At 35.9% G+C, this 143574-nt stretch overlaps 11 protein-coding genes, 2 long non-coding RNA genes, 1 other non-coding gene and 1 pseudogene across 15 annotated transcripts; 7 read left to right on the top strand and 8 right to left on the bottom strand.

The window, feature by feature from the left end:
• The first annotated feature begins 12 nt into the window (after positions 1 to 12).
• Positions 13 to 1911, top strand: LOC144566015 (L-type lectin-domain containing receptor kinase IX.1 pseudogene; annotated as a pseudogene).
• A 19051-nt stretch (positions 1912 to 20962) lies between these two features.
• LOC144566920 (uncharacterized) lies at positions 20963 to 21680 on the bottom strand. The gene is made up of 3 exons (XR_013515306.1): positions 21419 to 21680; positions 21030 to 21275; positions 20963 to 20999 (listed from the first exon to the last, which is right to left on the bottom strand). It is a non-coding gene; the product is annotated as an uncharacterized LOC144566920 (long non-coding RNA).
• Positions 21681 to 32350: 10670 nt separating this feature from the next.
• On the top strand, positions 32351 to 36774 carry LOC144566154 (cysteine proteinase 1-like). The gene is made up of 5 exons (XM_078316063.1): positions 32351 to 32899; positions 34202 to 34321; positions 35275 to 35521; positions 36258 to 36539; positions 36588 to 36774. The coding sequence occupies exons 1-4, from the start codon at positions 32408 to 32410 to the stop codon at positions 36530 to 36532; spliced, it is 1134 nt and encodes a 377-aa protein (XP_078172189.1). The 5' UTR covers positions 32351 to 32407; the 3' UTR covers positions 36533 to 36539; positions 36588 to 36774.
• Positions 36775 to 45707: 8933 nt separating this feature from the next.
• Positions 45708 to 46850, top strand: LOC144566666 (ethylene-responsive transcription factor ERF062-like). The gene has a single exon (XM_078316698.1). The coding sequence runs from the start codon at positions 45715 to 45717 to the stop codon at positions 46567 to 46569; it is 855 nt and encodes a 284-aa protein (XP_078172824.1). The 5' UTR covers positions 45708 to 45714; the 3' UTR covers positions 46570 to 46850.
• Positions 46851 to 48264: 1414 nt separating this feature from the next.
• On the bottom strand, positions 48265 to 51048 carry LOC144566762 (uncharacterized). Of its 2 annotated transcripts, none has more exons than XM_078316789.1 (3): positions 50544 to 51048; positions 49327 to 50288; positions 48265 to 48511 (listed from the first exon to the last, which is right to left on the bottom strand). In XM_078316789.1, the coding sequence occupies exons 1-3, from the start codon at positions 50977 to 50979 to the stop codon at positions 48494 to 48496; spliced, it is 1416 nt and encodes a 471-aa protein (XP_078172915.1). In that variant the 5' UTR covers positions 50980 to 51048; the 3' UTR covers positions 48265 to 48493. The 2 variants fall into 2 exon arrangements, with proteins under 2 accessions (XP_078172915.1, XP_078172916.1); XM_078316790.1 differs by having other exon boundaries at positions 50630 to 51042.
• Positions 51049 to 51889: 841 nt separating this feature from the next.
• Positions 51890 to 60292, top strand: LOC144566870 (double-strand break repair protein MRE11-like). Its single transcript, XM_078316906.1, has 22 exons — positions 51890 to 52028; positions 52164 to 52299; positions 52438 to 52595; positions 53021 to 53111; positions 53405 to 53524; positions 53602 to 53670; positions 54059 to 54150; positions 54600 to 54702; positions 54877 to 54984; positions 55435 to 55497; positions 55623 to 55694; positions 55983 to 56060; positions 56158 to 56220; positions 56311 to 56374; positions 56463 to 56545; positions 56929 to 57042; positions 57897 to 57974; positions 58100 to 58171; positions 58461 to 58723; positions 59406 to 59517; positions 59618 to 59827; positions 60012 to 60292. Coding segments are annotated over exons 1-22 (2187 nt in total). The 5' UTR covers positions 51890 to 52026; the 3' UTR covers positions 60048 to 60292.
• Positions 60293 to 63746: 3454 nt separating this feature from the next.
• LOC144566869 (Transmembrane amino acid transporter family protein) lies at positions 63747 to 66589 on the top strand. Its single transcript, XM_078316905.1, has 6 exons — positions 63747 to 64019; positions 64107 to 64261; positions 64376 to 64509; positions 64671 to 65098; positions 65450 to 65581; positions 66027 to 66589. The coding sequence occupies exons 1-6, from the start codon at positions 63753 to 63755 to the stop codon at positions 66510 to 66512; spliced, it is 1602 nt and encodes a 533-aa protein (XP_078173031.1). The 5' UTR covers positions 63747 to 63752; the 3' UTR covers positions 66513 to 66589.
• A 6104-nt stretch (positions 66590 to 72693) lies between these two features.
• On the bottom strand, positions 72694 to 79719 carry LOC144566868 (putative CoA ligase CCL6). The gene is made up of 19 exons (XM_078316904.1): positions 79456 to 79719; positions 78988 to 79051; positions 78780 to 78869; positions 78563 to 78619; positions 78302 to 78350; positions 77973 to 78049; positions 77809 to 77848; positions 77516 to 77610; positions 76983 to 77147; positions 76379 to 76489; positions 75996 to 76083; positions 75838 to 75904; positions 75247 to 75322; positions 75038 to 75155; positions 74536 to 74781; positions 74146 to 74285; positions 73717 to 73899; positions 73287 to 73406; positions 72694 to 72938 (listed from the first exon to the last, which is right to left on the bottom strand). Exons 1-19 carry the CDS (start codon positions 79599 to 79601, stop codon positions 72891 to 72893), a joined length of 1980 nt encoding a protein of 659 aa, XP_078173030.1. The 5' UTR covers positions 79602 to 79719; the 3' UTR covers positions 72694 to 72890.
• A 7765-nt stretch (positions 79720 to 87484) lies between these two features.
• Positions 87485 to 90041, top strand: LOC144566861 (zinc finger BED domain-containing protein RICESLEEPER 1-like). Its single transcript, XM_078316899.1, has one exon. It carries the CDS (start codon positions 87485 to 87487, stop codon positions 89867 to 89869), a length of 2385 nt encoding a protein of 794 aa, XP_078173025.1. The 3' UTR covers positions 89870 to 90041.
• Positions 90042 to 91406: 1365 nt separating this feature from the next.
• Positions 91407 to 93781, bottom strand: LOC144566817 (S-adenosyl-L-methionine-dependent methyltransferases superfamily protein). The gene is made up of 8 exons (XM_078316848.1): positions 93768 to 93781; positions 93667 to 93737; positions 93461 to 93563; positions 93237 to 93375; positions 92824 to 92906; positions 92473 to 92607; positions 92287 to 92391; positions 91407 to 91726 (listed from the first exon to the last, which is right to left on the bottom strand). Exons 2-8 carry the CDS (start codon positions 93714 to 93716, stop codon positions 91601 to 91603), a joined length of 741 nt encoding a protein of 246 aa, XP_078172974.1. The 5' UTR covers positions 93717 to 93737; positions 93768 to 93781; the 3' UTR covers positions 91407 to 91600.
• Positions 93782 to 95600: 1819 nt separating this feature from the next.
• TRNAE-UUC (transfer RNA glutamic acid (anticodon UUC)) lies at positions 95601 to 95674 on the bottom strand. Its single transcript has one exon. It is a non-coding gene; the product is annotated as a tRNA-Glu (tRNA).
• Positions 95675 to 95803: 129 nt separating this feature from the next.
• LOC144566867 (lysM domain receptor-like kinase 4) lies at positions 95804 to 98237 on the bottom strand. Its single transcript, XM_078316903.1, has 2 exons — positions 97813 to 98237; positions 95804 to 97495 (listed from the first exon to the last, which is right to left on the bottom strand). The coding sequence occupies exons 1-2, from the start codon at positions 98209 to 98211 to the stop codon at positions 96014 to 96016; spliced, it is 1881 nt and encodes a 626-aa protein (XP_078173029.1). The 5' UTR covers positions 98212 to 98237; the 3' UTR covers positions 95804 to 96013.
• Positions 98238 to 106580: 8343 nt separating this feature from the next.
• Positions 106581 to 110599, top strand: LOC144566334 (uncharacterized). The gene is made up of 4 exons (XM_078316346.1): positions 106581 to 106992; positions 107483 to 107734; positions 108847 to 109034; positions 109901 to 110599. Exons 1-4 carry the CDS (start codon positions 106701 to 106703, stop codon positions 110459 to 110461), a joined length of 1293 nt encoding a protein of 430 aa, XP_078172472.1. The 5' UTR covers positions 106581 to 106700; the 3' UTR covers positions 110462 to 110599.
• Positions 110600 to 123354: 12755 nt separating this feature from the next.
• Positions 123355 to 127195, bottom strand: LOC144566506 (protein root UVB sensitive 2, chloroplastic-like). Its single transcript, XM_078316540.1, has 10 exons — positions 127105 to 127195; positions 126884 to 126994; positions 126180 to 126268; positions 126008 to 126092; positions 125837 to 125896; positions 125657 to 125750; positions 125327 to 125424; positions 124864 to 125043; positions 124297 to 124419; positions 123355 to 123887 (listed from the first exon to the last, which is right to left on the bottom strand). Exons 1-10 carry the CDS (start codon positions 127117 to 127119, stop codon positions 123453 to 123455), a joined length of 1290 nt encoding a protein of 429 aa, XP_078172666.1. The 5' UTR covers positions 127120 to 127195; the 3' UTR covers positions 123355 to 123452.
• Positions 127196 to 129410: 2215 nt separating this feature from the next.
• Positions 129411 to 129787, bottom strand: LOC144565954 (uncharacterized). Its single transcript, XR_013515080.1, has 3 exons — positions 129725 to 129787; positions 129630 to 129694; positions 129411 to 129460 (listed from the first exon to the last, which is right to left on the bottom strand). It is a non-coding gene; the product is annotated as an uncharacterized LOC144565954 (long non-coding RNA).
• Between the last annotated feature and the right edge of the window lie 13787 nt (positions 129788 to 143574).

The following is a 143574-nucleotide window of genomic DNA, read 5'->3' as shown; positions in this document are numbered from 1 at the left end:
CACCTTGGCAAAATGGTGGTATCTGACTTGTGCTCAAGACCAATCCATCTCTTGTACTTATCTTCAATTTATTTACTTCTTATTGTACCTCATGGTGCTTCGATTTCTTTCAACTTCAATTTCTCAGACCCCAACACCAGTCTTGTGAATGAACATATCAACTTCCAAGGTGATGCATCCCACAATCAGCAAAAAGTTGACTTGACTAAGAACAAGGGGAACAGTGCAGGAAGAGCAACGTACAATCACTCGGTGCCCTTGTGGGATAAAGATACCGGAGAGGTAACCAGCTTTACAACCCAGTTCTCTTTTCTTATACAAGCTACTAATAATACAAAGATAATTGGTAATAATACAAAGATATTTGGGGATGGCTTTGCTTTCTTCCTATCTTCCTATCCATCTCAAATTCCTCCTGATAGTTATGGACGGAACCTTGGCCTTTTCAATAACGATACTTCCATGAATGAATCGGCTAATCAGGTAGTTGCAGTCGAGTTTGATACCTACCATAATTGGTTTGACCCAAATTCCGAAAATTCAACTGACTGCCACATTGGTATTGATGTAAACACTATTATCTCAACTTATTCCCATATCATTCCAAACGACCTTTTTGTTGGTACAAGGATGACCGCACATATTGAGTATAACAGTGGGCAAAAACTTTTGAGTCTTTCCCTTTGGCATGAAAATAACTCAACAATCCAATTCAACCTCAATGGAAGTGTTGATTTAAGCAAACAGCCAGCAAATGCATCTGTAGGCTTCTCAGCATCCACTGGAGCAGACATTGAAGCACATCAGATTTTCTGGTGGTCTTTTAACTCAACCATAAAAATGGTTACAAAAAATAAAAAGACGAGAAATAAGTCGGTCATAGTTGGAATAGCTGTGGGCACATTTATTATGTTTATTGTAGTAGGGATCTTCATATATCATCTCAGAAAAAGGAGTTCAATCATGAAAATCAGAGAAATTGAGGTGATTGGTGATGAATCAATTGATGAAGAATTTGAAAAGGGGAGAGGACCCAAGAGGTTCCCATACAGTGAACTGGTTGATGCAACAAATGGTTTTGGGGAGAACGAGAAACTTGGAGAAGGTGGGTTTGGATCAGTCTATAGAGGTATTTTAAAGGATGAAAACATTCAAGTTGCTGTTAAGAGGGTGTCAAAAGATTCAAAGCAAGGGAAGAAAGAGTATATATCGGAGGTCAAGATTATAAGCCAACTAAGGCACCGAAATCTTGTTCAACTAATTGGTTGGTGCCATGATCATGGAGAATTTTTGTTGGTTTATGAACAGATGCATAAGGGGAGCCTCGACAAACACCTGTACAGCAAAGAAACTCTTCTAACTTGGCCAATTAGACACAATATAGCATTAGGGCTAGGCTCTGCTCTTCTATACCTCCATGAGGAGTGGGAACAATGTGTTGTGCATAGAGATATTAAGCCAAGCAACATAATGTTAGATTCCTCATTCAATGCAAAGCTCGGTGATTTCGGCCTTGCTAGACTTATTGATCACAACCAAGAAGTAGAAACAGTTGCTGCTGGCACCAAGGGTTATATAGCACCAGAATGTGTCCTCGGCACAGGAAAGGCAAGCACCCATTCTGATGTTTTCAGTTTTGGAGTCGTCTTGTTGGAGATTGCATGTGGAAGGAGGCCCATAGTGCCTCAACAGGATGAAAAGAAGGTGATTTTAGTTGAATGGGTTTGGGATTTGTACGGGCAGAATGCACTTACGGAGGCCATCGATTCAAGTTTAAATGGTGATTTCATAAAAGAAGAAGTCGAGTATCTGATGATTGTTGGTTTATGGTGTGCACACCCAGAAAAATCCTCGCGTCCATCTATTAGGCAGGCTATGAATGTTTCGGAAAATTGGATCCAAGGGCTGTGAAGTGTATCTTTGTTGGGTACTCGGGTACTCAAAAGGGGTATGTATGCTGGAGCCCTGTGGAGAAGAGACTATTTGTGAGTATAGATGTTACATTCCGAGAGCTCGAACCATACTACTCCTCAGAGGACACATCACCCTTTGGAGACTCGCTCGATACAGGAGGTATGAGGCGAGAGGGGGAGAGTAGTAATGATGGTGAGAGAAGGATGGTGAGTGTAGGTGGTATTGGTTGCCCAATTATTGAGAATTCGGCTGTAATTGAGCCAGAAAAGGAGGATTCGGCTGTGGTCGAGCCGAGAATTGAGAGGAATGAGTCCGAAGGTGGCAGAACTCAGGCTCAGGGGGAGTCGAGATACCGTGAAGTGTATGTTAGGAGAAGAAAGCAGAATGAGGGAGCTGTGCCAAGTCCCTTGTCCCTACCTACTCCGACTCTTGAGACACTTTCACCATCCACCTCAGACCTAGAATACACAGGTGATATGATTCCTCTCTCTACTCCTCCCACTCCCTTACCGGTAAGGCGGACTGTTCGCGAGAATGCGGGCATTCCTCCTGACCGGTATGGTTTTCCACATGATATTGCCCAGTTTGTCTTTTACTCACACATATCACATGTACATGGAGCATTCATTGCATCATTAGACACTGTCTTTATCCCTAAGTTTTGGCAGGTTGCTAAAGAAGATTCAAAATGGAAAGCAGCCATGCTAGAAGAGCTCAGTGCCCTCCGCAAGAACAAAACCTGGGAACTTGTGTCACTACCACCAGGCAAGAAAACTGTTGGATGCAAGTGGGTTTTCACAGTAAAGCAGAATCCAGAGGGTCTGGTTGAGCGCTACAAGGCTCGGTTGGTAGCGAAGGGGTACAGTCAGACCTTTGCACCCGTGGCAAAGATGAGCACAGTGAGGACACTGGTCTCCATGGCAGTGAATGGTGGATGGCAGTTACACCAACTCGATGTGAAGAATGCATTTTGATCGGCGTAAAAGCGCAACGCAAGTTTCGGTACGCTTGGGAGCATACCTTTTAAACCGCGGTTACACCTTCCGATTAGGGTTGCAAGTGCACAACCCTATCGAGGAGTATAATCGGGTATCGATCCACAGGGACGGTTTCTTTATCTAGAATTTTACTTAGCTTAGCTAAAGACTAGAAGTGAGAAAAAGGGGTTTTGGTGTTTAATTTTCCTAAGGAATCAACTCAAGCAATCACACAATGATATAGAATAGTAAATGTGCAAGAAAAGGTATAAACTGTGTTTTGATTTGGGATAAAAGGTGTTTCAAGGGTTTCAGACTTCATCTCTGATTTGCCTCTAGTGGTACGGCCCTTACCAAGTTGGTACGGCCAGGCCGCACCAACCTGGTATGACCAAGCCGTATGGGGCTTGGTACGGGTAGGCCGCACCACTCTTGTAAGGGCCGTACTGGTTTACCAGAACAGAGCTTACAAGTTCGAGTTGATGCATTTCTTGCTGGTACCTTCGTATTAAACTCTTGATAAAGGTTCAATTGACCATACCTAAGGTTCCTAAACCTCAACTCTCGTTTGTTGGTTCAAGATCTAAGTTTTGGATTCAATTCTTCACCTTCTAGGGTTTCTAAACCTCAACTCTCGTGTTTTGGTCCAGATCCTCTAGTTGATTGATTGGAGATCTAAGGTAACCTCTAATCTGTCAATTAGAGGAGAATTCAACCTTTCGGCTTCAATTCGATCAAGTCTACCTAAAGGGATTGGTTTGGTTGAGAGAAGGCAATGGTCACATGACCTTGTTAGGGTTGATCTACCACTATAGGCACACCACATGCAATCACAGAAACACAAAGCAATCAAGAAAAGCAAATTCACAATCAATTCAATCACAAGAGTTCATACAAGATCCAAATCAAGAAAAGCAACACAAATCAAGAAAATCCATCTACAAACCCTAGAAACGAAAGTCTACTACTCACAAGTCATGGATCTGTCCAGATATACAAGAAAAGAGATAGAGAAAGTCATGAAAGAACTAGATTGAAGATCGGGAATGGAGAAGGTGTAGATCCGTCGATTCTCGCCTCTTCCTCTTCCTTGATCTTCTCTTCTTGCTCCTTTGCTCTCTTTCTCTCTTTCACTGAGCTCTCAATCTGGAAAATGAAGTGGAATCCTCGAAAATGGAGAGATCCCCCGCTATATATAGCCTCTGCCAAGATTTGAATTCTGTCAGGCGGCACCTATGTACGGCCCGTACCAATTTGGTACGGCCAGGCCGTACAAGGTGGGAAGAAGGCTGAAACGGCTAAGTTTGGTACAGGCCGTACCAAGTTTGGTAAGGGCCGTACCAAGGTGTCCAAAAACGCCGTTTCTTCGTGTATTTTGCTCCAATCCTGCAGAAAACAAACAAACTCTCAGCAGTACCAAATTCTAAGAATATATCAATGAAATGCACATGGTTTTGACAATTTGGAACATGGATTTGGTATGAAATCAAGTCAAATATAGGCTAAATATGCGAGGTATCAAATTCCCCCAAGCTAAACCTTTGCTTGCCCTCAAGCAAACAGATTCAAACTTGGGTTTGAGGCTAGACTACTAAACCTAAATGCTATTACAAATCTAATTGTAAAAACTTACGTGAATCTGCTATGGTTAAGAATTTCTAGAATCATTTCAGTTGTAACTTGGACATTTCTTTATAAACCTTAATTCACTCCACCAATTGGTCAATTGGACTTCATATTTTGAGATGCTTTTAATGATTGTAAAGACTACATAATTAGGTTTGATCGAAACAATTTTATTCTTTTACCGAGCCTATGCTTTTATTCATATTGATTTTCAACTTCCCCCAAGCTTGAAACAAACTCAGGCAAGAAAATTGCGAACGATGTGTGTTGGTATATGCAAAAAATTTTTTTTTTTTTTTTTTTTTTTTTTTTGTTAATTAAAAAAATTTTATTTTGGGAGACGAGCTCAAAGGCGCCCAATAGGACTTATTGCCAGTACTCTTATTTTCTCCATCTTTTTTTTTTTTTTTTTTTTTTTTTTTTTTTTTTTTTTTTTTAGACAAGCAAATACCATGAATACACACATCCATTGGTATTCATTCATACCAACGGATATTCCAAAATTTCTCAATTGAACATCTCAATTCCTAAAAACATATTTTCAGTTTATTCAAATAATTTTGCTCGATGCAATTCTAAATTTTTCATCTTTTTCAATCATTAAAAACATCTCAACGTAAGCAGTTCAATAACCAATCATGGGTTAGTTCCAATTCATTCAGGGCTATCCTAATTACAACCAGAAATGTTTCAAAGTTACTCTAAATTCTAACAGTTCACGCAAATTTTCACCTAATAATGCAAGAAAATACGAAAAAAATACAAGTAAAAATAACGATAAAGTAAACATGACCTACATGCAAATGTCTCCCCCCCAAGCTTGTCCTGAGCATTGTCCTCAATGCTTCAAGACATAAAGATAAAGAAAATGTAACAGCTCGGGTAAAGGAAAACGAACCTGAGAAGTCTAGGGTGGTGGTGGGTCAGGCCAGTGACCGTGGTCCATGAAGAAACGCCAGTCAGTCATCTGTCGCTCCATACGCTGAATACTCAGGGCCTGCTGAGCGACATCGGCCCGAATATCGAAAATAGCGTCCCCCTGAGCGGCCTGCATCTCCTGAATGGCGAGCTGAGACTCGAGCAAGCCGGACTGAGTCTCCTGGATGGCCCGCTGCGAGGCCTGAATAGAGATCTGGGTGGCCTGCATGGAGGAGATGAGGGCGTACATCTCGCGCATGGTAGGCTCATGAGAGGGACCAGCTGAGGAAATGGATGGGCCAGGCTGGAAAGTGGAAGGTCCAGCACCGAAGGTGGAAGGTCCAGCACCAAATGAGGAAAGGCCTGCAGCAGGAGAAGGGAAAGGTCCCTGCGGAGAGAAGAGAGGGACCTGACCAGGAGAGGGAGGCATCTGGAGTGGAGAGTGAGGAGTCATATGCTCATCCTGATCCTGAACGGGAATGTCGAGCATCTCCACATCGTCCGTGGGTGGTGGTGGTGGTGGTGGTGGTGGTGGAGGTGGTGCGGGGCCCTGCTGGATACGAGGGGGACGGGTGAACAGCCAGGTGCTCCGGTCGTCAAAGGAGAGAGTGACCGGGAAGGGCATGACATAGCTGGCCTGGTCGCCGAGGCGCCATGCCCAAACACCTCGTCCATCACGTGCTGCGGCTGGTTGGATGAACTTGTAATTGTGCAGGGCCGTCAGAGTGAAATGGCGGGGGCCCTTGCACTCCTCATCTCCGATGATCTGGACACCCAGTCGCTCAGCAATGAGCGTGACGTAGGCGGAGATAGAGACAATGCCACCAACCTTGGTGGCGCGCTGGAGACCGAGCCAGTGGTGGATCATCGCGAGCATCAGATCGGGCCGCTCGAGCGCGTCGTCAGGGCGCAGCATATGATCCAGCAACTGCAGATCCTCGACATTAGCACGGGTCATCGTCTCACCACGTGCAAAGAAGGTGCCGCCGAGGATCCGCAGTATACAGCGGAGGACGGGATGTGGGACATTCAGCTGCTTGAACTCCGGATTGAATGCAGAGCCCGCTTTCCTGCCAGAGATCAACTCCCAGAAGTGGTTGCGATCCAGATCGTCAGCGAATGAGAGGGAGTCCGTCGTCGGGTTTGGTGCAAAACCAAACCACTCGCGCAACTGGGAGAGCCAAACACGGTGAACCCCCTGACGAAGGCGGAACTTGATGTATGGAATATCCTTCTTGTTATATCGAAGCTCCAGAGAGGAGAGGAACTCAAGGGTGAGACCCGAGTATCCTCTCTGGGCGATGCTCCAGAAGGAAGAGGATATCCCAATCCGACCAGTGAGACGTAGGAACTCCTGGTCAAGTCCCAGAGTCTGGAGGGCCGAGAAGTCTACGATCCTCGTATTGGCGAACTTTCTCTGACGGAGGGTCTGGTGGAACTGCGCTGCGCGCTGGGTGGAGTCAGAGACACCCTCATCAGTGCCGTAGGAGTCGGAGGCGTGGTCACTGGAGGGTGTACCAGAAGGCTGGTAGGATGGGCTCTCGTGCCCACCTCCAGAACCGGCCTGAGAGGCACTCCTAGACGAGGACTCTCCTCCATCCCGAGACTGCGATGCGCTCCTGGAGCTACTCCGGCCGGAGAGACGAGATGACGTGGGGCCAGAAGCGGAGGGGACGGAGGACTCAGAATCAGACCCGGAAGGAGTGGGGGTGTGCGAGAGTTGCCGACGCATCTCGCGAAGACGCTCTTGACGTTCTTGTTGAGCATATTTGCGTTGACGTTCTGTGTACGGGTCGGACATGTGCGTCTCACACAAGACCTAAGCAGATGGAGGCCTGACTGGACTGGTACGGGTGGGGTGTACAAGTCTGGTACGGGTAGGCCGGACGTAATCAGGTACAGCCAGGCCGCACAAAGTGGTACGGGTAGGCCGTACAGAACTTGGTACAGGCCGTACCGGACTTTGGCACAGGCCGTACAAACAGGTACCAACACCAGATTGGTAAAGTTAGTGCTTATAATCCTCAAACCATGTACATAACACAGAAATTGGCCATTAAAATGGGATTGGTATGTACTGGTACAAGTGCTGGTACTGGTACGGGTCGTACAACCTGGTACGGGTAGGCCGTACCAGAGTTAGGGTTGGCAGAAAAAATGATAGAACCACAATGGAAAGGAAAAGGGAAGGGAAAAACGAAGAAGATGACAAAAATGGAAAAGAGAGAGAGAGGTAAAACGACTTACCCGAAGAGGAAGGGGTGCGGCCTATGCTGGTACGGGCTGTACCTGGTGCGGGGCCATACGGGAGAAACGGAGGCGGCAGGGAGAACAGAGAGAAGGCAGAGAGGAAGGGAGGATGGTGATGCGCGGCAGAAAGGAAGAAGAGAAATGGCTGAGGGAGAGAGATAAGGGAGAGAGTACGGCTGAGGGAGAGAGAGAAGGGAAGGGTGCGGGGGAGAGGTTTAAGAAGAGAGATGCAGCAGTTAATGCACCTCTGCGTCGCCTAGCCCTAGGTACGGCCTGGCCGCACCAATTTGGTACGGGCCGTACCGGCCTTTCTTGAGCCGTGCCAACCCTAGATACGGCCTGGTCGTACCAATCTAGTGCGGTCTAGCCGTACCAAGTCAGTACGGCCTAGCTGTATCAGGGAAGGTTGCTGTTCTCTTGGCCCGTGAAGACTTCTCAATCTCGCTCAGGATGCAGAAAAAGAAAACATGAATGCATGTCTAATTGTTCCTAAGATACACAAATAGGCTTGGGCTGCCTCCCAAGGAGCGCTTGTTTTAGGTCTTGAGCTCGACCATCTCTCTGTTATGCTTCAACTCGGGCGGGATCAGAGAGATCCAAGTTGACGCGCATTTCATGGGGATGATCAGCAATGTAGTGCTTGAGACGCTGACCATTGACTGTGAAAGTCTGCCCTTCCTTGCTCTCAAGTTCCACGGCGCCATACGGGAACACTGTTCTTACCCGAAATGGACCAGACCACCTGGACTTCAGCTTCCCTGGAAAGAGCCTCAGTCGAGAATTAAACAGAAGGACCAGATTTCCAGCACTGAATTCACGAGGTGTGATGCGCTTGTCATGAATCTGTTTGGTCCTTTCCTTGTAAATTCTCGCATTTTCATAAGAATTCAGGCGCATCTCTTCCAACTCATGCAAGTCAAGGATGCGTTTCTCTCCAGCTGGAAGTAAGTCCATCTTGATGGTCCGCGTGGCCCAGTATGCCTTGTGCTCGATTTCCACGGGCAAGTGGCAGGACTTTCCGTACACCAATTTGAAAGGGCTCATCCCAATTGGCGTTTTAAAGGCTGTACGGTAGGCCCACAGTGCGTCACTCAGCTTAAGCGACCAATCCTTCCTCGTTTTTGCAACTGTCTTTTCCAAGATAGACTTGATCTCCCTGTTGGAAATCTCAGCTTGACCGTTGGCTTGAGGATGGTAGGAAGTGGTCACCTTGTGAGTTACTCCGTGACGACTGAGAAGATTGTCGAACTGGCAGTTGATGAAGTGTTTGCCACCATCACTGATGACGGCTCTCGGGACTCCAAAGCGAGGGAAGATGATGTCAGTGAACAGTCTTTTCACTGCATTGGAGTCCGCATTCTTGCATGCCACTGCCTCCACCCACTTGGAGACGTAGTCAACTGCCACCAGGATGTATTCGTTCCCACAAGAGGGTGAAAACGGTCCCATGAAGTCAATGCCCCAGACATCGAAGATGTCTACCTCAAGAATAGAGTGGAGAGGCATCTCATTCCTCTTGGTGATGTTCCCGGTGCGTTGACATTTGTCACAAGCTGCAACGAAGGACCTAGCGTCTCTGAAAAGGGTAGGCCAGAAGAAGCCGGATTGTAGGACCTTTGAAGCAGTCTTGGAGAATGAAGCGTGTCCCCCGTATGATGAGGAATGGCAGTGCTCGAGAATGGAGCGCGTCTCGTCGTATGGCACACAACGTCTGTAGATGCCATCAATGCCAGTTTTGAATAGGAAGGGGTTATCCCAGAAGTAAAACTTGGCATCCGATCGAAGCTTCTTCTTCTGCTGGTAGGACATGGTAGGAGGGAGTACTCCTGAAGCTAGATGGTTCGCAATGTCCGCATACCAGGGCACAGATTTGGTGTTTACTTGGTCCGCGGCGTGGAATGTCCGATCTTGCACAGCATGGGTCGTGTGCATCGATGTACCGACCGAGTTTATCTCCTCCATGGCAGAGATCGAATGGAATTGATCATCAGGGAATGAGTCATTGATTGGCAGGTTAGCAGAGTCCTCATCTTTCCAGCGAAGCCGGGATAGATGGTCAGCCACAGTGTTGTCGACTCCCTTTTTGTCCCTGATTTCAATATCAAACTCTTGCAGGAGGAGGATCCACCTGATCAGGCGAGGTTTGGCATCCTGCTTGCTCACCAGATACCTGAGCGCGGCATGGTCTGTGTAGATCACTATCTTGGAACCAACCAAGTAGGATCTGAACTTGTCGAGAGCGAACACAACAGCCAGAAGTTCTTTCTCGGTCGTCGTGTAGTTCATCTGGGCAGGATCTAGCACCTTGCTAGCATAGTAGATAGCACATGGCTTGTTCTCCTTTCTCTGCCCGAGAACTGCTCCCACAGCATAATCGCTCGCGTCACACATCAGCTCGAATGGCAAGGACCAGTCTGGTGGCTGCAAGATGGGTGCTGAGACAAGGGCTCCTTTCAATCGATGAAACGAGTCGACACAATCCTCTGAGAAGACAAAATCAGAGTCCTTGATGAGCAAATTGGTCAACGGTTTTGCGATCTTTGAGAAGTCCTTGATGAATCGGCGGTAGAAGCCAGCGTGTCCCAGAAAGCTTCGGACTGCTTTGACATTTGTTGGGATCTCCAGCTTCTCGATCACCTCCACCTTGGCTTTATCAACCTCAATTCCTTTGGATGTCACCACATGTCCAAGGACAACTCCTTCTTGGACCATGAAGTGACATTTCTCCCAGTTTAGGATCAGGTTGACCTCTTCACACTTCTCCAGGATTTTGCAGAGGTTGGTTAGACATGAGTCAAAGCTGGCTCCATAGACAGAGAAGTCGTCCATGAAGACCTCAACCTCATTCTCGATGAAATCCGAGAAGATAGCCATCATGGCTCTCTGGAAGGTGGCAGGTGCATTGCACAGACCAAATGGCATCCTACGGTACGCGAACGTACCGTAGGGGCATGTGAAAGTGGTCTTGTCTTGGTCGTTCGGGTGAATGGGGATCTGGAAAAATCCTGAGTACCCGTCAAGATAGCAAAAATGAGAATGATTGGCCAGCCTCTCAAGAAGTTGGTCGACAAATGGCAGTGGGAAATGATCTTTGCGCGTGGCAGCATTGAGCTTCCTGTAGTCGATACACATGCGGTACCCAGATACCACACGAGTCTGGACCAGCTCGTTCTTCTCATTTCTCACCACTGTTGTGCCACCCTTCTTGGGCACCACATGGATGGGACTCACCCACTTGCTATCAGAGATGGGGTAGATGATGCCTGCATCTAGGAGCTTGAGGATCTCCTTTTTCACCACCTCCTTTAGATTGGGGTTGAGTCGCCGCTGGTGCTCCACAGACGGCTTGTGATCATCCTCGAGCAGGATCCGGTGTGAGCAGATTGCTGGGTTGATCCCTTTCAAGTCCTTGATTGAGTACCCGATGGCGCCCTTGTGAAGCTTCAGCTTCTCCAGAAGTCTGGCAGTTTGATCGGGGTTTAAACTCGCGTTGACAATCACAGGACAAGCTTTATCTGGGTCGAGGAACTCGTATCTGAGATTAGCTGGGAGAGGTTTGAGTTCGGGTGTTGGGCGCTTAGGCTGATCGTTGACACAAGCCGTGTCGGGGTGATCTGACTCGTGCAACGTCAAGACGTCAGCCTTGTCAAGCTCTGCTCCGCCACTCGTCTCAGGGTGTGTCGTACGGTCCTCGTGTGATCCATCCAACTTGCATCGGAGATCCTCCAGATCTTCAGGAATCACATCTGCTGCACAGATTGACTCGCTTGCTTCGCTTGGCAGCTGGGATAAGAATTCAGAGTGATGGCGCAGCGAGTTGTTGACTTGGTCAAGAAAGTAGTCCTCAGCTAGATCAGCTAAGAGCTCTTCTATCCCATCAATCCGGAAACATGTCTCAGATTGTGACGGATACTTCATGGCACGTTCAATTTGGAATTTCACCTTCTCCCCGCCAAAGTTCAGAGTCAGGGTTCCTTGTCTCACGTCGATTATCGCGCCAGCTATTCTTAGGAAAGGTCGTCCCAGAATGATGGGGACTTCCTTGTCTTCTTCCATCTCCATGACTACGAAATCGACGGGTACAAAATACTTCCCGACTTGGACTGGCAGATCCTCCACTATGCCAAGTGGGAGTCGCACTGAAGAGTCCGCCAATTGCAACGTCATCCTTGTGGGCTTGAGCTCCCCCACTCCAATGCGCTCATAGATGGTGCGTGGCATGAGACTCACGCTCGCTCCAAGATCACATAGAGCTTTCTTGATTTTGGCCTTCCCAATGGTGCATGGAATGGAGAACTTTCCAGGGTCGTCCAGTTTGGGGGGTAGCTCGCTCTTCAGAATTGCGCTGCACTGCTCTGTCAGCTTGACCGTCTCGTGCCCCTCTAAGCTTCGCTTGTTGGATAAAATGTCTTTCAAAAACTTGGCGTAGGTGGGCATTTGAGTCAGAGCGTCGGTGAAAGGAATGGTGATGTGCAGCTGCTTGATGACGTTTGCAAAGTTGGCGAATTGTTCGTTCAATCTGGTCTCGGCTAATCTCTGGGGGAAAGGAACGGGTGGCCGGTACGGGGGTGGTTTCTCGTTTCCTTTCTTCTTCTGACTTCCTGACGCTTCAGATGAAGGTTGTACAGGCTTCGCTAAGCTGGTACAATCCGTACTCGCTTGAGGTGGAATGGGATCAGTTCGTCTTGGATTTACCTCGCTTGCCGGAGTATGCACGGGGGTCAGGGTCGCGTCAGGTGCCGGATCAGCCGCGATGTCACTTGGCAGTGGTGGTTCATCGTAGTGGGTTCCACTTCTCAGAGTAATCGCCTTAGCCTCTCCTCTCGGGTTGGGTTCTGGTTGAGCTTGAAGCTTCCCAGGTTGAGGTTGGCTTGAGGTGACCATCTGGCTCAGCTGCTCCAACAACTTGCTTTGGGCAGCCATCTGAGTCGTCATGCTTTGCATCTGCTCCCACATCATTTGATTCATCTTGCCCTGCTCATGGGTGAAATCATTCACTCCGGTAGGCGCATGTGATTTTGGGGGATCAGATGGAGCTGCTCGGTTGCCTTGATTGGAAAAGGAAGCGTTCTGGTAGAAGTTCCTGTTGCCGTTGTTGTTGCTGTTGCTCGAAGATGGGTTGCCCCAGTTATTGTTGTTGGGAGGGGGGTTGCTCCAGTTGTTGTTCGCTCGATTGTTCCATGTGTTGTTGTTGAAGGATGGTCTCTGAAAGTTGTTGTTGTTGAAGGGCGGTCTGGAAGAAGAGTTGTTGAACGGTGCAGGGTTGTTCTGGTTCGACCTCCAATGCTGCTGCTCAACCGGATCTTTGGAATAAGACCGGCTGAAAGGAGGTCTCGGGAAGAAAGAAGGTTCGCTGTTGAGAGAGTTGACCTGCTCGCTTTCCTCGTCTTGTTGCGCCAGCGGGCATTGCTCGTAAGCGTGCCTCTCATCTCCGCACATGACGCAGGCTTGAGGTTGCTGTTCGACTGCCTTGACGCTGAGCTTGTCCATCGCTCTCTGCATGGCGTCCATCTTGGCGGTGAGAGCAGTGATGTGATCCACCTCGTACTTGCCACCTCCTTGGTTACCTCCTTGGCCTCCTCTTCGTCGTGAGTTTTCGCGGCCGGACCACTGCTGGTTCTGCGCCATGCTGTCTATCAAGTTCATAGCCTCTAAAGGCTCCCTTGACATCAGCGCGCCTCCCGCAACAGCGTCGACGTAAGCACGAGTGCTCTCGTTCAAGCCGTTGTAAAACGTTTGGATCAAGAGCCAGTCTGGTATACCGTGGTGTGGACAAGAGTATTGCAATTCTCTAAACCTTTCCCATGCCTCATTCAGGGGTTCATCAAAAATTTGGTTAAAGCTGGTCAGGTCATGTCTTACCTTGGCAGTTCGTTTATGAGGGAAAAATCTGGTCAAAAACAATTTGGACAGTTCCCTCCAAGTCAAAACCGAGTCCCTGGGTAAAGATCCCAACCATTTCTTTGCTTTGTCCCTAAGAGTGAAAGGAAATAGAGCAAGCTTGGTGTAATCAGAATTCTCACCGTTGGTCTTGATGGTCGTGATGCACTCGAGGAAAGTCTGGAGATGGGAGTGCGGGTCCTCGTGATCGAGTCCATGGAAGGTGTTCTGCTGCACCATGTTGACAACCCCTGGATTGAAGTTAGGTTGTTGTCCTGGAATGCGCGGCAGCCGGATTGCACCTCTCACATCTTCAGCCCTTGGCACATTGAACTCTCTCAAGGTTCGGGGCATGAAATCATCCATCTCGTGGTCAGACTGATCGGTCAGCTCTGCTTCTCTGTCTTTGTCCTCCTCTCGCTCACGCCTGTCCTCTCTGCTCGGATGTTCGGACATCTTTTCTTCAATGCGGGTCGCGTCTGATGTGACTCGAGTCGCGTCGAGAGAGGTCTGGGCAGGGACAGTGTCGTCTGGAGGAGTGTCGTCAAAGAGTGGCCCTCTGCTCCTCAGTTGGTATTTCAATCTGAACTTTCCTGCAGGAGGTTGTTCGAGAGCCAGTTTTTAGTAATAAGAAAGAGTAGCGTAAAGGAAAAGATACAAGTTAAAATCTAGATTAGCTAAGATAAGCAAAAATCCAGAGAATGATAGCCGTTCCCCGGCAACGGCGCCAAAAACTTGATCGGCGTAAAAGCGCAACGCAAGTTTCGGTACGCTTGGGAGCGTACCTTTTAAACCGCGGTTACACCTTCCGATTAGGGTTGCAAGTGCACAACCCTATCGAGGAGTATAATCGGGTATCGATCCACAGGGACGGTTTCTTTATCTAGAATTTTACTTAGCTTAGCTAAAGACTAGAAGTGAGAAAAAGGGGTTTTGGTGTTTAATTTTCCTAAGGAATCAACTCAAGCAATCACACAATGATATAGAATAGTAAATGTGCAAGAAAAGGTATAAACTGTGTTTTGATTTGGGATAAAAGGTGTTTCAAGGGTTTCAGACTTCATCTCTGATTTGCCTCTAGTGGTACGGCCCTTACCAAGTTGGTACGGCCAGGCCGCACCAACCTGGTATGACCAAGCCGTATGGGGCTTGGTACGGGTAGGCCGCACCACTCTTGTAAGGGCCGTACTGGTTTACCAGAACAGAGCTTACAAGTTCGAGTTGATGCATTTCTTGCTGGTACCTCGTATTAAACTCTTGATAAAGGTTCAATTGACCATACCTAAGGTTCCTAAACCTCAACTCTCGTTTGTTGGTTCAAGATCTAAGTTTTGGATTCAATTCTTCACCTTCTAGGGTTTCTAAACCTCAACTCTCGTGTTTTGGTCCAGATCCTCTAGTTGATTGATTGGAGATCTAAGGTAACCTCTAATCTGTCGATTAGAGGAGAATTCAACCTTTCGGCTTCAATTCGATCAAGTCTACCTAAAGGGATTGGTTTGGTTGAGAGAAGGCAATGGTCACATGACCTTGTTAGGGTTGATCTACCACTATAGGCACACCACATGCAATCACAGAAACACAAAGCAATCAAGAAAAGCAAATTCACAATCAATTCAATCACAAGAGTTCATACAAGATCCAAATCAAGAAAAGCAACACAAATCAAGAAAATCCATCTACAAACCCTAGAAACGAAAGTCTACTACTCACAAGTCATGGATCTGTCCAGATATACAAGAAAAGAGATAGAGAAAGTCATGAAAGAACTAGATTGAAGATCGGGAATGGAGAAGGTGTAGATCCGTCGATTCTCGCCTCTTCCTCTTCCTTGATCTTCTCTTCTTGCTCCTTTGCTCTCTTTCTCTCTTTCACTGAGCTCTCAATCTGGAAAATGAAGTGGAATCCTCGAAAATGGAGAGATCCCCCGCTATATATAGCCTCTGCCAAGATTTGAATTCTGTCAGGCGGCACCTATGTACGGCCCGTACCAATTTGGTACGGCCAGGCCGTACAAGGTGGGAAGAAGGCTGAAACGGCTAAGTTTGGTACAGGCCGTACCAAGTTTGGTAAGGGCCGTACCAAGTTTGGTAAGGGCCGTACCAAGGTGTCCAAAAACGCCGTTTCTTCGTGTATTTTGCTCCAATCCTGCAGAAAACAAACAAACTCTCAGCAGTACCAAATTCTAAGAATATATCAATGAAATGCACATGGTTTTGACAATTTGGAACATGGATTTGGTATGAAATCAAGTCAAATATAGGCTAAATATGCGAGGTATCACATTTCTTCATGGTGATTTGTTGGAGGAGGTGTACATGGAGGTTCCATCAGGGTTTGGCACAAACCAGACAGTAGGTAAGGTGTGTAGGCTCAAGAAGTCGCTCTATGGGTTGAAGCAATCCCCTCGGGCCTGGTTTGATAGGTTCAGGAAGGTTATGGTAGGTATGGGCTATCAGCAAATCAATGCTGACCACACGGTATTTTCTCGACAACATGGTGGTCACATTACCATGCTGGCTGTGTATGTCGATGATATGATCATTACCGGGGATGATGAGGGGGAGATTGCACAGTTGAAGGCAAGATTGGGGAAGGAGTTCGAGGTGAAGGATCTGGGACAGCTTAGGTACTTTCTTGGGATTGAGGTGGCTCGTGGAGCAGAGGGGATTGTTCTATCCCAAAGAAAGTATGTCCTAGACCTGCTCACAGAGACAGGCATGTTGGGGTGCAGGCCTGCAATTTCTCCAATTGATGTGAAGGCCAAGATAAGTGCAGAGGCAGGAGAACAGGTTGATCGTGAGAGGTACCAGAGACTAGTAGGCAGATTAATCTATTTGACACATACTCGTCCCGATATCTCATTTGCAGTGAGCGTGGTGAGCCGCTACATACATGACCCTAGGAGGGACCACATGGACGCAGTGTATCACATTCTGAGGTACCTGAAGAGTGCACCGGGGAAGGGCTTGATTTTCAGGCAGAATGGGCACATGAACATTGAGGGTTATTGTGACTCTGACTGGGCCAGTTGCCAAGATGACAGGAGGTCCACATCTGGCTACTGCATGTTCGTAGGGGGCAACTTGGTCTCTTGGAAGAGCAAGAAGCAGCCGGTTGTTTCGAGATCGACGGCAGAAGCTGAGTATAGGGCTATGGCATTGGGAGTTGCTGAGATGCTGTGGCTGAAGAGGTTATTGGAAGAGCTCAAGGTGAATCACGGAGCTAAAATGAAGTTGTGGTGCGATAGCAAGTCAGCGATCAGCATTGCCAACAATCCTGTGCAGCATGATAGAACCAAGCATGTGGAGATCGATAGGTTCTTCATAAAGGAAAAGCTGGAAAGCGGACTATTGGAGCTGAGTCATGTAGCTACTGGAGATCAAGTAGCTGACTGTCTCACCAAAGGACTTAGCTCAATGATTTTAGTTAGGTTATGTGACAAGATGGGTTTGATGGATATCTTTTGCCCATCTTGAGGGGGAGTGTTGAGATTTGTATGTTTATGCATTTATAGAAGTTATAGGGACCTTTTGGTAAGAAAAGAAATATAGAACATTGTAAGGACTTGAATGTAAGATTGGTGCATATATATGCCCAATGTGAACAATGAAGAAATACAATTTATTTTTACTCTGAAATTTCCACTAGATTCAACAAATTAAGATTCTAATGTTATAACTTAATAAATTCTTATGAACTAGCTAACTTAATTAGCAGCCCAGCCTTGTTTGAAATGTGTTGTGTGACTGGAAGGAACTAGCAGAAATTAATTAAGCTTCAGTTTTATCAGCAGTGACAACTAAAAGATGTATCTACTCATAGCAGTCTAAAAGGAATTCTTCTTCAGTGGATTATGTATCGTTTGATCATTTATCCAATGCCAGACATCATAAAGCATTTTCAAGCAATCATCTCCAAAAAAAGACAAACTATCCTGAATCAGATTCAGATTAGCAATTCCATTTCTCTTCAAAACCTCTGTTAGATGCGGAATATTTTTATCAGACTTGTCGCTTATTATATCAACTGACTTCAGATTTTTGCATTGGAAACACAAATCACTCGACATGTTAAATGGTTCCACTTCCACATCTTTCCAATTTCCAGAAACCTATATATAAAAAATAAAAACAATCATACATAGAACACCGATAGAGGAGTTGCTTTTCCAGATAATACTATCCAAAACTAAATTTCACAAATACTCAGAAAGTAGTTTGTCAAAGTTGATACTGTTGCGTAAGAATTGGAACTAGAAGAAAGAAATCATACCTCGTTGCAGATCAGAGTAAGCTTTTCAAGCATCGGTGAGTGCTGAAGAAAGAATGTGACAGCAGCAGGATTACAAGCAACCCAATATCCACCAAGTAGTAATCTCTTCAAATTTGGGACAATTAGCTTCAAACTTGGAAAATCTAGCTTAAAATGATGATAATACTAAAGACATATAGAAAGTTCTAGTTAGAACACTCACGAAAATGGATCTCCACATCATACCAGTAGAGCCCACCATACAATTACGTACCAATTGGGAACTACGTTCCAATTTCAATATCATCTTTTTTTGTGTGGTTAGTTGCAGGTTCTTACCCAAAAAAGTAATTATAACAATACGAAGAGTAGAATGAATAAAAAATCAGGCTGCCACCCCTTCCCCCTTCGAACCCACCCACTAGACAAAGTATCTCTCCTTTCTCACAGTTTCCGTAAGTTGAGAGAAACATAGAGAGGGAGAGAGAACATGTAGTTGGTATATCTTTTGAACATATTGGTTTGATGGTCAAGCATGGGATTTTCATAATAACTAAAAAGCTAAGACTATAGATAAACAAAACATACCTCATTGACCACGTCATAGGGCGATACTGCATATTGTTGATTAAAATGCAAATTTTCGAGGTTAGGTGTATAAATGTAGAAATTGTGCACCATCTGATTCTGTATTACACAATTTTCCACGACCAAATTTCTCAACATCATCGAAAAAATTCCGAAACAGCTTAACCAACAATAATGCAAATTCAAATTTTGAAGCCTCGGGCACCCATAAATTATCCTCACCATGAAAGCTGAATTGACAACCATCCGTTGTAGGGTCAAAATTTTGAGTTGGCTTAAACTTATAACCTTTGGTGTAATTATTCTGACATTAGGGAAACGAAATAGACCCAATTCCTCTAAAGACTGGCTAGTTAACATAGGTCTCGATAAAATCACATTTTTATCAGAATTTTTAAGGCGGATTATGATGTGAAGAACCCGAACATCGTTCTTTAATGCGTGATTGATCCATCTTGCGCTTGGTGCAAACTTGTGGGGAGAAGCACTGAACAAAATTTTTTTGAAAACTTGAAGATCTTGTTTTAAGCGGTAAGGCAGTGCGGCATTGACATAAGTGAATTCCATTTTATTATTTAATGGTAAATTTTATGAATTCCATTTTATTATTTACTGAGTTATTTATTAATACATTTTTACAGAATTGGTTGAGATTTACATACTTATGGATTAAGGAGCAGCTTGGAGGAGGAAAAGGTTTCAGGAGCCGATTTGTCGGGTTATGGTTCGTCCAAGGTGGTCGGGATCCAAGCGCCAGTTGAACTTGGTTCCCTTTGTGCTGCTGATGGGAAGCAGTAAAAATCCGTGCAATTCATCCTAATTTATTTGATTTGTGTTGAATTGAGCTTAATTCCATATTTGGAATAGAATGGAGGGATTACAGCTTAGTGTAATATTGCTTTTTTGTTTCATTAGTATTCATTAGTTGTTTTGTTAATTTAATTCTATATTTGTTTTATCTATTTTTTATGAAAAAAATACTTTAGTAAATTAGATTTTCTACTACATAATTTGCTCCCGTTGCTGTGCACGGACACGATTACTAGTAGATATACATAGAGTTAATAGAATTAAATTTGTACCTCACGAAGAGCCCCCTTTAGAGATTTCCCTTGTTCAAGTGTGATTGGTTGTGATAGCTCACCCTTGTGTTCAATCATTAGATCATACCTTGAAACAGCCAAAGCCTCAACTCCAGAAAAATAAAAATAATAGCTGCTTTGATGAAATTGTCTCAATTTTAGAAAGTGGAAGATCATACGTACCTTCTTTGCATTTTAGAAAGTGAAAGACAACAGAAACGTCCCTCATTTTCTCAATTATATAAAAATTCCATTCACAAGTACAAAGGTACGTACATAATCTACTCATATTTAATTAACAACAAAGACTTTAATCAAGTACAAGTTATGTTTTAGCAAAAATTTGATGAAAACGGTCAACTCAAGGAACAAGTTATTAATTAAATCTCTCTAGAATCTAAGAACATGATATATTTAAGACAACACGGAACTTGGCAAGAATTAAATCAAATTGAAAATCAACTCAAAAGGAAAAGGCAATCCATACCAAATAATCAAGCCTAACAATTATGTGTTGCTGCTGCTGTATTGTTACTCGATCCATACTCCATTCATATCAACAAACTCCTTGAAAATAATTGATAAAGATTACGAATCCATACCAACGTATACATCGTTGAGCGAGCTAGGGTTAGGACGCCTCTGAGTTGGGGTGACAGACGCGGAGACAAAAGGTATGAAAGTCACAGAGAACACAGGCCGTGGGGCCATCCCGCTTGCCTTGGGGATTGATAACCCTCGAAATCAAGTGGAAAAGGGATAAAAATGGTGACAAGGAAGAGGATAGTGGTTGAGATTGATTGAATATAAGGCTGGATTTTTTTCTGAGAAGATAGCCTCCTCCTCTCTCTCTAAAATTTAAGGTAATTTTATAGTACTGATATTGATGTTCTAAGTGCTATGCCTATACAAGGTAGTGTTTTGTTGATGTTAGCTTCTGGTTTGCTTTTCTTTTAGCATGTTTTGCTTGTAGGTTTTTATGTTCTGAGCAATTTTAACTCTGGTATCAAATCGACAGGGTAAAAGAGAGCTACTGGAAGGTACTGGAACTAGCAGAAATTAAGCTTCACTTTTTATCGACAGTGACAAACTGACAGCTGAGAATAGTGCAAGAAAAAAAGAACAAGTTGTTGTTTATATAATTAATGCGAAGAAAACAAAACCAAAACAGTGTATATCATTATATTATATGCATATAACATTCAATATACAAGTTGTATAAATCATATTAATTAAATATGATTTTAGAAATTTGTAAAGACTATATATAGAATAAAAACAATGATCTCAGCCATCTTCAAGCGCACAAATTAAATCATGTCTCTCTCGTACAGTTGAGTTTTCAAACTAAATTAAATTGTGCTATCATAAAATGAAAATTTTGAGTTTTCAAATTAAAGTTTAAATACTTGCAACCAACTTCATCTTTTCATAATGGAACTTGTACCCCCTCCCCAATCCACACACACACACAAAAAGATGTACTCATAGCAGTCTAAAAGGAATTCTTCTTCAGTGGATTGTGTATCCAATGCCAGACAGCTTGATCACTTATCCAATGCCAGACATCATAAAGCATTTTCAAGTAATCATCTCCAAAAAAAGACAAACTATCTGGAATCAGATTCAGATTAGCAATTCCATTTCTCTTCAAAACCTCTGTTAGATGCGGAATATTTTTATCAGACTTGTTGCCTATTATATCAACTGACTTCAGATTTTTGCATTCGAAACACACATCACTCGACATGTTAAATGGTTCCACATCTTTCCAACTTCCAAAAACCTATATATGAAAAATAAAAACAATCATACATAGAACACCGATGGAGGTACTATCCAAAACTAAATTTCACAAATACTCAGAAAGTAGTTTTTCAAAGTTGGTACTGCTGTGTAAGAATTGGAACTAGAAGAAAGAAATCATACCTCATTGCAGATCAGAGTAAGCTTTTCAAGCATCGGTGAGTGCTTAAGAAAAAATGTGACAGTAGCAGTATTACGGGCAACCCAATATCCACCAAGTACTAATCTCTTCAAATTTGGGACAAGTAGCTTCAAACTTTGAAAATCTGGCTCAAACTGGTGATAATACTAAAGACATAGAGAAAGTTCTAGTTAGAACACTCATGAAAATGGATCTCCACATCATACCAGTTGAGCCCACCATACAATTACATACCAATTGGAAACTAAGAGCATCTCCAATCCAGCAATTGAAATTAATTGTTAAATAACAATTATGAAAATTTTAGAAATTAAGCAATTCACTCCTACATTGGTACAATCAACCAAACAATTGATAATTAAACACTTGGCCAATAAGAATTAAACATTTGTCCAACTCATCTTTAGAAAAAGATTTCTTATTAAGCAATTTTTTTTCCAATAATTGCTAAATAAGCAATAGCCATACAACACAGCAATTACAAAAACAATTGACACATCAGCATAAGCAATCCATAAGCAATAACTGTTGGAGATGCTCTAAGTTCTAGTTTCAATATCATCTTTTTTTGTGTGGTTAGTTGCAGGTTCTTGCTCAAAAAAGAAGTTATAGTAATAACAATACAAAGAGTAGAATAAATAAAAAATCAGGCTGCCACCCCTTCCCACTCCGAACCCACCCACTAGACAAAGTATCTCTCCTTTCTCACAGTTTCCGTAACTTGAGAGAAATATAGAGAGCGAGAGAGAACATGTAGTTTGTATATCTTTTGAACATATTGGTTTGATGGTCAAGTATGAGATTTTCATAATAACTAAAAAGCTAAGACTATAGATAAACAAAACATACCACATTGACCACGTCATAGGGCGACCATACTGCATATTGTTGATTAAAATGCAAATTTTCGAGGTTAGGCGTATAAATGTAGAAATTGTGCACCCTCTGATTCTGTATTACACAATTTTCTACGACCAAATTTCTCAACATCATCGAAAAAATTCCGAAACAGCTTAACCAGCAATAATGCAAATTCAAATTTTGAAGCCTCGGGCACCCAGAAATTATCCTCACCATGAAATCTGAATTAACATCCATCCGTTGTAGTGTCAAAATTTTGAGTTGGCTTAAACTTATAACCTTTGGTGTAATTATTCTGACATTAGGGAAACGGAATAGACCCAATTCCTCTAAAGACTGGCTAGTTAACATAGGTCTCGATAAAATCACATTTTTATCAGAATTTTTAAGGCGGATTATGATGTGAAGAACCCGAACATCGTTCTTTAATGCGTGATTGATCCATCTTGCGCTTGGTGCAAACTTGTGGGGAGAAGCACTGAACAAAAATGTTTTGAAAACTTGAAGATCTTGTTTTAAGCGGTAAGGCAGTGCGGCATTGACATAAGTGATGAAGTTATGAGGGCCGTAGTTGGCAAATTCATCAATGTAAAATTTGAGGCCTTGCATTGAGGCCCATAGGTGTCTCCACCTATGCGAAAATATACTGGTACAACCTGCTTGTTTTGGTGGGAGAAAGGAAAGGATGTGGTGTAAGAGATGGTCTGGTAATCTACTTATCCTGTCTATGGTATTGGTGGCAGTAGGTTTTTTAATGGGTCTAGGTCGGGTCAATCTTTTATTTGTAGATTTGAGAGAATTTTTACGACTTGTCATGTTCAAAGTTCAATGGCTTGGCTGGCTTATGAAGAGAAGAGGAGAAGAAATGGAGCAATGTCTGTCTGTCTGTCTGTCTGTCAATTGAACAAGAATGAAAGAATGTTGAAATAAATTAGTTAAAAAGAAGTAAAGTACAGTAATAGTATAGTGTGACAATGGAGCAGCAGCTAGCTGAGCCTGAGCCTGAGCCTGAGCCTGAGCCTGAGCCTGAGCCAATTGATATTCAAAGTCAAAGACCCAATTGATAAGAGAGAGAAAGAGTATGTACAGTACAAACCTTGATACGGATAAAGGAGAGAACAAGCGAGATTCGGAATGGAGAGAGTCGGGAGGCGAGGCTGCGAGAGAGAACTGGAGGGAGATGAGAGAAAGGAAGGGGTGACAATGAAATAAATAAATAGTGGAGAGTCGGAGACGACAGACAAGAGGGTGAGACAACTGGAGAAGATACTTATCACTTAATTCTTATAAGATAAATCCAAGAAAAAAACAAAAGTAAAGACTATATTTTTAGAATGTACAAAAATACTTCTCTCTTTATTAATATACTTCTCATCTATATTCTATACAAATTTACAAAATCTCTATTTATACATTCAAAAATATAAATTATAAGCCATCTAATTTAATTCTATTATAAATATGAGAAAATAAAATATACTTTTTTTCTAAAAATAAGTTTTGAAATTATTAGTGAATAGCTGCAACATTAAAAGGTTGCAAATAAATATCCATAATTTAAACTATTTATAACAAATAATAATATTACTAGTATCGTGCCTGACATACAAAATAATATATTTTCATAAAAAAAACCTAATATTACTAGTATCTAAGTTTAGAAGTTTTCTAGTGAGTATATCGTAAGAATGTTTTAAATCAATGTTATGTTGATGGCCAGTATATAAAATAGATGACCATTTTATGATGATAAATTAAAATTTACATATCAAATTTGTAATATCAAAATAAATTTTAAGATGCTACTAATTTACTCTAATAAATTTAAAATTTAGACATAAAATTATAATGGTAAATAAAATAAATGATCATTATATATTGATTTTTATGCTAATAAATCAAAAGTGCAACAATACATAACTGTACTGATTTTTCCTAAATATATAACTTTGACTAATTTGGTCCTAAACAAATATCATGACCATTATATTTGTCAATGTACCTCAATTTATCTTAAATGTGATTACTTCACCATAAAAGTATTAGAGACTCGTATTGTAAATTCTATCTTAATCAAAATATTATAATCATTAAATTAGAAGAAACAAATGGCAAGAAAATTTGATACATTGTAATAAAATTATTGCATGCCACAAAATTGCACTCGTGCACCAAATTTGCAGATGTATGTTTGTACTTATCTTAGAAGATTGTGGTCTTACCACAGAAACAAGATCAAAAAAATAATTAGAAACATTAATAAGTGAAAATTTATGAGGATTTTAAGTCGTAAGTATGTCAGGAAAACAAAGATAACTTTTGCCTACTTGTTGAGTGACATGTACTACTCGTTTATACTGCTTTTTTTTTTTTAATTTTCATTGTTCTTATTATGCTTATTTATTAATTTAGTAGAATTGTGGTTAAAAGCTAGCTCAATCAATCTGTAGAGATTTTTTATTTTTTTTTAGAAACTGGCAAAAGCTGCCATTTGAATTTCATTAAACCAAATAAAGCACTGGTACAGAATGCCTCTCTTCTATTTAGATGTGCTTTGCAACTGCACATTGCACCCATCATATTTCACAAAGGAAAAAAAAAAAAAAGCACCTAACATCTGTGCTCTTATTTTAACAAAATTTTAACCACAAACTCATCTCATGTACACATTTATATGCCAGTGTCTTGGCATTCATCCGCTGATCTCTGAATATTATTGAATTTCTGTTTTTCCAGATATTCCATGTAGTACAAATGAACCTTGATGTCCATTCTCGCTTGTTCATGCCTCCTTTGTCCCTAACCATTACCCATTAGAAGTCCCATATTTTAGTTATTGTTGTATCAATCTTCATTTAAGGCCTTGCCAGTATACCAGCCACATGGTACCACACTGATATAGCAAAAGGGAAAAGATAAAGCAAGTGAAGAGTTGATTCAATCGGACACATGTTATAGCAAATAAATACATCCCATATTCAAATTGAGACCCGTACGTCTGAGAACCTCCTTTATCAGTAACTTGTCTTGAAGGGCAAAATAGGCAAACATTTTTACTGAAGGGAGGGATTTACTCCTCCAAACAAATTTGAAATGCCAACACATTCTCCCTCCTGTAATCAAACTTCTATAAACCGATTGTGATACCCTTTTCCAAATTATGATACCCTTTTCATCAGTAAAGCTGATATATATGTTCTATATGAGGGTCAATTGACAATTAATTGTAAGTCCCAAGCTTGTCTAAGTGACCCTTTTCATCTGCAGTAACTCTTGAGAAGTCTCTCCAGGGGTCTTGCCTATAGGAAATTGACCTTCCATCTCTCCTAAATCCTAATTGATGCTTTTATATCCAACAGTGTTTTGTCCCATAGCTTCACTGTCGCACTGCCACGCCTACTACAGTTAAGAGTGTGCCCTGGGAAGATGAAATGATGTATCTGAAAAGCATTTCTTCATCAAAGATTGGAAATAAAACATATAATTACTACTTTGAGCCTACTTGTAGTTTATTTGTAGATGAAAAGATCATTCCATTGTTTAGTGAGTCTGTAGATTTGAATGCACTGTTCAGTCCCCTTCCACTAATGTACTGGACCTATATGGTGCTATTAACCGAATTAACAACCCTTGATACTCAATTCAAGTAATTAATAATTCGATATGCAAATCACTTAATTTGACATTTGGAATATATATATCACATAATAAACATTTTTCCTTAATTACACCTTCAAGTTCAAATCCAATTAACCGCAATTTACATTAATAGCAGGAAACTTAATATTAGAACACATTGGTAGGGTGGAACATGACCTTGCAGCAGGGTCCAATGGTCCATACCCAACTGAGTGTTGGCGTTGCAATTAACTTTTTAATAGAGTTAATTAAAGGAATGGAAAGATACTAACCTTGACAAGTTCATATATGTAGTAACGTTTGACATTGTACCCAATACATTTCAAGCATCATCTCCAAAAGAAATCACCCACTGTCATATTCAGGTTAGCAGTTTCATTTTTCTCCATAACCTCTGTTAGATTCTGTATACTTTCATCAGACTTGCTGCATATTATATCAACTGACCTCAAATTTTTGCATTGGAAACACAAATCATGCGGCAGGTAAATTGGATTCATATCCATCCCAAATCCAGGATCCTATAAAAAAATTAAAACAATCATACATCTATGTTCTGCATTTGCAGGTATTACTATCATGCCTCTTCTGAGTTCTGATTGATGCAGGTACCAGTTGAGGCACAGCCCAAAACATTTATAATTACTCGATCAGCAAGTTATTGGTCAAAGCTGGTACTGTTGCATATGAATTTGGACTAGAACAAAGAAACGGTACGTACCTTCTTTGCAAGCATAGGTGAGTGACGAAGAAAGAATGGAACAGCACCAGGTTCACTGGCAACCCAATATCAACCAAGTATTAGGCTCTGTTCGGCCGCGTAACTGTTCACTATTTTTTTTTTCCACAGAAATAGTATTTTTCAGTTCAATTCCTGTGTCCATATCCATTCTCAATTAGAAGCCAAACAGAACCTTAAGCTCTTCAGATTTGGGATATCTAGGCTAGCTTCGGATTTAGAAAATCTTGCTTGAACAGGCGATGATACCAAGACACCAAAATGGATCTCCACATCACACTGGATCTTCGAAAATAAAAATATTTCTCAAAAATTTATGCATAGAAGAGCCTGTGGACGTCAATTCAATTTTTCAAAGATTTCTCAAATAAAAATAATCAGAAAAATAGACATTTCAAGAACACTTCAGAGAGATGATTGCTTTTAATTTTTTATGATTGTTTTTTCTTTCTTTGTTATCAATACTGTAACCAAGACCCGATTTTTTTATTTATATCTAAAAAAATAAATAAAATTATAAAAAATAACTAAATCTGTGTTGAATTTCGAAATTTACACAAATCGGAAAAAAAAATTCCGGTTTCTAATCAAGAAAACCAGAATAAATTTTTCCGATTTTCATTCCGGAAAAAAATTTCCGGTATTTTGATTAGAAATCGGAAAAAAAATTTCCGAACTCGCACTGATTTCGTTTATAAAACCCGCGAATCTCAGTGTTGCTTTCACTCAGTCTCACAAACAGTAAGTTTTATCATTTTATTTAATTTTAAATTATTTAAATTTGTAATTATTTATACGTTGTTATTTGTTAAATTGTAAATCAAAACTATAAATAGGTTAATTACATATTGTTTAGACTAAAAATAGTTTATAAATCTAGAATGATTTATAAATTTTCAAAATGGATCCAACTAATTTAGAAAAATTCAAAATGGTTTAGAATATTGTCTTATTAATTTTGAAAATTCAAAAATAGTTTAAAATAATTTAGAAAATGGTTTAGATATTGTCTGATTAATTTAGAAAATTCCAAAATAGTTTAGAATATTGTCCTATTAAAAAAATTCCAAAATGGTACAGAATAATTTAGAAATTTTCAAAATGGTCTAGAATAATTTAGAAAATTCTAAAATGATTTAGAATTGTTTTAGGAACCTCTTTCCTTTTCGGATCCCTTATGGAGCTCTGACTGTCTGATCGATCGGCTCTTCAATTCAGGTTTTTTTTATTTTTTTATTTTAATTTATAATATAATTAATTAGTTCATTTTAGTCCAAGTTTAGAATATTGTCCAAATAATTTAGAATTTTTTAGAACATTCCAAAATGATTTAGAATAATTTATAAAATTCCAAAATAGTTTAGAATATTGCCCTATTAATTTATAAAATTTCAAAATGGTGTAGAATAATTTAGGAATATCCAAAATGGTATAAAATAATTCAAAAAAATTCTAAAATGATATAGAATAATTTTCAGAAGTCCGGACAATTTTTAATTACTTATATGTTGTTATTTTTTAAATTGTCAGACCAATCAAAACTAAAAATGACAACTATTTGTGTGAAAATTTTTATTGGAGGAGAAATCCAATACAATGATGACGGGGTCTTTTACAGTACCCGAGCTAAATACTCATTACCGCTAACTATGAACCACAGCTTTGATTATCTTCGGAATGAGATTTATAAATTGGTTGGGTATAATGTTAGTCAAGCAAATCTGAAAATCCAAGTCAGGTTTAATATGTCTACCGATGGTCAACGTGACTATCAATTAGTACCGGTAATAAACAACCAATCGTTCGAAATGATTTTAGAAATTGTGTCGTCTTTTCCACAAAGGTTACTGGTTCTGGAGTTATATGTAGAATTGGAACCGAACTATACCGGTTTTAATTCCCAATTGAACTTGAATAGTCAGACACTTATGCCCAGTCAGATTCCTGAACCTCGATCCCAACCCAGTACCAGTCGGAACCCTTTAGATAAAAAAACATGAAATAATTGGAAAAAATTCAGAAATTAAATATCACTTTCTATCAGATTTATAATGAGAATTTCAAAAGAGAAAGATATATAGTACCCATCAAATGGGATGTCAATAAAAAGAGAAAATCAAGACGAAGCCATCTAATCTATAACGTTAGATTTACGAGATTTTCATTATAGAGCCAGCAATCTCGGTCGGAGATAGAAGAGTGTTCTTATTTTCGTGCCTTGGGCTTTGAGGTGTAGTCTTATTAGTAAGAAAAAATAGAAAATTTTGAAAGATTCTCTAAGTTAAGGGGAAGAGAATATGGTGTTATACTAGAAAACAAGAGAGAGAAATAAGATCATGTGAGAGAGAGAGTAAGAAGACAAGAGAGGTGTAGTCTTACTCTGCTATTCTTTTTCTCTCTATATTTCTCTTCAAAGAAGACAAGAGAGAGAAATAAGATCATGTGAGAGAGAGAGTAAGAGGAGAGAGATAAAAAGAATAGCATAGAAAGAGGAGAGTTAGAATAACACTAGATCTCATTCCAAATTAAGGAAGCCCTTAAGGAGCTCTGTATCTCAAGGAAGAGGTGAGGGTGGATTAAGAATCAAGGCTGAGGTCTCCAAATTCGGACTAAAAAAAAAGTATTCGGTGAGATTAACTAAGATTAAGAAGTAAAGGAGGCTAAGGAGCTGTGCCGAACTTGTTTTCCAATAGGATCAAGACAACTAGTCCGCGTCCAGACACAGAAATGATGTTTTTGTAAACGCCGCAGAAAATCTGAGATTCCTTCACCAGGACAACTTGTCGCTATTTCTCACTCGAGAGTCGAGTCGGATAAAAGGCCCAAAGGCCCACCAATACTTCGGAGTGGAAGAATCTCCAAAAGGAAATATTTCCTTGCGCAACACTGACTTTAATTTTCTGTTTCCATGTCAACACTACAACTGTGCTGCGAGCGGATTTGCCAAAAGATGTGGTAACTAACTAACTCGTAAGAACTTTGATATTAATGACTCGCAGTATAAAAAGTTGCACATAATGAAAAGTACAAGGAAGAAGAAACACGCGTCCGTCATCTGTTGGAAACACCGGAACGGATCCATCCCATGATCGCACACGCCATTGATAACATTGCGTGTTAGACGTATCCGTCTCAGCTAACCACTCTTCTATGCACCCGGTCTACCAGCTAATGGGTAGAGAAGAATAAAAAGGTCAGACAAGCATATGAGTTAGCTGACTTAGCTCCGTTTCACAGTTGGATTAAAATTTTAGAAAAATAATATTAAAATAATCAATTCATAAATATTGCTAATTGATAATACAATAAACTACTGCTAGTGTTTAGATCAAGTAACGTTGAAGTAACGTTGAATGCAAATATATAGAATGTGATATTAAATATTACAATTATGTTAAAATAAAATATTACTAATTTTTCGTCACTAGGGAGTTTATTCAAGAACATTTCATAGTTGTACAAATTAAAATGTTGTCTATTTAGGTTTAAAATCTGGATGAGAAATTTCATTGTAGATATTAAATAGTTTGGTGGCTTGACCTCTAATCTTTGTTAAAAAAAATCTTGTCTATCTCATTGTCGAAAGCTCGTTGTTAGATTTAGTCAGGTTTTGTGAGATATGACTTTTTTATTTTTTTTATTTTAGTTTAACAAATCATTTGTTGCTTACGTTGCATATATTTTAATTAAATTTGGTAAAAAGTAATGAATTAAGGAACAAATTTAAATTTAAATTATCAATCAAGTGAAAATATTTATCAATAAGCTTTCATAATGTTAAGGTTGTATTGATGATTGATGAGAATAAATAAAATAATTTGAAGAACTTGGCGGATCTCGAAAAAGCTTGCAAGGAATAACTGAGGCGTGACTTGGGAATTGGTGTACTCTATTTCTCTTATTATTTTCTTAATTTTATTTGTATGGATTTCTTGTTTTCTATCATAGATGTTGTTGTTATTGCATCCATGAGAGGCTAATTTTCTCTCTAAGGGCTTAAGTTGTATCATGAACTTGTGTTAGTTTATTTACTTTGATATTCTCTTTACTATGATTGTTTTGGCTTGATGTTTGGTTCTATTTTATATTTGTGAGTCATGCATGTTTGTGTTTTTGATAACCTAACCTTGCGGAGGTAGTGACAGTACCTCATGTCTCTATGGATCGTTAGATAAAACTCTTTCATTACACACAAATCACCTTAGGGATAATAGGTTAGTCCTAAACAGTCTAGTCTACCCCGGATTCATAGAACCAAAAGTTTGATATGAAAAGCTTTGGGAAACCAAATGTTATTACATACGTTAATCGGGAATTTACCAAATACAGCACCAATTAGTAATAATAGGCGACTTCAATTAAAGAACCCAAATATGTAGTGACAGCCTAGGCTGGAGGTATATTAATGTGAAGACATGAAATTACGAAAGATTATGTTAGGAGGTAGATAAACCAATCTCTTTCAAGACAATAACATGAATTTAGAGAACTCCAAAGGTAAATAGAACGACCAAGTGATTGTTGACCAAAAGCCCTTAGACTTTATTATCTTGATCACAAAACTTTTTTTTATATTTGTATTTTGTTTAGTTCTTGTTACAAACCAACAGTTTCGAGTATTGAACCCAAATTTAGTTAATTTGCAACAACCCCTTTACTTGCAATTTATTTAATTTTAATTAGTTTAAGTAGAAATTACAATTGTTTTAGTCTTTAGATCAATGCCTTCTTACTACAAAGATAGATTGTGCGCTTGCAATTTAATCTTTTTGCGTATTTAGGTTTATAAATTTAAAGCAAAAGTGTATGAATTTGACCAAAAATAATTACACTTAAAATACACAACAACCATGGTGGGCGAAGAAATGATCAAGATGAGTCCTTAAATTCTATTCTAGTTATTTATTATTATACGATTTGTAGTATTCAAGTATAGTCATACTCACACGTAAGACATACATTGTAATGTAATACTAACTATTTTTTAAATAACTAACTAATTTGTCACTTTTATTATTGAGTTCCATTAAAGTAAAATAAAAGTAATAGTTAGATTTCTAACTTATATCAAAAAAATTCTCTTTTGATCTCTTGTAATAATAATCTCTCTTCAATTCAGTTTGAATAATAAAATTTGCATCTCTTGAAGAATGAAAATAGAATTACCTAGTCTAAACTGAATACTTTAGGTGATATTTGATTGTGGACTAAAGTTAATGAGATCTAACTTGGTTATTCCAACTTAGATTGATCTAAATTATATATTCAAGTTTGATTGATGTCTAAAGTTAACCTAATTCAAAAGTTAATCTTTAGGTTAACATAAGAAGTGAGGTTTAGAAAATGAATGATAGACCGTGTCTGTCTACTTGAATCCCTCTCCAGCAAAAGTGGACAGAGACTGGTAGGAATTCGTATCCTCTGAGATATCTCAAACTTTGCGTGACTTTATGTAATATCCTAACCGTTTAACTACGTTCTGCACGAATCTCAAAGCAAACATAATACTGACCCCCTCCATCACCCCCGAATAGGTACCGGACACGTCGGTCACGCAAAAGTTGAGATATCTCAGAGGATACGCACTCGACTGGTAGTGGTTGGTTTACAATTCCCTATAAAATAAAGAAAGGGAGAGAGGTCACTCCGGTACGATTGTCTTTGTCTTGTCGGTAGAATTAGAATTAGAATAGAAAGAAACAGAAACAGAAACGAAAAAAGAGACCAAAAAATGGATAACAACCGTCTGATCCTCCTCCTCCTCCTCCTCCTCCTCCTCTCCCTCCTCACCGTCTTCAACGTGGCGGTCTCGTCACCGTCCGATCAAGAAGACCCCCTGATCCAGCAAGTCATCCCCGGAACCGCCAACGAACTTTCCTACCTGAGCGCGGAGCACCACTTTACCTCCTTCATGCGCCGCTTTGGCAAGACTTACAAGGACGAGGCCGAGCGTCTGTACAGGTTTACGGTGTTCAAGGCCAACATGCGGCGGGCGCAGCTTCACCAGAAGCTAGACCCCACGGCGGTGCACGGTGTGACCAAGTTTTTCGATCTGAGCCCTAAAGAGTTCAGAAAACACATGGGGTTGAAGAAGGTGAAGAGGTCGCATGGGTCAGCACAGGCCCAGGCCCAGGCCCAGGAGGCACCCATCCTCCCGACTAACGATTTGCCTGAGGATTTTGACTGGAGAGAACATGGGGCTGTTAGTGGGGTCAAGAATCAGGTATGGAATGGTACATGAATGGTTTATCTTCTCTCTTCTGGATTAAATGGCTATATTAATTATGGGGGACTAGATTGATTCTGGAGTGCTACATTTGAATGTTATCAAATAGTTACTTTTTGTCTAATTTTCTACTTGCAAAAATATAAAATTTTGACAGAGCAAAATGGCACAAATTAATGCCCAGCCCCTTAAAAATTAAAACTGCAAAAGGATCTATCTATACTATCTCTTCTACTTTGTTGTCCTCGCATAATATAATATTATATCCTTGCATGACCTACAACAGGGAATTATGTTAACCTGATTGTTTTTCTCTTCAACTCATGACTCTGTCTAGTTAAGGGCATTTTTACCATTTCAATTGAACATTGCCTAATCCCCGCTTAGCTTGAATAGTTCAAGTAACTTGAGCTGAAAGTAACACAGCTTACCAGCCTTTTCCTAACATGTGAGGAGGATGTGTATTGGCATGTAATAATTATTTCTCAAGTGACACTATCAAGTATATCATTGCTTCTATTTATCAGCAGGGATGAATCCAGGAAGTATGATAGGGTGTGGCATAGTTTCATAATTATTTGAACAACAATTGTATATTTTCAACTTTTTTCTGAACAAGTTATAGCATTAGAAAGCATATTTTTGGAATTTTTTGCCACTCCTGGGCCCATGTGGCTCTGCCACTATGTATCAGATTCACTAAAGGCTCGACAGGTCCAACCCATAGTTTAGTTCTAACTCATAACATTTGAGTTTTGCTTCATCACATTTAAATAAATAATTAATATATGAGGAGGGTTCCAATGCCTCATCTTTTTCATACCTCATCATACCTTATATTTTATATCTTTATTTTCAAAGTCCAAATTGTCGATCCAAACCATTCAACATAATATTTATACTAAAATATGCATGGAGATGAAATTTTATATTTTTTGGAAATTTTTACTAGTTTTAAGATAGGTACAAAATCACTGTTTTTGAACCGTTCAAAAAACAGTGATTTTCTACCCATCTTAAAAAATAGTAAAAAAATTCCAAAAATTATAAAATTTCATTCCTAACCATATTTTAGTATATATATCATGTTGAACGGTTGAGATCGACAATTTAGACTTTGAAAACGAAGATATAAAATATGAGGTATGATGAGGTATGAAAGGCATGAGGCATTGGAACCCTCCTCTTTATATATATATGCAAAGGATAACAGGTACTGATGAATTTGCTTCTTTGACAACTATTGCATCTCTTGCAATAGCCTCTTAGTTTGGTTTCTTAGTTTTTACTTGTGTGCAGGGATCGTGTGGCTCATGCTGGTCTTTCAGTGCATCAGGGGCTCTTGAAGGAGCAAACTTTTTGGCTACCGGAAAGCTGGAGACCCTTAGTGAACAGCAGCTTGTTGATTGTGACCATGAGGTTTTTCTTCCCACCTCTCACCTCACTTCCTTTTATTTTCTTTCCTTTTCTCGAGTAATGGTAGGCAAAAAGCATACCATAATTTAATTAAACCAATAAAAGAGTTACAAATATGTTACAAGATGGAAAGGAAAAAAGTTTAAAACAGAGAAGGAAATGAAAAGGAAAAGTGGCAATTTTTTACTAGTGCAAATCCCTAAATATCGAGCCCATTTACTGTTGAACATGCCATGGCACTATAGGTGTTGCACATAAAAGTTTGTCCTGCAAAGATGGACCATTACTTCTTTTTAGCATCTGAAATGTTTGTAACTAACTAACTAACTAACTAACTAACTAACTAACTAACTAACTATGCAAAGGCAGATTTTAACTAAATGACCTAGTGGTTGTCAACTTGTTCTGAATGGCCCCTCTCAAAACATGTAAACTCCGTAGGTATGAGTTGCAAATCTCAAATTGTTTAGGAGGTTGAGTTTGATTCCATTAATAGTAGCATATCATGAATTGGAAATGATTGTAAATCTCAGATGTACACTTACATAGTTGGCTTGGTTCCTTAATTGTTGGATGACTAGTTCTCTTCATGAATTGTTTGTTGCGTCCAGTGAGGGTTTTGATACTGTTGTTGTCTCGTATGTATTTAGGGATCATTAGTAAAATCTTTTGTAGTCTTTTTTCTGGTAATTAATACTTCCACTGTTGATTCAAGTCCCACGCATCAAGAAGCATTTAGATTGGGATTTAAGTTGGGAAGGACAAACAAAGAACTCCTTTCTCATTTTTTGATACCTAAACTTGAGTTTATAATCCAAGACTAATTCTCTTTGCTCTTCCATTTTTCTTTTTCTTCTTATTTTCCCTTTTTCTGCTTTTAGTCAATGTATAACTTAATGTATACTCAGTTTAAAATTTTCACCTAAACATAGCTTATTCTCCTCTGATTGTGACAGTGTGACCCATCAGAAGCTGATGCATGTGACTCAGGTTGCAACGGCGGTCTCATGACAACAGCCTTTGGATACTTGGTGAAAGCAGGGGGACTTGAGAGGGAAGATGATTACCCCTACACTGGTGTAGACCGCGGCACTTGCAAGTTTGACAAGTCAAAGATTGTAGCCTCTGTCCAAAATTTCAGTGTTGTGTCCATTGACGAAGACCAGATCGCTGCTAATCTTGTCAAACACGGCCCACTCGCCAGTAAGTATCACAAACTTCTTTTCCTCCGAACTTGGTTTCTTTCTAAGTGAAAAAATAATACTTTAATCATGAACATGTTGATCTTCTGGTCAATATGTATTGATGTACAACAGTTGCATGCCCTCAGGTCTATCTTTGAAGTCAGGTTGGGTTTTGGTATATTCTGATATTCCTTTTATTTGGCAAAACTGATGGTATGGAACATCTAAGCAAATTCTATTAAAGGTGCTCATTTCATCTGTAATTGCTCGAGAATGTATGCAAATATGACTGTGAATGTTGTGACATTAATTAATTAATACATGCAAATAGGGTTGGGCTGGGAAATAGTACTGGCTTGTCTCTGACCTGTGATATCTTCAACTATTGTTTTGTCTTGTGGGGTATAATCAGATTGAAATTGACATCTCTAATAAAATGCTAATGAAAATTTATTTAAGCTTGGTTTTGGATCCTCTGTCATTGTTCCGGTACAGCACCAACTATTATGAGTTGGGATTTGGTACAGTAATGATCCTTTTGAATGAGGCTATCTCATTTGAGTTCTGGCTAACTGCAATAGTTAGAACTGAAAGTAAATGCCAATGCTTCTATGTTTGGTACTAGGATCAATACTGACAAATGTACTTGGAGAACCCAGTGGTATAGTGAACTCGTGACATCACTTGATGAGGAGGATTTAATATATTTTTTAATTTATACATAACATTTGTGGATTGTGTGGTTTTTGATGCAGTTGGCATAAATGCCATCTTCATGCAAACATACATAGGTGGTGTGTCTTGCCCGTACATCTGTGGCAAACACTTGGACCATGGTGTTCTCTTAGTGGGTTACGGGTCTGCAGGGTACTCCCCGATCCGGCTGAAGGAGAAGCCTTATTGGATCATAAAGAACTCTTGGGGTGAGAACTGGGGAGAGAGCGGGTATTACAAGATTTGCAGGGGTAGAAACATCTGTGGTGTGGATTCCATGGTGTCTACTGTGAGTGCCATAACGACCACTCATTAGTTGATGTTGATGTTGATGTTGATGTTGATGTTGATGTTGATGTTGATGTTGATGTCGTTTGTATTGACTTATTTGCCCCTCTGCATATAGTTTAAGTCACGGGGCTAGTAAGACCACGCAGTGTAATTTTTATGTTCGGCTGCAGGATATGCTTAAATAACTTTTATGTAATGTTTGTAACTTGGGTAATTTGTTACTGTGAATTGAACAATTTATGCTATTAAATAACCTTAATTACTCTATTTTTCATCTGAGATTGGTGCTAACTCCTAACTAAGTTTTGTTATTAGTACTATTACCCATGTCGTTAACGTTGTTAGTATAATTAAAATGAAAAGCAAATTTTGCAATTCATGTTTGTTTGTTTTCAAAAAATAATTAATACATAGAATGTACGCTTGCCTCGTCACTTTTTGAAATGAAGTGAGAAATTAAATGAGACGTCACTTAATAAACACATCTTTCATATAACCTTTCCAATAATTAATTATTCTATATATGACCTACGCTACGCAACTGGCAAAAATTATTTGAAGATATATAAATAAAGCCATATTTTATTTTATTTTTCTCAAAATACAGAAGTGATACTTGCTATAATATATATATATAAGTTTTGAGTAACCAAAAAGGGTTTGAAAGGTAGGGACTAGGGATACCTGAACTGGTCTTGTTCTACTGAGCAGATTGCAAGAAAAAAACAAGGAAATTAATTAATTAATTAATTGCCTTTAGTTATGACGCATGCATAGATCGATAATCACAGGATACAGGATACAGCCTACAGGTCATGATAACGACCTCAGTTACCAGGCCGTATCAATGCAATTTATAGTTAGTTTATTTTATTTTATTACTGGCAATTGACAGTGACAAAAAGACTAAACAAAAATATTTGTACAAGTTAGTGCTATCGCCTATCGGTTATTGACCTTCTTCCATTCCAGTAAAAATTAGATTTTTAATGCCACTGACACAGTGACACTGAAGCATGCATCATTATTGTTCACTTTTTAAGCATATATATAATATATTGCGTCCACGTGGCAGTTACGCATTGGCTGGTCTGCTTTTTTGTCGTTTTCTGCTCTTGCTTTGCCCTTTTTGTTTCCTTTTTCTTGACTGACTTTTTGTAATTTATTAAACCACATATATAATATATTCATCCTAGTTTATACTTTGATATTGCGACTCTTTGGATTTTTTTTATTTTTTTTTGCTTCAAGACTCTTTGGATGAGATGAGATGAGATGACACCCCAATTTTTTAGACTTGATGCAGTGGGGTTCTAGAAACACTTATTTTAGGGTTTATGTTTTCGGCTTACGTTCATTTTTACCATATATTTAATATTTATATGTTCTTTTACAAGTCAAAATTGCATGTACTTGTATTTTTTACTATTTAGATGTGATATGTATTATATTAAATACATCAATGCAAAAGTCATATAGTTTTTTTTATCAAACAATTTTAATTTATTTAAATATTGAGTTTTAGTGGCTAGCTTTCTGATTCATGGTTTAATTAAATTTCAGATTAATTTAAAATTTAGTACACATTCTATTTAAATGATAGAAAGTTATTTCTAAATTTTGGTTTTTTTATTTTTTTTTTTAGTTTCAATTTTTCTTATTCGAAATATCAAATTTATTTTTATAAAAGTTTGATGTGCATTAGAATTACTTTTCTCTAATGAATTCTGAATTCCGGTGTGTTTAGTTTAATCTTTAATGTGAGGTTCACAAAAAAAGAAAAAAATAAGAAAATAAATTCAGTCAATTTTTTTACCATTTTAAAGTTCCAACATTAATTCAGTCAGTGTACTCCATGTGAAACAACAAGTCAGTCAACTTTTTTACAATGTCGATCTGTAATATGCATAATTTGTATCAATGGTTCAAATTCATAATTTGAAGTTGATCTAATGATTTTCAAATTCATAGTTTTTGTAAACATTACATTTCAAGTAAAATTTTTTTTACAAGTATTGATTTTTTTTTATTACAGATTATTAACTCATCAAATCAATTAACATATCAAGAGTTGAAATTTATAGGGGGGAATTGATATAATAAATTTTAAAATAAACTTACAAACCAACTCGAAGTACCAAATAAGCCATGACATCGGAAGCTTACCAAATAATTAAAAAGCTAGGCAGTAGTAGTATTAAACACACATCATTGATTTGATTCATTTCATGTTCCCTTAACGGTGATTAATTGTAGTGAAACTTAATGGTGCTTAATTTATACTCTACATTATCTCCCAAAATGTATTCCATTTCCACAAAGAGAGAAATCATATAATAACATCCATCATTCATATATATATATGTATATGTATATATATTTGGTGGTTGCAACAAACAATGACAGGCATTACTTCTCCTTTCTTCTTTTCCACTTAACATTCTCAATTTCAACTCTACAATACCATTTTTCAAATTTTACAAAAAATGATCACATCAACAATAATATATATTTTGTAATTTGAATTTTATAATGAACAGTTATATTAAGTTGTTTGAGTTTTAGAATGAATACTTGAGTTTATATGGAGGCATTGAAGCCTCCTCTTCAACATGAACTATTAAAGATATATTCTACGAGATGGATTCTAGATAGAATGATTGTTGAAGAGTATGTCTGCAGCCGATACTTTAAAATTTTCCGCCTATGTTTTCTGATTGGTTAGAGGCTCAGAGCCTTGTTTAAATAACTTGTTTAACATTCAAGTGGTAAGAATCAGGCTCTTCTGTGCCCAAGGCTGTCTATACAAATATGTTTTCAATCACAAAATATATGTACTTTCGTTTTTTAAATCTATAGTGACACCAAAATAAATTAAAAGTGTTGAATAATTCTTGGAATTAATATTGATATTTTCTTGATCTCTGGTGGGTTTTTGTAAAAGGATTTTGCAAGAAATGCACAAGATATATAGTGTCACAGAAAAACCAAAATCTCCTGGAACTGGAGTCTGGAGAATAATAAAGCTGAGTTGGCTCATGAAAACCAATCACAAGCTTCTTCACTAAAGCGATGACAATGACAAGTATGCCCATGTGGCTTTCAACAATTAATCATTGTAAATTAAATTATGAGAAAACCATAATAACGAACTTTATTTTTATTAAGGGGGTGCTAAAATATATATCTTTTTCTTTTTCTTTTTCTTTTGGTATATTCGAATATATATAGAGAATAAAAATATGCTCATAAAATTAGTATAGAATAACATGCATGTCATTGTTTTGAAGAAAAAACAAACAGATATCCAATCCAAGCTGAACAACACAGAGGAAAGATCTCGGCGGTTGATTTGCATATATATATAGATCCATGATCCATGCATGAACAATCTAAAAATCAACGGTTCAGTTTCTATATATATCTCAACGCTAGCTAGCTAGATTTAACACTGGCCTACAGGCTACAGCATCGCTCGCCACAGCCCACAAGGCAACTGACAGGATTGGGTCCGCACCGCCTTTTTTTCCCAATCTCAATTAAAAACAGTTATTTATTAATTGTATGGTTCAAGTTCAACTCATCTGAAAAATATAATAAATTAATTAGTGGTTCATTTTTCCTCAAGGCAACTGACAGCATTGCTTATTGCATCAGGAGCACGCCAAGAAAGCTAAGAGATAATCTTTTTTAATGCAAACTAATTAAGAAACAAAGAACAAAATATATAAAAAATAAATAAGAGACTTAGAAACTACTCCAAACAGACTATCAGAAGCTAGCTAGAACATCATCCTGTTCAATTCATGTCATATACACTTCCGTTTCTTACCAGTACTTGATTCAGATATATATTCCAAAACCCTTCCACATTAATCTTTTCTTCAATTACTTCCAAATTCCAACTACTAAATTAATAATTAATACAATATTAATTCTAAGTTAAAACAATAATAATTTGCCAATTTCAATTTTATACTTTAATTTGATGCCCTAGCTTCTTTAAATAAAAATGCTTTAAATGTCTTATGTGCTACATCCTGATAATATATAGATGTTTCAACAGGAATGAAATCAATGGACTAATCCCAAACAATTGATGTTTCAACGTACGTACATATTATTTAGCAAGTGTTTTAAAGACATTTTATAGACCGAGTTTTTGAGAATCATAAAGATAAAAAAAAAAAAACGTTTTATTCATAGATCGAACAATTACATTTCATTTAGAGGTCAAACACTTATATTTCAGGAAAGAAGAAACAATTCTCACCTTAATCTAAGAACCGTTCTATGTCAAAAACCAATCATAAACTTAAATTTGAAATGCAGAACATAATACCTGATTCTATGGATGTTTCCATGGAATAACTCAATTACAAAGAGCCGTCTCAGTATGCACGAAACAAGTCTTCAATGACAAGAAGGCCCCTTCGTATCGGTTCGTCGTATGGTTGTAGAAATAGATCTTTCAAGACAACAAGACATGGCCCTTGAGAGATCATCTCCAATTTTCTTAATGGATCTCTCATTTATTTTCTTTAATGGTGGAAGAAGAAAAAAATACACTCATGTCTGTAAAGTTGCATATGTTTAGAAACTGAGTTGTTCGTTATCTTGTGACTTTGGGACCCATCCTTATATAGGGGTGCACTTTCAAAACACGCGTGCGATCGCACAAAACTAAGTCGGTTGTGCTGCAAAACCTCCTTTATTTCAGTCCACGTTTTCAAGTCCAAAAATATCACGCACCAGTTTGTGCGACCATACGTGGCCGCACCAACGCCTTGTAAGGCTAAATATTAGAGTATGAAATTTTGTGTGGCTATGCCTGACCGCACAACCGGCCACACATAATTCCGTAGAGAATTTGTGTGACCACATTGGGCCGTAGTTGTGGCTGCACGGGTTCTCTGAAAATGCAGTTTTCTTAATTGCAAATCTCAGAATCAGTTTATCAATGATTTGATCTTTGTTCAAATTATTTTACACATTTATGAACCATATCCTATTGAACACGTAAATTATCTAATATCTTAATTCCATATTATATCACGTAATTGTGACAATTATATATGATAGTATACAATTCATAATTATATTATATATAGGCAGCACCTAGCTATCCCCCCGTAACCTTCGCCCATTTCATCCCCCAATCATTAAACCAATGATCTGTGAGGAATTTTGGAAATCTAAAACCATGAACGTTTTCTACATAATTTTCTCTTTCAAGTGAGATCTATGATGACATACTTTCGAGTTGTCCATTGCACAAGTATTTATATCTCATCATACATCAACGAGAAAGTATTTATACATCATCGAGAAAGTATTCATACGCATCGTGCAAGTGTAAATAAAAAAGCTGGACACATCACTCATCCATCTTTTACATGTTTTTAGAGGTGGATTTTTTTTCTTCGTTCAATCTAACCAATTTTTCTGATGATCTGCGAGGAATTTTGCAAATCTTAAACCACGAACGCCTTCTACATAATTTTCTCTTTCAAATGAGATCTATATATGATGACATACTTTTGAGTTGTCTGTTGTACAAGTATTCATATCTCGTCACGCAAGTATTCATACATTATCGAGAAAATATTCATTCTCGTCGTGTAAGTGTAAATAAAAAAGCTGGACACATCACTCATCTATCGTTTACATGTTTTTAGAGATATTTTTTTTCTGTTCAATCTAACCAATATTTTTGACAATATGTGAGGAATTTTGCAAATCTAAAACCACGAACATTTTATGCACAGTTTTATCTTTCAAATGAGATTCATGATAATATACTTTCGAGTTGTCCGTTGCATAAGTATTCATATCTTGTCACGCAAGTATTCATACCTAAGATATCAAGTATTCATATATAGACATTGAAGTATTCATATCTAAAACATCAAGTATTCATTCATATACCTCGATTCTTTTTTTTTAAATTTGCTTTTATGGCATTTACTTAGTATGAAGTGGCCTAATTCACCATTAATAAAGATATGTTCTTTGCAAATAACTCGCTACTTCATGAGAAAGGGGAAGATAGACATGAAAGAGATTAATTGCATCCATAGAAACAAAATTATTTGAACTCGATCCATTTAGTACTCATTTTGATACAGTCAACAGTGATGGATATGACCCGGTAGAGGTGTGCTCAAGTATTCATTTATACACGTTGAAGTATTCATTCCCCACAGATGCGTGCTTGATTGGGATGGAGTGACGGATGATCTCCGACAGAAGGTCCGCTGGAGCGGGAGCAGCAGTCATAGACGGAAAAAACAGAGGCGGAGGCGGAGGTGAGAGAGGGAGGGAGGGAACTTATTGTATTTACTATTTCAAGGTGGGAGAGGGAGGAAACTTATCGATGGAAAAACGGAGACAGAGGTGGGAGAGAAAGGGGGAGGCGGAGGTGGAATAGGAAGAGAGAAAGAGGAAAGAAATAAATATAGTTAGAATTGGTAGTTATAGTTAAAATAAAAAGTTAGTTGGGAGAAGAAATGAGATAATAATAGTTGAAAAAAATTATAATTACTCTTACATATATTGTCAAACGTTGGATTATGATCAAATACGATCGAGCTACATTCATTATCTAATTAACACAAAAGAGATATATTGTTAATATTAATTTATTATCAATATAGAAAGATAAAAGCTATATACACAAGATAACTTGTTTTTAACATGAGCATTTGAGTAATTACACTAGCTAATTAATGATATGTCCTTTAATTTGCCAATATATATTTCCCTTTCGTTGACCATGAGCATATATATATATATATATATATAATGGTGTGATTTGTGGATAAATTAAACAACGGTAGATGGTTATGAGCGGAAATTAAAGGAGATGATATAATTAATGTTATCATCTTGTCTGCTACAATATTTTTTTAACTAATCCGTTGAGTGCAGTTGTTAATCTGTCATGATCCTAGCAATGTTTTAAATTTGATTGGTGCTTATCTTTGCTAATTAATATAGTAGCCCTTTACATTATTTCTAACTTAATTCCAATATCATCGGATCCTAATTAAGAGATGTATATCCATTAATAGCTAGCAGCTAATTAAAAGTGACGACACTTGTTTCCGACATATATAAAACCAACAGCGAATTTTAATTTCCAGATCGATCGTTAAAAACTTACGTGTAACAGACTACTGATCGAATTAATTGGCTTCACGCGGTAATTAATGTGTTGCTTTCTAAAATGGCTTTCTAAAATGGCTTTCTAAGGGCTTATATGTGTGTGTGTGTGTGTGTGTGTACTGATCGATCGATCGATAACCAACATGCATGATCGAGTACATCGATCCCTTCCTTTAATTTCCAGGCTTTTAATTAATTAGACCTAATATAAATAAAACCGTAAAACATTACAAATTTATTGATGCATGGCTTGAGCTGATGAAGCGCGCAATTAAAAGCAATTGGCAACGGAGACCTAACTAACGCCAATCACACATGAAAACAAAAACATTGCAAATGATTGAGGAATCGACGACAAAGAAACATTGTTTACAAGCCTATTTTTTTTTTTTTTTTTTATCTATTGACCCTTAAAAAAATTTGCACTTTTGGTACTTTACCAATGGTCGATGGGGTCAATGACAGATACCAACCACAAGTAGTTGAAAATTTTCTTATCTATCCCACTTTTTGTGCAAAATAACACTAACATCGATGATCGATCCTTAATTATTTTTAAAAGGCCAGTAATTTGTGCTTTTTACAGATCCTTTTTTTATCCAAAAATATATGTTTTGCTAATAGGCACATAAAAAAAATCTGATAGTATATATATTATGTCTTCTGAATGTTGGCATGCACTTGATGCATGTACGTGTAGCTATATATGAGTCCAGATGTGGTGTAATTAATTAATTAATTGTAACAGTAAATAAACATCATTATCTAATATATCCAAATCATCAATTTTACTAGATTTGATCCTAGCTAACACCTTTTTTACTAGATTGTTGATATGATAAGAAGCATCGATCCGATATTAATTGAACGGAATCAATATATATATATAATATATATATATATATATATATATATATATATATATATATATATATATATATATATATATATAGATAGGCTAATGTGCATTCGAATGTATATGGTCCGAAGTGCTTACGGTCCAAATTTGAAATTTCAAAATTCAAACGGTCAATCCGAACCGTTCATCTTGTTCTCCATATTAATATGTGCTTGGAGACCAAATTTTACATTTTTATGAATTTTTTTACTATTTATTAAGTATTTTACAAAATCGTTGATCCAACGGTGGCTGCACAAAACAGTAAAACCGTTGGATCAGCGATTTTCAAAGTGGCTTAATAAATAGTAAAAAAATTCAGAAAAATGTAAAATTTGGTCTCCAAGCACATATTAATATGGAGAACAAGATGAACGGTTCGGATCGACCGTTTGGATTTTTAAATTTCAAATTTGGACCGTAAGCACTTCGGACCATATACATTCGAATGCACATTAGCCTATCTCATATATATATATATATCAATGGCTCCAACATGTCATTACATATATTTGGTGAATATAGAATCATATGATATATCTCTGTCTATCCAAGTAATTAAAGAAAAGAGAATAATTTATAACATTGATAAGCTAGCTAGCGATTGTAGTGATAGAATGCATGCTAGTTGGCAAATTAAAAGGACTTTTTTTTTCTTAATTTATAAGAAATATAATACACACACATAATGAAAATTAGTGTTTCATGTTCTTGCTTTGATCTGCCTACGCATGACTAGTTCAGCAAGAACGTAACAGTACAATAATGGTGCTTTGATTAATTGATGAGAACTCTAGGAAATTGTGATTTTTAGGAGGTCATTTTGACAAAAGGAGCACGCGCGCTATAAATTAGATTGATTGCGAAGCATATGCTGTTCAGGGCCTGCATCTGCATCTGCATCTGCCAGTGCAAAGCAAAGCAAAGCAAAACTCACATCACATATATAGAATTTTCCAACTCCTTTTCCAATTTTGTTGCAAAAGAGAAACGAAAGAACCTTTTTTAATTTAGATTAGAAAAACAACCCCCCCCCCTCTCCTCCTAGCTTCCATAAAAGGCAGATCACAAACACAACTCCTTCACATTCCTCATACCAACCAACCACGTACCTAATTTATTTTACATTCTGACCTTAAATCATGCAATATACAGAACCCTCTAAACCACCATTTTTAAGCTTTCTAAGCCCCAAAGCGGAGGATTTGTACTACTTTTGCGACCCAGATGTGTTTTCAAATGGCATTTTCAAACAGGTAACGCAACCCTCTGTGTTCACTCTTCTCCCACCAAAACATGGGTTCATGGAATTCCCTCAAAATCCACTTCCAACCAGCTTCATGCAATTCACCACCAACAAATTACCCACTACTGGCATGAAATGCTTTCCGAGGTATCACCAACAGAAGTTGTACCGAGGGGTGAGGCAAAGGCACTGGGGCAAATGGGTGGCAGAGATACGACTACCCAAAACTCGCACACGAGTCTGGCTTGGCACTTTCGACACAGCAGAAGAAGCTGCTACAGCATATGATGTGGCGGCATATCGGCTAAGAGGCGATACTGCACACCTCAATTTCCCTCATTTGAAGCATGGGTTACAAGACCCCTACAATACAATCGCCCTATTAGAAGCCAAGCTGAAGGCATTTAATAATAAAAATACTAGTACTACCAGAACCAGTACCAGCACCAGCACCAGCACCAGCACCAGCACCAGCACCAGCACCAGCAGTAGTACCAGTAACTCTTCATCAGGTAAATCAGAGAGTAATTGTGATGATTTGGGGCTTGGAGATTGTGAAAAATGTGAAATGCCTTCTAGTAAGAAGCAGAAGATCGAATACACCGCCGATATCTCTCCTGAACATTATGCAGTCCCCTCTAGCAAGCGGGACCCACAAATCGGAGAGACTGTCGATGTTCATCTTAGCAGAATTCCTTCTCTTGATATGGATATGATTTGGGATTCAATCCACAGCTTTAATTGCATTTGATTCTTGATGGTTTCGAGATGATGCTTATTTTCTTTTTCTTTTTTTCTCAAAGATGGAGGTGCTTTAAATTTTGAGCTTTTTAGGCACCGTATATGGAAATGAAACTATTTTTTGAACCTCAAATTATATACTCTTCTAACAAATAGATTGCTTTTCAGAACATGTTTAGTGATGAAGCAAATTTGAGGTTTTGCTCAGATTAAATGAAGGCCGGAATTTAAAAGTCTTAAAAAGTTGCAAAATTTAAGGATCTCCATCTTAATTTAATGTCTTTCTGTATAATTATCATGTCATTTGGAGTATGGCACTGTACTTTTCTTTTTTCTTTTTTTTTTAATCTCCCTGATGTTCTTTTGTTACTTGACTGTTCGCCAATCTCTGCATATAGTTCTTTGGTAGTGCTTTACTTTTGCCTTTGTGCAGTAGACTCAATGTACAATCTTTACTCTCTGTATCATGTCATATTCATATCTAGTTGTTAATGAAACGGTGTTCAATTTATGAATTTCCAATGCGCAAAAGTGTACTTGTATTCTATGCACCTATATATTCTCATTCTTTTCCTACCTTATAATCATTTGGTCAACTTTACTAAACAAATAAATCCAACTTTTTTCTTATTGTACCATCACTATCAATACCTAAAATCATAAGATTTGACCTGCAATTTGCAAAGAAGCATGATGTCCAATCTAAGATTTCTTCAGATTTTAGTATTGGGGTAAAACAAAAACAAAAACAAAAACAAAAAAAAAATTACATAATATACCGTTTCATTTCTTGCATCAGTTTGAACTTGATACTGTGAACTCTCCATCCTACGTTCACTGGAAATTTCTAATAAAAATACAAAAGTTGCATGGAAGTTGACAAAGGCAGAGCTACATTCAAGAAATGGGGATCAACTGGCCTCCATTTATTTTGAAATTTTGTACTTATACACAATTTGTTATATATTTTAGAGTAAAATGCTATAGATACGATAATATTGATCCTCATTCGCAGTATGAAAATTGCATATGATCGACTTGACTTTCATTAACATTTGACCCCACAACTTTGAAAGTCTAAGCTCCGTCTCTGAGAGTTGATAGTTGCTAGTTGATACCATTAAATTAACTTACGAAGCCTTCTCTGTTATTATTTTCCTGTTTTGAATGAGAGAAGTCAGAGAGTCCCCTGAAAGCATTCTGGGCTGATATGAGGCTTTTCAGGCCCAATAAAGTGAGCTCGGGTCAGCATACATTAACATAATACAGCCTACCACCACAAATTTCTCTTAAAGAAACTTAAATATATTTCGGTTATAGAAAGAAAGAAAGGTAAAATAAGTCGTTGATTAGGAGAGAGAATGTAATGAATTTGAATGGAGGCTGCATTTTTTTCCATTTTCTTCACTGCACCCTCCCTCAAGGCCTCAATCTTAGGGATGACAAAAATATAATAAGCTTTTGGAGGAAGCAAAAGCAATAACATCCACTAAGGCTTCTACATCCCCTATTGTTATTCTTTTTCTATCCCGCACAGAAACCCCTAGTAAGTCTAAGTCTAATAATTTTAGTAAAAGAAGTCGGCTTCAATAAGAAGACAACAAAAGAAAAGAACAAATACATTTTCTAAAACAAAGAACAGCAAACCATCCTTTCCATCAATTTCTAATTTTTAATATACAATCAAAGTAGGTAAGGACGCTTTTGAAAAGCACACCTAACATTAATAAGCCTAATAATTATTTGAAAAGAACACACAGCACACTACATGCACCTAACTAATAATTACAAAGAAAGAAACCAAAATTACAAGTTATTTACAAACAACAATTTGACCCCCAAAAATTATACTGAACTATGCAAATATTTTATTTTAGTACCCTCCAACATCTTTTAGATGCTATTCTCGAGAATTAAACTACACAAATATATAGTCATCTTCCATGTTTGGCCTGAAAACAAGGAAAAATATGATAGTTTAGCACTTTGATTTAACAGATAGATTATCTAGCAAGAACTGACAGATAACTGAATCAATTGTGGTGTGTTATTGAGTTCTGCATATAAGATCACAGAACTCTAATCACAAGGGTTGTCTCAAACGAGAAGCACATTGAACTTATTTGTTTAGAATTAGATGTATAAACATATATAAAACAACATTAGTTTCTCTTGATTGTATAAACATATATGACCAGTAACATGTGCATATACATTATTCCTATTTACTAAAATGATAGCAGCTATTACACTCCCTCGTGAATTACTAATAAGATTATAGATACTGTACAAAGGTAACAAGACCATGTGGGTGCCTTATAGATAATAAACATAATTAACAACAAATGAACAATAACGATATCCAGGAAATTAAATTAGGAAACCACTTATAAGCAGAAATACCAAGAGTGCAAACAATCACTGCAGAATTCAATTGTACCCATTAAGATAACAGGTCTCAATTCCAGAGCTCAGTGCACCAACCTTCAGGCTTTTACATATACGTTTTGTAAACATTTGGGCACCTTTTGTTTTTAAGGTTCTAAGATTTTTACATGAGATGCCAAAATGAATTGGTCTGAAAAGAGCCAGCTTAATAGCAATGTCATAAAGGGTTGCGCGCTGCAAAATTCATGCAATCTTTCAGACAGGTTCTCACTTTATAGTTTGCATGTCCATTTACAGTCTGAAAATAAATTAATTGTGAAAAAAAAGGCGGCATGCTACCAACACCCCTCAATAAAAGTCATAAACAAAACCTACTGACCTTTGACTGATGATGTACCGACACATGGTGTGAGCTTTGACCTGTTTCAGTAGAAACTTTTATTTCCTTTAGCTGCCTTGATATCTCCTCTAAAAACTTTAACTGAGATGCCTCTGTCTCTTTATTCTGATCCACAGTAAATCCTAACTTTTTTCTCTCTTTTTGTATAAGCTTTAGCCTTTTTCGTAACATCTCAACCTCATTTTCAAGCTTGAATTTCTCTATGTACACAGCTGGTTCTGAATTCCTCCTTAGATTTTCTGCTGCGGTTTTGTTGCGTGACCTCAAACCTCTCTCTGTCTCCTTTCCTTTTGACGCTTTGGCCAATTCTGGTACAGGTGGCATTTCTGTAATTTTGTCAGCTTTATCATCATCTACAACATGAACATCATAAACCAAAACATCATTCTCTTCATGACCCTCGAGCATCACTACTTCATTTGAATTAGAAGCATTTATGTCTTGATTCTCCAGAGATTCAGTATCAGGTTTACTATCTCGGTCGGGTGGTCTAACCTCTCGATTATTGTCCTCTCCTGACAAGTGGGTCCCATCAATCAACTTGTGGCACTCTTCGAGTTCTTTCTCCAAGGCAAGATTCTCCATTTCTCTTCTGACAATTATCTCCTTCAATACCTCCATTTCCTCTAAATCATAAACTGATTTTTCTTCAGTCATCCTCTTATACTGTCTTGCCTCGATTTCAATCTCTGATTTCTCCTTTTGGAGTCGTAAAATCATGGCCATCGCCTCATCAGCCGCACTAGAAGATGCATTTCTCTCTTTCTCTAGTTCTAGGGTCAGAGCTGCTCGTGCCAAGCGCTCCTTTTCTAGAGCTTGTTTGAAGGTTTGTATTGTCGTGGCCAAGTCAATTTGTGACCCTTGTTGTTGCAACTTGGTTTCGTACAGAGAAGTGTCATGGGAATCCTCTGAGTCGCTATTTATATCAATTTCTCTCTCACCTCAAAGAGAAAAGTGGAAATTGTTCAGTGAGTGAGCAGAGATAAATTAAAAATACTTTTGTACATGAGTATGGATTATGTTATGTGAGAGTCTGTAATTTTGCATTGGTCGACTAAAGTGATTCCATAAATAGCAGATATTTACCAACCTGAATTGGTTAATTTATTTTGTACCCTACACTACACCTGAGAAGCATCTGAGTTGAGTGAAGACAGTGCACAACATTAAGTTAATGAGGTTATATTTGTACCAACCTGAGGAATTGGGCGATATGGAACCCGACCCAAGTTGTACCTCTCTATCTACTTGTTCTAATTCAATATGCAAAGAAGGTGTGAACCTAGAATGAACATTGTAACCACCAACAATGCTATCTCTTCCTTCACTGACATCTCCATCTCCATCTCCATCTCCATGAAAGGGAGATAAAGTCCGAACCTGGTTGTGGACAGACAGAATCCTGGCCGTTGGTTGATCGACGAGCAGTGATTGTACGCAGATAGCAGGGTCCGGGTGGCCAAAGAGGCCGTTACAGGGGCAAGGGAGCGAGAGGTGAAAAAAGGAGAGAAACTTAGAGGCAAGAAAAAGGAGAGAAGCTGCGCAGAGAAAGAGGTAGGCTATAGATAAGTCTAGGAAAGCTCCGATGAGAGAACGGAGCGACCAGCGATGGATCGCTCTGCAAGAAGCCATTCTCTATTGTCTGAAGAGGAAGAGGAAGAGGAAGAGGAGAGGGGAAGATGGAGACGCCATTTAGATTTAGTGTAGTAGTTTTGAAGGATTCCTTTGTTGAGAAGTGAGAACTAACAAACTAACTCTACTTGTTAGGATGAAAAGTAAAAATCGCCGCTTTAAAAAAAGGTGAGATGAGGTGAGGTGAGTTGGAAATTTGGAATTTAACGAGGGGAAGATTAAGATTTTAAGCGAGCTTGGTAATTGGCCGACACTTGAGGCCAGATGTGATGTGAGAGGTTTTCTTTAAAAGGACAAATTTGCCCTCTTAGTTAATTACGCCTCCTCCTCCTGCTATAAGCCTATAATAGTCTATAATAGTTTAACGATTTTTACGATTATAAATGAGGTGTAAATTGATTAAAAGTATTAACAGAGACACAAAAATACAATTTAAGCGCATTCTAACATAATTTTTGTACAACATTTATTGTATCTGCTTCAACTGACGTGTAGAATTTATGCACCCGTAAAAGACACGCGTCAGAGTTTATCCGTGATGATAATTTTATGATTATAAACGAGGCCTAAATTAATAAAAAAAAGAAAGAACTAAGGTGCTTCTAATTCCAAAATTTATTGAAATGACTTTAAACAGCGAATTCATATTATTGGAACCAATATACATCTACTTTCATGAATTATTGTAATTATCTTTAATACCGCTAATACTGACTAATCCATTTTTCAGATGCTATGCTATGCTGGTCCAAGAGTAGAACTAGTGTGTTCTGAAGTTAACGGCCCGGCCCGGCCCAAGATTGCTGTAGCTGATCCTGGGGCCCCTGCGAATCCTTTTGTTTGCGAATCCTTCTGTCTCAGACTCACCACTCGGGGAAGGAAGAAGGAAGAAGGAAGAATCGGCGCGGCGCGGCGCAATTCAGAACGCGGCCAGTCGGGGGTGGGGGTAGTAAGATACTTGTTCGCATACAATTTTGACGCGGCCGGCCTGGGTTCCTCGCTCCTCGCTCCAAGTGTAAATTGTTACATATCTGAGTGAGTTCATTCATGTAAGTTTTACCTTCTCCTCCGATGAGATGAGTAATGTCACAAGTATATAATTACATGACGTGACGTTCTGTTGTTTTTGCTATTCACTCTAATTAGTGAGTGGATAATAAGTACCTTTTTCTTGAGTTGTTAAGGGAAGAAGACAATGACACATTGAGAGTATTGGTTGCAACTGATTGTCATCTCGGTTACATGGAGAAGGATGAAATCCGAAGGTTCGACTCCTTTCATGCTTTCGAGGAGATTTGCTCAATAGCTGAGCACAAGCAGGTTTCAATCTCTCTCTTCTTTCACATTTCACATGCCATGCCTACCATTAGATTCTTCAGTGGAGAAGAAGAAAAAAAAAAAGCCCCAAATATGCACTATTTCATGCCAACTTATTGAGATGTGCTGAGCTAATGGCAGGTTGATTTATTACTTCTTGGGGGAGATCTCTTCCATGAGAATAAACCATCAAGGTCTACACTAGTGAAATGCATAGAGATATTGAGGCGCTACTGCTTGAATGACCACCCCATACAGTTCCAGGTCGTCAGTGACCAGACCGTCAATTTTCAAAACACGTACGTCTAATCAAAGTTTTATTTCTTCAATGAAATGCCACTAATTTCGGGAGCTACCCAGGGGTCTTTGGAAACTGTTATGCAGGTTTTGAAGGGGGCAAAGAAAAAGGAGTTTCCTTGTTCTTTTTTTTTTATTGTGCGTGTCGCGGGTTCCTTGTTTTATATTTCTTTGCCAGCCCCTAAACTTACTCAGGGTTAAACACTCAGTACTAGCCAAATAATTTTATAATACTTGCCTAAATTTCATTGCTTTTATACTTGGTAAAAACTATGCTCCAAGAAAGAGCCAAGAAAAACTGGTCACAATAGTTCCCCAAGCCGATATAGATTCCATGCAGGGATGTATTAGATGGTTGATGCAAGCAAGTCTGGATAATTCCTTGGTTATTATATATATCTAGCTCATGCCATTGCAATTTTGTCAGGTTTGGTCATGTTAACTATGAAGATCCTCACTTCAATGTTGGCTTGCCGGTTTTCACTATCCATGGGAATCATGATGATCCTGCTGGAGTGGTACCTTTTTTCTGTGAATTTTGTGGTGATAATCCTGCATTGGTCAGGACCATTCCTGTCTGTAACTGAGGGTATCAGATCAAGATCTGGTCAAACTCTGATCTAATATCAATTTCACTTTTTTGAACTTCTTTGTATTTTGTTATTGTTTGCCTTTTTTTGTCTAACACTGTAATGACTACTGCATTAGTATAAATATCCTTTTCTTTTTGTTTACTAAGGCCCGAATACTGGTGTTTTTAATTGTAACTATGCCTAACATTAATAAATAATTTTTATATTGATTTTTGTAGGATAACCTTTCAGCAATAGATATTTTATCAGCATGCAATCTGGTGAATTACTTCGGCAAGATGGTTCTTGGTGGCTCTGGAGTAGGCCAAATAACAGTTTATCCTATACTAATTAAAAAGGTTGGATTTTTTCGTCGAATAACTGGGCACAAGGTTACCATTTAGCTTCTGTTTAACATATGCTTTCGCCTTTTCAGGGAACGACTTCAGTAGCATTATATGGCCTCGGGAATATTAGAGATGAGCGCTTGAATAGAATGTTTCAGGTTTGGTTGCATGTGTGCCAGATAGTACTTTAAATTTTTCCTTGGGAGAAAGCTTAGAATTTCTCAATTAGAAAAGAGATTGCATAAAGCATATTTATTCTTATAAATTTTGGAAGTAGGATAGTACAACAACAACAACCACCAAGCCTTTAGTCCCAAACAAGTTGGGGTAGGCTAGAAATGAGACCCAATTGTAGTCTCGGATTGGATTCATTTCCATAAAGAGGCTGTTTTTTGACCGCTGGCTCGCCACGCCTTATCGCCACCCTCCTCCTTTATCCTGGCTTGGGACAGGCTATGCAGAAACTAAATAGTAGTAGTTGAAATAATTTTCTTATGCATGAAATATTATAACATAAATCTTGTATTTGCATTTTATGTATTTCAGACACCACATGCAGTGCAATGGATGCGACCTGAAAACCAAGATGGAGCTTCCATTTCTGACTGGTTCAACATTTTGGTTCTTCATCAGAACAGGTTATCTCTTAGCTTTAATCATTACAAAAAATACCTTGGTGTTTCTGCAAATTACCTCGAAGCCTGGGCAAATTCACTTCTAAACTAAAAAAATTCCAATGGTTTAATTTCCAGTAGTTATGTTTGGATGCTTTTGGAATAAATTATATCGTCGAGTATAAATCAACTGAATAGTGACAAAAGTGCGCCTTATATTTACTGCTTATGAAGGAATTCCTGTTCCAGTTCGATCTTGGGCTATACTTCTTATTTCATTTTATCCATTGATCAGAAAACCCGCTATTATTAAATTATTTTTGAAGGTGTAGAATCGTTGAACTTAAAAAAACTGGCTAAGGTGTACGTCGTAATTTTGCATCAAAGGCAATTTTTGTCATTATTAAATTAAAGAGAATATTCTTTTATTTAAAAGCATCTTGTAATGGCACTTACATTACAGTCCTTTACAGGATAAAGACAAACCCGAAGAATGCAATCAATGAGCATTTCTTACCACGTTTCCTGGACTTTATAGTTTGGGGGCATGAGCATGAATGCCTTGTTGATCCACAAGTAAGGAACAATTTTTGTTACTTTTGTGCCATTTTTTTTTAGAGAGATGGAGGTCTAGCCTTCCAAATTCTAATGTCAATAAGGACCCCCCCCCGCCCATCCGGGTTTACTTTTATGCCTTTCAAATTTAAATTTTTATTCATTGCATTTACACGCTGGGATTCTACCTTGCAGGAAGTACCTGGCATGGGATTTCACATTACTCAACCAGGCTCTTCAGTGGCAACATCATTGATTGATGGAGAAGCAAAACCTAAGCATGTTCTACTTTTAGAAATCAAGGTTTATGCTGTACAAGTTATGCCTTGCAAATAAAACACAAGTTTTCTCAAATTTATAAGTAACACCCAGCATTTTTTTATTTTGCAAATAAGAACTGGCTGGTTATTGAAAAGCTGAACCACGGATAAGTCAAGAAAAAAAAAGGTGACTGAACTGTCCCTTCATATAAGTGGGATGAATTGCTGCGAAGCTCATTTAGACAATATTTTTACAAAAATCTAGATTCTTTGTAACCAATTAGGATTTAGGAAATGAGAGGAGATTGTCGATGTTTAGAGTATAGCTTTTTGGTGATGTGAATCTAGAACCCAGGTGCGATCCAAGATAGAACAGCTGCATATATGGGTGTTATTTGCACAAATCAGTAAAATGTTTATATTAAAAATTTAAAAGAGAAGTTCTTACCTTTCACTATATTTAATTTTGTCCATTCCTTGTTAAAATAAATAGGGTACTCAGTACAGGCCGACAAAGATACCACTCAAATCTGTCAGACCTTTTGAGTATGCCGAGGTATGGAACATGCTCGATTTTTTCTTGCATTTACTTGAAGCCTTTTCACTATACCCTTCTAATTTTTTCTTTAATTTCATTTATTTGTTTACCTATTGGTATGTTAAACTTATACTTACCTTTAGGTTGTGCTGAAAGATGAAGCTGATGTTGATTCCAATGATCAGGCCTCTGTGCTTGAATATTTGGATAAAATTGTAAGTTCATCCCCATATATTTCTCCTAAAATGAAACTAAGAATGACATGTGTCAATATTCTAATTTATTGTATGGGTAGTAGTGTAGTACCTATCAATGGCTCGGATTTGAATTTTGTGTTCAGAATCAGTCATACTCTATCATGTCCTCATACTTTACAGCCATCAGTACCAAACAGAAATTTGGCCATTTTGTCACTTTTTTATAGTCTAGTTCTTGCTTTGGACTTCAGATACCAGAAGTGATAAACTTTCTCACATTTGGTTGATTGATGAAACATTAATTAGGTGAGAGATCTAATTGAAAAGGGTAGCAGGTCTATACCGAGTAGATCGGAGCTCAAACTCCCTTTAGTTAGAATAAAGGTAATATATTTTTCTTAAATAATTTCTTAGTCAATATGTTAAAGAAATTAAATCAGTTTATACTTAATAGTAACTATTTTCCGTGTTATAATTTGAGGTTGACTACTCAGGATTTTCAACAATAAACCCTCAGAGGTTTGGCCAGAAGTATGTAGGGAAGGTAGTTTGTCTATAATTTATCAATCAACTAGGCTTATTTTTGCAGTGTGCTTATTAAACAGTGCGTACCCACTTACCATTTGGCATATAGGTTGCCAATCCACAAGACATTCTCATCTTTTCTAAGGCTGCAAAGAAGCGCCAATCTATTCAAGGTACTTGGTTGCTTGTACTGTACCACAGGGCATGGTCGCATACCAGTTATTGTTTTGATTGTTAAAAAACTCATTGATTCATATGCAGACCCCATAGATGAATCAGAGAGATTTCGGCCAGAGGAATTAAATCAGCAAAATATTGAGGCTCTTGTTGCAGAGAGCAATTTGGTATTCTAACTCAGGATTTCTTCTATTCAACTTTCAGTGAACTTTATAAACCTTATATTACTTTAGAACTACTACGAAATAAAATTCATGGCTTACCGATCTTTACATCTTCAAATTGATATTGCCAATATTTGTACTAAAGTGGTCCAGTGATTGTCGTTTGGTTATATAGGATTTTGGTTTGGTTATGGTTTAGCACTTAATGAAGAACCAAAAATTAAGTTATGATTAACTTCTTAAGCAACTGTCGAATCTCATTCACTGACGTGCTGTACTGATATGAACAGAAAGTATGGTTATCCTAAGTACTTGTTAATGAGATAAGTTATCAGGTCCTCCTTTAGCAAAAGAGCCTTAACAATATTATGCAATAAATTTGACAGAAAATGGAGATACTGCCAGTTAATGACTTGGATATTGCACTGCAAGATTTTGTGAACAAGGATGACAAAACTGCATTTTATGCTTGTCTTAAGCGAAACCTTGAGGACACAAGAGTGAGTTGTGTTTTGTCTTTTTAGAATCTTGTTGATCATAATTATATGTCCTGTGCTCTCATTTGCTGTCCCGGGCGCACCTTGGAGGGGGGGAGGAGGAATTGTTAGTTCAGTGATATGGTAACAATTTTTAGGGGACCTCCTGAGCTGACCTGACTAATCAATTTGTTGTTTTGCCCCAGGCTTTTTTAAATTTTATTTAATGTTAAATATAAAAGGTCAACCTCCCAAGTAATCCAATTTTTGCCATTCAAAAATATGGAAGGACCATGAATATATAAAACCCACAAGTCAAGCACTAATATTTGCAACATTTTACATTTGAAGGAGGCTGATTTCCTTTTCTTTTCTTTTTTCTCGAGGGGTGGAGAGGGGTGTTGGTTGCTGGGGTTAAGATTAGTTTTTAAGATTGAGCCTGTGATGCTCTCTTATTGAGCTGGTTCCCTGAGGGTAATTCCCCTGCAGCCTGCAGGCCATAATTTTAGTTTTACTTATTTATGTTTACAATAAGTTCAACCTCTTCAGAACATCATTACTTGTTGTCCAAATATAGGACCATTAACACATAAAATCTATGAGGCAAGCACCATTATGACAGCTTTGCAAATTTGTAGTGCAATCTATAAGCTTGCCGGCTGGTTCCAGTTCTGACTAACATTTATCTTTCCATAATTAATAACAACCGTTACAACTAACTTAACCAGGCCAGATTCATTACCAGCTGGTGGATACTAACATCTGCCTGTTCACCATTAAACTGTGTTCTCTGGTTCATCACCGCTGGATTTGTCTTGAGCTTTAAACATGGGGTTTTAGTATGATCTTTATAATTCATTCATGCGTCTTATATGCAGAACAAGCTAAATTCTGAAGCTAATACTTCAAGGATTGAAGAAGAAGAAATCATTGTCAAAGTGAGCGAATGCATGCAGGTACTAAGCCCTTATCTTGTCAAGCTGTCATGCTATCTAGCTCTTAATTTGCAGGCATGTTTACATCAAAGTTTTGTTCATTTCCATTTTTATTTTGTTGCTTTGTTTTTCTAATCGTGTTTCAGGAACGAGCAAAGGAAAGGGCACTAAGACCCAAGGATAGTATAGGAGTCTCTTCGAGTTCACAGATTATACCTGTTAGCAATTTTATTACTTCCCTCTTCCATTCTGTCATAATTACCTCTTAAGATTTGCTTTATATTATTTAAAACCAATTAAGTCAATAAAAAAAAATAGATAACTCTCACGTGAAAGTCATCACTATATGATGATTAGATTGTCAAATCTACTTGTTGGTGCTCTATAAGTTAGGAAAATCCCCTGTTCTGTCTTTGACTGCAGCTTTACCCCTACCTGTTCAACCAAAATCTGCTCTATTCTCGCTGCAAGTTCCCTATAATAAGGAGCTAAAATGTCCTTTTATAGGGTAATGACAAAGGCAAAACAGGGGTGGCTGCAAGTAGCACCAATGCATTTAGCGATGATGAAGTTGATGGTGAGAGGTTTTCAATGCCGGCCTCCAATTTTAGCAGAGGAAGGGGGAGATCTGGAACCCGCAGGGGTTCAATGGATGGTGCAGACTCGGTTCCTTCAAGAAGAGGGAGAGGAAGAGGGCGTGGAGGGAAAGAGGGATCGAGCGGCTTCAAGCAGTTGACTCTTGATTCTCTCAAATCACACCAATCTGCAAGGTTCTTTATCTGTTTGTTTTTTTGTTTATTCTTTTTTAATTATTTAAAAGCTTTCTATACCTATCTGGTAGAATCCAAAATACCACGGGGACTTGTGCAAGCGTTAGAGCCTGACTAGGTCCATTTTTTCTCCTTAAAATGTCAAAAACCAAAGGCAACCTCACATGGAACACCAATCGACCAATTTAACAGGACTAACAGTAAATGATCCAAATTTGTACAACCCAAAAGCAAATCCAGTCTGATCCAAAACCTAAACCAAAATGTATCCTGACCCTAGAAAAACACATGCATAAATCAATGTAGTTGTCAGGATGATAGCTTGTAATGACCTGAAGGTCATGAACTATGCACATAATTGACTAGATACCACAAGCTGATGGCTGGACTTAATTAAAATGAGTAAACCAAGATTCTAAATTGACTGGATCGGAATTTGACAGAAACACAATGATCCATTCAAATAGGTGAGATCCATAATTGACCTGAGCCCAGAAAATGAGCTGGCCAACCCTCATTGGAACCCCCACCACACCATTACCCCACTTGCTTCATCTTGTGAAAAAATGTGATATACTATTTCAGAAGGTTCGTTAAAAATGTTTCCCAAAAAGAAAAGAGTAAGAAAATTTAGAGCTTGGATACAAATAAGGTGCAAATGGTGTTATTGTAATTTAAGCAGAACAGCATCAGTCTCAGCCACAGCAGCAGTGAGAACCATAGTAGAAGAAGAGGTGAACTCTTCCGCAAGTGAAGAAGAGACTTATGAAGCTAATGAAATTGTCGAAAATTCTGTATGCTCTCCCTTACTTTGATTTAAATTTATACCTAGTCATTTATCAGTCTATGTACCTCTTGTACACCTAGCCAACTGTTTTATTCCCCTCATGCTAGGAACCCGAAGAAAGTGTACAAGGGAAAGGTCGCAAAAGAGGTGCAACTAGAGGTAGGGGCAGAGGCTCTACACCTGCAAAGAGGGGTAGAAAGGCAGAAAGCTCTTTTGCCCATAATTTGTTCATGCACCGAGACCAAGATGAAGATGATGATGATGATGTCGGTGCATCAAATCGGATGAAGAAGGCTCCACCTCAACCTCAACCTCGTGTAAGTCCATTTCTTTTTCCTATTTTTTGTTTAGTTTATGTTGGGTCTTAGAAAATAATCTTGAACGAATGGCTATACATTGCCTCATACTTGGGTTGATGTATCTTCTGTATTTAACTGTTCTCTCTAGAGTCTAGATTCAGTTAACAGACTAATAACGTTGGTTCAAATTTTTGCTCGACAGGCCCCAAGGAATTACGGTTCTATTAAAAGGAGATAATTTTGTGCATCATCAATCCTATTTTTGAGAAGAAATTGGAGATTGCACTTGTGGTCAGATTAATTTTAATCTGGCCAGTTTTGTCAAGTGCTATAACTTGGTAATATATAGCTAGCAAATTCTGTGGCTTCTGTTTCTGGAATGAAAATGAATTCTACTATGTAGTTTCGTTAGATGTGCTTCCTTGCAATTGACAGCCTCTCCTCTCCTCTCCTGTCAACTAATTTTGAAATGCGGTGGTTGATATGCAATTTAAGGTCCGAACATGATGATTCAATTCGCTTCCACACAAAACCGGTCTGAGTCTGACTGGTATAATTAAAGGGCGTTAAATTATGGTTCGTGCCGTGCGTCAACGAACCCTTGAAGGGTTTAACGATTGATTGGCTGGTAGCCTGGTAGTGGTAGCAATTCACTGTGTCAATTTTCAAGTAAATATCATATCATATCATAATTAAGGTGAAGATAGCTAACAAACCTAGTTGAACACCTGGCATGCAGTGGCAGTGACAGTGACATCGGACGAATTAATTGCTTTTCTTTTTTATTACTTTTTTACTTTTTACTGTTTACTTCATGAGTTCGGGAGACATGATGAATGAGAGATTGAGAGGTCTTAATGCTCACACTTAGAAAAAGCATCTAACAACTCGTAGAGTTCATAAGTTAACACGCGGGACCCACGGCTTATTTACATTTATTTATGAACTAATAATAAAATTATAAGAGTAGAACTAGAGTGTTCTTAAGTTCACAAGAAAGTCTGTCTGTAAACGTGTGGAACATTTGTTAACTTAGCAATCTTACTAAATCAACTATTTGTCTTGAAGTCCACATACGTTTCATATTAGAATGTGCTTGTAGACCAAAATTTATATTTTTTTTTCAAAGAAATAAATTTTTGTTTAGATAGATAAAAAAAAAATAAAACTGTTTTGTATGGTCCAAAATATTTTAATAAACTGTGATTTTTTACCTATCTAAATAATAGTATTAATTTCAAAAAAATATAAAATTTGTCTTCAAGCACATTTCTATATGAATTAAGGTCATAAATCAACTGCTTAAGTTTTGAAAATGAAAATAAGAATGTGAGATACGATTGAGATATAAAAGATAAGAGATGTTTGAACCATGTTTACAAAAATAATAATCATAATAATAATAAGTATGTATTTTTCAATAGTCAATTGTTTCTTATAATGCATCAAACAAGTGTGTATTACGCAAATATTTCGAACAATTGAGTATGGAAGTTTAAAATAATTATTAAAACGTGTTTTGACCGCAGGTAATATATGTGTGATGTGTTATCAGTACAAAAAAAAGTATGTATATTAAAATAATAAATAACAGAATCGTGTGTACTCTGAACTGCTCGAAAAAAATACAGGTTACTTAGAAGTTACCTGACCGTCCGAAAAATTAAAGGGAAAATTTCTGGTGTGTACATTAAATTTTTTTAAATAATCAATTTATTCATAAATGATTATAATGTCCAATATTTAATAAAAAAAATAACTTTTTTTTCCTTCTATCTTCTTTTATTTATTTTAACTTTAATTAATAATTTTAAAAAGTAAATTAACCACTTACCCTTTAAAAATAAACAGAGATGTTCATTAATTTTAATAGTTTGTTGGATAAATTTTGCTGGAGGTCACTAAATTTTGTCATTTGTCACAAATAGATCACTAAGTTTGATTTGTTCCTCTAGCCACTGAATTGTCATTTGTTCCAATTAAATCACTCTCTAACTTTTTTATCCAAAAAAAAATAACATAATATGCTAATTCCATTCAACTATATAAGTAAAGAGATAGTCATTCTTTACCTTCTCTTCATCTTATTTGTGTTTATTTATATTTACTTCATAACAGGAATGACTATATTAGTATTTTTTTTGTGTGAATATTGAATATTATAGTTGATTTCATGGATGAATTAGTTATTTTGAAAGTTTAGATGAATATATCGGAAATTGTTCCCAAAATTAAATTATTTGTGTGAATGTGGGGTTTGGCTTTTGCAGTACGAACGCGTATCTGCAAGTCTGCATTAATTGAAAAATGGAATGTTTTGAGTTGAATGCATGTTGGGCGTGTGATGAGAATGAGAGCATGCATTGTAATATTTTGAGTTGAATGCAGGGGTCCTTTAATATTAATATTAATATTAGTGCAGATCAGAAGCAGACGGTGAAGATGTATTGTTAATGCAGAGGATAGAAATTATTTCAAAATATCGTATCGTATGTGAATGTGAATGTGAATGTGAATGTGAATGTGAATGTGTGAGAGATATCTGATTCCATGGAAGAGAGAAAGGGGGAGTGATATGGAGATATAATTTGATGCGCCGCAGAAAATCTAGGAGATGAATGAGTAAGAAGTAGTGTATGAATAAAACCCGTTAAGGGTATACCCGCCCGTACCCGCCCGTACCCGCCAGCTAGGGTACCCGTGCCCGAGCCCGGGTATGGGTCGGGTACTCGGGTACGCGGGTACGGGCAAAAATCGGACCGGACCCGTTATTTTGGACCAATACCCGACCATACCCTACCCGAGTTTACCCGTACCCGACTAAACCCGTACCCGTATACCCGAGTTACTGTTCATCCCATTTCAAAATTCAAAAATTCTGATTTTTTCACCCCCAAACCAACAAAAAAAACCAGAAAAAAAGAAAAAAACCAGAAAAAAACCAAAAAAAACAAAAAAACCAGAAAAAAAAACAGCAAAAAAAAAAAAAAAAAAAAAATACCCGTACCCGCCCTACCCGTACCCGTACCCGCCTTACCCGTCAAGGGTACACGGGTAAGGGTATAGGGCGGGTAGGGTATGGTTTTTGAAAACTATACCCGCCATACCCGTACCCGAATACCCTTCTACCCGAGTATACCCGTACCCGAGTTGTACCCGTACCCGAGTCGGGTATACCCGGGATACCCGTACCCGCCCGAGTATTAGAACACTAGTAAGAAGTAAGAAGTAAGAACTAAGAAGTACGTTTGAAGAGGACTTTTGTGTGTCCTTGTCCTTTTCCTTTGGGATGCAGTCCTCATGTCCCCTCCATGCGGTACCAATACCATCCTCTTTTCTCGCTCTCTCTCTCTCATACTGCGCCAGTAGCAGGTACCAATACCATCCTCTTTTCTCGCTCTCTCTCTCTCATACCGCGCCAGTAGCAGTAGCTGTAGCAGTAGACCTTAAAAATGAATTCTTATCCTCTGCATTAACTCAAAAAAGAAATTAATTTAGCATTGCCTTAGCTTAATTTTAATTATATATATTGAATATCTAATTTAAACAGTTATGTAATAAAGTTTGTACCAAAGAATTAATTCATGACAAACATAAAGCATTGGATTCTATTAAAAGTACTTAATTGCTCGAGGAGCCATTTATGGCTTTATCAATGTTCGCAGGCGTAGATCATTTTCAATCATACTTTCTTCAACTCCAGAGAGGGCCCACAGCACAGCCAGAGAAGTGAGAAGTGAGAAGTGAGAAGAGCGACGCACGAGAACCGACACGCCTTTTTTAAAGTCTTGTCCGGTCAGAAAAGACCACTGCCAACTTCCCCTCAACTCCACACTCCACACTCCTCCTTTTCCTTAAAAAAGACCAACTCTCTTCCCTCTCTAGTCTCTACACTAACACCAACACCAACACCAACACCAACACCACTAAAGAGGCAAGAGCAATGGCGTCCTCAGAGCCAGAGCTGTTGTCCATTCCACCAACACCAAGAGGAGGTGGTCTTTCTACACCAGAGACCAATGCGCCTACGCCGGCCGGTGTACGGTCGCCCCGGCCAATGGCAGCGGTTGTTTCTGTTTCTGTTTCTGCCAAGTCATCGTCATGGGGCCCCACACCGCCGCGTCTTCTTAGCCCGGTTTCTCTGTCGGCAATGGGAACCCCTCTGGCTGTCAAGCGGATCATTGGGAGTCTTAAAGGATACTTGGAGGAGGTTCTCTTCTTTTTATTAATAAATGAATTTGAAATTGTTCTAATTATAATTAATGACTGACTGACTGACTGACTGACTGACTGACAGGTGGGTCATCTGACGAGACTTAACCCGCAAGATGCATGGCTGCCAATTACGGAGTCACGCAGTGGTAATGCTCATTACGCAGGCTTTCATTCCTTAAATGCCGGTCTTGGTTTTCAGGCATTGCTTTTACCAGTCGCTTTCTCTCTTCTCGGCTGGTAAAAGCTCCTCTTTCCTTCTCCTCTTATATATATGATATATCTATATCTTCACATCACACTACCACAAATGCTTTCACTTTAAACTTTCAAATAAAATGCAACCCATTACAGGAGCTGGGGAATTGTAGCATTGACAATTGCTTATTTTTGGCAACTATACACTCTCTGGATCCTTGTTAAGCTCCATGAAGCTATACCAGGAAGGCGGTACAATCGCTATGTGGAGCTGGCACAAGCTGCATTCGGTAACAATTTACCTTGCACATTTTCAAACTTCACTTATTTCAAGCTTAATTAATTGGGTTGCAAATGTTTAATTAAATATGTTAAATTAACAGTATATACGAGCCTTATGTACTGTTGTCGTCTTCTCATGTCAAGCTTATTCGTTGTCTCATGTGCTCAGGTGAAAAACTAGGAGTTTGGTTAGCTCTCTTTCCAACTGTATACCTCTCGGCTGGTACTGCAACCGCTTTGATACTCATAGGAGGTGAAACAATGAAGCTATTCTTTCAAATTGTGTGCGGTTCCCTATGTACCTCAAATCCCCTCTCTACAATCGAGTGGTACCTGGTTTTTACCACACTCTGCATCGTTCTCTCTCAGTTGCCAAATCTCAACTCGATTGCTGGACTTTCACTTGTTGGAGGTGTAACAGCAGTAACTTACTGTACACTTGCATGGGTTCTATCGGTTAGTCAAGCAAGGCCCCATACCATCTCATACCAACCATTGCAACTTCCTTCCGTAACGGGATCAGCCTTTTCAGCTCTGAATGCTCTGGGTATCATAGCTTTTGCTTTCAGAGGACACAATCTTGCATTGGAAATACAGGTAGAACATGTACTATATGAACAAATAGTTGTTTCTCCCCCTCTTTTATGCTTCCTTGCTTCTCTTAGTTTCACTGCATTCTTAATTTCACTGCAATTTGTCAAGACAGTTGAGGGTCAACTGCAGAATCTAGGGTTGATCGCTGTTACTGGCCTTAACCACTTAACCAGGATGTGGTTAGACAGTTGAGGTTTAGCTGAATATTGTCTTAATTGCACTACTTGGGATTTTGCTACCAGTTTACAGCACTGGATCTAAATTTTAAGTGTACCGAGATGCTGTCTTTGAACTTGGCTCTATGCAAGTTTTTTGTGCTTTATGCTTTTCTTTTACTTTTAATAATATTTTCAGGCAACTATGCCGTCAACATTTAAGCATCCTGCACATGTGCCAATGTGGAGAGGTACAAAATTAGCTTACTTCCTGATTGCAATGTGCTTGTTTCCAATTGCAATCGGAGGTTTTTGGGCTTATGGGAACATGGTAAGTATTGTATTTTTTTCAGCTTATCTGTTTTAAGTTGTACATGTGTGATTTAGCCAGGTGTTCTAAGCTAATAGAGAATGAGCTTTACAGTTTTAGTACTTCATATTTCAATAGTTCCCTTGGCTAATTTATATCAACCGAAGGTATGGATAGAACATAATGAAAAGTTGTACCATATATACAAGTTAGCTTCAGAAACTCATATAAGGTCCGAGACATCATATATTTTTCAGTTGATTCTCACACGTGCATTACAGGTTGGCCTAGAAGCAGTTATGTCAAATTTATACTAGGAAAGTGTGGGGCAAAATAGTCAAACTTATATTGTGAACAATGATGGGAGGCTTTTGAAAGTATAAAATATGGGTGTTACCGTAAAAAAAATCATAATCATTCTGTTTGGTATTTATTTTTAATGGTCTTAGCATTGATTTTGCTGTAGATGCCTGCGGGAGGAATGCTGAATGCTCTGTACATATTCCACAACCACGACATCCCTCAAGGCCTCCTTGCAACGACCTTTCTTCTTGTCGTATTCAACTGCTTGAGCAGCTTCCAGATATACTCAATGCCGGTATTTGACAGCTTTGAGGCCGGCTATACCAGCCGTACCAACCGGCCGTGTTCAATCTGGGTCCGATCGGGGTTTCGTGTGTTCTATGGTTTCATCTCATTTTTCATTGGAATTGCATTGCCATTTCTATCGAGCCTGGCAGGGTTGTTGGGTGGCTTGACCCTGCCGGTAACATTTGCATACCCATGCTTCATGTGGATTCTGATAAAGAAACCAGAGAGGTACAGTTTTGGGTGGTATTTGAATTGGGGACTTGGGCTTTTGGGCCTGGGTTTTAGTTTGGCGTTCTCAATAGGGGGTGTTTGGAGCATGGTTAATAGTGGGCTCAAACTGAAGTTCTTCAAGCCCAATTAAATCTGCCTTGTTAAATTCTGTAAGATATCGAATGCCTTTCATTTCATGACTACTTTCTTATTTCATATCTTTCTTTTTTTCTTTTCTTCTTTTTGTTGGATTTGAAATAATGACAGCATCAATCTGTGTTCGGATATATATAACAGAGAGATATTTTGTAACCCTGATTAGATTCGCAACCTTAGTAAGGTTTAGCTAATGAGTCATGCTAACAGACAAAGGAATAAATGCTATTCTCTATGATATCCAATCAGTAATACCATGTTAAAGTCTCCATTTCGTCATCAATGGAGAGGATGTAGGCTCGGAGAAAGCCGGCCCAGGTATTATAAATTATAAAACCGCGCGCTCTATACTGTGTGCGTACCCACTGAGATATCTCATATTTTGCATGACCGACGTGTCCGGTGTCTATTCGGGGGTGATGTACGGGTCAGTACTATGTGTGCTTTGATATTCGTGCAGAGCGTATTTAAACGGTTGGGATTTTCAATAAAGTCACGCAAAGTTCGAGATATCTGAGAGGATACGAATTCCTCTGTAGTCGGGTTCCAACTTCCAATCAGCCAGCCAACTGGCCAACCCACTGTTTGTGTTTGTTTTTGTGGAACCAGATAAGATTTCATTTCCTTTCCTTTCTCTCTCTCTCTATATATATATAATATATATATATATATATTTGATATTTCCATTCATCACCTCCCAGCTCACTACTTCACTACAAAAGTCTCAAAGGGAAATTAATAATATCATCTCTCCGTCTCCGTCACATTAATTCTTTGACGACCTACGCTAACGCAGTAACGCTACCAATCAAATCGCCATGTCAAGCCCAGTGAACACGCTGAATACGAACATGGAGAAATTGCAGGAAAGGAACCGTTCGGCATTCCCGGCAAGGGAAAAAACAGAAACAGAAACAGAGCATGAGAAATCACCCAAGTATCCTGTCTTTCTGAGCCAGGTTCTGAGGACTAAGCAATGGCCTCCTACGAGTCTCTTCTCCGAGGCCACCGTCTCTTTGATGGTCGACTGCTTTAGCCCGTAGAATATATATCAATATATGGTCCGCTCCAAAATATGAAATATGAAATATATATGGAGTGTACATGTAAATTAATTAAATAACTGTTTATCTTTGTACTGTAATGTGAGAGGTACAATATATTTTTGTAATATATAAGAAGATATTTTTAAATGTTCATGATGTTTTTCAGTAGAATGTTATATTTGAGATTTTTCTTTTTTCTTTTTCTATAGAAATATCCAATCAGTATAGTAGTATACCATGTTAAAGTCACCTCGAACATGGAAAAAAAAAAGTACAAAATTAGGGATATCTCCATTTCGTCATGAATGGAGAGGATGTAGGCTCGGGAGAGCCAGCCCAGGTATTATAAAACCGTGCGCTCTGTACTCGGGTTCGAAGTTCCAACGAGGAAGCAAAGTAGCCAACCTAGGAGTGTAAACTGTTGAATATGGATTGGATAGTTGTTTTACACTTTTACTGAATCTGTATCCGTTAGAATTTTACGAATACAGATTGGATATTAAATGTTATGAATACGGATCAGATATCGGACGGATATATATATTTTTCATAATTAACTTGTTAGGTACAAAATATTTATTTTATTACTAAAATATTAGTCACTAATTATGTCATAGTGTTAATTGTATTATATTATTCATTAAAATATATATCTATATGCAATTTATTAAAATATTCGTACAATATGCAATTTAATAAATTAATTTAAAAACATATATCAACATTTGTTGTGGTCTAAAAGTATAAACAGTCAGATACGGATAGTTAAAAGTCTTAACGTATATGTATCCGTTATAATTTTTTAGATTCAGATATGGATAGTCTCCGATACAAATACGGATCGAATAATTTAAGTACTTCTTGGGATTTGAATTTGGACGGATATTATCCGATCAGTTTACACCCTAAGCCAACCCATTGTTTGTGTTTGTGGAACCACATAAGATTTCCTTCCTCTCTCTCTCTCTCTCTCTCTCTCTGTGTATATATATATATGTTTCCATTCATCCCCTCCCAGCTCGCCACTTCACCACAACAAACACACAAAAGTCTCCAAGGGAAATATAATTATATGTCCATGTCAAGCCTAGTCAGCATGTTACATACCGACATGGAGAAATTGCACGAAAAGAACCGCTCGGCATTCCCGGCTAGCGAAAAACCAGAAACAGAGCATGAGAAATCACCAGAGTATCCTGTTTTTCTGAGGATTAAGCACCGGCCTCCTACGAGTCTCTTCTCCGAGGCCACCGTCTATTTGATGGTCTACTGCTTTAGCCCGTAGAAAATTCTAAACTAATTATAAGAGGAAGATTAAAAATCAAATGTTTAAATAGCGTTTATCGCGTCATAGCGGTATGGTTAAAAAAAAATGACGCTATGGCCATATAGCGTCGTTACAGCGCGAAATAGAGCATCGCTATTTTGCGTGCTATTTAGAACTTTAATTAAAATTAGCTAGTTTCTGTGACTATTTGCTGCTTATTCAAAAACAAGAAAAAGGAAAAGGAAAAATATGAAATATGGAGTGTGTAAATTAATTAAATAACTGTCTTAATTTGTACAATTTGTACTGTAATGTAAGGTAGAATTTCTGTAATAAATAAGAAGATATTTTTAAATGTTCATGATGTTTTTCAGTAGAATGTTAAATTGAGATTTTTCTTTTTCTTCGTGTGTGTGTGTGTGTGTATTTCATTTGGAGGTGATGTTCTGTTCTAGCTGCAATTTGGATTTGCATTGGTACATGCTGACATATTAAAGCAAATACTAAGCTTTAGATTTCTTCTTAAAGTTTGACCGCTCTTCGCCGTCTTCGGTCGTACACATAAACTTATCACTCTGGACTCTTTTTTTTTTTTTTTTAAACCTACTGTAATTTTTATTTTTTTAAAATATAAAATTGTACTTAAAATTTAAAATAATTATAAAAAGTATATCTTACTCATTTGCTGTCACCTTACTAAATTTGCCCCTAATAATTGTTTTTATTTGATTGGTCGATCCAACAACCATGTGCTCTGCGTTTGAAGCCAGACAATCCAGAGTCCAGATGAGAATAAGGTAACGCCAGCAGTTGAAAGATAAAGGCAACACGCCTTATATCAAATTTCAATAAATTCTCGAGATATGATATGTGTGTGTCTATATATATATATATATATATATAGGTTGTGGCTAATTTGCTGCCGGCAATATTTCTGCCGGCGATGCTGCCGCCCATTTTTTTGTTTTGTGATGTTTAAACAATAAATTCAAACCGTTAGATATTTAATCTATATTATAATCTACTTTGAGACCAAATTTTATATTTTTTGGAATTTTTTACTATATATTAAGCTGGTTTGAAATCCACTGATTTCAGTAAATTTCTGCAGCATTGAAATCAGCGGTTTTCAAACCAGCTTAATATATAGTAAAAAAAATTTCAAAAAAATGTAAAATTTGGTCTCCAAGTAGATTATAATGTAGATTAAACATCTAACGGTTTGGATTTGTTGTTTGGACATCACACGGCTAAATATAGCCCTGGCAGCACCTCTGCTGAAATGTTGCCAGCAGCAATTTAGACAGACCCTATATATATATATATATATACACAGAGAGGGGGGGGGGGGGGGGGGGGGGGGGGGGGGGGGGGCTATGGTGCATTGCAATGCATAGGCCAATGTTTTAAAATGCGTTTTGTTCATGCATGCGAAAGGCCATTGCATACCGCATATATGGATTTTCATGCAGATTTATATATGTGGATTTTAAAATAAAAATTCACGTGTGTGTGTGTGTGTATATTCATATGCATATATTTGAATTTATTTTCACATAATAACATAACCAACATAATTTTTTGATTTTTTTAATATAAATTTTAATTAAAATACAATCAAATTATCAAAACCGCATGGGAAGACTGCATAGCCGCATATTTCAGTCTGCATGGCCGCATATTTGGACCGCATGGCCCCATTTTTAATCCGCATGACCGCATATTCGAACCGCATATGCGGCCGCATGGAAAAACCGCATGAAAAAATCACATGGGCATTCTGAGTATGGCTGCCGACCGCATACGCATATGCGGCCCATGCGGCTGCATTTTAAAACACTGGCATAGGTTATGGTGTGCATTGGACCATATATCACCGATTCAAAGTCCAAATGACCGATCCAATCCGTTCATCTTGTTCTCCATATTAATATATGCTTGGAGACCAAATTTTACATTTTTGTGAATTTTTTTACTATTTATTAAGTATTTTACAAAATTGTTGATCCAACGGTGGCTTAACAAAACAGTAAAATCAGCAGCCACCGTTGGATCAACAATTTTGTAAAATACTTAATAAATAGTAAAAAAATTCAGAAAAATGTAAAATTTGGTCTCCAAGCACATATTAATATGGAGAACAAGATGAACGATTTGGATCGGTCATTTGAATTTTGAATTTTAGATTTATGATCCAATGCACAAACTCATCCATGCATTGCAATGCACCATAGCCCATCTCTCTCTCTCTCTCTCTCTATATATATATATATAAAAATAACATTATAATTATTTATTAAACCAAATGAAATTAATTAAAACTGAGGCTTTATTACTGCAACTTGAAGTCTCCAATATAGAATTAATTAATATATCTTGGTTTAATCGTAAAATTTGATCCGTTGCAAGTGGTAATGATCTAGATGCCCACAAGATGGCAACACAACATTAATTCCAGGGGCTCAGTGGATTACACACACACAGTTTTGCTGACCAGTGGGCCTTGACACGCTGAAAAAGCAGATTCCATGGACCCATCCATTCCATTGTTTTACTTTCGAATCGATGATTGCATCCGGATTCAATTCATCCTTATCCATATCACTCTAGTTCTTATATACTACTACTTGTGTAGCATCTCATGTGATTGATGTGTCTTCTACTAGATATATGGAATCGCACAGGTTGCTATAACGGATGGTGCCACAAAAGAGCAGATAGATCCACTTATCCTCTTCCCCAAGGAATGTGTACTCTTCTCTATTCTCTATTCTATAAATTTATAAACGATGATGATGGAGGAGTTCCATTATAAATTATTAATTCCTTCCTTGTACCGCAATTGAAAAGAAATTAAGTTGGTGACTGGTGAGAGTGAGACGAAAGAAAGAAATATAAGAGAAGAGTGTTAGAAACCATATCCATATCCATGTCTAGCCTAATAGACATCTGGACATACGAGTTTGCGAGGATTCGAGAAAAAAAGGAGGAGAGATTTGGCATCAGCTCATCTGACAGCGGGTCCCAGAAACAATCTCTGAGTCTGAACGAAATGTTCTCCTTCTCCATGAAGAAGAAACAAGATCTATCTGCAAAAATTGATGATAGTAATACCAATAATGTATCGGAGACTACAATTTGGATGCTTATGAACCGCATTGCACCCACCTGAGCTTAATTTATTATTGCTTGTTTGTTTATTTCAATCCTTTTATTTTATAGTTGCGGAAGCGGAATATTATAGAGACTTTAATTTAATTTAATTAATGTTTCCCCTTTTTGGTGTAAATACATCCTATCGTTGTAGTTGTAGTTGTAGTTGTACTGGATTGATTGTATTATATATTATAGACTCTTGAATTTCAATACAAATGCAAAGAAGAAAAAAAAAAAAATAGTTCTGGTCTTGGTTGTGTTGTGTCTGAAATTCTTACCACCGCACCGAAGTTGTTCGATGAAATGCCTGAGTGAACGTGCAATACCAATGTGTCAATATATATATATATATATATAATTAGTTGCTTTTAGCAAATTTTGAATTGCAACGACTATCTACTATGAAGAGCCGTGCTGGCAGAGTTTTCCTAGATTGATTTCTTTTTTAAAAGAGAGAACAAATGTAAAAGCATCTTACTTCCTTTCAGAACTGAGAGTCTACTGCCCTGACTTTTGAATTTTTTTAGAGCAATTTTCATGCAAGGATCATGCCCAAAATTGTGAATTCAAGTCCAGAGACTTCCACGTCTGAGATTATAAATTTGTTGGTACTGTTTGGAACTAAAAATAAAATGTTGTCTTTGATCTCTAATCGTAATTTTATTATGATTTTTCAGCTTAACAAGCCTCTAATAGTAATAGTTCATGTCGGCTTCTGGGTTTTTAACCAGTACCCCGGCCGGACATATTTATTTGGGGAATTAATTAAGTCATACTCATACATACATTCCTTCATTCATTTTACTTGATACAAAATAAAGATAAATATATCAAACATCTGGCAACGGACTTAATTTGCAGAAGACATGCTCCTCCTCCTTCAATTCACATGCACATAAATCAATCAAAATGCCGCTCCTTTAACCTCCTCGTACATACCGTCAATTCTCTCCTACAATGTTTACAAATCCACTAGCTAGAATGAGGATTTAATTGTGTCATAAACCAAAGTAAATAATGAATAAAAACTTCAAATCTTCATTGGGTTCAGCATCAGCATCTAGTACAAATTTCACCCAAAACTTGATGTTCAACTCTTTTCAATTAATCATTAAGGAATCAATATAAATTTGAGTTTATTACAGTATAAGTTGCACACAGCCTCATAAGTATTATTCCTGTTCCAGAGGCTATAGTTGCTTATACTCATCAGTTTGGGAGCCAACTGGTACAGGTACTGGTACTCAGACCATATGTTTTTATTGTCAAAGAAAAAATAAGAAGGAAACTTTGTACTAACCTTATAATACTTGAGAAGTTGAGGTCGCTTCAGCTTAAAGGTCGGAGTAATGAGATCCCTCTCTATGCTAAATGGTGTTGGATCCAGAATGATTGCTTTCAGCATCTCAAAACCTTTTAACTGCATTTACAATGTATTGCATTTCAACCATTGTTAAGTTTTCCTTGATATGAAATGTTTTAGGATCTTGTAGACATTCCCCGTGTTCATGTTTGAATTTCCCTGTACCAACAAAAGAAGGGTAGTTTGGGCACTCTTGCACAAAATGAGAAGAAATCATCAGAGATTTCCCCACACTTTTTTTGGGTATGCAATACTTTTCTTTACGCAACAAAGAAAAATTTGAGAATCTTGTAGTTGCATAGAGGAAAAGCTTCCCTAGACTTCAGATTTTGTCATATGAATTCATAATTAAATCATTAATACATACCCCAAATTTACGACCGGTGTTATTTATTTCTTCTAGAACATAATTCCTGGCTTTTGGGTAATTGCATAGTTCTTCAAAGCTCCCTGATACATTGTTTAATAGAGCCCAATCTTCAAGTGCTTTTCTTTCTGGCACCACCACACCAACCAGGAATGACTCGAAACTGTTTCCATAGGCCCAGACCTAACATAATGCAGTAAAATGGTCAGATTTTTCATGTGAGATAATACTAGAAGTTTGTGTTGGAAAAAAAAAAAAAAACTGAACGGAAATATACACCTGTAAAATGCCATTTAAAAAAATAAACAAAAAGGAGAGAGATTTTTATACTATATGAGAAACAAATTAAGGATATTAGGTACTAGAAAGTAGAAACCCTTGCTTTATTGTAGATTAAATTAAAAAAAAAGTTTGATATCATTGTTTTACCATTGTGACAAGGGGACACTGCATGTAAGCGCTTTCTACAACCTCCACTGCTACATACTCTCCCTGGGACAATTTAAATATATTTTTCTTCCTGTCTATTATCTTCATTGTACCATCTGGTTGCCATTCACCAATATCACCTGCATCGAAAGATACTGTTACAAACTTTCAAAAACTACTATCATTGTCTTCATCCATGTCATCAATTACAGCCATGCCATGATAACTGATTTTGGTACTATCCAAGCATGCTGGTTTATCCCAATTTTCTAATTGAATAAATACAAGTACCGCATTTAAAATTCTTAATGATAATCATTATTTACTTAATTTTATAGCTGGTAATAATAAACTTCTTTCTAGTAATATACATTGGTTTGTTTGACCTACCTGTGTGAAACCATCCATCTATGATCACTTCATTGTTGAGGTTGGGCCTCTTGTGGTAGCCCGAAAACAATGTTGTACCCCTGATGCAAATCTCTCCACGTGGCTCAGAAGAGAGTGCATCATAACCCATTTCAGGCACCGACTCAAGTCGTGCTTCGATTGTTGTGACTGGTGCACCAACCGTACCCATCATGGAGGGTTTGTTTGCAATTGATGTGAAGCACCCCGCGGTACTTTCTGTCAAACCTACTCAAAGTGCAAAATAATTGATTTTCAGAAATGATATTAGTCACCAATATTGCAACACTGCAAAATTTCCCAGTGCATCTTTTTTCTGGTATAGACATATAGTATACCTTTCTTGATATAGTCCAATATACTGTTGCAAATTAGAGGCGTAGCACTGCTTTAATACATTTTTCTCTTTATGGGAAGGCTAGGTATTTATCTGATTTTTCTGTTCTAATTAGAACAAATAACAAGAGACTAGAAGTAATTATACCATATCCTTGTACGAATATGCTGCCACTTGTGACCCTCATGAATTCTTCCACATGTCTCGGCAATGGTGCAGCACCAGATATCATGATTCTTACCCTCCCTCCTAAACCTTGTTTGATCTGTGATTGAAAGAGATTTTTTAGTGTGGTAACTTATTTCACATCAGAATTCAATCCCCAAATATATAATTTTACATTGAGAAATAGTTACCTTGCTGAAGACCAGATTGTCGAAAAAAGGCGATGCCTCATGTTGCGCCAGCCCCTTCTTCATATTTGTCAGCTTGCTGGAAGTAACTTTTTTTTAATGCTACTAATAGTTCTTCTTCTTTTTTGTGAAAAAAGGCTTATATTGCCCGTTTCATTCAAGGAATATTTGAAAGTATACTTACATTAAGACCTAAGCAGAACTAAATTACTGTTATACTCCTTACACCAAATAGCAAGCATGGTACTACTAATAGTTTTTAGCAAGGAGTGTAATACTGTAATTTCTAATATTCAGATGCCAGTTGCTCAAATATGATTACTAATATGGCTACTTTTGTAATATAGTCTCAATGAAACATAACTTCTGACGTTTCCAACCATCATTTTCAGAATATGCCTCACAGGAACAGCATGTAACTAACCCAGGTTAGCCTCGCTTTAACTTCACGTCAGATGTGCAATACTCAACATTACCTCACCAGACAAACAACTAGCAACAAAAGGGTTGTACAATGCCATAGAAAATGGAGTTATGAACATAGATTCTTTGAGAATTGAAATATATAAATCAAACCTGTATTTTATAACTTACTAGTCATAAGCATATTCAAAAAGTTTCCGAGCCAACAATCCTCCAGATGCAATTTTCTGCTGTATACCTTTTATTTGGGGTAAAAAATATTTGTAAGACCTGAGATATTAATTGCAAACCAGATGGTAATAGAAAAAGTGAATAGATTGCCAATGTACCGGAGTAGACACGGTCATACACCCTCGGAACACCACAAAAAACTGTAGGTTTCATCTCTTGTATATCCTCCATCAAGTACCTGATATCCTAAGATTCATAATAAAATGATAGGGTCAAGTTTGATTGCACTTCAATCTTTGTTCTATTTCTTAATTTACTAAGTTGTGGGAAAATTTATTCCCAATATGCAGTGCAACAGTACTCCTTTGACATAGCTTATTATGTTATTGCAGATGAGGGCCAGTTGCTGAAAAAACAAAAAGAAAAACCACTGTAGAAAAAATGACAAAGTTTTCGACCGATGAAATTGTCCCTTGAGGAATTAGAGAATAAAAATCAGCTTGCAAGTAGAGTAAATTTAGAGGACTGTCAAATGAATTACCCCTTGCCAGAATCCAATAGAGGCACCCTTGTAAATGCAATAATTCTCCATGATCTGATCAAATATGTGAGCTAGTGGCAAGAATGAAAAATATGAGTCTTCTTCAGTCACCTATAAATAAAATTTTGTAATAGTTCTCAAATTAATAGAAAAGATATTATAGAAAAAATTGATGGTGATGATAAACATGTTATCTGTTACCAGTACAGTCAAATGAGGTTAGCATCAAGGTAGTCCTTCACATGTATAATGATTTTTTTTTGAAACAGTTACTCTCTGTTTAACTCAACAAAGTTGTTCTGACACTCATATTGTATTTCCTTTGATTGGTAATCATTGTGTGGCAAGGTTATTTTTAACGAGAGTTTATTTTCTCGACATGAGACTAGTAGTTAAAAACCGATTTATTCATTTGACTATGGATTTTTTGAAAAGGAGTTATTGATCAATTACAACTTGAATATCCTTCTAAAGAAGCAGTAATATTATTGCTCAAAGGAACCATTTGTCAAGAGGGCGCAATATCATTTTTTTATAACCAATTTTAGTTACAGGCAGGATAAGTAGACAAGAATTCTTTCAATCACAAATAACTGGAGTTTACCACTTTGTCTGTTTCTCGAAAAAGGTGCTCATATGTGAGCACTTCAGCTACAAGAGCTTTATTGGTGAGTATTACACCTTTTGGGTCTCCAGTTGTACCACTGGTATACATAATTGTGCATACATCATCTTTTTTCTTCATGGGAAGCCCTGAATCGGCATTTCCCTGCATAGCAAAGCAATATCAATGAACTGGAGTTTTTATTCTTATCATTCCAAAATTGATGACATCTGCTATTTCCATATTAACTTTTGGAAACAATGGCTTAATTGAGGCAGGATTGTTTTTTTTTTTTTAAGTCAATTGAGACAGGATTCTATTTTTTAAGTCAATTGAGGCTTAAAAGTAGCTTACTAGAGGTTGTAGGCTTAACAGTAACACTATCAGAGGTAACTTACATTTGTTGGCCATCTAAATACAGAACCAATTGTTGGTTGAAGAGGTATAATTAAGACTATTATTATTATATGTTCAAAAATTTACACTTTAAAATTGACATATGCATGTGAAATATTAAGAAGTTATGAACTAACCAAGCAAATGAACTCCTGCCAGGAAAAGCAGGTAATTCCCCAATTTTCAGCTTCTCTTTTCTGCTCCTTTGTCATTCCTCCAAAGCTAACAATAGCTGGAATATTTTTTTTTCATTACACAGCTTTATATAACAATTTAAATTATCAGCTAGAAATATTGCGATAACAACTACCAAGGTCATGCCTAAGGTAAGTTAGGAATATTGAATCATTATCCTAATTATTCAGTGAATAGAAACATTTTTTATGTATTAAATGTACAAGTTCATATGAAAAATGATAGAGAAAGATACTTTTCAGATATGCCCCACATTTGGAAACAATCTTCAACATCTAAAAATCACAAGGTCAAAAGAACAGATTAAATTTAACTCATAAATTAATTGGAGGAAATATATCAATTAAAAAATTCTGTAGGAAAATGCTAACAAATTAGCCTTTTGAAATATAAGCTTACAGATGTTATCTTGCTTTCATGAACAAAAGCAATTGACATTTCGGCATGGTTGATGATAAATTCAACTGCATTTGCACCTGTTAATTTCACTAAGGTCAGATAGGTTCAAGAATGTTTTTTTTTTTGGAAGGTTAGGTTCAAAAATTTTACTGGCACAGTATGGGTTTTCACCTGCCAGTATGAAAATCATCTTACTGGTTTGGACAGTGCTCAGTTCAATTAAAAATATTTAGTTTTACTTTCTCTTTTCTTTTGATGTTAAAATGCAAAAATGGAAATGGGATGGTCAGATTCCATTATGTCCCATCATGGAATGTATGAACGCGTACCTAGAGTATCGTACAATGGCACATAGCAAATCCCTTGGCTGTTACATGCCTGAAATGTAATAGCACTATTTTTTTTAGGAATTCCAAATTCACACCTTTAATGTGAGATTTTTCTAATTATTTTGACATGCTACAGGGCATTTAGGTTGGTTGAGAGCCTTGGGTTGTTGATTTTGAAAGTCAAATATTTAGGTGGGCAAAGGAATTTTTCTTTTTTGGGAAATAAATGCAGCTATATATAGTGTACTTATCAAGAAGTACCTCCATGGCTATGACCCATTCAGGACAGTTAGGTCCATATATTCCACAGCGATCTCCCTAGCAAGAAATAAAAAATTTAAACAAAATCAATGTTAAAATAAATATTTATTCTCTTTTGACATGCTAAAATCTTGTTTACACTGTTATCCCTGTGCATAATCTCACATCAATGAATGTATGAGGCATAATTCAGACTAATGAATTTGATTTGTCTTACCGGATTTACGCCATGCCTCCTGAGAGCAGATCCAGTGTTCATGACCAGATCATAAACTTGCTGGTATGTTTGCCACACATATCCAGCAGCCTAAAATATTTTATTAAAAAAAAAAGTAAAGCAAATAATTTGATGATTAGAGTGCAGAGCTTACTCAATGTCCACTGATGTAAGAAATTTTAACATTTAGGTCCGGCTGTGCACTTACCTTGCCATCCGTAACTTGGCGGCGGCCCAGCATTGAATTTTGTGGATACTTTTCTACTGCTCCTCTGGAATAACAAAATTAGCAAAATTAAATCCTTCATTCCACTTCAATAGTCCAATCAAAATTTTGGAAAATTATGTTAATACAAGAATTGCATGTATTTTTGGTTTCAGAAAAGGCATTGCAAAAATGACGGAAACAGAGCTTCTTTGACGTGTGTTTTCTGGGTATGTAACTATATATGTATACTAACTAATTTTGTTTATATAATGTAGCATTTTGATCAAACAAGCTATCATAGCATTTTTTTACTAGTCTGATTACCATCATGACTTGAATATGACTGTGACAATGTTTTCACTTTTGAGTCCTCTAAAACAAAGACATGGCGTGGTTAGCAGTAGTAGCTAAGTAGCAACAGCAGGCATTAGCAATGTTGAAAGTAATTAAAAAATTAGCAAAATTGACCTAAACAAGTCCCATGGTGACTCAAGCTCACTAGGGAGTTGCAGAAGACCATCTTTCGCATAAATGCTCCTGTAAACCGGGCCTGCAGAGGGCTTGCCGCCCTTCGCTAGCGTAGCCTCCTCCACCTTAACTGTGTAAACCTCCATGTATGGTTTAAGTTTGAAGAAGAGTAGAGTTGTGGTACATGTAAAAGCTTAGAAAGCCCACTCAAGTTTTAGCCTTTAGTACCGTCTACAGTGGGTACGTTATGGGTGGCAATTTAACACTTGAAAGTATCTATTTTCACCGTCCCAACAACCTTTTGTGGTGCATTTATGAACATTTTAATGGTGCGCCTTATATATCACATGGCAGTTGCAGTTGCAGTTATCTCACCGCAATTATAGATTTCTATATGCTGTTACAGTGTTACTCATACCTTCAAAAGGATTAATTGCACTCATTTTTTTATATCCGATCTAAAACAAAATGATTTAATTGGATAGTCTGACTCTGACATATGTAATTTTTTGACAAAAAAATTAATGTCACTTCTAATTAAAGAAGAAAGAAATGAAATGCTGCCCTGATATATAAACCATATTGCCGAATTTGGTATATGGAATGGAATGCGATTGGTCTGTATTCTGATCAAAAACAAAAACAAAAACATTGGGTTTCCTTAAATGATATAAATTGGGAAAAATCAGAGGTCTGGATTTCCAAACACCATCAAATGTGCAATATAATTGGGCTATTCACGGATTAGATTGGTACAACCCATTTGAGTTTGAGCCACTAGACAATAACAAATTTAACTATATATCTATGACTTCAAAATTCAAAATTAGAGATAGTAGCCACTTGAGCGCCGACCCATCTTTCTTTTTTTCTTTTTTTTTTCTCTTCTCTGTTATATATTTTCAGAAAAATATAAATTTTGTGCATGATTTACTTTATTATGACAAATTGATTCATAATATATACATACATATGGTACTTTCTCTTCTCTGTGATTTTTCAGAAAAAAATATAAATTCTCTACAAAATATTATTTACATGAATTACATTACTATGACAATTAAATCGAATCACGGTACATACTACATACTACATACATATGGTGGGCGAGTCTCCCCGGCCAAATTAATTAATTGTAGAAGCTGCCAATTAAGTTTGAATTGTGCAACAGGTGTAGATCATCATGAGGTAAGCAACAACGTACAATTAAATCTCTCAAACGCCATCTCAACAATTAAATCCCTGATCACGTGATTGTCTCCTTACAAAATACACGAGATTCATAGTCATCTGGCGTACCTAAAAATTTTTTAAGGAAGCTAATTGTACCTCAAATAAAGTATCCGTGCGCGTTCCCCAACCTTCTAGAATATCGGCGACAAAAAGATCAGATTTTACTTCATACAGCGCAATAACAGTACCAATCTTTCTTTATTGTATAGAATTTCGCTGCATAAAGATAAAAATGCTATGTTAAACAAATTTTACAAAAGCACTACCAAATGCAGCGAAACAATCGTATAATTTAAACATATAAAGAAAAGCGTTTAATCTACTGCGTTCAAGTGTTAACTTTCATTGTAAATGAGTTAAATTTTCATTTTTAAAAACAAAAATGAATCTCCGAATTCGTCCCCGAGCAAAAATTTACATATCTAAACTGGAACCAATCCCCAAGCGCGTCCCTGAGCACGAAATTTACACATCTAAATTTGTACTAATCCCCGAGGGCGTCCCCTAGCACAAATTTTCTTCATTTGTGCAGAATGTACCAGGAACAGTACATGTGAACAAGTAAAGCATGTAAACCAATATGTACTAGCAAGCAAACAACATAAACAAAACATTGAAATTTTGTGCATATAAACCTGTGTTTACAAATACATTTTAAAGCATATAAACTCATGTTTACAAACATTGAAAAATCTGTGTTTACAAACATATAAACATGTGTTTACAAACACATTTTAAAGCATATAAATCTGTGTTTACAAACACATTTTAAAGCATATAAATCTGTGTTTACAAACACATTTTAAAGCATATAAACCTGTGTGTAAAGCAAGTAAACCAATATATACTAGCAATAAAACAACATAAACAAAACAATGAAAATTTGTGCATATAAACCTGTGTTTACAAATACATTTTAAAGCATATAAACTCATGTTTACAAACATTGAAAAATCTGTGTTTACAAACATATAAACATGTGTTTACAAACACATTTTAAAGCATATAAATCTGTGTTTACAAACACATTTTAAAGCATATAAATCTGTGTTTACAAACACATTTTAAAGCATATAAACCTGTGTGTAAAGCAAGTAAACCAATATATACTAGCAATAAAACAACATAAACAAAACAATGAAAATTTGTGCATATAAACCTGTGTTTACAAATACATTTTAAAGCATATAAACTCATGTTTACAAACATTGAAAAATCTGTGTTTACAAACATATAAACATGTGTTTACAAACACATTTTAAAGCATATAAATCTGTGTTTACAAACACATTTTAAAGCATATAAATCTGTGTTTACAAACACATTTTAAAGCATATAAACCTGTGTGTAAAGCAAGTAAACCAATATATACTAGCAATAAAACAACATAAACAAAACAATGAAAATTTGTGCATATAAACCTGTGTTTACAAACACATTTTAAAGTATATAAACCTGTGTTTACAAATATTGAAAAATTTGTTACAAACATATAAACCTGTGTTTACAAACACATTTTAAAACATAGGGTTAATTTTCTATATGCCCTCAAAGACTTCAAGAGTTTCTTATTTATCCCTATGCTCTTTGTTATATTTAATATGCCCCTTAACTCTTTTTATATTTTTCTATTTACCCATAGAGTTAATTACCCACATTAAAATGTTATCAAGATCTATTTTTTCCCATCATACCCTTGCTCTTACTTATAAAGTTTTGTATGTTTTTTATCGGCAGCTTGATTAAACTTGCTGTGCATGAATAAATTTGTAGAAACTTAAATAAACTTGATAATACTCATTCAGTTGACAATTATTACTTAGATAACATTAAAGTATTCTTAGCGGATCCTTTCTAAAGCCTAATAGAACCCGCAACCCAGTTACATTTTTTGTTTGAGCGGCAATGGAAGGATGAAGGAAACAAAAATCTGACAGCATATAAATATCCTATTACCATACATTGTTGATTCAAAGATTGAATAGCAGATGAAGTTAGATTGCACTGGGATTGTTTTCTGGTACATATAGGTACGTAGATGGTTTCTGGTAAATAGAAGGAGCCACTTTTCTGATTTTCATTTCCTGATGAAAATGGTGCTTAGTATTTGTAATGGCCTACGGGCTTCAAATTGCCCCAAAAAATAAGGATTTGAACCAGTTACTAATATTTGTCAACTACGGGCTTCAAGCTACTAATATTTGTGAACTGATTTGCATTATCAAGGTTCTACAAGTTAATTCATACACAATAAGTTTATTTAAGTTGTTGGTAAACCATAAACATATACAAAACTTTATAAGAGCAAGGGTATAGTGGGAATAAATAGATCTTAATAACATTCAAATGTGAGTAGTTAACTCTGTGGGTAAATAGAAAAATATAAAAAGATTTGAAGGACATTTTAAATATAACAAAGAGTGTAAGGGTAAATAAGAAACTAATGAAGTCTTTGAGGGCATATAGAAAATTAACCCTAGCATATAAACTTGTGTTTACAAAAATAAAAAAAATATGTGTTACAAACATATAAATCTGTGTTTACAAACACATTTTAAAGCATATAAACTTGTGTATAAAGCAAGTAAACTAATATATACTGGCAAGAAAACAACATAAACAAAGCAATGAAAATTTGTGCATATAAACCTGTGTTTACAAACACATTTTAAAGCATGTAAACCTGTGTTTACAAACATTGAAAAATTTGTCACAAACATATAAACCTGTGTTTACAAACACATTTTAAAGCATATAAACCTGTGTTTACAAAAATTAAAATAATTGTGTTACAAACATATAAACTTGTGTTTACAAACACATTTTAAAGCATATAAACCTGTGTTTACAAACATTGAAAAATCTTCATTTAATGGATTACTTGTTCAAAATGGAGACTGTATTTTTAGTTATTAAATATCAAAAACTGTTAATTTGCATAATTAAAATTAGAATCAATTCCCCATCGCGTCCCCGAGCTAACTGGGTTTAAATTATACTTTAAAGTACTTTAAAGTACGTTCAAGTAAGTAGTTAATTAATGATTACATGACTGTTAATAAGCTGGGGGACTACCTCGGGGATTAGTGATTACAACTCCTCCTAACATACTGTCCACAAAATTAAAGCGCAAGACAAAACCATGCAAAGCTAACATTTAAAGCATTCAATGTAAAATAGCAATGCGTTAAAACATCGATGTATTAATTAATGGCAAATTAATAAATTACTGTTATTAGTAGACAGTTAAACCCAGTTAAACCCAGTTAAACCAGTTCGGGGACGGGCTCGGGTTTGGTGGCTCGGGATACAGGAACATTTCTCAAAATTTAAATCAAAACTAGACAAAATATATATTAATTATCATTGAAAAAAATTACAGTTACCAGTAGTCGGCCCAAGTGCTGGGCAACTAGAGCGACTGCCCTGGACCCAAGATCCAAGGGGCCCAAAAAAAAATTTGTATATATTAAAAATAGGAAGCGTCTAATTGTCCATAGACTTTTGTCCACAATTTATCCACAGTTTTGACTTGCGCGAATACTGTAAAACTACTTCTACATGCTGAATAATTATACAATATATCACATAAAATATATCAGTTAATCACAAAACATTCAGCAACTATTTGAAGTGGTCCCATAATAGTTAAAAACAGATTGCAACTTGTACTATAGGACAAAAAATTGTACTTTCAAACTGTACTTTCGGATATTGCAGTTATAAGAAGTTATTCGCAGTTAATGTTAGTTATTAGCAGTTATTTGACAAAAAAGTGATAAAAAGGCAAAATTAAATTTTTCGATTAATTTGTTTTATTCTTTTTTCTTGATTCAATGAACACACAAATAAATCATCAAAATATTGAATACTGTAAAATTGATCACTTTACCTATAAAAATAAAATGTACAAACTATAAAATTACATACATGCAAAATTCATAGATGAAAATGATAAAATATAATGTTAAAAAATATCAATTTTCAATACTGTAAAAATATCAAGTTAAACTGTAAAAACAACACGTAAAAACTATAAATTTTTAACAATGTAAAATTAACATAAGAAAATGTTTAAATAAAATTTAAAAAGTATCAATTTTCAATACTGTAAAATTGTCAACTTAAACTGTGTAAACAAAATATAAAAACTATAAAATTTCAATAATGTAAAATAAGCAGATGAAAACGGTAAAACAAAATGTAAAAAATACAAAATTTCAATACTATAAAATTATCAACTTAAACTATAAAAACAAAACATACAACCTACAAAAACCAATACTGTAAAATTGCTATATCTAAATTATAAATCAATTGCATGTATACAACATCCAGAACATTTAAAATAAAAAGTCAAAAAATAAAAAACAACAAAAGCTCAATACTGTAAAATGATACATCTTAACTACAAATATAACAATTTCAAACTGTAATACACAATTGCTCAACAAAACACATCAGTTCAACAACATCTATTCAACACATTCATAATATTCACCACACAATACTAAACATAAGTATATAATTCAACATCCAAAATAGCATCAAACAAACTATAAAAAAAATAAAACATCTACATTAACAACCTACTGTGAACATTGCTGGGATGAGTAAGAAGCCTCATCACAAGAACCACACGTTCTTTCGAGATATCATCTTGCATACAAATAAAATAAACAATGTAACATATTGAATTTATTACATGTAGGTACTGTAAAACTGTGAATTATATCATATAAAACACTCTATGTATCATCTAAAACAGTGAACTATATCATGTAAAATTGTGAACTATATACTGTAAACCTATACACATCAATAATAATAGGTACTATAAAATAGTGCATATATCATGTAAAAATGTGAACTATATCCTGTAAAAATACTCTACATATTTCACCAGATCTGAAGTGGTATATGTTAATTGACTACTTTAGAGACGACAAAATCCTATCGTGTTCTTCTTTCAAAGGTGAAATCGAATACTGTAAAACAAAATATATAATCATGTAATTTCATACATCAGACAATTCAAAACAACGACATAAAGAAAACGAACTATGCATTTTAAATTAGACCATCAGATAATGCGAGATTTGTTATTGAACAGTAAATTATACAATTAAAACTCAAATCAATGTTCATATAATGCATACACGCATGAGAATCTAAGAGAGATGTCGGAAACTAAACTTGTATGTCTCATAATTTTAGAAATAATAGAAGTAAAAAATTAAATTGCCCTTGAAAATAAAAAAAATGGAAGTGTATCAATATCTGTTTTTTGATGATTATTATTAATCAACGGAGAAGACGTGCATGTACTGAGGAAGTGAGGATGTAGAGAGGAGAGAGGCTGGCTACTGGCTAGAAGCCTTTGAAAACTTTGCAACAAGTGGCGAAGTTAAAAAAGCAAGCACATGCAGTTGAAGTTGGAAGCCCATGCAGTACAGCCCACAAGACCCGAACTATGGACCAATCCAAACCCGTATGAGATCCGATGCGGTGAATGGTGATCTCTTCTCTTCTCTTCTCCTTCTCGGGCTATGCGACTAAGTCAGACAACTAGCTTCCTTCCACAAAAGGCAATAGTTTAATTAAAGAGGCTGGCCTCTGCCGAGATATAAAAAATAAAAAATAAAAATAAAAAGAGGCTGGCCCACTGGAGGCATCCAATTCAAAATCGAAATCGCAAACCCTAAGCGACTCGTCACGAGTCCTGAGTCCCGAGTCGTGACTGATTGGTGAAGATATAAGGAGCCCAGACAGAGCCCAAACCCGACTAAATTCGTTCGGCGCCGCTTCTCTCTCCTCTTCTCTCTCTTTTCCCCTAGATCTAGGGTTTCCTTTCCTTTCCTTTCCTTTCCTTTTTCACGTCGGCCTGCGACCCATCTCCAGCCCAAATCTAGGGTTTCGATCCATCCGTCTCGGCTCGATCCACCTCTCCCGCCTCATCTCTACGGTATCAACTCTCTCTCTCTCTCTCCCCTTCTCTCCTTCTCTCCTTCTCTCTCCCTCTCTCCCTTATTTTTCATGTATGCTCTCCATGAACTCACACTTGTGGGTTTCTTCTTCTCTGCCGATGTAGTCCATGCTCAATTGTGCACCGCCCCATTTTGAGTGCAATCCACTTGTCATATGAAAATCTGAGTCGTCCTTCTTCTTTTTTTCCAGCAATTTCGTCTTGTATTTTTATCGTCTTGTAGTTTTTCTCCTTACAATTAGTTTTTTGTTTTCTAGTAAATTTATTTGTTACATCAATTGCATGGTTTAATTTTGATATTACATTCAACATTTCCGGATGTGTTTCTTAGGTAGCTACTGCATGGTTTAATTGTTTAACATGAATCTATTATCCAAGTTTAAAGTCAGATGCTAATTCTCGTGCAAAATTTCACAAGTGCTTGGTAGAATTTTAGCATGAATCTGTTAACCAATGTTGAAGATAGATGTTAATTATATTATATTGTTGGTCTGGTATCCGCCTTTACCATTAGGAGACCAGAGTTTATTTAGTATCATTTAATTTGTTTAAAATAGGCTTCTTAAGTTTGAATTATTGAATTATGTGTGCTTGATGGTGAGGTTTTGCCCATTCAGTGCAGCATATACCTGGATAGGCGCCATCCATCTTGGTATCATTATGGGTTTGGCCATGAGAACATACATAGCGCAGAACATAACATATATACAATGATAATTTCATTTTATTTCCTTGCTGGACCTTGAAATTTATACCCCTAATTTCTCACCATCCTCTTCTTTTGACAGACTGAAACAAGAGGTTATCATCATGTCTGAGTTGATTGATCATGAGCAGCATGGGCAGCTTGTTCTGGCTGAAGAAATCGAGCAAGAACATGTGCACGAGCAGGAGCGTGAGCACGAGCAGGAGCAGCATGAGCAGGAGCAAGAAGAAGAACCTGCTCCGACTGCAACCAGGGGGAGGAAAAAGAAATCCCTGGTATGGCAGCATTTCACAGTAGTCAATGGACCTAGCAGGATGAAGCGAGCATGTTGCAACCTCTGCAAGCAGACATTTGCATACAGTGACGGGTCAAAAGTTGCTGGCACTAGCCACCTCAAACGCCACATCACCCTTGGGTCCTGCCCCATGCTCAAGGCCACTGACCGCGACCACCAGTACCAACTCACCCCTGACTCCTCTGTCCAGACTCCTGAAGAACGGCCGGCCAAGAGGAGGTACCGTGTCTCTGGCTTCAGTGGGGCCACTTTTGACCCCAACCTTAGCCTGAGCAACCTTGCTAAGATGGTCATCCTACATGACTATCCCCTTCATGTGGTCGAGCAGCCGGCTTTTCTTGCCTTTGTGGAGAGTCTCCAGCCGAAGTTTCAGGTTCATGATGCAACCTCCGTGGAAGCTGAGGTTTTGACGCTTTATCACAAGGAGAAGCACAACCTGATGCATGTCTTTGGCTCTATTCCTGGCCGAATTAGCCTGGCCATTAGCCTATGGACCACCAGTCAGACTCTGGGTTATGTGGCACTGCATGGGCAATTCATAGACAGTGACTGGAAGCTACACCGTAGGATGCTCAACTTTCTGATGGTGACCTCGCCACATTCTGAAAATGCACTTAGTGAGGCCATTGATGTCAGCCTCTCTGACTGGAACCTCAAGTCAAAGCTCTTCACCATTACACTGGACAACAACTGCTCCTCACATGATATCTACAGTGCAAACCTGCAGGACCACCTGTCGAACAAGGATGCTCTCTTGCTCAAGGGGCAGCTTTTTGTTGTACGTTGCTATGCTCATGTGCTGAATGCGGTTGCTCAGGATGTGATCGCCTCAATCCATGGCATCATTTACAACATTCGTGAAAGCGTGAAGTTCATCAAAGCATCACCGTCACGTGAAGAGAAGTTTGCTGAAATAGCATTACAGCTCGAAATCCCGAGTACAAAAACTCTCTCCCTCGACACCACCACTCAGTGGAATACAACCTACTCCATGCTCTGTGCCGCGCTGGAATACAAACAGGCTTTTAATTTGCTTGAAACGTGTGATGACAACTACAACGAGGCCCCATCCACTGAGGATTGGAGGAAAGTAGATGTGGCTTGTGTGTTTCTGAAGCTGCTTTATGACTCAGCAAACACTGTCAACAGCACAGAGGAGCCAACGTCAAACTTATTCTACCACGAGGCATGGAAGATCCAGCTGGAGCTGAAGGGTTCTGTGCAGAGCACGGATCCTGTGGTGAGCAGCATAGCAAATGAGATGTATGATAGGTTTGAAAAATACTGGAGGGATTGTAGCCTCATTCTGGCCATTGCTGTGGTGATGGACCCACGCTACAAGATGAAGCTTGTTGATTTTAGTTTCAAGAGGATCTATGGCAATGAAGAGAGTCCAAGATATGTGAAAGCTGTGGAGGATGCTCTGTTGGAGCTTTACAATGAGTATGTAACCCAGCCTCTTCCTCTCACCCCAGCCTATGTTGAACAACAGCAGCAAGAAGTTGCTCCTGATGCTATTGAACCAATTGAGGCCAGTATAAATAATACTGAAAATAATACCTATGTTAGCAATGCTAAAAATGAGGTTGAGGAACACACAAATGGTGGGGACCAGTCAAGGGAAGCAGAAGCAAATGTAGATGTGAAGATGTCTGAGGCTGAAATAGAGGCGAATAATAATGTCACCATACAGACAGAGGATATAGAGGTGAATAATAATGTTACCATACAGACTGAAGAGGAGAGCAATGAGAGGATTGACATCCAGCCTGCAACCCCAATCTCCTCTACTGGAGATGGGCTCATGGATTTTGACATCTACCTATCAGAGATGGCAGTCAACCAGCCCAAGAAGCCTGAGTTGGAGCAGTACCTTGAAGAAATGCTCCAGCCCCGCACCAATGATTTCAACATCTTGACTTGGTGGAAGATGAATTCATTCAAGTACCCCACACTCTCTAAGCTTGCACGGGATATTCTCTCCATACCGATGGCGATGGCCGGTGGCGGGACCGGCTTGTCAGTCTTTAGTGCTGGAGGTGCAAACAGAGTTCTCGATGAGTACAGGAGCTCCATGCGGCCTGACACGCTTGAGGCGATTTTCTGTGCCAAGGACTGGCTGCAGTACATGCCGACTACTGTTGTGGAGCCCACCACACCAGGACCTATGGCTCTTGTCAAGATGGAGATGTGAGTGGTGTTGCTCTAATATGTAATATCTTTGTATCTTTGTCATCAATTAGTACCTTTTTTCTTGTTGAGCTGGATTTGCTTGATATGTTGTAGACTTTAATGCTTATTTTAGAGTGTAGGAAGTTGTCAAGTACTGATTTGTTTTCTGGATGTTAACTAGATTTGTTTGTTCTTGATCTTTTAGTTCTTACTATCAGATGACCCTTTAGGAGTTAATTTTATGTGCAATTCTCAAGTTGTCATTGATCTCTCTCTCTGACGGAGCAGTGTATAACTGGTACCAACTTCATATTTCTTGTCCGATTAAAGATGGTGTTAGGATTAGATTGTTACTACACGTTGTCATTGGAGTGAAAGTGAACATTTCTGTTAAGTTGTTATAATTTAACTGTACTTGTTATTATTTGGTTTTGTTTCGTGTAATTGTTTCAAAAAATATTTTACTGGTGATGTCTTAACTTATGCGGCCCAGTTTGTCTGGTTTGTGTATATTTTTTCTTTGGGACCTCCTAAAAGCCCCTGCTCAAGTTGTACGACTGTATAGTCGCAAGTTACTCGTAAAGTGGAGTCACTAAAAAAGGGAAGATTTAAGAGTTACATAAAAGTAGGCCTTTACACGGAGAATGGATCTGTGATGGCAGATTTTGTGGTGGGCTCGCAATTATAATATGCCAATGTAATTCACCAGGAACATACTTTACAAGTGCCATTTATTGTAAAATTCGTTACAAAGTTATTGATTCTGGATGCATTTGGTATTGTATAGATCTGAAGCTGAAACGGCTGGTTTCTTTTGTTGTTTGTAAACAAGTTCTAGTTATTCTACAACTAAACCAATAAGGCAATAACACATCCTTAGCAAAACATTACAACATAAAGAATTATAGTCTAGTAAAGAAAACAGGAGGTAAGACACGTCATGACCCTCTCATGGAGATGCACATGCAAAACAACAGCAGGCCAGCAGCACTTGAGGAGCTGTCCAGTGGTATGACCAAGGACTTAGTACTGTCGTAGAATGAATGTCATTTGGTCTCTTTCTGATAGAGGTGTATAACTGGTACCCAGTTTTATATTTCTTCACCTATTCCGGTAGATTTCATTGTTATATCCGTTGACACTAGATAGACCAATTATGTTTAGTTTTCCTATAATGTGTTGTATCTTTTGATCATTGCTCATGTTTCGTATTATTGTTTCGCGTTACTTGTGATGCCTATACTGCGGCCCGCTGTGTCTGATTTGTGTATAATTTTAGTTACTTTGGGGCCTCAGCCCTCAAGCCCTGCTCTGGTTATAAATGCGCTTAAATTTGTAAGAAAGTACAGTCGCAAGATAATTTTGGAACAAAAGTTTTTCATATCTTCTTTTGTTAACTTTCTTTAGCTTGTAATTTGCCTATGGATTTCTTCAGTAAAGGGAACTATATAGGTTATAAGCAGAATTTGTGAAAATTCTTACAAAGTTACTGCATCCACATAACATTGAATAATCAACCGAATCTTGATTCTGGATGTATTTGGTACTGTATCAAGATCTAGAGCTGCAACAGCTGGTTCCTTTTATTTTTAAACAAGTTCTAATTATTCTACCACTAATCAATAACACATCAGTACATCATTGATAAAACATACAAAAAGAAAGAATAATACTCTGACTAAAGTGAAAAAGAGGTAAGACAGGTCAAGGTTTTCTCTGTTAATAATTTACAATTTCCAACTAAAGAAACAGTCTATAATTCATCAACTGCAGTGCGGAAAAGAAAATCCTCACCCTCCAACTCGTCCTGAAATAGATTTATTGATGGCTTCTCGGTTGGTTTATTTTGATTGTTCTCATAGTCCAAGGACCTCTTTCCCTGGTGATCAGAAAAAAAAAATCATAATCAGCATAACTTACTAGGAATTAAAGATTCAACATAGTCTGAGGACCTTTTTCCTCTGACAGGGTATGATAAATCATATGGCAAAGAATAAGAATGATCATAAAATTGTGCCACGCTTGCCTACAGTGAAGCAACTTTTTTTTGTGAAAATTGGGTGGCCACCTATTAGGTTTTCACCCATCCAAACTTCAACATTAGATATTAACCCAAAAAACCTCTCAGTTCTTTTGATATTTTTCCATCAAAACATTGATCGTTTTGATAGTTCCCTGTAAGGCTAAAACCTGGTAAAATTCAATAAACTTGGAATTTATCTTTTGTTAAAAGTCCTTACATAAAGCAGGAAGAATTGATATATATGGTTGGAATATTATCATGCTAGTTTAGATCAGAACAGAAAGAAGTCCTAACAGAGATAGTCAATTAAAAAAAAATTGTGTAATTACAACTGGATGTCTAGATAATCCCATAAAGAAACCCAAAATAGATAGTTGGACATTTTGATAAAGAAATTGCACAAAAGCTAGACAAACCTTCTTGAGAATGTAAAAGAAGTAATGAAAGCCATCTCCGAATTTGTTGTATTCCACTGACCAAGTAAAATTTGGGGCATCGAAAAATTTCCGGCGGAAGTGTGGCTGAGATGATACATGCCACGCATTAATAAAAAAAATATCATAAAAAAGATAAGAAGAACAAAAAATTAAAGCAAGCTTCACCTGGCCAAAGGAGATGGAAATGTACACTCCATCTTGTTTCAAAACCTTATGAATGCCTTCAAGCATCTTCATAACTTTGCTTACATTTGCAGGATTAGGGTTCCAGGGATCGCCACTATCCACAAACAACACGTCCTTCAAAACAGCAACCACTTTATTCATCAGGTAAGTAAAATTGCCTTTATTTTGTCATCAGAACAATAACCATTAAATAAGTAAAATATTTTTTTTCCTTGGAAGCCCAAACATGCCAGGCATCAAAACACAAGAGTTCAAACCAAACAAAATTTGGAAACTTAAATTATCTCCGAAAAATTGAGAAGTTAAGAAGAAAAAGATCAAAGTGCATACCATGGTTCCTTTCTCGATTACAAGGTCAAAAGTTTCAGGCTCGAATGGCAAGTCAAGCATGTCAGCCACTAAAACCTTGATTCCTACCAAAAATAATCAGTATATAATTTATTTTCTGTTTAGTATTATATAAAGTAAAATGCCTCAGACTCCAAAATTACAGCACTCTAATTATGTAGCAGGATCAGGTGGCATTTGAGCGGGCCATAATTTATCCAATCATGGTTTTAAGTTGGAGTATTCTCGTCCAGTACCAGTATTTAGTTTCTGCAGTCAAACTCTTTAATTTTTGCTAATGGCAGGCTAACATGGCTACTACACCTCTTGGTAGTTGGTACAACATTTACAGCTGAACTAACTGGTACTGTGCAAAGTATTTAGCATCTTAAATATCAGCAGTGAGGATAAATTACCAGAAATGCCCTTGTCAGAAAGGCGCTTCTTCATTCTCTCAACAGCTGCTGATGCAAGATCAATGCAGGTGATGTCAGCAACCCCTTCTTGCCTGAGCTCTTCACCGAGGCGGGAGTTCCCGCATCCCAACTCCAGTACCTATTATAAATAATAATATTATTGCAGGTGATGTGTAGGTGCGAGGAGAGAGAGAGAGAGAGAGAGAGAGAGAGAGAGTACGGACAGAAAGAGAAGGTTTTGGAGAGAGAAGAGGAACAAGGAGGTGGCGAAAGTGAGAGTAATCCTTGAGCCATTCATAGTGCTCCTCTGACGAGAATCTGTCTTCCCTGAAAGGAAAGGAAAGGAAAGGAAAGGAAAGGACTCAACTAGTCAATACAACATAACAATAACATGCAGGGACGGACCATAAAAGAGAGAGTTACCACTTACCAGTAGGTGGGGTCCAGATAGCCGGACACCGTACGAGGGGCGACATCCATGGCGGCGGAGCCTTGCCTAACCTAACCTAACCTAACCTAACCTAACCTCACCACACATCGCCATTTCAAACAAAACTTTAAGACTAGTTTACTAGGTTACATCGTTACAACATTTCTAATTATTTTTTTTTACAATTGAAGAATTTAAATGTGGTATAATATTAATATGAGCTGCGCTAATATGTTTTATAAAGGTACGGGTTATGTGTCATTAGGGGTCACCAAAAAATTCCTACTTCGTAATTCGATTTGAGTTTGATTTGATTCTCGTTCAATTCGAAATTAGTTCGTTCGGAAACAAATCAAAACAATTATGTTCGAATCTTATTCAAATCAAATTCAAACTGGATATAATTCGTTCAAAATTGATTCGCAAACTATTTAGGTTCGAATCTCAAATAATACAACTAATGGATTGAACCATTAATATTTAATAATGCAGGAACCAAACTTATATCACAGCTCAAAATCGTTAATGTAGTGATAACTTATGATAAAAAAATGTTTCAGTAGCGTAACAAATTAACAATGGAATAAGTTTCATTTGACTAGGTCCATGCCGTGATTTTAATCAATCCAGCAGCGTAAAAGGTAAAGAAATTTTGAACTAGCCCATAATCCATTAGTGTGAATTCATGAAAGATAAAAGGAAACCGTAAGAATTTTGTTCTGCAAGAAGAAAATTAATGCATAAACTACCGGTATAACTAGGACTACCAAAAAAAATTGTAGTTCGTAATTCAATTGACTTCGATTTGAAAAATGTGTAGTTCGCAATTAATTCGATTCGAAACAAATCAAACCTAGATCGATTCGAATCTTATTCAAACTCAAAATCAAACTGGGTTAAGTTCGATTTGGTTTGATTCGTTGCCACCCCTAGGTTATCATGTGTTTTACGTCACTTCGCATTTTTTTTAAAGTTTAATTGTTTAAAAATATGAGGTTCGACATAATTTTCATATAAAAAAGTATTAGAAAACTAAATTTTATATTTTTTTTTAAATTTGCTTACTAATTTATATATAGATAAAATATTGTTGTTTTTATTCTCCGATTTTTTTTTTATAAAAAACTACGATTTAGACCTATATAAAATAAATTTGAGTTTTTTTTTTATCTATAACACACAAAAATACGAAATCCAAACATAACATCAATTTTTAAAACCTCATATTATAATATAGTATGATTGAGCTCAAATCGCTGACATTGTCAGCGACTAGATTTTGAATGGAAAATAAAGGGTTTTCATCAGATTGTTGTTTAGTGTGTTGTTGGAGAAAAAAAAAAAATTTGGATCTGAACTATTTATCTCAATTGAAACTTTAGATACGTATCATTTATATTGCTATTTTTCTAACATATTCAAATTATAAAGTACTCCATCTAATTTTTAAAAGCATTTTTGGAAATTTTTAAAATATAAAAAGCTCTAAAAGTATTTTATGGATGGAGTACCTCGACATATAACTTAAACCAAAAGTTTGAACCAAGATCAATAGCTCGAATTCAAACATCTTTTTTTAGCAACACACCAAGCAATAATATCATGAAAATGATAGCCACAAAAAATCCCACCTAATAAATATTTGGATGGGTCATTGATCTCGTTTCAAATTTTAGATCAGAATAATTTTTTACTGTTCTTTTAGTATATTCAAATTCTAAAATAATTCATTTATTTTTCTACATTTTTTAATTTAAATATTTTATTTTTCTTGGAGGGGCGCCCATTATTTTCCAATTGAATTTCTACCGCTGGTAAGCCAACCATATTATAATTTAGGATTTTGGGAATCTGATATTATATTTGGATTCCGTGTGTGTTTTATATTAATATCATACATGAAAAAGACCAGAAAAAAAAAGATAAAAGTGGATTTCCATTGCCGGGATTTGAACCCGGGTCGTCTGGGTGAAAGCCAGATATCCTAACCGGACTAGACGACAATGGAATTGTTAATACTTAATCTCCTCTTTTAATCACTATCGAAATAAAGCCATTTCCGTTGGTGGTGACCATACCCATACAGGCCATACTCAGTCCATTTCTGTGTGGACATCAAATTTAAAATTAAAATCTCTTGCAAATTAACACACCGTAAACTTAAACTTACTAAAATAGGTACAACAACAGTATATATGATACTTCTCTTCCCCCCCCCCCCCCAAAAAAAAAAAACAATACTGTAATTAATTGTTTCATATCACAAAATAATTTTGCAATAACAAATATGGACAGTACCAGTACCACAGGCACAGCTAACCTGACGTGACGTGCTATTAATTAATAATTATTCCTCTTGCTTTAGCAAAACCTTCTCGCTGCTGAAACTTCCAGTATCGTAGGAACTGTACCAGCTTGTTGACATACCGGACATTCTTGTCAAATGTTGCACCACCTCTGCCATGCTTGGACGATTGGATGCTTCCATTTCTATGCACCTTTTTATCAATGCAATCAGTAACACTGCAGAATCAACTGAAAAATTAGCCTCCATTAATGGGTCAACAAACCCTTTAACATTCTCTTCCAAAATTTCTTCCTTCACCATTTCATGAAATTCGTCAAAGATGATGCCGTTCTCTTTCCCTGTAAAAATTTCTAAAAGCACAATGCCTAATGCATACACATCAATTTTAGGTGAAACCAATCCATGCTCGAGGTATTCTGGTGCCAGATACCCCTGCATACCAGCTATGTGCTGTGTCATTGTAAACTCCCCTTCTCTCCCTTTAGCAGGTCTCGCATTGGTCAAATTTGAAATTTTCCCTCTGAGATTGGAATCCAAGAGAATACCATCAGTACGGATATCCATGTGCACATAGGCAGGATCAGTGAAAGAATGTAGGTAGTTAAGCCCATTTGCAACATCTACTGAAATTTGTAGCCTCTGCCCCCAATTCAAAACTCTGGAGCCATCTTTGTCCCAGATCCAATCACTCAGAGACCCGTTTTCAGCATACTCATAAACCAAATACCAATAACCTTCGTTGAAAGATATGCCACTGAGCCGAATCAAGTTAAAATGGTTGATTTGTTTAAGCATGTCTATCTCCATTGACATGTCTCGGTCAAATCTTTTGACCACAGCTAAATCCCCTTGGAAAGTACCTCGGTACACTGAGCCTCTAATTTGGTTCTCCAAACTAAAGTTGTTAGTAGCCAATTGCAACTCTTGGAATGCATAAATTTTCAGGAAAGATCCTATGCCTGAAATACCCTTCAAAATGTCTAATGGGATATCATTCTTTTTAATTGGTTTGGATTCAATATTACTGGATACAACTTCATCCTTACTTTTCTTCGACCTTCTTTTCTTTAAAAGAACAAAAACTAACACCATAACCATGAGAAAAACAAATGCTGCAACTGCAATTCCAGAATACACACCTGTGTGATTTGACTTTTTCTTGTTAGGTGAAGGAGAAGCTGGTGGTGGGGGTGGCGGTGGTGTGAGCACGGAAATTTGGGTAAAATTAGGTTTGGTCTTAAGGGGTATGAGTAATGTTGTAAAAAAATTTATCGTTTTACTAAGAGATAATTCATTTGCATCTGCAATGCTGTCAGCATCTACACCAAATGTTTGTGCTATCGAGGAAAAATTGTCACCAGAATTGACAAGGTATGTGAGCAAATATCTTATGCCAGAGTTAAACTGCTGAGTTGTCGGACATGCACATCTTAGTGGGACCGTTAAGTTTTCCCCTACTTGTAACTGTGAACTTGCATTGGGTAGATTCTGGTTTATAATTGCTTGACATGTCGAGAGTGCCTGACAGTTAGATTTCAGAACTTAGAAAATCAGGAATAATAAAAGAAAAAGGTTAAAATAAACTTCTTATAGGCTATAGCTAATCAATTAAATTTGAAATTCATATATTCTACTACTAAGCGTTGAATAAGTTATTGATTAATTGATCGCTTTATCTTAGTTTTTTATTGCTGCAAGTGTAAAATTAAACAATTCCCTTATGCTCAATCACAGATTTTCTTTCTATGTAATAAAATCTAAAGCATCAGGTAAACCAATTACAGAAAAAAAAAAATATATATATATATATATATATATATATATATATGTATAATTACCTGGAACGTGTTGTTTGCTATGATGAAAGCGGTGTCGCCAGATTGAACGGAGTAAGTTGCATTAAATTGATAATAGGTGTTGGAACAAGAACAATCGACAGGTATAACCAGCATAGAGTTGGAATTGAGAGTCGACTGAGAGAGAAGAGACTCGTCTACGTTAAGGAGCGAAGATATGGAGGCTGCGGTGTTGTATGGTGAGGTGGGGTGGAAAGTGAGATAGGAGTTGCAGGAAGTGGAGTTGCCGTTGCAAAAGTAGCCCAAGAGGGAGGAGGAGTTGTAAGAATTAGAGCAGTCGGTGGTGTGGAGGCCTTCGTACGGCTGCTGGGAGGAAACCAAAGGGAGAATTAGAATTAGAATTAGGAAGAAGAAGGAGGAGGCTGGACATTGGAGTGGCATTTCTGAAATATTAGTTTAAGACTTTATGTTGTGTCTGTTGATGGTGGGAGTCTGGGAGGGGATCGAGGGAGTATACTTATTTAATGGGAGCGACAAAGTTGACTGCCGATTGCGAGTTCAACTTTCTGTTTCTCTGTGCTACCAAAAGTCAGCGTTCAACGATAAGGAAAATACAAGTGAGGTTCTAGCTTTGACTTCTAAGATATTCATCACTGATCAAGGTGTTATGGGAGATTGATGGTGGGAGCCTGGGATCCTGCGAGGGGAGGGATAGTAGTATTTAATGGGAGCGAGAAAGTTGACTGGCGATTGCGAGTTCAACTTTGATTAAGGAAAATACAAGTGTTTGCTTCCAAAAGTCAGCGTTCAACGATAAGGAAAATACAAGTGAGGTTCTAACTTTGACTTCTAAGATATTCATCACTGATCAAGGTGTTATGTGAGATGGTGTCTAAAAGTAAAAATCAATCTGGATTAAATATTATCGACTTAAAGAGACTTAATCAAGTTTTATTTTTATTGATCAAGTGGTGGATTTGACTTCATCATTCCAATATTATTGAAAAATGGATGTCAATCGTATTGGCTAAATATGACTTTTCTAGATTTTCTTCCACTTGTTCACATTTTTGGAAGGAGATCCTTAAAAGAGCACCGTTAAAGGTAGTTTTCCTATAAAATTGAGAAATGACTCCATTATTCAGTTTTGGTATGATCGATACATACACTTACTAGTTTATTTTCTAATTTATATAACATTTCAGCTGATCCTGATTTGTTGGTTATTGAAGCTTTTTCACGTGGTTCTTTACATATTTCTTTTAATAGACAACTAACTGGTATGTTATTTCATGATTGGAATGCTTTATCATCTTTATTGATTGACTGCCAACCTAATTCTAGTTTACCTGATTCTTTATTATGGAGATGGTTCTCTAAAGGGACATTCTTTGTGCACTCTTATTATCTCTGGCTCGAATATGGTGGTATGGTAAATAATGAATTTATTTCAATCTGATTCTCCAAAATCCCCCTCAAGATTAAAATTTTCCTTTACCTTCTTAAAATAAACAAAATTTTGACTAAGGAAAATCTCATATCTCGATGGTGGACTGGTGATACTTCTTGCTCTTTTTGTGGTGCTTTTGAATCCACTGACCATCTTTTTGTTCATTGCCCTTTTACTATTTAAATTTGGAAATGGATTGCAGCTCACAATAATTTTATTTTTGATGGTTACTCAATGGACGATGTATGGTTTCTTAATGTTGCTATTCCTATAAAAAAAAAAACAAGCCAGCAGTAGAGCTTGTCACAGGTGCTGTACTTTGGTGTATTTGGCTTGAACGTAATAAAATTTGCTTTCAAAATCATTATTTGCCAACTTTGCAGGTGGTTGGTTCTAAGATAATCTCTTTATCATCTTTTTAGTGTAAAACTCTTAATGATGGTTTTATGTTGCACTTATCTTTAATATTACCTTTCCATACTCGGAGGTGGATTCTCAAGACCGAGATTTGGCACTAATTTCAGAAATACAGGATCTAGAAGATACAATTCCTATGCGTGGAATAGAGTTCCTCAGTAGCTGATACCTCTCTACTTGGCTTTTTGAGATTAGTACCAGTATTGGTTCTTTGTCATCTTTAGTTTTAGTGTTAGAATGTATTTTCCTTTCTTGTTAGTATTTGGAGCATGGCTAGTTTGCCTTTATGGGAGCATTTTGTTTCACTGATGCTTGTTTTTGTTACTGGAATGATTCCAGTTTTTGTTACTGGAATGATTCCAGTTTTTGTTACTGGAATGATTACAGTTTTTGTTACTGGAATGATTCCAGTTTTTGTAACTGTGATAGTTTCATATTTTTTGGAGCTTACTACAGCAAGACAATATGATTTCTAATAAAATCGATCGGAAAATTCCACTTTTAAAAAGAAAAAAAAAAAAGATATTCATCACTGAACTATCCCTGTTATGTACCGGCCCGATCTTCTATCTTTTGATTTTAAGAGTTGGAACCTTGTGACCACTTCCTCATGTAATCGTTTTAATAGAGATAATATATATATATATATATATATATATATATATATATATATATATATATATATATATATATATATATATAGAGATGGGCTATGGTGCATTGCAATGCATAGGCCATATTGTGCATTGGATCATAAATCACCGATTCAAAGTCCAAATGACCGATCCAAACCGTTCATCTTGTTCTCCATATTAATATGTGCTTGGAGACCAAATTTTACATTTTTTGGAATTTTTTTACTATTTATTAAGCCACTTTGAAAATCGCTGATCCAACGGTGACTGTTTGGAACAGTAAAATCAGAAGCCACCGTTGGATCAGCGATTTTCAAAGTGGCTTAATAAATAGTAAAAAAATTCCAAAAAATGTAAAATTTGGTCTCCAAGCACATATTAATATGGAGAACAAGATGAACGGTTTGGATCGGTCATTTGGACTTTGAATCGGTGATTTATTGTCCAATGCACACCATGGCCTATGCATTGCAATGCACCATAGCCCATCTCTATATATATATATATATATATATATATATATATATATATATATATATTAAATATATAGTTAGTTATTTTTACCAAACAAGATAATTGCCGATTTTTTTTAAAATACCCACTCAAAAAAATATTTTATTAAAAATACCCAAACCGCGGATTTTTTCCGCGCTCCGGAATTTTTATTCCGGGCCGCGTAAAAAATTCGCGCCCCGAAAAAAAAAAATTAATTTTTTTTTCCGAGCGCGGATATTTTCCGCGGGCCGAATTTTTTTTTTTTTTTTTTAGAGTTTGGAGTTAGGAAAATAATGTTTTTTTGGAAATTTTTTGTCCAACTTTGCACCCCTTATTAACATATCAAAACACCTTCAAAAAGCATGAAAATTTACCGACATGCATTCTTGACTTCATAGAATAAGACTGTGAAGTTTCATACAAAATCTCAAAACAGATCGTGAGATATCGGCTCTCAAAAATTGCCCGAACTGCTGAGAGTGCTTCTGAGCCCAACTTTGCACCTCTGGTTAACATATCAAAGCACCTTCAAAATATATGAAAATTTACCGACTTGCATTTTTGACTTCATAGAACAAGACTGTGAAGTTTCATATAAAATATTAAAACAGATCGTGAGATATCGGCTCTCAAAAATTGTCCGAACTGCTGAAGGAGTGCTTCTTAGCCCAACTTTGCACCTCTGGTTAACATATCAAAGCACCTTCAAAAATTATAAAAATTTACCAACAAGTATTCTTGATTTCATAGAACAATATTGTGAAGTTTCATACAAAATCTCAAAACAGACCGTGAGATATCGGCTCTCAAAAATTGCCTGAATTGCTGAAGGAGTGCTTCATGATTGAAGGTGTTTTGATATGTTAATCAGAGATGCAAATTTGGGTTCAGAAGCACTCATTCAGAGAGAGTTCAGTTTTGTTATGTTTGAGTTTTGACTTGTTATGTTCAATTTTATTATCTTCTTAGTATATGTTTTATTATGTTTCAGTTTTCAGTTTTGTTATGTTTCATTATCTCATGGTCTATTTTGAGATTTTGTATGAAACTTCACAGTCTTGTTCTATGAAATCAAGAATACATGTCGGTAAATTTTCATGATTTTTGAAGGTGCTTTGATATGTTAACCAAAGGTGCAAAGTTGGGCTCAGAAGCACTCCTTCAGCAGTTCGGGCAATTTTTGAGAGCCGATATCTCACGATCTGTTTTGATATTTTATATGAAACTTCACAGTCTTGTTCTATGAAGTCAAAAATGCAGGTCGGTAAATTTTCATATATTTTGAAGGTGCTTTGATATATTAACCAGAGGTGCAAAGTTGGGCTCAGAAGCACTCCTTCAGCAGTTCGGGCAATTTTTAAGAGCCGATATCTCACGATCTGTTTTGAGATTTTGTATGAAACTTCACAGTCTTATTCTATGAAGTCAAGAATGCATGTCGGTAAATTTTCATGATTTTTGAAGGTGTTTTGATATGTTAATCAGGGGTGCAAAGTTGGACAAAAAATTTCCAAAAAAAAATTATTTTCGTAACTCCAAACTCTAAAAAAAAAAAAAAAAAAAAATCCAGCTCGCGGAAAATATCCGCGCTCGGAAAAAAAAAATTAATTTTTTTTTTTCGGGACGCGAATTTTTTCCGCGGCCCGGAATAAAAATTCCGGAGCGCGGAAAAAATCCGCGGTTTGGGTATTTTTAAAAATTTTGCTGAAACCTGGTTATTTTTAATAAAATATTTTTTTGAGAGGGTATTTTTAAAAAAATCGGAGATAATTGTCTTTAACATATGTTCATTTAGTTAGCTACTTGTTGCAAAAATATTATATTTATAAATACTTAACCAGTCATTTTTTACATTTAGTAATTTTTTATGTGATCAAATTTCTCAAAACATTACTGGTGATCATAAAAGGTCATCCTGATTAGTTTTTTTTTTTTTTTTTTTTTTGATGGTTGAAGGCAAGAAACCAACAACATATATATTGATCAAAAAAGTTTTAGTTACAAGGACTTAATAGTTATATTATCTCACTCTCTATCTATATGTACAATTGTTAGATAATGTAAAACTAAGCCCCTTCCCCTCTATGTAGAAGGCTCCTATCTAGCCGTTCCTTCACCAGTTTTCAATTTTCAGGGCGGTGTCGTTTATCAGTCGGCGAACCACTTTTCTGTTGATTGGAGAATAATCTCCTGTTTCTCTCTCTCCAGAGAGCCCATGTGCTGATGTGCCTGCCGCTCAGATTACACTCCACTTTGCACGGTCATTTGTTGCCATTGACCTTCCGGTGAAAATCCATAAACGACAAATGTCATTCCTCCCATCTTGCACTATATTGTATTGTGCCATCAAAACCTTGCCAAAATCTGCTAGCATAGGTACAGACTGACATGATGTGATTCTTTGTTTCAGTTACGTCCGCCTGACATAAATGACATCCTGTTTGTACAGTGCATCCTATCTATAGTAGGTCATCCTGATTAGTTATCATCACATTTTCACACAATCATCATAACACGTTTTAAAAAAATATAAAAATATGTAAGTGTTAAAGAAAAGGGTAAATTTCGCTGGAGGTCACTAAACTTTGTTATTTGTCACGAATTGGTCACTCAACTTTGATTTGTCTCTTTTGAGTCACTCAACTTTGTTATTTGTTCCAATCAAGTCACTCAACGTTTTCCATCCAAATTTTTAACGGAATATGCTAATTCCGTTAGTTTTTTGGATGGAATATGCTAATTCCGTTAAAATTTTGGATGGAATGGGTATATTCCGTTAATTTTTTGGACGGAATAGGAATATTCCGTTAAAAATTTGGATGGAAAACGTTGAGTGACTTGATTGGAACAAATAACAAAGTTGAGTGACTCAAAAGGAACAAATCAAAGTTGAGTGACCAATTCGTGACAAATAACAAAGTTTAGTGACCTCCAGCGAAATTTACCCTAAAGAAAATTACATAAATATATACAGAAGTTGTTACACGAAAATATTTTTGTTGAAAGTAATTAATTAATTATTGAAAATATACAATTAAATTGCCCTTTGAAAATTAGCACTCAGAAAAGAGAATACCTTTATTGCTGACTCAACATCACTTTATCTGCCACAAATCGCATATTTTTGTTATTTTACTTTAATAAAGCAAAAAAATTATTGTTCTATCCAGTGTTCTAAATAGCGCGCTATAGCGGCCGCTATAACGTTTTTGGAGACCAAACGCTATGCTATGGCATTAAAACACGCTATTTGCGCTACAGACGCTATAGCGGTAATAGCGGTCCGCTATAGCGTATAGCGTGTAGCGCAAATAACGCGTGCTATGCAACATTTGTTGTTTTTTTTTCAATTTATATGAGCTTTAAAATAAATAAATGGTGAAGATATTGTTTAATTTTGATGAATATTACATTATATCAAATTCAGGTCCGCTATAATAATTTTTTCATTTTGCTCTTGGTTTTTTTTTAACTGATGATAAATCAAATAAATAATTGCTAAATTATGGAAATTTTAGGGACTAACAAGAATTTCTTCAAGGATCATCTGTTTATTTTACTAGAAGTATGATTTTTTTTTCTTTTCAATTTCTAGGTTATTTTGAAATTTAAATAGAAAAAAGATAAATTATGTTATGATGTTGAAGATATTTTAAATAGAAAAAGATCGATAGTTTATGATATTAGTATTACTATAGATATTTTGAGTCGCAATTTGGACTTTGTATTGGTTCAATATGAATATTATAATTTTTTAATCAATTTGATATTATTTATTGTTCTATGAGACTAAATAATGTTGATATTTAGTACAAATATATAATATAATTTATATAAAAAAAAAACGCTATTTGGGATAGCTTTCGCTATAGCGTCGCTATTCGCTATAGTTTTTTCTGGAGGCTCCCCGCTATGACGCGATAAACGCTATTTAGAACCTTGGTTCTATCGGAGCTGCTATGTAGTCTCTTGTGATATGGAGAACCAGATGAACAATTCGGATCGACCGTTAGAATTTTGAAAACTCAAATATTCCTTTATGCAACCCATAACACCGTAGTCTTACTCTTATAATTTAAACTTAAAAAATGATTATAGTGGTTTTATACGAGGAATTTGGACCATTAATTGACATACTCGATTATCAAATTTGCAACCACAGTTGTTTTATGGTTTTATCATTTTTGCTTCAAATTTGTAAAAAAAAATTTAGTTTGTATTAATTGTACAAGATGAAGTTCATATCCGAGCCATAATTGGTAAAGCATCCAATTTAATTTGATAATCTAATAGCAGACCCGGCTCGTGGGCCAGGCGATTTGCTTATTTATTGGGCTGCCCGTGGGCCTGACGGTTAGATTAGTTTTGAAAAAAAAACATAACTGATGGTTATTTTTAAAATTAACTTTTTTTCTTAAGGGTATTAATAAAAATGGCCGGAATCTAATATATATATCCGAACTCATTTTATATATATATTCTCTTCTTTCATATATAGTCAATTGACTCATTTTATTTATTATCATAATTATAAAAATAACACTAATGAAAAAAAAGTATTAATTGCTAACAAAATTATTTGATAATTATGATATATAATTAATAGTTTGGAAAAAAAAATTGCTTTAATTTGTACAATGCAGCTGGTTTGCAACTTAATTTGCATATATATGAAATATATGTAAAGTTTTGGGGAATGTTTAATTACTTGAGCTTAGATCGACGTCATACATTTTGGCTTAATTAATACATAAAAAAATATTGATGGAACAATGAATACTTAATTATTTTACAAGTCAACATCGGGACCCCATGAGGCCATGAGCATGAGCATTCAAATCAAGTAGAAAAAACTAAAATAAGAAAATCGAGCGCAACTTAGTGAGATACCAGTTGAGAGAGAGAGCGAGGTCTGTGCGCGAGAGGGAGACGATGAGGAGGCTAGAAACTTGGGAACGAAGCGGAGGGAGATGGTGCGTGCGACGCCGCGACAGGGAGAAGATGTGGCGAGATCGGCGAGCTCGACAGGGAGGAGATCAGCGAGCTCGACAGAGAGACTCAATGGACGAGCTCAACAGAGAAGAGAAGAAAGACTCAATGGGCGGCCCAGCTCGGATCAGATCGACTCGATTAGGAAAACGCTCTTTAATTTCGAGTTCGAGCTGAGTTTGGACTTATTTGAGCTCAGCTCAATTCGGCTCATTCAAGAGCCCAGCTCAAAGCCCATGAGCCGACCCGGATCGTTTAGCATGCCTAATCCAATACCATTACTGATTTATACTACGTGTTTCAGATTAAAATGTAATGTAAATAATTAAAATTAGACTACTGATTTAGATGTTCAGATCAGTAGCCGCTTTATGTAATGTATATAATTAAAATTTGCAACTACATGTTTCAAATTAGTTTCACTTTTTAAAATTGAGTTTTACTCTATATTACCCCGATATTCTACGTAACTTAGGATCATGTACCCGATATGTGTCTGTTATGTCAGCTGTTACGAGGCTCAAAATTAATTACATTACATTACATTATTATTCACCCGATACTGTGAAACGCAAAATCAAAAATTATTTATCATAATCCAGGCAAGTAACGGGACGGGAGTGTAAGAAACCAGACAGAAAAAGAGTTGTTGAAATTATCACATCATAATCCTAATAAATATAAATCCAGCGGGGCGGGCCCTCTACTAGTTGAGCAAAAGCCCATATCATATCAAGAGGCCCAATACTAAGATCAAGTAACACTCAACACTCAACTCATCTCATCTCATCTCATCTCATCTCTCCTTCCAAGTTGTGATCAAAACAAACAAGCAACAACCCGACAGAATTCTTCCTCATCTCATCTCAACATCAACTACTAAATGCGATCTGAAAATTCAAGCAAATTATAAGACAAGTCGGACAAAGATCTGAAGCAACAAAATGTCATGGCTAGCGAGATCTATTGCGAAAACTCTTCTTCCATCCGACGATGAAGAGGACGAACAAGAGATACCCTCCTCAACCTCAACCACCTCAGACACTGCCGGAGACCCCCAGTCTCCGCCCAAAGGTGTTAAGGAAGACATCTCCGAGCTCACGCAAACCCTTACCCGCCAATTTCGCGGGTTCGCCTCTTTCCTCGCTCCGCCTCCGCAATCCCAATCAGAATTCAAAACTTCACCTGGAGATGACGATGACGTGGAAACATCTGATTCGTCGATAAAAATCCCAGGTGATGTCACTAATCTTCTTTAGAGTTTAGACTGCGTCTTGCTTGCATGATTTAGGTGTAACTTGTAGATCACTGGAAATGAAGTTAAAAGGCTGGAGACATTGGATATATAGCTATTAAAGAGGAAAACTGAGACTCTATTGGTTAGAGAAAGAACTGTTTGACTACTATTCCACCCAAATTGTTAGTTGAGATCAGGATTTTACTAACAGACAGTGAAACACATGCTAGGGTAAAATTCTGATTTATAAACTGCTAAATTCGATGATTTACTAGTACTATTTGAGAAATGGCTATGATAACTGCCACTCTCACATTTGTTGGATTGCTAAACCACACTAAAGATTATAATCTCATACTATGTCAAAAATTTGTAAGTTGTGGTTTTAGTACATGTCATTTTTACCAAATCAAAACTTGTCTTTCTATTTTTTTTTCCCTTTAAATAGTTTGGATATTATCTGTAACTAATTATTTAGAAGCTTCACAGGTATTCGGAGTGACTTTGCTGAGATTGGGGGGAGAGTTCGGAGTGGAATATCTAAGATATCAGAACACGTGGCTGTTTCAGAGATAGCTAAGATAGCTTCCAGTTTTCTACCTCTTGGATCTGATGAGGATGAAGATGCCGAGGACACTGGTGTGGTTGGTGTGACTGAGGAGGTGTTGATGTTTGTGGAAAATATTTCAATGCATCCAGGGACCTGGCTCGACTTCCCTTTGCTAGAGGAAGAGTGTGATGGTTTGTGTTCTTGTCCTCTTACAGTCTACATTACGTTTTCTAAAAGAGAAATTTTCAAACATCTACCTAAAATGACTGGAAGGGGTACAATGGGTTGTTTGGAAAGAAAAGCCGGGGTGGGTATGGGCATGTTATTGTGATTTGAAGAATATATATGGGAGTTTTCTTCTTTTACTGGCAAATAGGGGATATATGTTTTTCATGGGCACGCGTGATATTTCATATATAAACCAGTCAATTGTAACTTTGCTATTTATACTTCCATCAAACAGGAAAATGCAGGTGTTTAAATACAGTTATGTCAACATTTGAGTAAAACGTTTGCAATTAATATAAGCTTTTGCATCTAACATAACAGAGCATTTTTATGTATGCCACATTAATGCTTTATGATTTTGTGGCAGTTGGTATATAGGAAATATTGTGTAGGGGTTGTTTAGGGGTAGTATTATAGGCTTTAGGTCATAGGGCTAGTGATTTGGGGTCAAGGACGTAGAGCTTAGGACTTTGGCTCCTACGTTAGTGTAGTCATCATATAGTTAGTATTATTATTAGTATTATTACTATTATTATTGGTATCATTTTTACTATCTACCTTGACTTTGTGACTACGATTGGGTTTCATTTCTAGCCTACCCCAACTTGTTTGGGACTTAAGGCTTGGTTGTTGTTGTTGTTATATATGAAAAATAATGTCTCCTTTGCTTTATATGCATACTACCTTTCTGTGGTACCAAATTCTAAAAATCAAATATTGCATAAAAAGAAGTAACAACTCCCATTGAGAGCAATTACAGCTTGTCGTTCTGTCTTTTGAAACAGTTAAATCCTGAGTGCTCATTTTTAAATATTATGCATTAATCTATCAACTGCATTGATATCAATCAACAACTTGATGCGATTATGTTTTGCAAGCTGTAAATTCTCAATGGATCAATTTTAAGTTGCATTTCTAGCCTACCCCAACTTGTTTGGGACTAAAGGCTTGGTTGTTGTTGTTGTTGTATACTCAAATTAATCTACAGCTATTTGCAAATGAGTATGGCTGAGTGCACCGAAGAAATATTTGTGAAGCTTGAACTGAAATTAATTACACTCGTTACATGTGACAGATTTTGAGATGTCAGATGTGCAACAAGAGCATGCTCTTGCAGTTGAACAACTTGTGCCAAGATTAGCAGCATTGAGGATTGAGCTCTGCCCAAACCATATGAGCGAAAGATGCTTTTGGAAAATTTATTTCATGCTTGTCTACCCTAGGCTTGATGAGAAAGATGCGGAGATGCTCTTTTCACCTCAGGTTTTTTTTGCTCTCTATTTCAGAATTTTTGTGATACATCTATGGTGGCAAATGGTACGTATTGATGAAGAAAACATGTCATGTAAATGTAGGCTGCTTCTTTTTAATATGCAAAGCAGCAATTTTATTTTTTACCCCCCGTTAATTTTTAGTATTTTCTATGCGACGTCAAATGAGAAATATCTTCCATGGTTCCATTTCCATGTAAACATGGGAAAATGTCATGTACTCAATATCAGATGGTAGGTGGAAGTGGTGATATTTCTTATTGTGCAAGGTATACATGATAAATCTTTTTTAAGTACACATATAAATGTTATTGACTATGAAATAATATCTGGACAAGTTGGTTTTGTCATTTTGGTATTTATATCCTCTTTCAATTATTACATTTATAGTTCATTCAGATGTACTTCAATACAGGAAGTTACAGACTTGGCATGCAACTATTCCTCCTAAATCCTTTTTGTTACATGTCTTTGTGCTACTGAAGCTAAATATTTGAAGTGGAATAGAAAATAATTTACTTTGTGGTATATCGGACTAACAGAAATTTTAAGAGTGCTGGATTTTGGTACTCTTTGTGGAGTTATTATCTAAGACTGCTTGAGCTCCAACCAAGTTAAACCATTATGGAGTTGGAAGAAAGACATATTAAGATGTTTGCATACTCAGTATTACTTGTGGGCAAAATTTTAGATATAACACATGGGTGTGAAGCGGTTGAGTGAAATTGTGGTATGTATGCCATGTCTTGATATTTAGCCCTTCTTTTAAAAGATACAATTGACAACACAGATCAAATTATTCTCTTGTAAGAAGAGTTCACGTCTTTTAATTTAAGTAGTAACACTTTATTCTTGCAGATCATTGATGCCAGAATGCAGTTGTCAAGTGAAAGCCAAAGTCAGAAGAACAAGGAAGGGCAGTATGATAATAGCATTGTAGAGGTACCTATCTTAGAGTTGCCTACTTTTAATGTACCCCAAAAAACCCCAGAATATATCACAGCACCACTTGAACAAGGAGCTGAAGAACCACCATCGAAAGACATATATGACATTCCATCAGCAGCAGCAGCAGCACCATCATCATCATCGTCATCATCTAAGATGCAAGAAGAAGAAACCCTTACCACCATCCCCATATCAGATTTAGTTGAGACTGAAAAGCACCCGGTGGAAGTGACTGAAGTGAAAATAGTGGACAAATCGGTGATTAAAGAAGAGGAACCGGCCACAAAAGTTCCAGCAGCTGTTAAAAAAGTTGAAAATTCTGAAGATTCAGATGGAGATGATGAGTGGTTGCAAGAGGAGGATAGAAACGATAATATAATAGGAGTTTCACAAAATACAGCAAGTGTACCTTTAGTAGATGACGAAGATGTCTCTTTTAGTGACCTTGAGGATGAAGATGACAAGAAATGATGTTTCTTTCAGTGACTTTTCTACGTGTTGCATAATGCTTGTTTACTTGGTGTATATGTTTTCAATCTTAATGGTCCGTGTAAATAAATATGCTGTTACTATGATGCATAACTACTGTAATTTCTGTTCAAGTTGGGCCGTTTGCTGTGTTCGTCTCATCGTCTGTGTTGCATCAACATTTTATATGATGTACGTTATAATTAGGGCTGACGAAAAAAAACTCTAGTTCATGGTTCGGAAAATGTATGTAACCAGCTCGCTCGATTTATATTCGAGTTGTTAACGGGTTCGGTTCGTTCATGGTCGAATTTGTATTTGACTCAACTCAGTTCTCGTAGGATTCTATTTTGGATAATTATAATATCCCCCACCTATCTATCTCCCATTTCATCCTCCAACTAACTTTCTATTTTAACTATAACTATAACTACTATTTCTAACAATCTTTACTTCTTTCCTCTTTCTCCCTTTCTCTTTCACCTCTATTTTTCTCTTTCACCTCCATCTTCTTCTCCCACCTCCGCCTCCGCCTCCCTCTCCCACCTCCGCCTCCCACCTCCCTCTCTCACCTTCACCTCACCTCACCTCTGCCTCTACCTCCCTCTCCCACCTCCGCATCCCACCTCCTCCTCCACCTCCGTTTTTCCATTGATAAGCTCCCCTCCCTCTCCCACCTCGAAATGATAAATACAATAAGCTTCCTCCCTCTTACACTTTCGCATCGGTTTTTTCCCTCTATGTCTACTGCTCCTGCTCTAGCGAACGTTTTGCCGGAGATCATCCGTCACTCCATCCCAATCAAGTACGTCTCTGCCAGGAATGAATACTTCAATGTGTATGAATGAATACTTCAATGTGTTTGAATGAATACTAGAACACATCTTTACCGGGTCAGATCCGTCACTGTCGATCGTATCAAAATAATTTTGTATATGTATATGCAATTAATCTTTTTCATGTTTATGTTCTCATTCCTCATGAAGTAGCGAGTTTTGCAAAGAACAAAGCTTTATTAATGGTGAATTAGGCCACTGCGTATTAAATAAATGACATAAAAACAAATTTTGAAAAAAAATAGAGATATATGAATGAATACTTGATGTCTTAGAGATGAATACTTCAATGTGTATAAATGAATACTTAATATTTTATGTATGAATACTTGCGTGACAAGATATTAATACTTGTGCAACAGACAACTCGAAAGTATGTCATCATGGATCTCATTTGAAAGATAAAATTGTGTAGAAAACGTTCGTGGTTTTAGATTTGCAAAATTCTTCCCAGATCGTCAGAAATATTGGTTAGATTGAATGGAGAAAAAAAAACCCACCTCTAAAAATATGTAAAAAAATAGATGAGTGATGTGTCCAGTTTTTATATTTACACTTACACGATGATGATTAATACTTTCTCGATAAGAGATGAATACTTGTGCAACGGACAACTCGAAAGTATGTCATCATGGATCTCATTTGAAAGATAAAATTGTGTAGAAAATGTTCGTGGTTTTAGATTTGCAAAATTCCTCATAGATCATCAGAAATATTGGTTATATTAAACGGAGAAAAAAAACCACCTCTAAAAACGTGTAAAAGATGGATGAGTGATGTGTCCAGTTTCTATATTTGCACTTGCACGACGATGATGAATACTTTCTCGATAATGATGAATACTTGTACAACGGACAACTCGAAAGTATATTATCATGGATCTCATTTTAAAGATAAAATTATGTCAAAAACATTCGTGGTTTTAGATTTGCAAAATTCCTCACCGATCATCAGAAATATTGATTATATTGAACGAAGAAAAAAAAATCCCACCTCTAAAAACGTGTCCAGCTTTTTTTTTTTAAATACTTGATATATTAGATATGAATACTTGATATGTTATATATGAATACTTGATATATTATAGATGAATACTTGCGCGCGCCAGTTGTAAAATATTTCAAATATTATGTGGTCCCCAAATAGTAAGTGGTCCCCCTAGGTAGTTAGTAGTTATTGAAGTAGTTAATGACTGGGGGATGAAATGGGGGATTGTTACGGGGGGATCGCTAGATGCTCCCTTCTATTTTTCCCTCACTTTGTTGGAAGAATATTTTTATTATTTTTCGTGTTCATCATGATTTAAGTTTCTTGCCGGTCTGTCTCACTCTTTCTCATAATCGTAGCTGCTACTTCAACTATTCAACCTATCAAAACACCCTTCGACTCGAACCTCTCTTCAATCCTTAATTTTGACAACTTTGATCAAGACAGAGTTTCAAACATGTCAAGTGTATAGAGACAACTTGGTCCCTACTTTAGTATCGCTATAGCATGCTATGCAATCATCATTTTTTTTTTTTTTTTTTTTTTGTGTATTAATGATCATTTATGATTCATTTTATTTCCATAACTAAAACATCTCTTTCTATCTAAAGCAATTTCTTTTATAAAGAACAAAGGCATAACGAGATGGAAAATGATCAATCTACCAATCAACAAAAAATAAAATAAAACTTATAATAAAATTAGCAGTGTTGTAAAAAACATCCATGTAGACCGATTAGTCATTGGTGGTAATCAAACTATCATAAATTTTCTTGACTAATCAGACAATTATTCCCAAATATGGCCGATTATTCTCAATTATTCTCGATTAATCGCTTGTGGTACCCTATCCGTTCGACGACCGTGTATCGTTATTTACAACACTGAAAAATAGTTGTACGCCTTCAAGATTTTGATAGAACAAACATACATTTTCATAATCTATTAACATTATTTTTCGATTTTGTAGGTTATAGGTTTTATAGCATCAGTAGAGCAGAAACTTGATGGGCTACTGTCAACTTGGAGGATTTTCTTTCAAAAGAATGTTGAGAAAATTCTAGCACTTATATTTTCAATTATTAATTTATGTTAGTGTAGATATATAGTTGAATTATATTAGCATGGTGTGTACTGTTTTATTACATGTTATATTGTTATGCAATATGCTATCTTCATTTGTAGAAATTATTTAACTTATTTACTAGAATAGTCATGATGCATTTTAAAATAAAAATTATCAAGATAGTTTGCGGGAACCGATGATGGTGTCAAATAACATGTCTTTGGAGCTTCCATATATATATATATAGAGAGAGAGAGAGATAGGCTAATATACAATCGATTGCACCACGTCTCCCGTGCAACCAAGTCATTTTTCAATTTTTAAAGCCCAAATGATCGATCCAAACCGTTAAATGTCATCTCCATATTAAAATGTGCTTGGAGACCAAATTTTACATGTTTTTGAATTTTTTTACTAATTTTTAAGCCACTTTGAAAATCGCTGATCTAACGGTGGCTTACCAAACAGTAAAATCAGAACCAAACCGTTGGATCAGCGATTTTCAAAGTGGCTTAAAAATAGTAAAAAAAATTCAAAAAATGTAAAATTTGGTCTCCAAGCACATTTTAATATGGAGATGACATCTAACGTTTGGATCAATCATTTGGACTTTAAAAATCAGAAAATAACTTTGTTGCACGGGAGGCGTGGTGCAATCGATTGTATATTAGCCTATCTCTCTCTCTCTCTCTCTCTCTCTATATATATATATATATATATATAGGATTTGGCTACGGTGCTATGGGTTGCATGGAGGGCTACAGTGCTACGGCTCAATATTTGAGTTTTTAAAATCCTAACGGTCAATCCGAACCGTTCATCTTGTTCTCCATATTAATATGTGTTTGGAGACCAAATTTTATATTTTTTGAAAAATTTTACTATTTTTTTAGATTTATTGAAAATCATTGTTTTTCAGACAAATCTGGACCATAAAAAACAACGATATTCAATATATCTAAAAAAATAGTAAAAAAGTTCCAAAAAATGTAAAATTTGGTCTCCAAACACATATTAATATGGAGAACAAGATGAACGGTTCAGATCAACCGTTAGAATTTTGAAAACTCGAATATATATATATATATATATATATATATATATATGAGTTAGGCTGGGGTGCTATGGATAGCATAGTGGCCTCTATGCTACGGCTCAATATTCGAGTTTTCAAAATCCAAACGGTCGATCTGAACCGTTCATCTTATTCTCCATATTAATATCTACTTGGATACCAAATTTTACATTTTTCTGAATTTTTTTACTATTTATTAAGTATTTTACAAAATTGTTGATCCAACGGTGGCTGCACAAAATTGTAAAACTGTTGGATTAGCGATTTTCAAAGTGGCTTAATAAATAGTAAAAAAATTCAGAAAATTATAAAATTTGGTCTCCAAGCAGATATTAATATGGAGAATAAGATGAACGGTTCGGATCGACCGTTTGGATTTTGAAAACTCGAATATTGAGCCGTAGCATAGAGGTCACTATGCTATCCATAGCACCCAAGCCTAACTTATATATATATATATAGTACGGCTAACGCGCTTCCTCTAGCATATGGGCCGAAATGCTTCCGGTAGAAAGTTGAAATTTCAAAATCCAAAAAGTCGATCTGAATCGTTCATCTTCTTCTCCATATTAATATCTGCTTGGAGACCAAATTTTACATTTTTATGAATTTTTTTACTATTTATTAAGCCATTTTGAAAATCGCTGATCCAACGGTAGCTTCTGATTTTTACTGTTTGGTAAACCACCGTTGGATCAGCAATTTTCAAAGTGGCTTAATAAATAGTAAAAAATTTCAGAAAAATGTAAAATTTGGTCTCCAGGCAGATATTAATATGGAGAAGAAGATGAACGGTTCAGATCGACTTTTTGGATTTTGAAATTTCAAATTTCCACCGGAAGCATTTCGGCCCATATGCTAGAGGAAGCGCGTTAGCCGTACTCTATATATATATATATATATATATATTTGTCTTTTAGAAATCATGTCCTATGATATCAATGAGAAAGTTAATGTTCTCGTTTATAAAATAATCAAATTCATCAAATTATATATATAAATCTACTTTCATACAACATAATATATTTTTATTTCTTCATGTTAATTATTTAACATCTTAGTACTTAGTAGAAATAAGAAAAATAAATGCAAAATTTTTATCATTTTAATTTTCTGGTAAAAATTTATAGCTCTATTATAAAAATCTCTATAAAAATAGAAATATATAGGGAATATATAAATCTCAATTTATAATTTTATATTGATTGAAGTCCTATTAAACTTTTTACAATAGAAAAAAAAAGAATTTTCTTCTATTGTGAAAAATTCATTACTTAAGTACTTAACACTCTAAAATATATGTCTTAGGAAAAATTAAATATTATATACAATATAGTTTATTAGTTCTAATTAGAGTGTAATCTTAACTAAAATTTTACTAAATAAAAAATAATAATTTAAAATAATAAAAGATTGAAATTAATATTAATCAGTTATTTTAAAGCTAGTTCTCTAATCTATAGCATTTTAATCTATATCTATTATGTAAAAACCAAAAATTCTTTTATTTGATTTTTTTTCAATAAAACTTTTTGAATTTCCAATAAAAAGTGATTTTACTAAAGAATATGTTTTTACTGCAGTTAAATATGCTTTTTTTCTCCAGATATTTCTACGAATACGTTTTTTTGACATAGAAATACTTTTTTTGGAACTACCATTGAAAGGAAGTGTTTTTTATTTCTTTTATGTGAAAGACATTTTTTGTTCAAAAGAAAGAATTAAGAATTATTTATTATATCATTCTTTTATATTTTCTAATATAAATAAAATATCTAAGCTAAGATGAAAGAATTCTTCGATATTTTTTAATCTAACTTTCAAAAAATAATAAATAATGTATTTTCATTTCTATTATTAGGTATTTAAATGAAAGACAAAGAAAAGGAGGATAAAATAATAAAAAAACAATGGAGAATCTTAGGAGAATCTTATATAAATTAAAAATAATATATTTATATATAACTTGAGTAAAAAGAAAAGACTATTGAATTCTTTCAATAAAACTTTAATTATATTTTTTTTTCTAATACTAATATTACTCAACTATAAGATATTTAGTTATCTATTGAACTACAGAGAAGATTTCCTTCTATACTTCTATATAATATATGTGTTTCAATATGTTTTTCAATTAGAAATAAATGAATTTCTAAAATTTTGAAATATATGTGTATTAAATGTCTATTAATAAAGAAATAAGAAGATTAAAAAAAATAAAAATACAAAAGATAAATTCCATTTTTTGCAAATAACTAATAACTAATGGATTCGATTTCTTTTCTTTCAGTTATTCTTTTCTACGTCTAGGGTCAATCGATAACAAAATACTTCAATATATCAAATATTGATTCCAATGACTTTCGCTACTAGAATCTTCTCAATCACGATTCTTGTTTTTCTTTCCATTCTTAAATAAATAATTCAATATTGATTCCAAAAAAAGAGTGGGTTCCATTGTTCCTATGGTTACCTCTCAAACGGTGAGGTCCTCTCTATACACCGGAGTTTTTTTTTTCAATTAATCAAAAGATTTTTTTTTAAACACGTCTTCTTTTAGGGGGGGCGGCATCTATTATGTGGCAGAGGTGTTACATCACGTATGAAACTTAATTTTACACCACTATGAACAACGCTTTTTAATGCTGCAGCTCTTTCAGGACTAGCAACGTTTATCTTAATTGCTGCTTCTTTTTTATAATATATCATTCATCAATTTATAGATATAATTTGGATATATGGTGCTCTGTGTAGCATGACATGGCATTATATTTATATGGCACAATAAAATCCTTTCCTTTTAATTAATTTTTACTAAAACATAAAGTCTCGGAATGGGTATATAAGAAGTGTCTGTGCTATATTCTCATACATATATATTATAGGTGTTGCTATATATCCTTGAATTCCGTACAAACATTTTGAGAGAAAATAAGGATGTGTCCTTATTTTTTTGTTAAAAAAAAACTGCTTAGAAAGTAGCGTTACAATTTGAAAAGCAGCAAAATAGCAACACAGAAACATTTTAATATACCTATCTAATTAAATGGCCTTTTTTTTTCAAAAAGAATATCTCCTACAAGCATTTTTTTTTTTTTTTTTGAGGAAAATCTTCTACAAGCATTTGTATCCATTGTTTTCGGGGGCATATATACAGCCAAGTCCGAAGTGCATAGTCACTTTTATCTATACTTTCAAAAACTCTAATCGCACATATTGAAATTTAATTTTTTTTTTTTATATATAATTCAACATCTAATCTTCATTTTGCGGATGATATCCTACTTTTTCTAGATGCTAGTGATAAGATGGTAGAAACACTCAAATTATTATTAATAGGTTTTGAGAACATGACTGGTTTGAAAATTAATTACCATAAGAGTGTTATGATACCACTGAATTTGAATGAGTTGGAAAGTACGAGATTAGCTGATAGGTTTGGTTGTACAATAGGTCAACTGCCTATAACTTACTTAGGTGTACCTGTTTATTGGAAAGCTGTTCCTATTGACTGTTGGCATGTATTAATTGATAAAATTGAGAAAAAGTTACAAGGATGGAAAAGTAAATTACTATCTATAGGGGGTCGAGTAACACTACTAAATGCAGTAATTTCTGCTATTCCTTTATATTGGCTTGCTTTGTATAAAATGTCTGTTCAAATTAGAAAGCATATCGACAAACTTAGGAGGAGATTTTTATGGTATGGGGGTAGTTCAGTTAGAAAAAAGATTTCTTTAGTTTTGTGGTCATTAGTCTGTGATATGAAATCACAAGGTGGTTTGGGTCTTTTAAACTTGCGTACTATGAATGTAGCTCTATTAGCTAAATGGTGGTATATATATAATGATCCTATAGTTGTAGGGATGTGGAAGGATATTCTTTTAGCTAAATATGGGTTGCATGGGTGTGGTTATCAGATGTCAACCTTTTGGAGGAATGTTTTAAACTAAAAAGAATTGTTGACTTAGGTTTTAAGAAAACAGTAGGTAATGGAAAGGAGGTTATGTTTTGGACAGATAGGTGGATGGGAGAATGTCCTTTAAGTGAACTATATCCTCAGTTGTATTCAGTAGCAATTAACACTGGTATATCTGTAGCATCAGTTTTAGATTCTGGTAATATTAACTTGACTTTTAGGAGGCAACTAACAGGGGTGCTTAGAGAAGAATGGTGTAGTTTAGTTTCTCAACTTAGGGTAGTGCATTTGGATAGTGATCAGGCTGATACTTTGAGTTGGAGATGGAATAATAATGGTAAATTTACGGTTCACTCTTTCTATACCTGGTTTGAGTATGGAGGGATTCAAAATGTTACTTTTGATTCTATTTGGAGAGCAAAGATTCCTTTTAAGATTAAAATTTTCTTGTGACTTGTTAAGCAAAGAAAGATTCTGACTAGAGTAAATTTGAGCGAACGTGGTTGGTCAGGAGATGTAGCTTGTCTATTTTGTGGGGCTCCTGAAACAATAGATCATTTATTTTTGCAATGTACCTTTTTTAGAACAATTTGGAATTGGATAGCTGATTATAACAACTTTACGTTTGATATTATGACTATAGAAGAATTGTGGTTTATTGATGCTTTAATTCCTTTTAAAGATAGGTATTTGATCGAACTTGTGAGAGGGGCAATACTTTGGGTTATGTGGTTAACAAGGAATAAACTTTATTTTGAGAGGATTCATACTTCTCTTAGATCTATAGGATCTCAAATTATTTATTTAACACAATTTTGGGTGAAATTCAAAGGGGTACTCTTCTTACATTATCTTTAGTTCTACCTACTGATGTATTGCAATTGCCTGTTGTCTTCGATAATTTTCTTTTGCAGGAGGAGAGAGTAGCTGGAACAAGTGGTTTAGAGCGTCAGCTTGATGACGATAGTTTTCAGGAGGAGAACATAGTAGAAATAAGTGGGGTACAGCCACGGAATTCAACAGCCGCTAATAGCCTAGTTGTTAGTGATGATTAGTTGGTTGTTTCTTTTGAAAGTTGTTGACTGCTATGTAGTTTTTTTTTTTTTTTTTGATAGCTATTCATAGGAAATTGATTTGGTTTGTTTGGTATGATGTTGGGTTTGATTGGTATCAGCTTGGTACCAAATTTCTAACTTTGTAGGTTTCATTCAAGTAATGAAATCGGTGGTGATTAAGCCACTTTTATCAAAAAAAAAAAAAAATTCAACATCTCTCGTAAAATAGCAAGCATGTACTTATAGCTTAGCTTAATTAGCTTAGTGGTTAGAATTGTTGTTGGAATTTGAGTTCAAATCATAGTAGCTATATATACATCATGCATTTTACATTTGCCCTCCAAATTAACTAAATATTATATATAGTTCCGCCTTCATCAATGATCATTCTTGTGCAACGTTCTCTCCAAACAATAAAAATTAATATCGCAAGCAACAGTAGTACAGCCAGTACTTTGATCTCTGTTTTGCTCTTATTATCTTTTCACTTTCACATAAGAAGGGATGTAGTCACGGTAATTTCGGCCTCCAATTACAAATTCACAATGCTATTTTTGACTTGGAAATTGGAATTTCACTTTGTTACCAAGTCTTCTTTCGTATTTTTTTTTTAACAGATCTTAATAGTCTTCTGTGGTGATGATTTATTCTTCACATTTTGTTGGCACATTGCAATTATGAAAGAAAATTCACTAACACTAGAGGATTAATTTTGCCCTCCTAGGGCATGCCCTGCCCTGCCCGCCCGTACCCCTGTGCTCGGGGTACCCATGCCCGAGCCCGGGTATAGATCGGGTACACAGGTAAGGGCAAAAACGGGCTGGGCACGATTTTTTGGGCAAATATCCGACCATACCCGGACCGACCATACCCGTACCCGACCATACCCGTGCCCGTGTACCCGTGTGCCTGTGCCCATACCCCTATACCTGTGTACCTTTTTTTTTTTTTTTTTTTTAAATTCAAAATTCAAAAAAAATTTCCCCCAACCCCTACATTATATATATTGTATATGTATATGTATATCAAATTTTAAAACACTTAATATATTGTACAAAAACCTAAGTTATATATAATTATATGTAAATATATTATATATACATATATTAATTAAATTTATGCAATTTAAAGTAATTGATTTAAGCAATATTATTTTAAAATAATTAGTAATTGATTTAACCTATTAAAAATAAAATGAATGTTTAGAAAATATATTATCAATTTAAAATGTAAACTAAAAATTTCGAGATATAAATAAATTATGAAACTATATAATTAGAAGGACAATTTGAAAATAAAATAAAATGACTTGTGTAAAGAAATAAATAAATACATTTGTACTTAGCCGATTAAACATACAAATTTTCGCAAGAATAATTTTTATATATAAGTTACAAATTTTATTTATGTAGGAATTATAAAAATGTGACTTGATAATTTTATGTATATATATATATACTATTTGATATTGAACTATTCAGATTTTAAAAGTCGAATTATAAACACGTAATAATATTTATACGACAGTGTTAAAAAAAACAGAAAAAAAATTGGATGGAGTACATTTTAAAAATTCAGTGTATATTTCAAAGATAATTTAAGGTTTTAAAACTTTACCTTTATGCACAACTATTTTTTAACAAGTTTGGATGGAGTACATTTTAGAATTATTGATCAAGTACTATATATTTGGGACAAAATTGAATTATTTAATATGGAGTCCATAGACTATATATCAACATGATATTATTTTTGTCAAAAATAAATTTTAACATATTTTTGGATAATTTTAGTAATATATATCTAAAAAATACCGTCAAACGATTACAAAATATTTTCACTCAATTTTATATTCCTAGAGACAAGTAAATTCAAATTATGGTTATGGTGTAAAATTTTGATACTTGCATTATTAATCCAATTAAAAAAAATGAAAGGATCGGATGCTGTCTTTGATGGCACTAGATAGTCTATATACCCTAATTAATCTTATTTCTTAAACTATGGTTATGATGTTTTTGAGAAAATTGACAAATTGCCTAGTTACATATCCCAATTATATTGGTCATACATGGTTTAAACTAACACATGCGTTTTGTTTCCTGCAAGTCTAATTTTTTTTTTTTATTAAAGATAATTAGGATACATCTTAATTGTAAGTACATCAACTAGTAGATATATTAGCACACATACACTAAGAATAATAGTCATTAATACATTTATAGACATTCCTATCTACATTATAATAAGTAAACTGATGTAAACATCATTATATATCCTAAATAAAAAAAACTAACATATACAGATATACTTATCTTAAGTTGAAATTTTATTATTGAATATAATTTTACCACTAAAATCCATCCATTTATTTATCTTAAGTTGAAATTTTATTATTGAATAAGTAACTTTTATTTTTTAATCTATTGCTTTAAAATAATGCATAATTATTTTTAAAGTAATTGGTTTAAGAAATTTTTTGTTTATATTTTATTGTTTTAAAGTAATTGATTTAAGATATTTTTATTTATATTTTATTTAACCTATTGAAAATAAATGAACGTTTACAAAATATATTATCAATTTAAAATTAATGTTTAGAAAATATATTATCAATTTAAAATGTAAACTAAAAGTTTCGAGATATAAATAAATTATGAAACTATATAATTAGAATGAGAATTTGAAAATAAAATAAAATGACTCGTGTAAAGAAATAAATAAATACATTTGTACTTAGCCGAATAAACATACAAATTTTCGCAAGAATAATTTTTATATATAAGTTACAAATTTTATTTATTTAGAAATTATAAAGATGTGACTTGATAATTTTATATATATATATATATATATATAATATTTGATATTGAACTATTCGGATTTTAAAAGTCGAATTATAAACACGTAATAATATTTGTACGACACTGTTAAAAAAACAGAAAAAAAAAACCGGACCGCCCTGCCCCTCAAGGATACAGCGGACACAGGTATAGAACGGGCAGGGCAGAGTTTTTAAAAAAAATACCCGTGATACTCAGTTCGAGATACCCGTATACCGTATCCGTGCCCGACCTCTACCCGTGCCCCTGCTCGGGTATACCCGGCCCACCTGTGCCCTGCCCAAGATTAATACACTAACTAACACCTTCCTTGAAAATTCCTTTCGTCATCACTCATCAGCTAAGAGAATGATTTATGAGTGAGGCTACGGCACATATTGGTCCGTACTATGAGTCAATATCTTCATTTTCAAAATTCAAACAATTTATCTGAACCGTTCAACATGATAAATTACTTGAACTTAAAAAATAAAAATATTGATCCTTAATATGAACCAATCTGCGCTATGCATAATACCACAGACTCACTCATGATTTATTGTTAGACGTGATTTGTCTTTTTATTTTATTTTATGTATTGTTAAAAAATAACTCGCTGCAAAACAACAATAAGAAAATTAAATTCTTTCCAATTAATGTTACGAAGTTGTATTTTTATCTTCCCCAGAAAGGTACGTAAAATACTGTTATGTTCACCACAAGTAGGTAGTGTAACATGCCTGCTTCACAAATTACTGATTTAAAATGTCTAAGTATTAAAACCAAGGTTCTAAATAGCGTTTATAGCGGCATAGCGGGGAGACTCAAAAAAAAAAAAAGCTTTAGCGAATAGCGCATGTAGCATAGCAAACCACTATTGCCCATACGCGCTACACGCTATAGCGGCCGTAACTCGATTAGCGCAGTTTAAACCCGTAACTTAGCTTTTTAGGTCCAAAACCGCTATAGCTAACTATTTAGAAGCTTGATTAAAACCTAACTTATAACTCAAGCATAAATCTAGTTTTAAGTGGTTTCGAATTTAAATCTCAGTGAACACAATATGTATGATGAAAGAAAAAGAACGTTAATTGAAGTTCACACAAAAAGGAAAATACTGCATCATATATTGAAAATTTTGGATAATCTAGATTTGCTCAATAAAAATCAAACAATACAACATTCTTTCAATTTTTTCCATCTCCAATTCTCCATACCAATTAGACATATATGTTTAGTACGAAAACCGTATTCTATTACCATCTAAAAATTGGTCTGTATGCCAACCTCTACTCTTCACTTGAGAAATAAAGGAAGGGAAAATCTGTACCATCTTTTCACGCGCCTCGTGTAAAATTTCATAATCTTCCGAACTCGAAGCAACGGACTTATCCATTTCAGCAGCAAAAGCTGCCACAAGCCACCCCCTCAGCGCATCCTCTCCAGTTGCATTCACCTCCAGTAACATGTAACACTTATTCTTGCTTTTTCGGTTTATGAGAAACTTTTCATCCGAAAAGACTTGTTTCAATCTGTTAATGCTCCTAGGGTTCAAGCTCTCACGAAGGGGTTTACCAACTTTTACGTTCCCAGCTTCTTCTATTAACCTGTCAGGAAAGATTAGGTTCTCGCTGTATCGCAAGTCGGCCGGGCTTGAGACTCTACCACTCTGACAAACATTTATAAAATAAGCAAGTAGTATATATGAAGTGATTGCTTATATTGTCATTTAATTTAAGGGAGGATCATATATGATAGTCCAAAGATCAAATTAATCCATTGTATGATTAGCACTCATTTGTGCAATTCAGCTTCCTTTACCTCCATTGTATGATTAGCTTACCAATATCCGATTTAGTCTCAACTAGCTCTAAATAAGGTCCGATTCCACAAAATGTAGCATCAATTAACCCCCAGTTGTTCCATCAGACACCAAACAATTTACCAAACCTATATATATTTTAATACCTAGAGCCACTTGACTCGTACAATAGCTACATCAGGTTAATATGCTTGGGTTGTAATCTTGACAATGGATCAGATCATGCTTTCATACATCTTTTGTACACAGTATGTACCTTGATGAAATCTGCTACAATCAGGGCCGTCCGTTGCGGGTTGAGAGTGTTGACAGGTGTTGCTTTCATCTCTTGTGTTACTCCATATATATGCAAGGCTGAAAGCAAAGGCCCCACAATCATCTAAAACATAATAAATTAATACAAATCAGAATATTGACAGATGGAACTTCTCTAATGGCTGTTTGTATAAATACCCCACAGAAGAAATTTCTAGTGTACCCCCTGCTTGTGACCGTGCAAACCTGACAAATAATAAAATATTTATTTGCCCAACTATTAACAGTTACTTGGAGAGATTCAAAGTGATCACCCTTCCTCGCCATACTATGCATGCGAAGGAGGAATTTTGTCTTCTTTTTTTTATAAGACACAGAGAGCAGGGGTGTATGTGATATTTCTGATTTTGATGGGTTAAGCATAAATTTAATGTTTCAGGGCTCCAAATCAAATTATTACTAAAGGATGACATACCTGTAAAATGCAATAACTAAATGGTATTATTGTAGGTCACCTGGCACCAACGGTATACTATAATCCTGTAACATGCATGGATAACATACGTACCTTGCCTTGCATGGTGGAGCAAACAGTAGATGCAAGCTGAATGCCGGCACCAATACCAAGCACATTGAAAAGGGTAGATATGGCCTCTCCTTTTGCAAATAAATCACTCAGGTTTCCCTCTTTTGCAAAAGATGAATATATTGGTAGCCTTGTTGCTCTAGCTGCCACCACTGCCATCCCCTGAGAATATTTTTATGAAATAGGAAAAATCAAATTTTACTCGTCCCAAAACACAACAAACAAATTTGGCACATGTGTCCCAGAGATGCATATAAGAGACATCCCTCCAGATACGAAATCCTGTAATATCTTCTTCAAGGGGCATGTTTGATACAAAACAGACAGATAGGTGCTAAATTGTAAAGGTACTAAAAGATAATCATGATATATTACACAGATTATCCCCACTAAAAGCTAAGCACAATCAAAAAGAAAAATTGCAATTAAAAACTAAACTCATTACCTTGGCAAAATTTCCCAATCCAGCCATCTCAAGAAAAAGCTGAGGGCACAATGGAGAAATGACCTCCAACCCAGTACCAAGGTCGTATAACACATCAGCTAGAAAACCAATTTAAGTAACATAATTATAACCAAAACCTTCAAAGAGAAGTGAAGCACAAGGACCATTGCATTATGATTTATTATCAACAGTTTTAAATAGGTGAGATCCACAAGAAACAAACAACTAGTCTAATACCAGTGTAGTTCATGAACAACTAGTCTAAGAAAATCAGTACTACAGATACATCGTACCAGTATAGACAAGGATCAGTATTGGTCGATAACATACCTATTATTCGCCAGGTCTTAGGCTCTGAGTCCATTCGTGCACCCATGCTACTGCATATCAGTTTTCCGGCATGTTGCATTCCATCTTTTAGAATCTAAGTATATCAGGGACAAAATAAAATGAATCCAAGAGATATATTTAATAATTAATTGGTACTTTATCTTAAATTTTTACACTTACCCAGCTGACAGCTGTTGCTTGTGCAGGTGTCGGTCTCAAACCTGCAGCAAATAACAAAGACTGAGCCAGAGCTCACATTGACTTGTTAGCAGGAAATTAAAGAGTGGAAGTAGAAAAACTAGAAAAAGAGTGAAAGTAGATAAACATTAAGCATTTAAAAGATTAATTGACCTGAGTAGAAAGAACAGATAAGGTAGCACTAGAGAAATGCTGTAGAGCCCGAAATTGTGTGTAAGTCAAGTACCCCTCGTTCACACTAAAATTTATTTTTCACGATATGTTAACAGATCTGTGGACCTTGGGTAACATCCAATTTACAAATATGAAAGCATAATACATATACCTGTATGGGTAACCCGAAGGAAAGAATTTGTTCAAAAATGACTCTACCAATCTCTGATGCAGGGGTCTTGTATCTTTCAAAGTTTTAACCTACAATCCGAGTTTCAACACCATGCAATTAAAAAATTGTTGCGGTATATTGAACTCACCTACTGGTGTCAACGGGTACGATAGGAGTCGGGTGGAAGCATTGTCATACCCGTACCCGTTATAGTTACGGAAAAAAAAAGTTCACCTTTACCCTTACCTTATCAGATAAGCTAACGAAAAAAAAACCCTTACTCATATCCGTCTTATCAAACACAGTACAGGTCGGATAAACGGGTAAAAGGGGGGCCACTTACACTCCCATTTGTGCTTCCCATAAAATATTTTTTCAAAGAAAGAGAAAAAATGAATATAACTAGTTTGTCTTGTGGAAATTTGATAAAGTACAAAATCATAAGAAATATTTTTATTACATCCCTACAGGGTAACGAGTAGGAAATAGTTTTACCCACATCCTTACCCGTTAAGTTAACAAAAAGAAAAAGAAACTTTACCCTTACCTTAACCCGTCTTACCAAATACAATACGGGTCAGGTAAAGGGATAAAAGGGTACCATTGATTGAACTCACTCAATAGGTCAAAAAGCAAGTCAACCAGCTAAACTAAGCAGCAAACTAACTAAATTGAGAATACGAAGTAATTAGGTGCGAGATTACAGTGAGGCGACCATCAGAACCGAAGCTACAGTGTTGCGAGACAGAATCAGAGATTTCCAGCCAGAAACCAGGCGCATCTTTCTCCTTCACTGGCGCTGGTTGAATTTTTCTCTAAAGTGACCAAATACACAAAGAGAAAACAACTGTTTAATATGAGAAAAATGACCGTTTATCCACATAAACTACCGAAAATTAATCATGTTAAAGCCGAGTATCTTTACCAGTAGTGAATCCATGGAAGTCTCAGTCTCAGTCTCAGAGGATCGAACGCGCAGCGGGAAGGAAGAAACAATATCAAAGGTTTTGCTTATCTTGAGCTTGGAGATTTTTGGATCAAGCTTGACAGCCCAAAATTAAAATGAAATTAAAATTATTAGGCTAGACATCACATTAGGATTAGATAATTAAAATGAGGCCTATTTTAGTCAATATCAAAGGAACTTTTACTTTTACTTTTACTTTTACTGGGCCGGATCAAATTGGACCGTACTGTGTGAGCCCACAAATAATTTGTACATTTATGTACTGTCGAAGCGTAAAAATCAACAAAACTGAGATTTGGTATAATAAAAGTTTTAAAAATTAACAACTATAATAATCAATCAACATTAGAAAGAGAATGCTCATCCACATAAACTAATTAAGGAAAAAATTCAATTAAAAGATAGAATGCACGGCACGGCACGGCACGGCACAGCACGAAGGCAGAAACAGAGGAGGTTTTGCTTATCTTGAGCTTGAGGTTTTAATGTTTTAATTATGGATCAAAACTTGTTATTCTTTGACAGCTCAAAATTAATCTAAACTTCTATTGGGCCGGACATTAGATAATTAAGCATTGCATTGCTTTTCTTAACCTTCTTAGTTCATGGCTGTGCCTGTGTGATTTGTCCGTTTTAGAATCCATGAAATATATAGAATACAAAGGTTAACGGCCAAAATCGTAAAATCGACATTAGATAATTAAGCATTGCATTGCTTTTCTTAACCTTCTTAGTTCATGGCTGTGCCTGTGTGATTTGTCCGTTTTAGAATCCATGAAATATATAGAATACAAAGGTTAACGGCCAAAATCGTAAAATCGACAATATGGAGTCTAAAAGCATCTTTATTTGCATTCAAGCATTTGCAAAACATAAAAAAATAAATAAGATACTCTATTATACCAGATTAGTATTTTAGTAATTATCATGGAAACTATATCAATATTATTTTCATCCCTAAAATTCATCTCCTATTTCAATTTATGAGACTATTAAATTGTTTAATATAATTTATTTGTACCTTTCTGCTATCGACAATTGAAAATTAAATATATATGCTGATGATGTGACAATTTAAGCTCCAGAAACAGGTTTGCTAAATTAGCAATTGTTTTACATTATTACAATTAATGTTACAATTATCACATCAATATTTACAAACTAATTTGTAACTGAGATTAAAATATCCCAATAAGCCAAGTGTAAGATAAATTAATACCCGTGAAAGAACGGAAGAGCGTTTCTAATGACAAAGTTTATATTATCTAAAAGATAAAATGTGTATTTTAAAATTGAGTAAGCCTTGGGTACTATAAATAGTATAAGGTCATTCATGCTACGGTCTAAAAAATCTATTATATAAACTTCAAACTTCGATTTAAGTAGCTCAATAAATTGGTTATATAATAAGGAAGCAGCTAACAGTTCCCGACCACCAGTCCCCCGAAAATCCCCGGACCTTTTACACTAATCCTATAAACAAGTTCATTAGATCCTGTAATACTATGACAACAATCATATAAACAAGTTCAATGGATGTTCTGCAGATGAAACCGCGTGAAAGCTGTTAAAAACGCATGACAGCTGTTGAAAACACGTGACAGCTGTTGGGGACCACCTTCTGTGAACATACACATAGTATCCTGTGAACATACACATACTATCCTGTGAAAATACACATATTATCCTGTAAACATACATATTATACTTGAAATTATGGCAGTTGTGGCAGTTGAAAGCGCGTCAGAACTAAGCTAAAAAAAAGAAGACTTTTATACACGAGAATTTTCGGGGGACTGTAGCCCGGAGGACGTTACCTTTTCTCATATAATAAACTTGTAGAATACTAATTTTTACTATTTTTGAATTTTTTTTACTATTTTTTATAATTTATGAAAGATGACTAAAAATGACTTAAAAATAAAATAAAATTGTCAATATTTTAAGCTTAAAAAACGGTAAATGTAAAAATAAATAAAAAAAGATTTAAAATTTTATTTAGCAACATCTCAAATAAACATTTTCTATCACCATACATAACAGTTTTAGAAGAAACATGCAATTAACAAGACTTGCAGTGATGACAGAATAAACTAGTCGAAAAAAGAAAAAAAAATCCCAGCAAGTGCATTGAAAACTTGAAGATTTTTTTAGGCTGAGGGCCATCTATCTATTTTTATTTTTAGTTGTTGTTGTTCCCTTGAGTGTAGATGTAGTCGGTGTGCGCCACTAGTGTTCTTCTCATCATGCACTCTTCTTCAGATTTGTCACACGCTTGTTCATCCAATCCATCAAAATCAACCTCTTCGTTTCTCTATATATATGCATGCATGGTAGAATTGAAATTAAGTTAGTATTTAATTGTTTGGTCGTGAAATTGAAGTTGATCAATTGAAATGGAAAATAAATTAAATTGTTGAAAGAACTAACAAGTTATCTAGGCTCAACAAATGGACATAAAATAAAAGGAGCTAATTAAGTACCTCTACATGGCGATTTACGCTGAAATGAGTTGGGAAATGCCTCCCTCCTTGAGCTTGAGCTTGAGCTTGAGCTTGAGCTTGAGCTTGAGAGAAACGCACGGAGAGAAAAAGAATTAGGGTTACTAGAAAGATAGATGCAAACTTTGGTTTCATGGCCGGCCGCGTGGATTTGTCTTCCTCTCTAAAATTTCATTTGCTATGGTTTGATTTGAATTGGTTTGGTGGCAGATACAAAAGGGCAGTTGGGTGTCTCTGTTTTTTGGGTTTATAAAGAAAAGAGCTGTCATGTGTCATGTGGTTGTTGACTTTCTAAGACAGCACAGCACAGCAGCAGAATAAATAAATAATGTGGACTGTGGAGTAGTCCGTAGTCCATACGATACGACATACGAGGGGAGTCTATACTCTATATACTAGATGGATAAAGTGGAAATGAGCGTACAGTACAGTACAGTACAGTATCAGTATGGGAATATGGGATGTTGTTTCTCGGGAACAATTATTTATATAATAATTTCGGGCAGGTGAAGGTGAAGCGCTCTAAAGTTCAAACTGTGCAGTGTACACACTGGTGCACTTTAATTATTGCGTGCTGTGTCTCTGTCTGTGTTCCCACGGCCACGGCCACAACCTCCAATCAATAACCAATGCTGCTTTTTTTCTCAACCCCCAGATTCTCTGTTGTTGGTACCATCTCTCCTTCTGTGAGGCGAGTTACTATCTAACTGGTGCACTTTGTAATAGTATTTATGATGATTATCCTATAACTTCTAATATCATCAAATATAACTTGTAATAGTATCTATGATAATTAGAGTTCAGCTACGCTACTTATATAAGAACATGAATTCAAATCCTGGCCCCAAGTATTTGAGGTGCAATAATTAAATCTAGGCCATTTTTTTTAACCTGACACGAATTTCAAAACAGACACCATGTAGTTTTCATATATAGGCACCTGATTGAGTTTGGTCCAACTGTATATGTTCAGCACTACGCCACTACCTCCTTATAGTCTTCCTTTAGCTTTAATCAATCTTAATCCTTAGTCTTCCATATTCGGAATAGTAAATTGTTTAATTTTGTTTAATTACATATTCGAATAGTTTGTTTAATAAGTTCATTTACAAAAAGATCATTGCAACCAGGGCAGGCCCTGGTGCTGGGCAGCCAGGGCGACCGCCCCGGGCCCCAAGATTCAAGAGGGCCCCAAAATAAAAAAATTATTTTGCATATATTAAAAAAATGTATATATTAAATAAATAAAATATTAGAGCTCAAACTTTGAATATATAAAGGGTCCAAACTTTTCTGTAAATAGGTACGATCTATTGACATATCAATAAAAAATTATATATATATAAGTATTGTAAATAACGGTATGCGCGTGTCCAACGACGGGATACCATCAAGTGATTAATCAGAATTATACGGACAATTTTGTATTTTTATTAAAATTATGTGTATATATTCATAATTTATTAAAAATAATTTATTTAACTCATCAAACTTATCAAAATAAACTTAATTTAACTAAGTTCTATTATTATAACACGACACTACGCTTAACAATACACACACACTTTACATGTATATGTATTTACACATTTATTTAATGAAAAAATAAATTCGAAATTAAACTTTTTCAAATACTAATACTATATTATTTGAAAGATATGAAACATTATAACATAAAATTACTAAATTTAGTTTGTAATAACAACTTAATTTAATATATGAACATGCAGTGCTAATTGAAAAAAAATACATCAGTAAGAAAGAAAAATATATTATATAAATAATAGAGGAACTAATTAATTAATTCAAATTAAGGAAGAAGAAAAAACATATATAAAAAAATTGAATGTATAGCTAAACACAAATAAAACTACAATACATGATTTATGAAATTTATTATCACACAGTCACAGAAAAAAAATGCAATGTAAAAATAAATAATTACTGGAATAAACGGAAATAAACAAACGATCAAACGAGAATAAACAGAATAATTGGGAATAATCGAGAATAATTGGCCGATTAATCAGAAAAAAATCACTAATAGACCTCCGATAAGTATATTCGTACATGTTTGACCACCGTTAACGATTAAACAGGCATATAATCAGCCGTTAAAATCATTTTTTACAACACCAGTATATATAAAGGGTCCAATTTTTTCTTCTGCCCCGGGCCCCAAAATCTTCAGGACCGGCCCTGATTGCAACGAACTCAAGAGTACTTAAGTTTGTTTAATTTTATTTTGTCTCTAAATTTTTTATTCCTTTTGTTTTATTAATTTATTGGTTTTTTTCTTTTTTGGATTGCTTTGATAATAAGTCAATAACAATGTGATGGACAAATTGATCTCTGTATACTAAAATGTATATTTTATTTACATTAAAGTCTTCTTCTTAATTTTATTTTCTCACCGAACACAAATTCCTTAGCAATGATTAAAAATTTAATCCTTCACCCTTAAGGAAGGGTGCCAAACATGACTGCTGGGATTAATTTGGATGGTCTGTTTATATACACCTTAAGTATCTGGCAATATACAAACTCATAACTCATAATGACATATGCTGTTGTGTATTTTAGGTATTGGATAATTGGGTCAATTGAATACACTTTTCACTTTTAAATTTATAAACATTCGTACAAAATAATAGGTCAGTTGCAAGCATACAATATATCCTTGTAGTAATAAAATGTATCGATCCAAAGACAACATAAAATATTATTTTTTACTAAATTAATTAATCATAAAATAATGCAATAAAAGTAAATTGGGGGGGGGGGGGGGGGTTGTTTGCAAATTTGTTTTGTGGGTTCAATATCCGAAGTGAGAGTTGAATTAAAAATAAAACAATTTAAAACAAACAAATAAAAGGAGTTTTGTGATTTAATGAGATAGAAGTCTAGAGGCTTTCAACATACAATCGCTTGGTCAAATCAACACTTAGTTGGTTTCTAAATTCATGTTTGCAATTATGAGGTTTCTAAGCCTTATATATAAAAAAGGTTCACTTTCATGTATTAATGACGTGTCTAGCTAATTCTAATTTCACGATTAAGTCCTTTACCCTAGCTATCTAGACCATAAGCACAGATTAGCCTAACTTATCCCTAAATATCAATACTTCACGATTAAGTTTTTCATACCAATATTTGGTTCAATTCTAGGGGTCCCAGTCAAATATGAGGCTTCACGATTAAGTCATTCACCTCAATTCAACTTTTGTTTTTTGTGGTTCCGGACTAAGAAATAGATTTTGGTTATTTCTAATCTTAATCCTAAAGTTATTCATGTATATAATTTGGTACCATCAATTCTTTGATCCTAGCATGTTAAGTTTGTTAAACCTAAGCGGGGCGCTAATTAACAAGCACACAAATCATACAAGCACATGAATTATAAAATCAACAAGAACAAACATACAAGCAAATAATCATCATAGAGAAAAATATCCACCTAAGGTAGATTTTAACACAAGTTCATGTTTAAAGCCTAAGCCCCTAGAGAGGAAATCTAGCCTCTCATGGGTGCGCTAACATCCAAAAGAAATACAAGAGTAAACATAATAAAAACTGAGAAAAACAAGAAAGAGAATAGAGTACACCCTTCTCCTCGCTCGCTGCCCCTTGTCTTCACCTTTGCTCGCTTGAGAAAGCCTTCAATCATTTGCTACAATCGCCTTCAATCACGCGAATAAGAGAGAAAAATATAAAAAGATGTGTAGAATAAAAGCTAAATTGAAAGATGTCTTCCCCTGCTGTCTCCTTGCCAATATATAACTATTTTTGTGCCTTGGAAGACAATCCCCCGAAATCTGAAAGCAAATATGAGGAGATATGGTGAAATCAGGCCAGATTGGCATTCGTGCGGCCTTCACAAATTCTCTGCGGCCAGTGCAAATTTCCTACTGCCTGCACAGAATGGAGAATTGGCTGGGGATCATGAAGGATTTTGTGTGGCCCACACAAAATTCCTTAAGGCCGCAGAAAGACCCGCACAACTCTCTGTCTTGAAAGGAGAAAACTTGATAAATTCTGAAATTTATTTTCGGCTTTAATTTATTTTGTGTGGCCCGCACAGAATTCCTATAGGCCACACAAACACCCACATAATTGCTAAAATACAAGAGATTTGGTGCAGTTTTAGAGGTAAAACCCTAACCAAAAGTATAGATAATTGAGGCTTATCACTGTCAATGTACATCTCTCAAGGAAGCAAACTTATGTTATTATTTTATTTTATATAACATAAATAAGATTGGATGAAAAAAAAGGTATTACAAGAGGGCATATCAAGAAATGAGTCGGGAAAAGAAGCAAACTCTTCTGATGAAAAACTGTGCAAAAAAAACAATGATACTTGAAGAATTTTTTTCATGTTATATTTGATATGTGTGTTGTAGATTAAATGGTTTTGTCTTTGTTTTTTTTTTTGGTGTAAATAGTATGGAAACTCACATTCCTATGACATCATCAATTGAATGAATAAGAATATTTTTTTTTCACCATCTGTACGTATTGGATGAAGAAATAAAACAATTATTGGTTTCTATTCATCTTTGTATTTAGTACATATTTTCTATTTGTGTTGTAAATAATTCTCAACAAATAAAAATAAAATGTGTATGCTCTGACATGCACATAAGGTTATTGAATTAAAACAATCATTTGTTGATGTCTCTTTTATTTAGGGCTGCTAATTGGGCCGGTTTGTCCATGGACAACCGGGATGGACAAAGCAGGGCTGAAGTTTTATTGTTATTTATTATTTGCCTCTGTTCAAATCTTAATGTTCAATATTATAATAGGTTCCCATTGCAATGCACGGACACGATACTAACTTAATATTATGGAGCAAGTAAATAGGAGTCGGTCATCTCTCCCCTCCTTAGTACTAAATTAAATTAAGCATATATATTTTATAATAAGAAACTTTTATTTCCATATTTTGCAATAGATAAACTTTCAAAAATTATCTTCTTTTTTTTTAGATTAAAATAGAAAATTATTATATCACTCAGGTTGAAAATCTTAATTAATGGATGTACACTAATTAAGATAAAATGTACATTCGTTTGTAGAGTATAATGACCTGATTAATTAATCGTCGAGGTGAATATTATAATGTTATGATGAAATTTGGTCTGTTGGCATTTTAGTTAAGCATTAAGACTATGATTTGGATAAATATTGATTATTTGGTCTGTTGGCATTTTAGTTAAGCATGAGACGATGAGGTTGTTTATTAGAGCATCTCCAACAGTGATTGCTTGTGCTGATGTGTCAATTGTTTTTGTAATTGCTGAGTTGTATGGCTATTGCTTATTTAGCAATTGTTGGAAAAAATTGCTTAATAAGAAATCATTTTCTAAAGATGAGTTGGCCAAATGTTTAATTCTCAATTGTTTTGTTGATTGCACCAATGTAAGAGTGGATTGCTTAATTTTAAAATTTTTCATAATTGCTAATTTAGCAATTAATTTCAATTGCTGGATTGGAGATGCTCTTATCATGAAATTTCCACATTTAGCGCCGTCCGTGATAGTTGACGACTTCACTTTTCGTGTAAATTTTCACAAGTTAACTTGTCGGTCGGTATAAGCTTAGCTAGGTGTATATATTCGAACAAATCCAAATCGGTGGAGGTGGAGGTGGTCACCATTTGTAGGCTAGTAGTGCTACGTATTACTTGGTATATATCTTTGGATTATCTAGACTAGCTAGCTATAATATTCCGTTCCAATTCGCTAGCTCAGTCTCAGTCTAACACGAATATTTCAGATTCACATTGGCACCTTCAACGACCTTGATCATAAGTAAATTTATTATTGATTATACCTTGCTTTAACTTTAGTTTTTTTTTTTATGTTTTATTTACTTTTATATTGTCAGTACTAAAATAAATAAATAAATGTTATGAGAACTACGTGGAATATAACTACTGAAAATATTATTTCTACGTACATGAAATACCACAAATTAAAAATGCAACAAATATTATTGTGAATGATTTAAAAACTGTTAAAGCTTAAAAATGCAACTCATAATTTTGTAGTTTCCTCCTCAGAAAATTTTTTGTAGTTTGATGTGCAATGGCAGGTGAGATTCCTGATTGTACTTACTTTTGTTTAGGGGAAGGGGAAGGGGAAGAAGTAGGTCAAATCCTAGTTGTACTTTGCTCTATAGACTGACTCCACTCTAGAACATTGTTAGAATTTAGCATATCTAATTCTAAATTTCTAATCTAGAGTAAGCATATTCAAATTCAATTCATATTTTTGTGGTGACATCTCTCTCCCAGAGTCCAGAAATATAGCTGTCAATCTCTCATTGAATCAGAATTGTCTGGGGAGTGGGGACTCTTTTTTAGGCTTACAAAAGCACTGAATAAAAATATATACACAGGGGTGAGGGGACAAGTATCAAGTATCCTCTCAGTTATTGAACGGTGCGATCCATAATTTCATTTTGAGTAAGGCTAATGTGTGATGTGCTCACCGTGGCTTTTTGGTGAGCATGTTTCTTCAGCCGTCCGATTAATATAAGATTCGTGCTACTGTAAGTTGATTAAGTGCGCTGAGCGTGGACGGAAATTGGAATAATTTCTCCGTCAGGGGCTGAGCAATTGGGAAAAAAAAAAAAAAATTCCGTCCCTCTCTATTTGGCTCCTGACTTTCCCCCTCCCCCGCTAGGGTTTCCGCCCCTCGCCTCCCCGCGTTTCGCCCCTGTGAGCTCCAGGTTCGGAACCTGATCACCTTACCCCCTCTTCAAATCTAGGTTTATCGGATCCTGTACATTTCGCCCCTGTCGCACGTGGCACCACTTCTCTTAACTCCGGTTTGGCTCATCCCAACCCCTGTCACCTCAGCATTGGTTTGTTCTGATTTTGAATTTTTGACGAAAATTGGTTTCATTTTTGTAGTTATTTTAAGCGTGATTTTCTAGAAGAAATAACTTTTAATAGTCTTTTCTAGAATCATTTGAGGTTTTTGCTGGTTTTTCTTTTCTTCTGATTTTTGAATGTTTAATAAAAATATTTCTGATTTTCTTTTTAACTCTATTAACACTAATTTGATCTCTTATTACATATTGTGTAGGTAGCAGAAGTCAAGCTTTCTGGTACGCTTGATTATTTGAAAATAGGATTATATTGTAAGTACATAATAATTAGTGAAAACGAGCCAATTTTAATTTCAGTACATAATAATTAAACGAAGATTTGGACCCTCTGGGTTCTGCATTTAGAGAGGAGGGAGCATGGAATATTAGGTTGCATATATCATTCAGTTATTATATGATTCATAACAGGTACTAGGATCTTAGTTTCATTAAATTGCCAGTAATCTCTCTCATCTCTTTTTTCTTTTTTGGTGAAAATGTAGGTTTACAGATTTAATTTATATTTTTGGAGGGGATATGTTAGTTTATAATTGAATAGTTTTATGGACCCAAAAGACAGTTATAATATGGTTGTAACCATGGTGCTAAATAGGGCCGCTATAGCGTTTTTGGACCATAAAAGCTTTTGTTAACAAAAGTTTCATTAACAAGCTATTATGAAATGTACTATAGTTTTGATGGATAATCACAAGGAGAAAGAGGCGACAGGTGAGCTGAGCCATGCATGCCATTTAATTCAAGAGTGATCTCCACCTCCAGCAGCATGTCTTTCATGAGCACATTGGCAAGATGAATTAAAACATAATTTAGATTGTCGGAACAATGAAGAATGTTGTCGTGTACTTTGTACTCTTAGAGCTTTATGCTTAGAAAGGATGCATGTTGTATGCTTGTAAGAATTTTTTTCTGATATGCTTACAAAAGAATGTATGGCATTATATTTAACTGACAACATTGCTCTTCATGTAATGGATTGCTCTCTACATTATGATGTTTTTGTTCTTGCGCTTTGCTTATAATTTTGTATGATGAATTATGTGTGATGTTTACTTTATGCTTGTGCTCAAAATAAAAATAATTGATAGAATTGACAAAAAAAAAATAAAAAAAATAAGCAGCAGCGGTATTGTACCAGCAGTGTTACATCCATAAGCAGCGGTGCTGTACCAGAAGACTATCCACATTTAGCGCACAATCTCTATTGTCAGATTAGCGCACATGTAAAATTCAATTGTAAACAAGAAAAAAATCAACTTCCTAAAAAGTGCTTCAAAACATCATAACAGATTTCTAAATCAACATTTCACATATACCAAAATATTGCTTTTAAAACCTACTACACATGGTGCTTCCTGGAGATTGTGAGTACTTTTAAGCAGAGAAAATCAGACTGCAATTTAATCTGATACATAGATTTAAGTTCATTGAGCAGCCTCAACTAGAAAAGAAATATAAAACAACAATTTAGTCTACAAGAGAAAAACAAAACAACTATTTAATTACTTTCTCCCTGACTCTTCAAATTATTTACAATCACTTGTACCAAAATATAACCTCACATTTTAGCTATACCAAAATATAACCCCCACAGATAGCTTTACAAAAGGACCTAATTATCTATGATTTAATTAACTACATGTCTCACTCTAAATATGATTCTGACTCCAATTCAAATTATTCCTTGGAGAACCTAATCAACCCCACATTTGTGCTCTTCTGAATACTAATCCAGTTTTGAACCCGTAAAAGTTCTAAAATTTAGAAGAAGCATCGATACTATCAAGCTTCATGCCAACAAAGGGCTCAAAACATTGATCCAAGGGTTCCTCGACTTGGTATGATGTGCATCGGTGTGTAGATGTATGAACCTGCAAAGTATAAAAAAAAATGAATGAAACCTGCTGTTTGATTTTACTTGTGCGCATCAGTATAAAAATCATATTGGAAATGCAACAGCGATGGGTTCACAATATATAAAAGAGTTTTTTTATGTCTCTATTTCATTGACAGTGAACCCACCAGAAAACCAAAATCGCTGAAAGGAAGTGAGAAAAGAGAGAGTGAGATGGAGTTCACGAGAGAGGAGATCTAGTCCGGTGAGAAGCCGACGAGTTGATTTAGGGTTTCCGAGCTTCAACCTGACCTTATGAGTAATTGAGTAAAGCTACCGAAGTAGGTTTTTTGAATTCGCAGGACGAAATCCGACAAGCGAGGAAGAAGATTTGGGTTCGATTTCTTTGTTTGGGCAAGATCGTCGAAAGGCAAAATCGCAACGGAGAAGGGTGGAGAAAGAAGGAAAGGCTGCAAACGGAGAGAAGGGAGCTGACGGAAAATTATTCAAATTTCTGTTCGCGTTATGTGCATCCGTGGATTTTATTATAACACAGATCTTAAACTCATCCGACAGCTGAGAAAGTCTGCTCACCAAAGAGATTTGGTGAGCACGTCACACCCTAGCCTTACTCATTTTATAGTTCACATTAACTCAATTTGGTGCCTATTCCAAATAGCATAGGAAGTTGGTGTTATTTGGTGCTTTGAGATTCGTGCAAAGTTCAAAGGACGTTACAAATCCACTAATTCTAAAACTCAGTCCGGTACTGTTTTGACTATAGGGGGTTGTTTTGAGATTTGTGCCAAGCTAAAAAAAAAATGGTCTGAATTTTCAGCTTGCACCTCAATTATCTGGAGTGATACGCATCCATTATCATACATTAATTGGTCTTTCTAATGATAGTGTTCAGACTTTTCCAGACTTTTGCATAAAGTATATGAAGTTTCTAAATGTTTTTTCGTCATTTAAATATATGTATTGAAGCATGTAAATTTTAAGAACTTGGAAGTTTGCAAAATCCAATAAATGCTGGATTGCATCCGCCACTATATCTGATCCCTTCCGTTTCTCAAGGGCGGAAAGGTATTCCAGCCTTGGTGATAATTAAGCAAATTCTACAATTAACCGGGGCGGATGTATTTATAATATAATATTTGCGTTTAGCATAAAATGATATGATTATTTTAAAATTAACTCATTCACGACATAAAAGTTTTATATAATTGATCGTTTTTTATTTTGATCTTCATAATTTAAAAGTTTTTCTCTATCGATCCCTGCCTACAAAATGCTTAATTCAACAAAGGTAATTTTTTTTTTTCAATTTAAATTATAACTGGTATATGCATTTTAATCGGAAATAATCGATCGATTAATCGGAAAATCTACAATTTAAAATCTCCACCGAGTCTATTCGTGCTGGTCTCACCACCACCACCACCAACTATATGGTCAATAAAATACCAGTGCGGGTGCATTACAAGTAGAGAAATGATCCATATATATGCTCTCAAAAATCGACTGATTAGAAGACCAAACACTTCTCTTACTCACACTGCATATTTTAATATCTTTAATAAAGAACAAAATGAGTATTTTATAAATTTGAAATGAGTTTTAAATGAAAATGCAATAAATTGAGTAAATTTGTGAGTTTTCTAAATTAGACGAGTAAATGTGGTATTATAAATTTTAGAGGGGAAATACGTAATTTTTTTTATTTTTGAGGGGTATACATGAAATTCCCCCAATATCTCCATTCTTATATTATGCATGTAGTTGTCATAATCCGTCAACGGCTGAGATTGAAAGATGAATTTTTGAATTGAATATCAACCCTCCAATCACATATTCTGTCTTCTTTTGATTAAATACATCTATTTTATGTGTAGAAGTTTATGTTGTTCTAGCAATAATCTTTTTAGTCTATTTGACTAATTTGCAAAAACATACAATTATTGAATTTTACGATTTCTTCTATTTTAGAATTATGCAGGTTCAAGTCAAATGGAATTGCAATATGGAATACTTGAACTGAAGAAATCATGAAGACTTATCAAGAATGTAAATTGTAAAATCTAAACTTGGTAAAGTGTTTTTGATGTTGTTTCAACAGGATAAAAACGTTGGTAACGTTTGTAAAACGTTATAACGATTATACCTTAAGAAAACGCTGTGAAACAACTCGATCAAAGTCAAAAAAAGTCAAAAAACGGTGCTGTAACGTTTTAAAACGTTGGTAACGTTTTCTGTAACGTTTTAAAACGTTGGTAACGTTTTCTGTAACGTTTTAAAACGTTGGTAACGTTTTAAAACGTTGGTAACGGTTTAAAACGTTGGTAACGTTTTAATTAATTTTCAAACTTCAGAAATTCCTGATTTTGATCAAGTTTTTACAGTGCAAAACGTTATGTAACGTTTTATAAACGTTGTAACGTTTTATAAACGTTGTAACGTTTTTGAAACGTTTGTGTAACGTTTTGGTGCAGCTCTCGGACTTTTGAAGGCTCATAAAACGTTACCAACGTTTCTGGAAAACGTTGTAACGTTTTAGCTCAATCAGCTCATTTTTGAGCTGCCACTATAAATAGACCGAAGGGATCACTTTCAAATCTAACCTAGCCGTCCCTAAACTTCAAAAGAGGCGATTTTCTGAGAGCTTGGTTCCACCATTGTTGATTGAGCTTAAAACTTCAATATCTCTCAATCAATCTCAAACAACCTCAAATCCACTTCACTAATCTCTAATTAGATTAGGTTAGAGTGATCTATTGAGTGTTTCTCTTGTTCTTGAGTAGCTCGTGTGACTTCCCTTGGTTGTAAGGGCTCGCCGACGCTCATCTCTCGTTGGCCGTGACTTCCCGTTTTGTAAGGGCTCACGGTTCACAATTGTAATCCTTTCATATTGGGTAATAGAAAGGCGCACCTAGAAAGAGGTTGCGACGCCCCGGAGACGTAGGCCATTGTTTTGCCGAACTCCGTTATCATCCCGCGTGTCAATTTCTCTAAACTCATCTCTTTTACTTTCAATTGCAATTTATTTTCAGTTTTTGTTCAATTAAAGGTGCCCCTTAGTGTAACAAAGTGGTATCAGAGCAAGTTACTCAAATTAAGACACACTTAATTAGAGTTAGATCAACTTGTCAAATGGCACCCTATAGACCCGTGAAGGAACCCCTAATTTTTGGCAATTCGACCAAAAATTTTATGCATTGGAAGAAAACCATGATCAATTATTTAAACATTCTTGAGTTATGGGATGTGGTTAACAAGGGGTATACACCAATATTCACTACCACTACCACCGACATTAAAATCGAGACTCCCGAATCCAAACAAACCAAGAAAGACAATGATCTTGCAATTAATGCCATAATTAACTTGGTTAGTGAATCGGTTGCCTTAATCTTTGGTAGCTCTTCAACCGCAAAAGAAATGTGGGATGCTCTTGTAAACCGGTATGAGAGAAATACCCAAATTAAACGAACCAAATTAACCGGTTTAGAAGCCAAATTTGAAACCTTTAAGGTTGAAGATGGCGAAAGCATTGAGGATATGTATAATAGACTTATGCATATCCAAAATGAATTTACCGAGTTGGGAGAACCGCTTTCTAACAATAAAATTGTAGGGAAGCTATTGAGGATCATGCTCATGAGAGACAAATGGTCCGGCTTGGTGAGTGCGCTAGAAGCAATTCAAGGCACACATGACGCACTCACACCGGATGACCTCTATGCACACTTACGAAGCTTTGAAGAGAAACTTCGGCAATCCGGAAACCCAAAGCAAAGTTCAAAATTCAAAACCATGGCATTTCCGGCTCAAAATCGAAAACCTTCTAGCTCCTCAAACACTTGTCTCTCAAATGATCAATTTATAAACAAAATTGATCATAAGACCTCCAAAAATACCATTCTCCTATCCAAAATGTTTCAAGACATGCTTGATCTCGAAATAAATTACAACAAGGAACGAGAAGAGAAGAATAAAAGAGTGACGTGCTTCGCATGTCATAGAAAAAGGCACACCACTCAAACTTGCTTCCAATTGGATGGGTACAAGGCCAAGAAAAAGGCTAAAGCCTTGCAAGCCTTATTCTCGTATGAGAGCGAGGCCGAGCAATCCAACACGGAGTCGGAAAATGAACAAGAGACAAACCTTGCATTGATGGCAAGTGTAGATGAAGGTCTCTCGGCAATTGATGTCGACTCGATTATCGCAAGCAAGAATATCACCGATGAGATCACCATCGAATTCCTTAAAGACCTTGTCAAATCAAGAAACATCAACAAGAAAGGTGATGAAATTGAAGCCTCAACTAGCTCCGCTAATGAGGTACATTTAAGTTTTGGTCTTAATGATCTTGATACCGAAGATGAATTGACCGATGAGGAAGAAGGTGGTGAAGAATATAATGATTCAATTGATGAGACCAAATATGACTTGTGTACCAATCGGTTAGAAACCAATGATACAAGCAATTTTACAAATGAGATTCTAACATGGTATGATGATGAACCTAGGTGGCAATCTCTCCTTGATGAGTCCAATAGAATTTTGGTTGAAAATGAAGGTATTATTCAAAAATTGATTGCTAAAAATGACATGTTAGAATGTGAAGTTAGGAATTTAAAAACACCGCACATAGGTGAAATAGGCATATTAAAGGTTAAAGTTCAAACCTTAGAGACCGAAAATAGGGCATTAAGGTCTCCTAGTGAATCTTCAAATGTCACTAGTCTAGATCCTTATTATGTGAGTAATTTGATACATGATCAATCTTATCATAAAATAGATAGAGTTGGTCTTGGATTTGAGAAGGATAAATCCTCATTTAAATCCAATCACATACAAGGCCCAAAAGAAAAAAGGAAACATTCTCAAACTTCAAGTATTCCAAATGTCAAACTTAAGTTTAATTGTGAGCAATACTCAACTTATCAATTCTTTACCAAAAAGGGTTTACCTCCCTTGAACAATGAGTCATCCAAATTGAAGTCTTCTCATGCCTCAAATGCTAAACAAGATAAAAAGTCACCAAATTATGCATTTAGGTATAAGTACAATAAAAGAAATTTCAAGAACAAAAATACTTTTCAAAATAGTGATAAGAACATGTTTAATCCAAAGGGGTCAAACAAAACTTATTTCAAAGGACCCGATGGATGGTTTTATGAACTTAAAAATAAA

This window comes from Carex rostrata, chromosome 15 (genome assembly GCF_964058835.1).
Source record: "Carex rostrata chromosome 15, lpCarRost1.2, whole genome shotgun sequence".
NCBI classification, from domain to species: domain Eukaryota; kingdom Viridiplantae; phylum Streptophyta; class Magnoliopsida; order Poales; family Cyperaceae; genus Carex; species Carex rostrata.
This window is presented reverse-complemented; position numbering and strand designations above follow the sequence as displayed.

Excerpts from the sequence above, each read along its gene's own strand:
- LOC144566154 (XM_078316063.1), top strand. The coding sequence starts at position 32,408 with ATGGATAACAACCGTCTGATCCTCCTCCTCCTCCTCCTCCTCCTCCTC. Across the intron at positions 32,900-34,201 it reads TTAGTGGGGTCAAGAATCAG|GGATCGTGTGGCTCATGCTG; the intron begins GTATGGAATGGT and ends ACTTGTGTGCAG. Across the intron at positions 34,322-35,274 it reads TTGTTGATTGTGACCATGAG|TGTGACCCATCAGAAGCTGA; the intron begins GTTTTTCTTCCC and ends TGATTGTGACAG.
- LOC144566666 (XM_078316698.1), top strand. The coding sequence starts at position 45,715 with ATGCAATATACAGAACCCTCTAAACCACCATTTTTAAGCTTTCTAAGC.
- LOC144566762 (XM_078316789.1), bottom strand. The coding sequence starts at position 50,979 with ATGGCTTCTTGCAGAGCGATCCATCGCTGGTCGCTCCGTTCTCTCATC. Across the intron at positions 50,289-50,543 it reads CATATCGCCCAATTCCTCAG|GTGAGAGAGAAATTGATATA; the intron begins GTTGGTACAAAT and ends TTTCTCTTTGAG.
- LOC144566870 (XM_078316906.1), top strand. Across the intron at positions 53,525-53,601 it reads ATCCTATACTAATTAAAAAG|GGAACGACTTCAGTAGCATT; the intron begins GTTGGATTTTTT and ends TCGCCTTTTCAG. Across the intron at positions 56,061-56,157 it reads TCCCTTTAGTTAGAATAAAG|GTTGACTACTCAGGATTTTC; the intron begins GTAATATATTTT and ends TTATAATTTGAG.
- LOC144566869 (XM_078316905.1), top strand. The coding sequence starts at position 63,753 with ATGGCGTCCTCAGAGCCAGAGCTGTTGTCCATTCCACCAACACCAAGA. Across the intron at positions 64,020-64,106 it reads TTAAAGGATACTTGGAGGAG|GTGGGTCATCTGACGAGACT; the intron begins GTTCTCTTCTTT and ends ACTGACTGACAG. Across the intron at positions 65,582-66,026 it reads TTTGGGCTTATGGGAACATG|ATGCCTGCGGGAGGAATGCT; the intron begins GTAAGTATTGTA and ends ATTTTGCTGTAG.
- LOC144566868 (XM_078316904.1), bottom strand. The coding sequence starts at position 79,601 with ATGGAGGTTTACACAGTTAAGGTGGAGGAGGCTACGCTAGCGAAGGGC. Across the intron at positions 77,849-77,972 it reads ATGAAAGCAAGATAACATCT|ATGTTGAAGATTGTTTCCAA; the intron begins GTAAGCTTATAT and ends TGTGATTTTTAG. Across the intron at positions 73,900-74,145 it reads AGTGTCCCCTTGTCACAATG|GTCTGGGCCTATGGAAACAG; the intron begins GTAAAACAATGA and ends GCATTATGTTAG.
- LOC144566861 (XM_078316899.1), top strand. The coding sequence starts at position 87,485 with ATGTCTGAGTTGATTGATCATGAGCAGCATGGGCAGCTTGTTCTGGCT.
- LOC144566817 (XM_078316848.1), bottom strand. The coding sequence starts at position 93,716 with ATGGATGTCGCCCCTCGTACGGTGTCCGGCTATCTGGACCCCACCTAC. Across the intron at positions 93,376-93,460 it reads CTCCAAAACCTTCTCTTTCT|GTACTGGAGTTGGGATGCGG; the intron begins GTCCGTACTCTC and ends TATTTATAATAG. Across the intron at positions 91,727-92,286 it reads TCTTTTACATTCTCAAGAAG|GGAAAGAGGTCCTTGGACTA; the intron begins GTTTGTCTAGCT and ends TCTGATCACCAG.
- LOC144566867 (XM_078316903.1), bottom strand. The coding sequence starts at position 98,211 with ATGCCACTCCAATGTCCAGCCTCCTCCTTCTTCTTCCTAATTCTAATT. Across the intron at positions 97,496-97,812 it reads TAGCAAACAACACGTTCCAG|GCACTCTCGACATGTCAAGC; the intron begins GTAATTATACAT and ends TCTAACTGTCAG.
- LOC144566334 (XM_078316346.1), top strand. The coding sequence starts at position 106,701 with ATGTCATGGCTAGCGAGATCTATTGCGAAAACTCTTCTTCCATCCGAC. Across the intron at positions 107,735-108,846 it reads GCTAGAGGAAGAGTGTGATG|ATTTTGAGATGTCAGATGTG; the intron begins GTTTGTGTTCTT and ends TACATGTGACAG. Across the intron at positions 109,035-109,900 it reads AGATGCTCTTTTCACCTCAG|ATCATTGATGCCAGAATGCA; the intron begins GTTTTTTTTGCT and ends TTATTCTTGCAG.
- LOC144566506 (XM_078316540.1), bottom strand. Across the intron at positions 126,269-126,883 it reads GTTCTGATGGTCGCCTCACT|GTTAAAACTTTGAAAGATAC; the intron begins GTAATCTCGCAC and ends CTCGGATTGTAG. Across the intron at positions 125,897-126,007 it reads TATCTGTTCTTTCTACTCAG|TCTTTGTTATTTGCTGCAGG; the intron begins GTCAATTAATCT and ends GCTCTGGCTCAG.